The following is a 119,181-nucleotide window of genomic DNA, read 5'->3' as shown; positions in this document are numbered from 1 at the left end:
AACAAAAAACCCCACGATCGTTCAGTATCCCCCATTTGGGGGATGGGAACTGAATCGCCAAAAGGAAAGAGCAGTTTCTCAGCGGGTGCACCGTTGGCTTTTTGGATGAGATCAGTCTTAGCTGTGGGAGGTTGTCCCACAGCTAGGGTGGGTGGTGAGCACCTCTGGGCTCCATGCACTAGAAACCAGTGGCCCTGTGCCCTCTCCTGACCTGGGACAACCGAAAATGCCGACTGGAATCCCTGGGGGTAGAGAGCCAGTGAGGATACAAACTCAGGCACAGAGATGCAAAACAGCACGGCCTGGCACCAAATAGAACGTCTTTTCTTTCTCCCGGTTCTTTCCTGTGGAGGTTATCCAGACTGGTCTGGGGGCTAGGCCCACGCAGTGTTCAGGGACCCGAGTTGCTCCTCTCTTGCTGAAGGGATGTTGTTGGTTGGTGCCCCCCACCCCCAGGGGGGTCTTCTGCATCCTGAGGAGCAGGGTGGATGGAGGGTGGAAGGCTTGAGGGACACTGTGGCTGGCTGGACCCTCGCTTCCCTTGACACCTCACTAGCCAATACTTAGTCACATGGGTACTCCTAGCTGCAAGGGAGGCTGGAAAGAGCTATATGTCCATTAAAAAAGCCACTCCTTTGGAATTTTGGTTCGACATGTACACACTGCTATGTTTAAAATGGATAACCAACAAGGTCCTGCTGAACAGCACATGAAGCTCTGCTCAATGTTATGTGGCAGCCTGGACGGCAGGGGAGTTTGGGGGAGAATGGATTCGTGTATTAATATATGCATGGCTGAGTCCCTTCGCTGTCTACCTGACACTATCAGAGCACTGTTGACTGGCTAAACTCCAGTATAAACTAAAAAGATAAAATAAATCCTCCCTCCTTGAAAGGGGGAGAGCACATGGAGGCAGCTGGCATTCCATCTTTTCTTTTAAATTTTTGGCTACACCCCACAGGATCAGGGATCCTGCAGCCAGGATCTTAGTTCCCTACCCAGGGATTGAACCCATGCTCCCCGCATTGGAAGGCAGAATCTTAACCACTGAACCATCAGGGAATCCCTGCCATTCTGTTTTCATAGGGATTTGCCAAGGGCACAGGGCAAGGGGCTGAGATTTGGACCGGATCTCCTTACCCCAGGCCCAGGCTTGCTCTTGAACAAGCCCGATCTTAGGAGTCAGCCAGGACAAAAGCTATCTTCTCTCAGCTTGAGGAGTGGGGCTACCCTCCTCCCTGGAGCAAACCCGGGAATTGCAGGGGCTGTCTTGCAGAACCAGGTTAGAGCTAAGCAAGAGAGGCACCAGTGCTGGGTACCTCTCTTGTCTCAACCCGGCCCGGCTCTGTTATTTCTGAGTCTCTCCGCCCTGACCTCCGTCTGACCCAGCAGAGAGTTCTGTAGCTTTCAGAGATTCTCCCACACTACCGCCCAAGACTCTTGCAGCCACAAGGCACCAAACTGAAAACAGCTGCAATAAGAGGGTTTGCTCCTGGACTCAGGCTTGGCTGGAACCCGGGGCTCAAGGATGTCACCAGAGCTCCATTGAGCCATCCTTCTCTCCCCCTCTCTCGCTCAGCCCTGCGGGCTTCATCCAGGTGGATTTTTCTTCTCCACGAGGTGCTAAGTTGCCCAGACAGTCCCAGGAGCACACATCATGTTCAAGCAAAAAGTTCCCATCAGCCCCCAGGCTCTTGAGCTCAGCAGATGGGTGCGCTGATCACCAGGCAGCTCTGGCTCTAGCCACAGGGGACAGGGCTGGAGTGGCTCTGCTGATCTCGTGGTCTGAGGGGGTAGGTTGCAGCTGTTACCTAAGGGAAAGGGAGGAGAGGGGAGGGGAGGGGAAAGGGAAGGGTTGTTGGGTGAAAACCAAGAGGGACTGAGACTGCTGCTTTACAGAGGCAGATACAAGGGTGGAGAGAAGTGAACCAGGGTGACCCAGGGGGTTGCCAGCACCTGGGTTTGAGACTGGGAGTCTGGGATGGGCAGGATGGACAGAAACCCTCAGAGTTTGGTGGGTATGTGAGTCGGGGCTCTCTGTATGGACTTTCAGGGCACGCAGGGCACGCAGGTCACGGCGGAGGTAGGTGAGCAGGTGAGTGGGTTCTGTAGGGACCCACTGGAGGGCAGGGCCCTTCCAGTGTCTTCCATCACCCAACACCAGAATGCGGGGGGAACCAACACCACCCACACCACCCACTCGGTAGCCAGTTCCATATGCCTCAGTGTCTCGGGCAGCGCCAGCCCCAGTGAGTTTTGGGCTTTCTTCCCCTCGAGGGGGCAGGACGGGGCGGGTAATGAACTTCTTACTCACACAAGGTAGAGGTGTGAGGCATGGGGGAGGGGGCTGGGAGGCCAGAACTAGGAGCTGGGTGCTGCCCCTGTTTATCAGGAAAGTGGAAAGTGCCCTAGCAGAAGCCACATGCATGAGTTAGGACCAACGATTGCCAGGGACAGAAAAATCCCAACTCACTAACTGACTTGGGTAAGAAGGGGAAAGTTATCACAAAGACAGTGGGGTGGTCCAGCCCTGTAGGACAGGATAGTGGCAGGGACTCAGGACAGCTAGACCAGGCATTCCCTCCTAGGACTCTCTTCCAAATCTCTCTCTTTTTTTTTTGGCTACATCACATGGGATCCTAGTTCCTCAACCAAGAATCGAACCCATGCCCCCTGCAGTGGAAGTATGGAGTCTTAATCGCTGGGCCACCAGGGAAGTCCCCTCAAACCATTTTTTATTCCTGTTTCTGTATACCCATTTCACTAACCACCCCTGCTGCCCCCATCATGGAAAATGCAGTAGCCAACTGCTGGCAAATTTTATGTCTTACAGCTCCAGGCACTGGAGAGTTACCCATCCCTCGCTTTGGCTGCCGGGCTTCCCAGGTGGCGCTAGTGGTAAAGAACCCTCCTACCAAAGCAGGAGACACAAGAGATGCAGGTTCGATCCCTGATCAGGAAGATCCCCTGGCGAAGGAAATGGCAACCCACTCCAGTATGCTTGGCTGGAGAATCCCATGGACAGAGGAGCCTGGCGGGCTACAACGACTTTGCATGCACGCACATACTCTCTGGCTGCAAGCACAGATATCTCAGGGGAAGGATTCATGGCTCATCCTAGGTCAGACGCCCATTTTAAACTCACCACTCGAGGCTGGGGCAGGATCCTCCGTAAGGTCCAGCTTGGATCAAGGTCCTCTGGACCAGCCCAGGTGATCTGGGCTCAGGTCCTCTCAGCACCCGCCTCTGACTCTTGCTGTCAAGTCTCTTGGGATGTTACGGAAGGAAGTCAGGGCTCAGAAGGAATGACGAAGATTTCTTCCTCACCCCCAGTCCAGACTCATCAGACAGTCCCTCTTGGACTATTAGGCTTAACTGGCCGAGTCAGGGAAGGCCTCAGACTAGATCTGGCCTGCAGCCAAGTTTGAACAAATGCAAATTAATTGGCAACCTTTTTAAGTCAGGAGATTTCGCATGAAAGTCTTTTTCTGACTCCTCTTTTTTTTTTTAAGCTGCATCACATTGCTTGCAGGATATTAGTTCCCTGACCAGGGATCGACCCCAAGCCTCCTACGTGGGTGGAAGCATGGAGTCCCAACCACTGCACTGCCCGGAAAATCCCCTGATTCCTCTTTCAAAATAAAAATTCTGGCCATACTGGATCTAAAGTGTGAAGATGTTCAAAGTTACGAGCTTCACAGCCTCAGCGGGGTTGGGCGGGTAGTGAAATGGGTGTACAGAAACAGGGGGAGGTTGACTGTGACCCTACCCGAGGCCTGAGCCGGTCTTCTTCACAGTAAGGCTGGCTGTATCCAGGAGTCTTGGCAGAATCTACCATCCCAGGTTGCCAAGGAGACTGAGGCTGAGAGGGTAGGGGATTTACCCAAGCCTTCTGCTCTTAAGCCTGGATCCTTTCCCAGTGCTCTCTCCAGGCCTTATCATATTAATGTTTATTTATTTAGTCTTTTTTTTTAATTGGAGGACAATTGCTTTACAATGTGTTGGTTTTTGCCATACATCAATGAGAATCAGCCATAATTATGTGTGTGTGTATATATATCCCCTCCCTCTTTTTGTTGTCATTCAGTCATTAAGTTATGTCCAACTCTTTGTGACCCCATGAACTGCAACACGCTAGGCTTCCCCGTCCTTCACTATCTCCCGAAGTGTGCTCAAATTCATGTCCATTGAGTCGGTGATGCCATCCAAGCATCTCATCCTCTGCCGCCCCCTTCTCCCCTTGCTCTCAATCTTTCCCAGCATCAGGGTCTTTGCCAATGAGTTGGCTCTTTGCATCAGGTGGCCAAAGTATTGGCGCTTCGGCTTCAGTCCTCCCGATGATCATTCCACCCCTCTAGGTCATCACAGAGCGCCAGGCTGGGCTCCGCGTGCCAGACAGCAGCCTCCTGCCGGTTACCGATTTTGCACATGGCAGTGCGCACATCAATGCCACTTTCTCAATTTGTCCCACCCTCTCCTTCCCCTGCTGCGCCCATCAGTCCCCTCTCTACATCTGCATCTCCGTTTCTTCTCTGTAAGTAGCTTCATCAGTACTATTTTTCTAGATTCCATGTATATGCAAATGTTTATTTATATGTGTTCTTCCCATAAAGACCTAAGAAGTTTCAGAGGAAGGAGCCACGTACACGGTGGTGAGAAAGAAGGAAATATTCTGACTCTGACTCCTGCTATATTATTGCTGCTTGTCTCTGAGCTTCCTGGCAGCCAGAGGGAAAGGGGAAATACAAAGAGCTCATTTTATTCCCATTAGGTGATAGACGGGAGAGGTCGACCCATAATGAAAGACAAGTTATCTGGCTCTAAATACTAAAAAGAAATGTCTCAAATGGGATGTTAAGAGCAAAACAGTAGACGGCGCCTTCAGCATCAATTTTAGGAGGTTGACCCAGATGGCAGAGGTCACAGAAATGGGACAGTGTCCATGGAGGCAGATTTTTCCACCTGCCAGGGCTTACCAGGGAGCAACTTGATGTCAGGGGCCGATAATAGTAAATCCTATAAAGCTGTTCATTTAAATTGTGTTTTTAGGGGGACTTCCCTGGTGGTCCAGGGGTTAAGAGTCCGCCTGCCAATACGGGGGACACAGGCCCAATCCTTGGTCCCAGAAGATCCCACATACCAAGAGACAAATAAGCCTGAAAGCCACAACTACTGAGCCGGTGCTCTAGAGTCTGTGCTCTGCAACAAGAGAAACCGCTGCAGTGAGAAGCCTGGGCCCCGCAACGAAGAGTAGCCCCCACTCACCGCGACTAGAGAAAACCCATGCACAGCATCAGAGACCCAGTGTGGCCAAAAATAAAATAAATACAAATCAGTTGCAATTTGGGGGGCAAGTTTCCTGTTCTCAGACACATGACTGAATTCACCAAGCATTTCTGTGTACCAGGCCCAGAGATTTCATAGATGATTAAAGCTCAGAGAAATGCCCCCTGCCAGTGCCTGGCATTGTGCTCAGCTCATGTCAGGTTCTTGTCGCACCCTGGTTGTTTGTATATCGCTTTTGCTTTGCCTGCCTTACTGGGTTGTGGCAAATGTCAAAGGAGATAGTTAGCAAGAAAGCAGTGTATGAATGGTATGCAGAACATAGTTCTTCTCCTGAACCCTGCAGAGGCATGTCACATACCTGCTCCATGCTAGCACCAGGACTGGCACCAAGAATTCAAAGACAAAGAAGACATAATCTCCCAATCAAAGGAACTTCCAGACTGGAGGGGCAGATGGATATGCAAATAAATAACAACACTGTAATTGTAGCAAGAGAAGGAGGTGTGAGAAACTGAAAATAGAATGGAATCCCAGGGAAGGGGTTTATCAAGGAGGATATGACTGCATGTGGGTTTTGAAGGCTGAATAAGAGTTTTCCCTGTAAAGAGAAGAGGAGCGGGCAAGTGCAAAGCCGTGGAGGTTAGGGAGGACCCAGTCCTTTTTGAGGATTGTGAGGGGTGTCACGTGGTCCCAGCACAGACTACCAGTGTGTAAGTGGTGGGAGAGGAGCCTGAACAAGCCAAAAGTTGTGTTTCAAGTAAGGCTTAGGTCCAGGGAGAGAACCTGATCACTCTCTAGTTGCCACCTCCTCCAGGAAGCCTTCCCTGACCCCACCAGCAGCTTTCCCCTTTTTGGCCCCAATCTTGTGCTGTGATTTTGTGCACATGTCTGTGGAGAGCCGGCATGGGGCATGCTTGTTGGATGAATGGCACCTGTCTGTCTTGCCAGAGACAGCCCAGCTGCTGAGAGACAAAGATTTAGAGAGGCTTGGAGGCTTCTTGAAGGTCAGGTTGTTATGCAGGTTTTAAAAGTACTTTGGGAGGTTTTGAAGAGCCCCGGGAGCTCTCCTTTCCCACCATCTGGTGGCTGTCAGGATACGGTGGGTGTGACTGGGCTGGGCCCAGGACAGGAGGCGGGAATGTGCAGGGTCCCTGCGTAGGCTTGGCTGCAATGTTCGGACTCTGGCCCCGGAGGATGGCATAGGCTGCTCATTGTTCTACCCCCTCGCTCTCCACTCGGACTGAGCAAGCCGGCCTTGGGAAGGCTTGAGGGATCAGCTTTGGGAGGAGGGTGGCAGCTACCCCCACCCCACAACAGACCATCACACGGTCAGCCAGCATCCTTACCGAGAACGCTGGGAACGCAAAGCCCCTTCTCCTACACCCCATCAAGTGAGGGATGCAGGGCTCAGAATTTGGAGCCCTGGGGACGGGTGTCCAGCTACTCTTTCATTGGGTAAAGCCTGGCAAGTCCACTACCCTCTCTGTATCTGCAGCTGTAAACAGCTGGAATTGATGCAGAGGCCCCTGGAAACCACAAGGGTAAATAAAATAAGAAATCAGAATTACGAGGAATTATTTCCTTTTTTTTTTTTTTTTTTTTTCGAGAAGGCAATGGCAACCCACTCCAGTACTCTTGCCTTGAAAATCCCATGGACAGAGGAGCCTGGTAGGCTGCAGTCCATGGGGTCACTAAGAGTTGAACACGACTGAGCGACTTCTCCTTCACTTTTCACTTTCATGTCTTGGAGAAGGAAATGGCAACCCACTCCAGTGTTCTTGCCTGGAGAATCCCAGGGACGGGGGAGCCTGGTGGGCTGCCGTCTATGGGGTTGCACAGAGTCAGACACGACTGAAGCCACTTAGCAGCAGCAGCAGCAGCATTTCCTTTTTTAAAGAGTTTTTTTTTTTTTTTTTTTGATGTAAACTGTTTTGTGAAGTCTTTACTTTGTTACAATATTGTTTCTGTTTTATGTTTTGGTTTTTGGCCACAGGGCACATGGGATCTTAGCTCCTCAGTTGTGCATTAAACCCACACCCCCTGCATGGCTAGGTCTTAATCATTAGGCCACCAGGCAAGTCCCCAAGACAGTAATTTCAGTGGCGAAGGACTGAATTCATTGTATGATGGTCAATGCGTTGGCATTTCTCACTGCATCCTCACAGCTGTGCATGTGGGCCAGTTCTGTTCAGCTCTTGCACATGGTAGGGTTAATCTCTTTGCTTCCTTGTAATGGCTGGGACCATTCGACGAGTTCTTGCCGGTGAGTTGTGATCGGAAAAGTCCAGGCCGATGCATTTCATAGCTAGTGCGTGCCTCACCACCGTCTCCTGCCTTCTGCCTCAATGACCAGCCCAGCTCCAGAAGGTGGCTGCTCCATCAGCCTGGGTCCCCGAGATGACATGGAACAGAGCCAAACCGCAGTGGACACGAGGCATGAATCAGAAACAAGCATTCCGTATTACAAGCCACTGAGATTTTGGAATTGTTTGTGACTACGACAGAATTTAACCCATCTTGACTGATACAGTTTCCAATTCACAGGTGAAGAAACAGGAGCCCACAGAGATGGACTTGTTCAAAATTGCACAGCTGTAACACCCAGGTTGGAGACTCTAGAGCTCGTGTCACTTGTCTGGGAGGCTACCATGAGGATCTTTTGCTTGGGTGGAGGTCTGTCCTTTGAGGCCACTTTCAGACCTGTCAATCTTTCTTTGGCGGCAAAGAAACTCGGGTACAGACACAAGAGGGGGTGGTCATTGCCACTTTGGGCCACTAGAGGGCAGCTGAACCCAAGCTTGCAATTACAGGGCAGGCAGTTTTCTCTGGCTCCCCCAGAATGGAAGAGAGAGCTGGGGAAGATGGGCAGTAGGAATACGAAGATGAACAGGACTCATACCTTGTTTTCAAGGCCCTAACATTCTGGCATGGAGCAAGATGGAGGAGTTCTAGACCTTCAAGAGGCCACATGAAGGCATCTGGTCCCTATTTAAAAAGGCAACTTGAGGCCCAGATGGGCAAGAGATCTGATAGAAGCTGCACACCGAGTCTCTGGCCGAACAGAGAGAAGCTAAGGCCCCTGACTCCAGCTCAGGGTTTCTGCATCTCAGAGATAATGCGATCCAGTGGGGTGGGTGGTAAAATCTCCCCCTCAACACAACCTATCCAGAAAGAGCTGTGCCAGCCCCTCCCCCAGCCTCCTCTGTTCTTCTAGGAACCAGGCTGGTCCTCAGGCCTCAAAGGCAGGGGAGAAAGGAAGAGAACTTCAGGCAGATCCCCTCCCCCACCCAACTTTCCAGCAGGTTGCCCTGGCAACCCCAGCACAGCCAAGTTTGAAAACCTAAAGATGGAGGGGGAGAGAATGGATAAGAAGAGGGACAGTTCCTAGGTCCACATATCCGCCATTCATTGAATCATTTTTTTTCCTTTCATTCATTCATCCTACAGAAACTTAAGAGACTAGTCCTTGCCAGGCCCTGGGGGAAGACTCAGAGAAGAATAAAATCCAGGTCCTTCAGAACTGTGCTGTCCAATGTGATGACCATAAATTAAAAGGAAATAAACATTCAGTTCCGGGTCACTGTAGCCCCATGGTAAGTGCTCACTAGCCGCGTGTGGGCAGCAACCATCACATTGGACAGCACAGATATAGAATGCTCCCATTATCGCAGAAAGTTCTATTGGCCAGTGCGGCCCCAGAAGCTCGCTGGCTAAGGAGAGCAACATGTGGGAAAATGGACCAGACCATACAGCATGGTGTGGGCCGCCATGACCTCATCAGGAGAAAGCAGGGGATGAGGCGAAGAGCGAAGGAGATGCCGGAAGAATGCTGAGTCTAGTTCCTGGCTCGGGTCAGTGCTCAGTGTCCGCCGTCACCACACTACAGTTCCTGTAAGGATTGTTTACATCATCTCTCTGAACAGGCTGCATGCTCCTCCCCAGCCCTGAGGTAGTGCCAGCACATAGTAAGTGTTCAGTAAACGGTAGCTATCATTCGCACCATAATTATTAAGACAATTCCTATGACTCATTGGAAAAGACCCTGATGCTGGGAAAGACTGAAGGCAGGAGGAGAACGGGACGACAGAGGGTGAGATGGTTGGGTGGAATCACGGACTTGATGGACAGGAGTTTGAGTAAGCTCTGGGAGTTGGTGATGGACAGGGAGGCCTGGCCTGCTGCAGTCCATGGGGTCGCAAAGAATCAGACATGACTGAGCGACGGAACTGAACTGATTCCTATGAAACAGACAGAAGAGGACACCCAGCCCAGCCCAAGGGCCAGGGTCTGCAGACAGCCCGCAATGCCAGTGCCGGGCTGGGAGGCCTTGTGGGTTTCCTCAACCCCATGGGAGGGTCATCTTCGCAGGCTCAGGGGCTCAGTACAGGGTCTGGCTGGAGTGAGCACAGGCTCGGGGGACAGTTGTTGAAGCAGACAGCCCCTGCTTTAGTCTCTAGCTTGCTCCACGAAAGACTTCAGGTGGGTGGGCAAGACAGTCTGAGGGTCAGAGAGCTGAACAGGGCGCGCGGCGATGCAGAGGGCAGGCGCAAGGGAGGTCAGCTCCGGGACACCAGAGCACGGCTGTGTTTGGAGTCTCCCTGTTCTTACTGCAGACATCTCTCCGAGGGTCAGAGTCTGGGGGAGACAGAGGAGATTTGGGGAGGGTAGACAGCAGGGCACCACCCCCCAGGTGCCCTTGAGTCCAGGGCGGCCCAGCTTGGCCGTTACGAGCCTCCCATGGCCCTTTGGGATTCCAGAGGCTCAGAGCAGCCATTCACTGACGCCCACTGCCGAGAAGCCAGCCCCTCCCTACCCTGGAGCCCAGCCCAGCTGGGGACATCGCTGGGACAGGTCAGGAGAGGGCCGGGCCCTGGGCCTAAGACCACAAGCCTGGATGCTGAGCGAAAGCCCATGAGGGGACCAGAGGGATGAGGCCCCTGAACCGGTCACCACCTGAGCTGGCCAGAATCTGGGTGTGGAGGCGGTGAGGGCCCTGCCCTGGAGTCCGCTTCCCAGACCGAGAACCTTCAGACCTTTCTTGTTCTCTGATCAAGGCGGGTGAGTCTTTGTGGCTGGGGGGCGGACAGGACCAAGTGATTGATGGGGCGTGGGGGAGGCTCAGTGAGGGGAAGGGATCTGGGGACGTTAGAACAGATTCAGAAATTCTGTCCTCCGGCCAGCTGTGTGTGTGCGTGTGTGTACACCGAGGGTAGATGTTTGTGGTTAAGTGCACGGTAAGCGCACCTGTGCCCGGGTGCGTGTCGTTGTGAGGAAGGGCTCACAAGCAGGGCTGCGGGGACATGCCAAGTGGGGAGTTGATAAAGGCCGGGACAGCCTTGGGGACAAACATGCGACTGGAGGGGGATGAGGGGCTGGGGTGCCGCCATGAGGGATGATGAAGACCCTTTGGTGTCCTGCCTGGTCCCTGCTCCAGACTTTAGGGCTTTAGACACAGAGTCACACTCCCCCGTGAACCCTGCTACCAGCCCTGCACCCACCCCCCCAGCATCACATCCCTGCCTGCTGTGTTGAAAGCAACAGAAACAACTTTGTTCCAGGAAGGCTCCATGGAGCCCAGCGTGTGCACCAGCTGGCCATCTGGGCGCTGGGGAGCTCCCCTCGGGGGATGGCTCACCCATGCAGACCACCAGCCAGATTCCTAGACGCCCCCGCCTACCCCTGCCCCGACTCCCCGTGGCCAGGTGGTCCCTTTGCTTCTTCCTCTGTGCTGCTCAGCCTTCTCCAGCCCCACCCCAGCCCACAGAGTGGCGGCTCTCCTTGCCGCACAGCTTGCAGGATCTCAGTTCCCCCTGATCGGATTGAACTGGGGCCACAGCCGTGAAAGCACCATGTCCTAACCATCAGACATAAGGGGACTCCCTCTTTGCCTCCCCCTCTGTTCCCCTGGTCTCTCTGCCACACAGCTGCAGAGTGACCACCTGCAAGATCCCACCAGGTCCCCTCCCAGGGCCTGAGCATCATGGTGCCTGGCCTGAGTCCCAGCACACCTGCAGCCTGGTCTCCCCTCTCCCCCAGACACAGCCTGGAAGCCCCACAGAGGGTTTTCACAAAGACACCACGTCTCCTCGCCCTTGGGCCCTCCGTATGAATTCCCCCAGCCCCAGGTCAGTCTCCCCCCTTGAACCCCAAAGGCTGAGTTAACGCTTCCACCACAGGGCTCACTGCTGATGTAGCTCAACCTGCTTTGCTGCCCTACGACTCTGGGGACCACAGGTCCCCAGGGGCGGGGACAGAGGTGAGTTCACTGAATGAGTCCCCTGTGAACACTCGTTACTTCTGCACTTCCCAAGCCTCCCCTTGTCCAGGGCCTTCTTCAGCTCCAATTCCACTTCGGCTCCCACTTAGGCTGTAGCAGCAGGCAGCCCAGGGCTCTTCCCTGGTTCTGGGAGGAGCCCCAGATCTTACCCTGTTCCCAAGCCAAAGGGGTCATCTCTCAGCCTCCTACCTGGATGCTGACATTCCTATTTTAGGGGCTGTGGGTGGGAACCCAGAGTCCTCTGGCCCCTTATGGAAGAGGCAGACAGGCCTCCAAAAACCACTGTCTTCCCCTGGGGTCCTCAGACATATATATGTGAACTCCACGGAGTTGTCCACAGAGACAGGGGCCCAGGTAAAGAGAGAGGTTTCATCCATCATGCCAGGCAGCCTGCTTATTGGGTGCCACCTTCACCTGGCGTCCAGGTAGGTGTGTGTGTGTGTGTGACGTGTGCAGGCATGCAGTGGTGGGAGCTAGGAAGGGATGCGTGTAGCCCACTGAGGACCTGACCGCCCCCTCCAAACAAGGCCCCTTCAGAGGAGGGCTAGTGGCTCGTCAGGTTGGGGAGGGCCGGCACCTCCAGGCTCCATTGCCTCACCCCTGCTTGGTCTCTTTACTCTGTTGATCAGGGGAAGGTGGATGATCTGGATGGACCACGACTTTGAGATGCAGCCACATGGGGCCCCCGGCCCCAGAAACTCTTCCCGCAGCCACCCGCTGGGCCGCCCGACCTGCCCCTCAAAGCTCCCTGGTGGGGTGTCGCCTCTCATCCCTGTTCTCAGGAAGACCTTCCATCTGGATGCTTTCTCCCCAAGCCACATCCCACAGGCTTCCAGCCGGCCAGGCCTTGGAGCGAGGGCCTGGAGTGTGTCCTCCCAAGAAACTGGCAAGAGCCTGGCATCCAGGAAGTTCAGTTCCATCTCCTTAACAGTCCATCCGCACAGCCAAGCACGGCCCCTGGGCCCCCTGCCTTCTCACTGGGAAGAGCTGTCCAGCCCAGGCAGGGAGGCGGCCACCCACGGAGGAGGGAGGCTGCCCACAGTTGGCTTGTCATCGGTGACCCTAGTGCCAGGGGACAGGGTCCACTCCGAGGGCCCAGGGAACCCAGGTCTGGCCAAATCCAGCAGGATGCCCACAGCTGAGAAGCCCCTGGTGAGCTCGTACCTGACCCTACCGTTCCAGTCCCGCTTGGCTCCAAGTCCACCAGGTCCTGCGGGGCCGGGCTCAGTGGGTCCAAGGCACCCCGTCCCAGTGACTGCACACGTGCCTGCCAGAGCTTCTCCAGGAAGAGGCAAGCCCCGGTCCAGGGGTATCCCGAGACCACGGCTGCATCTCCAAAGGGCCTCCCCTACCACGGGGCCCGCGATGGCCATGGACTTGGCTGCTCTGGATATGAGGCCACGCACAGCCAGCCGTTTATCCACAAGGACTACCAACAAACCCGGCTTGACTGTCAACTTGGCTACACCAAATCCATCCAGACTGGACACAGGCATTGAGTCCCTTGATCTGGATACCAATCTGGGCTCTGCCGTGGACGTGGCTATAGTAGGCACAAGCAAGCCTGGCAGGGGCATGGACTCAGTAACCCCAGACCCGGACAAGGTGGGCAAAGCCATAGCTACAGAGGGCAGAGCCAAACCAGAATTCACCACAGCGGGTGCAGTCATGGAACGGGCAGCCCCAGATCCAGTCAAGCTGGGCACAGCCAGGCCGGACACAGTCATGCTGGTGAACACAGCCAAGCTGGGCGTGACTACGAATTCTCCAGCTCTGGACACAAGCAGGTTGGTCATAGCCATGGGTCCAGCTGTGCCAGTCACCCCAGACCCGGCTGCTGGTGAGAGCACACTGGACAGTGTCATTAACCTGACGACCTCAGATGTTGCCACCCAGCCATCAATGCTGAGCCAAAGCACAGACGCAGCCCTGGGCCACCCTGCAGCAGATGCTGCTACGGACTGGGCCACAGAGCTGGACCGGGCCAGAGAAACCAAAGGTAAATGCAAAGAGCTGGGCTGGCGAGGCACTGGACTGCTGAGGGTGGGGGGCAGGGGTGTAAGAGCCTGGAGATAGATTATGCGTGGCTAGATCTGGAAAGGGAGGGAAGGTTTTTTTTTAAGGTGAGAATGCCATTTACTTTAATATCTATGCATTTGGTTTATTTATCTGGCTGTGCGGGGTCTTACTTGTGGCACATGCAACATGTGGGATCTTACTTCCCTGACCAGGGAGCCAACCCGCGTCCCCTGCATAGGAAGGTGGATTCTGAACCACTGGACCACCAGGGAAGTCCTGGGAGGGAAGATTTTAAGGTCAGAGTTGAATGAGCTGGGGGAAGGGGATGGGACTGAGGGGCAGAACACAAGAGAGGCAGCGTGAGCTGGGTCCCAAACTGCCAGTCAGAGTTGAAGCTGAGGGAAGCCATCAGAAGGAAGGCTTGCAGAGGTAATTTGTGGGAGAGCAATTATGCTGAGTTTGTCCTTTGCCATCTTCCATGACTATTTCTCTGTTCCCTGAAGACCTGAAATAATCAGGTGAGCTATAGGTGAGTCCAGCTTGAAAAGCAACCCACCTACATGAAAATGTAGACCAGCACTTCAGTAAGTGGTGATTTGTCTAACAGCCAACACTGCCAGGCTCCTCCAGATGTGAATAATGATCTCACACTATTAGCGAGACCTTCTGAATCATTCCCATTCAGCCTTTCAGGAAGATAGCTGTTGCTTTTTCCTTTTTTTTTTTTTTAACATTAAAAAGTTTATTTATTTGGCTGTACTGGGTCTCAGTTGCAGCATGCAGGATCTTCGATCTTCATTATGGCATGTGGAATTTTTCTAGTTGCAGTACATGCAACATGTGGGATCTTAGTTCCCTGACCAGGGATCCAACCCGTGTTCCCTGCATTGGAAGGTGGATTCTGAACCACTGGACCACCAGGGAAGTCCTGGGAGGGAAGATTTTAACTCTTAGTTGCAGCATGTGGGATCTAGTTCCTTGACAAGGGACCAAACCCAGAACCCTTGCATTGGGAGCTTGGAGTCTTAGCCACTGGGGGGAAGCCCTGATAGCTGTTGCTTAAAAGGTGTCTTACCTGGAATTCTTCCTTGGTTCCCTAGCCCCAGCACTGTAGTCCTAAAGGGTGACTTGGAGATTTGTATGTCAGAAGTCGGACACGAACTATAAACAGGTCAACACAAGGGCCAGAAGTTCATTTGGTCTTTGGAGGCTGTGACTTGCCTAAATCACATAGCTGACACGTCTAAAGTGGCAGTAGTGGTAGAGAACCCGCCTTCAGTGCAGGAGATGTATAGTAAGAGACTCGGGTTTGATCCCTGGGATGGGAAGATCCCCTGGAGAAGGGCATGGCAACCCACTCCATGGGCAGGGGAGCCTGGAGAATCCCATGGGCAGAGGAGCCTGGTGGGCTATAGTCCATAGATGTCTCAAAGAGACAGACTGAAGCGACTTAGCATGCATTCATGCAAGGTAACAGGGACCCAGCAATTGGAATTCTTCTGGCAGTCTCATTCCCAACCTTTCAAAGGCTCAGAGATTCTGGGTCTGGCAGATGCTCAGAAAGCATCTGGTCCTGTGGCTTACCTGGGGTTCGGGGTTGTCAGCCCCCTTCCCACTGCACTCTGCACACTCAGTCTGCGGGAGCCCACTCAGGCTCTCGTCTTCCCTCCTCCAGGACCCCAGCTCTCTCTCCATCTTCAGCCCAGCCCTCTCTTCCAAAATGCAGGTGTGGACCGCCAGCGGCCTGCCGGACCCCTCCGCCCAGACAGCTCCCAGGCAGGTCCAGAGGCAGCCCTTTTCCTCCTGACTTCTGCCTTCCCTGATATCACTCCCATAGCTGCAGGTCCCACCCCACTAGAGACCCAGGCATCCTCCTCTTTCTTTTCCTTCATCCCAGTCAGTCTGATTCCAACTCTGTGACCCAACCTCCTCAGTCCTAGGCTCTGTGTCCCTTTCTCTCCATCTCTGCCCCTGCAAGGCCACTTTCCCCCTTCAACTAGCATGAGATGAGGGACTCATCTCATGGGAGCACTTTCTGTTTAACAGCTGTTGGTGACTCACCATTATCTTCTTTTAAAGTCCAGCTCCTTAGCTCGACTCCCAAGGCTGTGGACTTCTCCAGCCTCTTAGCTCTGTATCCGTCTGGAATTTTCCTTGCTTCCTTGCACGCAGGAGCTCTGTTGTCCGCAGCACCAGGCAGCTCTCACTTCTGGTCTCCTCACCACAGCCCTCCTCTCTCCATGGAACGATTTCCCTTCTTCCCGCCCACCTACATTTGCCTTTCCATCTTGGCCCGCACCCCCTCCAAGAAATCCTACAAAACCCCTCTTCTCAGGGTGCCCACCTCCCTGCACCCACAGTTTCCCTGTGCACACCCTACTCCCTGTGTTAGGACAGTCCAGCTTTCTGTCTTACCCCACCAGACCCAGAGCTCTTTGAGGGTAGAAACCATGGTCCTTATTCCTGTGTCCACCTGGCCTAGCAATATGCTATCCATTCATGTGGATTAAATGCAAGAAAGATTTTTTTTTTCTGACCCGTAAATTGAGGCCCAGGAAAGAAAGTTCCTGACCAGTTCAAGGTCATAGGGCTGGTCATCCCAGAGCCAGGCCTGGAACCCGGGCTCCTGAATCAGGCAGGGTTCTACCGGCACCCACGCCTGGGCAGAACCCCACGGAATCAGCCCAACATCCCAAACACCGCGTGACTCACGCTCGCGCACCGCATCCCGCAGCTGTCACCGGTCCCCCACGCCCCCGCCCCACCCCAGCCTTAAGAGAGTTAGAGGCCGGGAGCTGGATCCGGGCGGAGGGATGGGATCGGGGCGCCGCCCCCAGCCCGGCATCTCGAGCCTGCGAGGCCCAGCGCCCCCGCTCAGCCGGCGCTGGGTGCCCGCGCTCCCGCGTGCGGGCGGGCGGGCGGAGAGCCGGTGCGGGCGCCGACGCCGTGGGAGGGGGAGGGGCCCTCGGCGGGGCGGGCGGCGCGCGGGTCACGTGGTGCGGGTGGCAGCGGCGGCAGCGGCGGCGGCGGCGGCATCGGTGCGCGCGGGCAGGGGCAGCGCGGCGCCGAGCCACGGAGTCGAAGTCTCGGGCGGGCGCGGCGGCGCGGGGCGCTGGGGCGGCGCGGCCGGGCCGCGGGCCGGGCGGGTGGGCGGAGAGCGCCGAAGGGCGAGGCCCGGCTGCAGGGGCTGCTCGGCCCAGGAGGAGCCCGCGTCCCGCTCAGCCTTGCAGCCCCGCGCCCTTGAGCATCTTCCCGGAGGAAACCGAGACAAAGGAGGATTCATGTCCAAAGGTAAGGAGGCCGGCCGGGCCATCGGCGTGCGCCGGGAGGCGGAGGCTGCGGCCCCTACCAGCCCAGCTGGAGATGCTACCGGGGGAGGGTTGATGCGCGGAGGAGCCCACGCACGGTGACATATGTGCACGGTGGCACACTCCCCAAGATGTCCAAGCCCGGAGAAATGCACAGACGGGAAGGTGGAGAGACACGGAGACTCCCGAACACGCAAGCGGGCACCGCGATGCGCGCTGGAGCACACTGAGACGTGCACACACATGCACACCACGCACAGGTATCGGTACCACCTACAGCCGGGCTCAGAGACCTGTGCGCTGACACATAGACCCCTTCCCCCACACACAGGGGCGGGCGGGCGCACGCTGAGACAGGCACCAGCTGGTGGTCTCCAAGGGAACTCGTTGGCCTCCAGAGGACTGGGATGGAGGAAGGGGTATATATCTCAGGGCCCTTTGCTTCTGTGAATGGGAAAGTACTAAGATATCTTTTGTGATTTCTCCGCTGAGAGCCAGGGGCTGGAGTTGGGGTGGACTGAAATTGCCTCTGCGGGTGGGGGTGGAGTCTTAAAGACTGCTGGGGTCTGGGGGTTGGGAATGATCTCCGGATCCGGAAGGAAGAGCCTCCCCACCCCCTGGATCCTCGCGAAGCCAGGAAGGCAGGTGCTATTCTGCTATTCTGGAAAGGTCCCCTCCCTTTGCGGCCACCTTCCCAGCAGAGGGGTGGGGTCCCTGGGCCGGACAAAGACAAAGCCCGTTCATTTCCCTGTAAAAGAAAGCACCAGGGCTCTTGCTTGGCAGGGAGGTGGGGGCGGGGTGGGGGGTAGCCGTTTCTGTGGGGACTAAGCCAAAGCTGAGCTGGGGATGGACAGGGTCTCTCCCAGGGGCACGGTTGGGGCAGGTGGCTCCCAGCAAGAGGTGCTGCAGGCCAGGCCCCGAGAAAGCTGGGCGCTCAGAGGGAGCCCCAGGAACCACAGAGGCAGGATGGCATATTTGAGTTACATCCCGCTGTGAGCCCATCCGGAGCTCTTCCCCACCCCTGGGGAGCTCCTCCTCCAATCCCTGTTGTGTGGGGAGGTCTCATAACAGAGTCTGTCTCCGAGCCTGGGGCCCACCCAAGAGCCATTTGCTGGGTGGGAGGTCAGCTGCTCCACCAGGGGAGCAGCATCCGGAGGAGGAGAAAGGTGATGGCTCTGAGTAACATCAGCCTTGCAGTGAGGCTTGCATCCGTTCATTCATTCCTGAGTGAGGCTTGCGTTCATTCATGCATTGCTGAGTGCCTTGTTATACTGGGTACATTGGGGCACAGAAATCCATAAGACATGGCTCCTGCCCTGAAAAAGGGTGGCAACTGGCATATGTCCAGTGCCAGGTTTATGCCCACACTTTTGTGTAAGCATCAAAGCAACCCAGCGAGGTCGGGACTGTCCCTGTCTTCCTGAGGAGAACACTGAGGCTCCCGGAGGCCATCCGCCTGGGAGTCAAGGATGGGCCAGCTGCCCGTCTGGAGCTGGCATGGCCTGACCTGGAGGGGCTGCAGGGGCAGAGGAGGGAGCTACAGAATTTAACTTTGGAGCTGCCTACGCCCTGTGCTCTGGAGGTCTCCTCAGCAGACAGTATGAGGCAAGGACCTTGTCTGGGGTCTAGCAGTGTCCTTGGCGTTTAGTCTAGGGTTTGGCTGGAGTCAGCTCTCACTGGAGGGCCTATAGAATGGCCCGGATGGGATGGAGTGAGTGAGTGAATGAATGTAATGAGTACAGAGGTACTCAGGGGGCTGAGGCAGCACAGAAGGGAGGCATCCACGTGAGATGGGAAGGCGGAGGCTTTCCTGTATAGTGAAGGAAGGTCGACAGGGGCTGGAGTGGACAAAGGGTCTTCCAGCAAAGGCTGTGACACCGTGACCGGCCGCAGGTTTGCAATACTTGTGGCTGATGGGTGGTCGTCGTTAGCACGTGACTGGCATGTAGTGGCCATGTGGTTGGGAGGGGCATCTTGCCAGCAGGAGCTCTGTGGGTGCTGACAGGTGCTCGATGGAGGAATAAAAGTGGACTCTGCTCCCGGTCTGTTGGAGCCCCTAGAAGTTGCCCGGGAATCTGGTCAGCTGGCCTCTTCTCGAAACCAAGTTGTGCTGGGGAGTGGTCTTTGAGGCTGCTGCGGTTGATAGGCCGGGGCTGAGAAGGCCAGGGTGAGGATGCAGACTTTATAAAAATCCTTATAAAAACTCCCATAAATAAATACCAGACTCATTTTCCAGGTCTGTAGAGTAAGACCCTGCCCCTCCAAAACACACACGTGCACACAGATGGCTCCATCTCACAACAGTGGCTGTGGCGACCCAGTGGGCTGGCCGTGGACGGACCCGGGGGATGGAGAGGACCGGCCTGGCAAGCAGCTGGATAGGGAAACCAGGGCATTGGCCCCAGTGCAGGTGTGCTGAGTCGGGCCCGGGAACCACGTGCAGAGTGGAGGCGCAGGCCAGGCTGCTGATAGTCAGCTGCTTCAGGCCCGAGCCAATCTGGGTGCCTTCTGAAGCCGCCTGGCTGGCAACAACTTCCTGGGAAGCAGGAGGGAACCACGCCAGGCCCTGGGGAGGTCCCGAGACTCCGTCAGATTTGGCTGTGCCCGCGGATGACAAGGAAAGAACGGTTTCCGGTGGAGAGTCATGCCAGGACCAGGGAGAGGACCAGGTGGTGGGAGAACAAGAACAGACTCCTGGCTGGCTTTGAGGGTGGGGGAGGGAGGTGCTCCTGTGCCCTCTCTCTCTTTCCCATCTGCTGCTCCATCACTTCTCCCTGTGAGCCAGAGACCCTGCAGGGTGGTAACCAGGAGCCATAGGATTCTAGAATGGCCAGGCCGGAAGGGGGCCTCCAGAGAGCATGGAGTCCAGTGACTGCACTGGGTGATTAGCATCTCGGGCACCTCCCTTTAACAAGTGCTTTCTCATGCACCACTTCATTCCCCCTCCTGCCTGGGAACTGAGAAGGGGCAGGACCAAGAGGGTTTGCAGCAATGAGGCAGAGTGGGGGTGCATCTCACATGCGGGGCTCCCCACAGCCTTCGTCACTATCCTGAGAAGTTTACAGAAGAGGAAGCAGGTGCATGGGGGCAGGCGGTTCACCTGAGGCCACAGAGAAGGCAAGTCACAGAGGCAGGCCCTTCCCACGTCACCACACACACCGGTCTTATCGGGAGGGAAGTGGAGATGCCATGTCCCGAAACCCACCTTGGAGGGACAGTGCCCTGATGGGGGAACACAGATTTCTCATGTGTATGAACATGCCCATGATGCGCCAGACCCAGAAGGGTGTTTGCCTTTCTCCACTGGGGAAGGGCTGTGACCTCAGGCTCTCCTTTCTCCTGTTACCCACCACGCCAAGAACACAGCGTGTCATGTCATCTTAGGCCCATGACTGCCCCTACTTGGGCCTCATCCTCTCCTCATTGGTCAGCAGGGGAGACTTACTCCTCCTCAGATTTAAAACTAAGGCTTGGAGAGGGCTTCCCTAGTGGTCCTGTGGTTAAGACTCCATACATCCACTGCAGGTGGCATGGGTTTGATGCCTGGTCAGGGAACTAAGGTCCTGAATGCTGTGCAGTGCAGCCAAACAAAAAATTTGAAAGCAATAAATGACTTAAAAAACAAGGCGTGGAGGCTGTCTGGGGAGCCTCAGGGCACAGAGACCCCTACTTTGCACCAGTGCTCATGGAATAGAGGGGACACAGACTGGGAGACACGATTGATGCTCACTCTGCTGAGTTGAGATAGCCCCATGTGCTTCTTTCTTTCTTTCTTTTTTTTTTTGCTTCTTTCTTTAAGAAGATTGTTTGGTTGCATCAGGTCTTAGTTGTGGCACGCTGGATCTGTCATTGTAGCTCACGGGCTGTTTGCAGTGCACGGGCTTAATTGTTCCTCAGCAGGTGGGATCTTAGTTCCCCTACCAGGTATTGAACCCGCACACTCTGCATTGCAAGGCAGATTCTTAACCACTGGACCACCAGGGAAGTCCCAGACCCATGGGTTTCTAAAAGACAAAGCAACTAGGGCAGGAACAGGCAGTCAATAGACATTAGGTCCAGAATCCTAAAAGGTCTTTGCTTTGCCCTTTATTTGGGTGAGGCAGGACTCAGGTTGGAATAACCCCAGACATCTCTTAGGTCAGTGGCTGTCAACTGTTGGTAGTGCCAGCCAACATCTGGCATGGTCTGAAAATGCTTTTGATCATTAAATTGGGAGCTACTACTGGCATAAGGAAATGACAACCCAGTCCAGTATTCTTGCCTGAAAAATCCCATGGACAGAAGAGCCTGGTGGGCTACAGTCCAAAGGGTCGCAAAAAGTCAGACACGACTGAGTGACTAAGCACTCACAGGCATTTAGTAGAGGCCAAGGATGTTACTAAATGGACTACAATGCCCAGGACAGCTCCCTGCTCTAATTATCTGACCTAGCATGTCAATAGTGCCAAGGCGAAGAAACCCCTGGGTTAGAGACACAGATGTGGTGCTTTGGAGCAGCGAGGTGCATTTGAAAGTACCCCAGCAACGGGAGGGTCTGGGTACTGGTCCAGATTTTCCATCTGACTTGTTCTATGTTCTCAGGCAAGCCCTTACCACTGCCTCCCACTCCACATCTATGAGATGGGAGACCTGTACTGGAGGACATCCACGGTCCCGTCCAGGCCTAATTCTGTATGATTGTGTATCCAGAGACTAATACTGTGGTGTCCATGTGACCTCAGCCTGCCCCTCCCACCTTGGCTTTGCAGGGCTCCCGGAGACCAGGACGGACGCAGCCATGTCAGAGCTGGTGCCCGAGCCCAGGCCTAAGCCGGCAGTGCCCATGAAGCCCATCGGCATCAATCCCAACCTGCTGGGCTACATCGGCATCGACACCATCATTGAGCAGATGCGCAAGAAGACCATGAAGACCGGTTTCGACTTCAACATCATGGTGGTCGGTATGGAAGCCGTGGGCTCCCTGGAGACCCTGGTGGCAGGCAGCACCCTTTAGAATCCCACTTCTTTCTTTAGGATGGCCTCAGCCCTGGCTTCTTTAGGATGAGCTCTTTCTCAGAGGAAAGATCTCAGCGTGCTGATCACAAAGGCCTGACTCCTTTCTTCCCACACGGCTGGCTGATCTGAGGGTGGGAGATGTGAATGGATGATGGTCAACCTGGCCCCGGCACCCCCTCTCTGTACAGACAGCCTTGTAGCTGTGCTCAAGGCCTGGGAGCACCACCCTTGTTCTTCCCCACCTTCAAGAGTTGGGGGGGATCAGAGGAAGGGTGGTCTTCTTTCTGATCTTTGGTAGTGCTTTCAAGCTTGAAGAGAATTTTCAGGACATTGGTCACTAAGTAGGGTCACTGGACCACAGAATATAAGAGCAGGGAGGGACCTTTGCCTTTGATCACAGTGACATATTTTCTCAGTTGCTGAAACTGGGATCTGGGAATCATCCTTCTTCCTCCTGCTTTATCCCCCAATCCAGTCGGTCATTAAATACTGTCAATTTTACCTCACAAATATCTCTTCCAGTCTGTCTACCCTCTCCCTCTCCACTGCCAGCACCCTGCTACTACCCTGGGTTACCACGTCTACCTGACTCAGAGCTGCTCATACATCTGGGCCAGAGTGTAAATCATCTGAAACATCTTGCTCTAAAAAACATTGGCTAAACTAGACAGCATGCATGATGACATTGCTTCTTTTTCTCCTGGTTCTCCGTCTTCTTCAATCCACTGTCTCCCAGTGACTGAATAATTTTTCTACCCTGCAAAACTCATCATCACCCATCCTACTTAATAATCTTTCATAAGTTTAAGGGTTTGAATTCCTAGCGTGGTCTGGTAGTACTTCTCCACTCATCTCTTACCACTTCCCATGTAGCATCTTTGTTGTTATTCAGTTGCTAAGCCATGTCTTACTCTTCGCAACCCCATGGACTGCAGCACACCAGGTTCCCCTGTCCTTCACTGTCTCCCAGAGTTTGCTCAAATTCATGTCCATTGAGTCAGTTATGCTATCTAACCATCTCATCCTCTACCACTCCCTTCTTTTTTGCCTTCTTTCCCAGCATCGGGGTCTTTTCCAATGAGTCGGCTCTTTGCATCAGGTGGCCAAAGTATTGGAGTTTCAGCTTCAGCATCAGTCCTTCCAGTAAATATTCAAGGTTGATTTCCTTTGGGTTTGTTTGGTTTGATCTCCTTGCAGTCCAAGAGACTCTCAAGAGTCTTCCCCAGAAGCACAATTCAAAAGCATCAATTCTTCACTTAGCTTTCTTTATTATCCTCTGATTCTTGTGCATGTTTGAGAAACACTCTGCTCAGACCAGTGGTTTTCACCTATCTTTTAGTTATGGAGCTCTTCCTTGGAATGAAATCTTCTTCAGAAGCGCAGTGTCAGTATGCAAAGTAATTCCATCTTTAAGTGTGATTAAAGACTAAAAACTTAGGTCAAGCAAAAATGAAATGGAAAACCAGTATGCAAGTGCAGAGGTTGCCCCTTTCCCAGCGCTCCCAGGGCTCTGGAAGGAGAGAATGTGCAACTCGACTGACGTTTCCCCAGGTCCTTCACCAGCAAGTGGGAAAGCATTCCCATCCACTCACTCTCCCTGCTCAGCCTCTAGCCTCTCCAGTGAGTGGTCAGTGAAGGACTTGGATCACAGCTCTAGAATTCTGTAAGCTCAAGGGAGAGATGCTAGGCTTGGGAGCTGGGCCTGGGGTCTCCCTGCCTTCTCATCCTCTCCCTGTCTTGCTGCAGGTCAGAGTGGACTGGGCAAGTCAACATTGGTCAACACCCTCTTCAAGTCCCAAGTGAGCCGCAAGGCCTCCAGCTGGAACCGGGAGGAGAAGATTCCCAAGACAGTGGAGATCAAAGCTATTGGGCACGGTAAGGACCCAGCAGGGACCATGACGGGCGTTTTTCCAAGGGCCTCTGCCAGAAAGGGGGAAGAATGGGGCCTCTGGGGGGTGAGACAAATGACAGACAGCCTGAAGACAGAATAGAATTAAGCCCTTGAGCAAGACGGAGCCAACTCTTTTGACTGTAAGTCAGAAAAGGGGGTGTGGGAATTAGAAATGATGGAGGACTTGAGTGGGATGATAAAGCCTGGTGGATTTTTTTCTTTTCATTAAAAAAAAATACTTATTATTTTTTATTTGGCTTCACCAGGTCTTAGTTACAGCACGAGGGATCTTTAGTGAGGCACGAGAATTCTTCACAGCGTGCAAAGAGTTCACGTCTGCAATCCTAGTTCCCTGACCAAGAGTTGAACCTGGGCCTCCCTGCATTGGGAGCATGGAGTCTTAGCCACTGGCCCACCAGAGAAGTCCCAAGACTGGGTAGATTTAGACAGACAGAGGGGTAAAGAAGGCATTCCGGGTGCAGGGAACAGCATGAACAAAGGTGTTGAAGTGTTGAGGACCCTGAACTTGATTTTTCCAGTCATCGGTCCTGTAGAAGTAAGGAGCCCAGGTCTCCCCCAGCTGGTAGGCAGTGGGACACCTGGCGTCAGCTGGAGGAGTGACCCCCGGGTGCCTTCTCTGTTCACTCCCCAGTGATCGAGGAAGGTGGTGTCAAGATGAAGCTGACTGTCATTGACACCCCGGGCTTTGGAGACCAGATCAACAATGAAAACTGGTATGTCTGCCTGTGTGTGAGACCTCCATCCTAAAGACTGCAAGGCAGACACTGAATGTGGAGCAGATTCACTCAAACTGAGAACCATCTGTGCCCTCCATGCTGAGGGCTTAAGTGGCAAGACTTGCTGAAGAGGGGAGGGGGTTGTTAGGAAGCAAGCAGAGAGGACCAAATGGGGCCCAGGTGTGAGGATAGAGGGGGACAGAGCAGAGGGAATGTCAGCCGAGGCATTGCCTGGAGATGGGAGTGGGTCAGGAGCTGGAGCAATGGAGCAGGGGGAGCTGGGGTGCAAACCCAGGCGGACCTGGAGGTTGTGGCAGAGAGCTTGGCCTGAGAGCCAGGTGTTGGCCACCTAGACAAAGAGAGGGTGGGAGGAAAACATGGGGGAGGGCAGTTTCCATGAGGAGAGAGCCTCTGGGGATCCAGCGTCCAGCCAAAAGTGGGGAAGTACACTGCCCGGGTGAGGATGGAAGTGTCGGCCTTGAACAGAATGCACAGTGCCTGCCTCATGGTATGGCCAAAAAAAAAAGAAGAAGCACAGTGTAAGAGTTCTGAGTTGGGTCTTATTCACTCTCTTACTGAGGGCTCCCCAGGTGGCTCAGTGGTAAACAATCTGCCTGCCAATGCAGGAGACACAAGAGATGCAGGTTCATTCCTTGGGTCGGGAAGATCCCCTAGAGAAGAAAATGGCAGCCCACTCCAGTATTCTTGCCTGGAGAACCCCATGGACAGAGGAGCCTGGCGGGCTGCAGTCCCTGGAGTCACAAAGAGTCGGCACAACTTAGCAACTGAGCACGCACGCACACACTGAGGACTGTAGTCTGAGTCAGCCGCCCAGAAGGCGTGGAGGACCTGCTCTGAGAAGGTGGGCGGAGGCCAGTATGCGTGTGCTTTTTGACTGGGGATACGTGCAGCCAGGCATACATCTCAGCAGAAGGCTACTGCCAGTCAAGAGGAACAGAGATCTCTGTTAATGATTTTAGTGCTTTTCTAAGTCGGGGAAGGTGTAAGAATTTGGGTCCAAAATTTTTTTCCTGAAATACAACTATTGAAGGGCCTGTTTCCCCAAAGCACAGAGAGCCTTATTTGTTCTTTGTCCCGAATTCCTTCCAGGATATATTGTAGGTCAGTGACTACGGTGGCTAATGACTTAATCCGTGTAAAACCAGATGGCAAGTGACACTCCTTGCTTTACAGAAGGTTCTGGGCAGAAGTTTGCTCCCAGACAGGGGTGAAGACAGCTATGCCTCTGTGAGGGAGCCTGGGCTGCCCCAGACAGACAGGGCCTCTCAACAACATACCTTGGAATTGGCTGTGTTGATCTCAGAAAGTGGCTGGTCACTTCTTCTCTGGCTGTCCACACACTCCTAGAGAAGGAAAGGTGACTATCACAGCAACAGCATGATAAGGATGAATTATTGCGCTGGGATGATTATATGCTTGTGCTTACCCTGTGGATTATTATAGTGCCAGGGTTGAGAGCTTTCTCTGCGCCATTTCTCTGTTCAGACCAATGTTGTTGTTTAGTCCTCAGTCGAGTCCGACTCTTTGCAACCCCTTGGACTTGCAATAGCCCATCAAATTCCTCTGTCCATGGGGTTTCCCAGGCAAGAATACTAGAACGGGTGGCCATTTCCTTCTCCAGGGGATCTTCCTGACCCAGGGATCGAACCTGCATCTCTTGCATTGCAGGTGGACTCTACCACTGAGCCACCAGGGAAGCCCCGTTCAGTATTATACCTCTGTTCTAATTCTTACATGACTCCCTCCAGGCACCTGTTGTTACTCTCTTTTCACTTATGAGAAAAGAGCTTCAGAGAAGGGCAGAGACTTCCCCAGAGTGGCCCAGCTAGTAAGTGATGGATGTGGGGAAAGTGCACTGCTGTCAGGAGTAGGGTGGGTTTCTGCAGGTTCCCATAGGTCAATCAGGGGGCTCGGACCCCAGAGGAGTTCTGCCCTTGCTAACAGGGAAAGCCACCCATGGGGGCCAAGGGAGAATAGTCAACAGGTCACCGAGAGCCCTCAGGAGGCAGGGAGTGAGATGGAGGTGAGAGCCTGCCTCCTGACCCTGGTGAGAGGAGCTCCCGGGTCGTGTCCTTCTGAGACCTCCATCTGCTTTCTTCCCCCTCCTCCAGCTGGGAGCCCATTGAGAAGTACATCAACGAGCAGTACGAGAAGTTCCTGAAGGAGGAGGTGAACATCGCCAGGAAGAAACGCATCCCTGACACTCGTGTCCACTGCTGCCTCTACTTCATCTCCCCGACCGGACACTCGTATGTGCCAGGCCTGCCCCTGTCCCCCAGCCTGCCTCCTTTGCATCATTTGGTCCCAACCTATAGTGAATGAGTGATATCTAGACTCAGCTGGGGAGGTCAGGTGGGCCCCCACATAGTCATGGCCCTGGGAGTCCCTCAGAGATCCTTGACAGGAGAGAGAAGCTCACCATCAGCCCTTATGCTGTCCATCGGTGTGTTAGCACCATAGCATCACTGTGCCAGCAGACAGAAGTTGGTTGCTGTGGACAAAGGGCTCCTCGTTTGTTCAATAGATACCTGCTATGCAGAGGCCTGGGGTCAGGGGCAGCAAGAAGGATGAGATGGGAAGGGCCCAGGCTACTGGATTGGGGCTGGTGTTCAGGTGGAGGTAGGGAGGGGTGACCCAGCTGTAGGCATTTGGAGGGTAGCCAGCCCAGCAAGAGGAGCCAGGTGTCCAGCGATGAAGGCTGACAACCATCGGGCATGCCGGGAACTCTGGTTGTGAGTATCAGGCAAGGCTGAACGATAGGGAGTGCCACTGGAGAATGGAGCCATCCAAATAGACAAGCAGGCCACCTTCCTGCTGGGGAGGTCTCCTAACTGTCACTGAGCCCAGCGGCTAGGCAAGAATTTCATTCTTGAGACGATGGCACAGCGCGGCAGGCCCCAGGTTTTGGAGGAGCCAGACGTTCAGCAGGTTTTCAACGGTGCAGCTCAGGAACTCGGCAGGGAAGTTAGCGTTTATCCCTCCCTAGAGCCTGGACCCAAGGTCAGAGCAGGCCAGCAGGCAACCTGACTTAAATGAGTCTGGTGGACTTCAAACTACAGCCAGATTGGGGCCCCAGAGTCCAGAGGCCCTCGGGTAGGGGAGGGGTCAGGCCCCAGCTGGACCCCTGCAGGACTACTGTAGGGGACCGGGGGGAGGCCTGTCCAAAAGTGCTGTCCAGTAGGCAGAATAGACACACATATGACCATGACACAAGGACGCATGGGTGGGGACAACAGTCCATGGCTGTTCCCAGGAGAAAGAGATCTCAGGTCAGAAAAGGTGTCATGAAGGAGTGGTTTGAGTGGGGCTTAAAGAAAGCCAGGATATGCCCCAGAGCCCAGGGAGAGAGAAAGGGAGTTGGTGGGCCACATGTGGGTAGAGAGTTGAGTTCTGTTCTGTAGACAGGTGATGGTGGCTACCTCAGCCAATTCCCAGCCCAGTCCTCCTGTCCCAAGGGTGCCCCTGGAGTGGTGGCAGTGGCTGAGTGGGGGAGGGCATGGTGGCTCTGACACCCCACCTCCTTTGGGCCCCAGCTTGCGACCTCTTGACCTGGAGTTCATGAAACACCTCAGCAAAGTTGTGAACATCATCCCCGTCATTGCTAAGGCTGACACCATGACCCTGGAGGAGAAGTCTGAATTCAAGCAAAGGGTGAGAAGGCCCCTCCTCCTTTTCCTGTCCCCATGCTTGCCTCTCCCGTCTGGTCCAAGCCCTCTTCTATCCTTTATTACTATATCCACCTCCTACCCCACTTCCCACCTGGCTCCTTCTCAACTGTTAGAGAGGCAAGGCTGGTGGAGAAGAGAAGTTAGCGCGGCTCCAGCCTTCTCGCCCTCCAAATATCTGCAAATACCACTAAATGCATAAATCACCTCCAACGTGAGAAACCACTTCGCACTGTTAGGTTGCTTGAAGGACGAGACTAATTAATCAACCACCCACTGGTCTTTATCGTTATTTTCCATAAGCTCTGTCCTGTGCTGGACACACAGGGGACTGGGTTGGGGAAATGCCGGAGAAGTATAAAGACGGTTGCTGCCTTTGAGAAACTTCATCAAGGAGATTACGGAAAAGCACTGGGTGACTTCCTGGAGGAGGAGACTTAAGCTGAGCTTTGAAAGAGGACAAACAGGGAGAGGCTGGGGGTGGCGAGCTGGACCTCTCCTCCCTGCCAAGAGGAGAGAAACAAGTATGGCATGAGCACTGCCCACATGGCATCTGTTCTCAGTGGTCCTGCTTGTCTGGATCCTGATCTTACACCCTGAGAGGAATAGACCGCACCCCCGGATTCTTCCTTGTGGCAGGCTGGGGTGGGCAGTGGTAACTGTGGGGCTGGGGCTCCCATTCATTCAGGATCCTCCTGCTGCCCAGCGCCTCAGAGTTCAAAGATGACTGCCATTTACCCCTCCGGCTTCAGTATGCACACATTTGCACAAGCATGCACATGCACACACAGCGCTCTCTCTGTCCTGACACTTGGCCACCATGCTTCTCCTCCCCACCTCTAGGTTCGAAAGGAGCTTGAAGTGAATGGCATTGAATTCTACCCCCAGAAGGAATTTGATGAGGATTTGGAGGACAAGACAGAGAATGACAAAATCCGGGTAGGTGCCTAGAAGTCTGTTCATCACATAGATGCCCACATTGGTCCCCCTGGGATATGTATCATGTCCCACTTCTGTTTTTCCTCCTGCTTTCCCCTTTCCACACTCCCTGCCCCACCTTGCCTGACCCAGACAATGGGAGAGGATGAGGACTGGGGGCCCTGACTGTGACTGTAAAGCCAAATTCTCCTGTCCATTCCCAGAGCTAACAAAAGCCTCTGGTTCCCCCACCAGGACAACCAAAACCAAAGTATGGGGTGATGGAAGGATACAGGCAGAAAAAGCTTCAGGCAGAGCTCCTCCTCAGTTTCTCCTTCCTTAAAATTCAGAGATCAGGCTAGATGAGTGGCTTATCGGCTCTTTTGCTCCCCTAGAAGGACCCTTTAAAAAAGCTAAGTGTCAGGCAGAGTCCAGGATGTTGTTGTTCAGCCGCTCAGGTGTGTCCAACTCTTTGCGATCCCGTGGACCGCAGCACGCCAGACTTCCCTGTCCTTCACCATCTCCCGGAAGAATTTGCTCAAATTCATGCATTGAGTCGATGATGCCATCCAACCGTCTCATCCTCTGCTGCCCCCTTCTCCTCCTGCCTTCAATCTTTCCCAGCATCAGGGTCTTTTCAACCCTAACTCCTGAGCAGCCCCTGAAGTGTTTCCTGGGAATCTTAAGGCTTCATGAAACCTGGCTGGGAAACCCTTGACATTTATGATTTCCGAGATCCCTCTCAATTCTGAACTTCCACCGTTCTGTGATTTCTCATCAGAATCCTGGGTTCTAGTCTGAGCTTTCCCACTAATCGCTGTAACCTGGGACAAATCCCTTGCTTTGGCCTTGAGTCTCCTTCTCCATCAAGTGTGGTAACCTAGGAGAAGCCCCTCACCTGATGTAGTTGAGACAGGTAGTTCATTGAAAAAAATCGGTTGAAGAAATCATTTTAAAAATGAAGATACAAATCTTAAATGTTTTAAAATAGATGTTTTACTGAATTATTAAATTATCAAAAACACATCATGTTCATTAAACATTCTTTTTATATAGAGACAAGGCCTCTTCTTTGGAGATAAGCCTACTCTTTTTTTTAATTCAGTGCTTTTTTAAAAAAATAATAATACATTTTTTACTACTTCTAGTCTCAGTTGTGGCATGCAGGCTTTTCATTGTAGCTTGCTGGCTTCTCTTTAGTTGGGGCCAGAGCACATGGGTTCTGTAATTTGCAGCATGCAGACTCTCTAGTTGAGGAGCTTGGGCCTTGTGGCATGTGGGATCTGAGTTCCCTGACCAGGGATCAAACTCACGTCCCTTGCATTGGAAGGCAGATTCTTAACCATTGGACCACCAGGGAAGTCCTGCCAAATCCATTCTTAATGCAAAAGGAACTCACCTTTATCAAGTCTTTCTGAAACATTCCATTTTCAGAGAACCAGATCTCCACACTGATATGTCTGTCCTCAGCTTATATAGTAGTTAATTTATCCAAATGCAATAACAGTACACACCAGGCAGATCAACTTGGGAACAGACACCTGCTGGAGCAGAGGAGCCTGGGTACATCAGAAAGTGGCCTTTGAACTCTGGCAGGGCAGCAGGTATGGGCCTCTGCCAGTGCGGGAGACCATGTAAAACTTATTACTTTGGCTGTCCATTGGGTGGGTGTTGTCTAAGAGGTCTGTCTTTCTTGACTAGCTCACAGAGTTGTTCCAAATCAAACCAAACCCTGTTAAAAGTACAAACCCTGCTAAAGAGTACAAAGCATTCTCCAGTTGTGGGAAAGCTGATTTACTGAAGTTAACCAGCCAGGCAGGGGAGCAATCAGGTCTGGGACCCTGGGACTTCAGACTCCCAGTCCAGTGCTCTTTTTAAGAGACAAGAGCCTGGCCTCTGCCATCAGTGGGATCACTGAATGAGCTTCAGAAATGTGCAGTTCAAGGTTAGAGGCCCAGGACCGTATGCCGTCCGACCCTTGGAGGCGCAAAGAGTAGAAGGATGACATGTGCGTGTGTCTCCTCTGTCAGCAGGAGAGCATGCCTTTCGCTGTGGTGGGAAGTGACAAGGAGTACCAAGTGAATGGCAAGCGGGTCCTCGGCAGAAAGACTCCCTGGGGCATCATTGAAGGTAATTCAATGCATCTTCTTGAAGAACTGGTTGCCAGTCAATTATGGTTATTAATTAAGCATCTGTAGGTCAAGGCACAGTCCTAGGATGCAAGATATAAAATGAATGCCAGCCAGAGCCAGCCAGACCCTGCCGTAAGGGGCTTACAGTCTAATTGAGAAGCTGAGACTCCTGAGCAGGAAGCAATAAAAGATGGATTTAGCACCTGACTGGGAGGCACTAGCTCGAGGGTCAAAGGAGTTCAGAACATGGAGAGATTAATAAGGATCAGAAAAACCAGAGAAAGGTTTTCACATGAAAGGAGGCATGATCTGAAAAGCTGCTGAAGGGTTGTTCAGATGTTGCCATTTTTATTTTATTAAGAATGATGTGACCTTGAGAAGGTCACAGTAATTCTGAGAGCTCTCAGAGAATCACTTCGGTGATGAATTCATCATGATACCCTCTGAAGGGGGCAGGGTAGGGATGGAAGCCCTGTTCTCAGATCATCCTCGCTGAGGCACTTGGGTCTCAGGTTAAGTGTCCTGCCGAAGATCACATGACTTATTAGTGGTGAAACCTGGATTTTAGACCTGGATATTTTGAGTTCAAAATCAAGTTTATCCCATTATATCATGTTGTCTCTTATTTTTCTATCTTTTGTTGGGATTTTTTTAAAATAGCATTTTCTCATCAATTGCATTGAATGAAATTATAAGAATATCTGTCCTACCCATAGATTATGAGGAAGAGGGCTCATGACTTAATTCTCTTCGGCTTCCATCGTCTTTGTCAAGTGATTTGCAAATAGTAGGCACTTGATCTATGTTGAATTAGATTTATCAAGCCATCATGACCTTTTTAAGATGGCTCGATTATTCTCTCTGTGTGTTTACTGTCTTCCAATCAGATTATAAGCTCCTTAAACATGGAAATTGTGTCTTCGGCCTTGGGCAAGTTTCTTAGACTCCATGTGTATTAGTTTCTTTTCCTATAAAATGGGGAATATAATACTACCTATGAGCTATTATTCCATAGAGTCTAGAATAGTTTTGTGCCCTTGTTGCTGCTTCATGAATCCTTGTTCAATGAGTAAAATCCAGTGCAGTCGAGTGCCAGGATGAGCACACCTCTGGAAGGTGACAAATGCCCGGCCCATGGCTCAGTCCATGACCTGAACAGAAATTCACCTGCTGGTATCTGCGTCAGTGAAGTGACCACCTGTTTTTGTTGTCTGTTTGTTCACAGTGGAAAACCTCAACCACTGTGAGTTTGCCCTGCTTCGAGACTTTGTCATCAGGTAAGATGCACCCCTCCCATCCGATGGCAGGTTTAATTATTTGGGGTCCAGAGGCCACTTGTTCAGATCCACTTCCTCGGTCCCCACATCCCTCTGACAGAGCTTCTGCCACAGTCCCAGCTCCCATCTTGAAGGACAAGGGGCTCAAGAGGTGTCATTGGCTCTCTGGTCCCAGTCACTGGGTCCAGACCCTGGAAGTGATGTGTTGACCTCAGACGTGGGTCCTCTCTCCCTCATCCTGGCCCTAATCACATCCCTCTTTCTCTTGCCCTTCAGGACCCACCTCCAGGACCTCAAGGAAGTAACACACAACATCCACTACGAGACCTACAGGGCCAAGCGTCTTAATGACAATGGAGGCCTCCCCCCGGTGAGCGTGGACACAGAGGAAAGCCACGACAGTAACCCATGACGACCCTTTCTCTGTATCATCACACATACCCACACACACACATCCTCAGACCACCACCCACCACCGTCTTCCTTTCTACTCTGTCCCACAGGCCTGTCTGGTAATTGTGGAGCATCTTGTCTACAGTGTGTGTGTGTGTTGTGTGTGTACGAGAGATAGAGAGTGTGTATGTGTGTGTGCGCGCATGTGTGTGTATGTGTGTGCACCTGTGCAGGGCTGAGGTATTTATACTGCCTCCCTGGAAAGTTCCTAGTAAGCTTGGTTCTTCCATGGCTGTCCATTATCTGTCTCCTTTCCTTGTGTCCCAGAACAAGGCCGTGTGCCTCACTCAAGAGGTCTGGGGGAGGCTTCATTTAAAAATGATGGGAGCAGGTGAGCCTCAGGTAATGCTTTCTTATCTCTGAACCCACCTGTGAGCAGGGACTGCAGAGATTCTCCAAAGACGGTCTGTGGAGCTCGACCTGGGATGGTGGGGTGGGGGGAGTTGAGGACTTAACCCTCCCTGTAAGCTCGGGGTGGTCTGTGGTGAGGCTAGGACTTTTTGGGAAAAGAAAGATCAGGGGAGAGCAGAGAAGTCGGCCAGTGCTGGGCTCCTGCAGAATTAGTGCCTACAAGTGGAGGAGAGCTCCACCCTTCGGTCTGTGTGGCATTCACTGTCCAGAAGCTACCACCTGTCTCTGTCGCAGACTGCTGCTTTCCACACGTCCCACCCCCAGCCCCCCGCCTCACTCTCCTCTGCTCCCCTCTTCTCTCTTTCTTCCCTTTCCCTCCTTCCTTTGTCCTGCCCGCTCTGACTTCTTTCATTTCCTTTCATTTCCTTTTAGCCTAATCCACTTGAGCTGCACTTCTATATTTAGGATTTATGTCCAGGTTTCTTCCCAAAGTGACTTTAGGCCACTTAACATCCCCAGTAAAATCACAGGACAGTACAAAAGGGGATTACAAGGGAAATCAGATCTGTAGAGAAGCATGGGAAACAGTTTCTGCAGTTGAGCGATGAAAACGGCCCTGAGCTTGTGGGCAGCCTTGCAAAGGACGGGACACAGCGAGTTATGTGGTTCCCAGTGTCTGGTTAAAGAAACACATGTGCTGGTCAAGTGAGACAACCTTTGTTTTAGGTGTCAGGTCCTAGCAGAACTGAGTCTAAAGAAGTATCAAGAACAATATACAGTGTTTGTCTTTCTTGGTCGTTTGGCTTCAGAGACAGTTTTGAACCTCATCTCCCTCCTGTCCATCAGGATTCTTCCTCCTTAAAGCTGGCTTCTCTTTCTCCTCCTTGTATATACTTGACCTCCCTTTCCTTCTCTTCTATTCTCTTTCTCGTGTTGAAGCTACTTGCATTTTTGTCTGTCTTTCTCAGCTTTCTGCACTTCCTCACCCCTGTAGATATGCCCAGTGACACTCACAAGCCTACATGTAGCCTTTTCTTGCCTTCCCCTTCAGACCTGTATTTATTAATGCATATATTTTCCATGTTGTTTGACACACAAGTTACTCTTTCTCCTTTAGTCTGTAAGGTGGCTGAAATTTCAAGCTGGGGAAACAATTTAGCCTCAGGCAAGGGGAAAAATTGATACAGTTTACAGTAACCTCTTACAACCTCCTGTTTCATCTCCTGGTCCAACCCGAGGTGTTTTACTAGTCCTCTACAAATCCCAGCATTTATAGGCCCTTATCACTCAGGTGCTAGGAAAACATATAGACTTAAGACCAAGATTCAGCAGACCAGGAGAAAGAGGTGGGTGATCAGATTGCTAGTGGCCCCCAACTCATGGTCTCCAATCTTTCCTGGAAGCTCATTACCATTCCAATCCCCATCTTCTCTCACCCACACAGTTATCCCAGGTTAGGCACGAGTCAGAGCAGAACAGCGCAGGGTTAGAGTCCAGAGGTTGCTAAATTTCAACAGAAGAGGGACCCCTGGCTTATATGAAGACGTGGGACTAGACACCTTGGCCTCACAGGGGAGGTCTGGGGTGGGAGTTGGGGGGCCCTGGCGAGGCTGAGGAAGAGAATAGGAGAATGATGCCTGGGGCTCCTCAACCATGGTCTCAGCCTCCCTGGAGAAGCTGTTCTGTATGTCTGCTGCCAGCTGCCGGTCTCCACACCCTCAACCGTTCTCAACCCCCTGCAGGGAGAAGGCCTCCTGGGCACTGTCCTTCCACCCGTGCCGGCCACCCCCTGCCCCACTGCAGAATGAAGGCCATTCCGAGTGCCGCTCCTCCCTCCATCCCGCTCAGCTCTTCTTGCTGCAGGGCCACGTGCTCTTTAGCGCTGTGTTTCGGGCCCACCACCACAGCCCCTCAGCCCTCAGCAGATGGGGGGGCCAGCTGCCTCTTTAGGACAGTTGCTGCTTCCATTATCCACACCACCCCTCTCCTCCCAGTGGAATGGAGTTCCCGCCAGCACTGCCCCCCTCTATCGTCTGTGTCAGCCGATCCTATCCCATCCATAGGGTGAAAGAACTCACCAAGAGCTTCTTCTACCCTTGCAAACCCATATCAGCTACTTGTAACCATCTCCAAGGGATATGGCGTTGCTCCCTGTCCATTCATCTGCATGAGCGCTCTTGACTTCCTTAAAGGGTCAAGAAAGCAACTTTTCTGCTTGTCGGATTTGTTGATGTCAGCTGTGTGAGCCCCAACGTGGGACAAGGGTGTCTCCATTGCTTAAAGCTTATTTGTAAGGATGGGTCACTCCAGATGTGGGGGAGCAAGGGCTAGGATCACTTTTTAAAAAAAATCACCACTGGTGACTGACCCAGAGTGTAGCCCCACACCCTCCCTACCCCATATAACAGCCATTTAGGAATGGTGGTTTTCCTGAAGAGACATTCCTGGAGTTGACTTCCTTATCCTTAGATTTTAAATAAGAACTAAACACACACACCAAATTCTAGAAGCTCACGAGATGTTGAACTCTAGGAAGAAAAAAACACCCTTCTGTCCACTTAGCAATAAGAGGGAATCTCTTCCCACCTACCCTGGCTATCCTACACCCCACCCCTCCCCCACTCCATTAATGTGAGTAATGAATTAGCCTGGCCACAGTTGGTCACTGTAGGCTAGTGGAAAATCCCCAGTGGAGGGCAAAGCCCTCCCATCAGATGCATGAATGTTTGCGAATGTTGGCTGCCACTGCCCACCCCTGCACCGTGTCTTTATGGACTACCCCTTGCCCACTGCCCGACCACTTCCACCTGGACACAACTTGCTCAAAGGCTGGTGACTTGTGGGCCATTCATCTACAACCAAGTCCTGATGGAGCAAGAGGCCCAAGCCTAGGGGATGCAAGAACGACCCATTTCTTAAATGTTACCAGCCAATCTTTTGGTGACATTACGGTTAATTTTCCCAATTGAAAGTAAGCCAACAGACACTCAAACTGGTTGTGTAAATGTTGCTAGACTTTATGTGTTGTACAACTAAACATTGCTGTTTGAACAATAACTGTCTGAACTGTGTTTTATTTGTGCTCCTCAATCCTTGGCCAAATTAGCTATTACATCATCTCACTTGTGGAGGGTGAGACAGGACCATGTCGGTAAGAAGCAGACATAGAAATTAGAGATGGAAAAATTTTGTTCATCTTCAGTTGGCAAGAAGTTGGTCGCCAGGCATTATTCCCTGGAGTTTTATATCCAAAATAAGTTATAGATCTTTCACACGACCTTGAGGGATGTGGTACTCTATGTAGCCTGTCTCCTCCAATGGAAACAATGCTTATTTTCATTCAGTTAATTTCCGAGCTTTCCCTCCTCCTTTTTCCAAAGGCATAAAACCAAAACTGTGAGAGGAGTGGATCCATCTTGCTAGAAACCTATTTCGCACTGAAGACTTTTTAAGAGTTAAGAATTTAAAGCGCTAGCTTTTCTCTTATCTTTTTTGAACTTAAGTCAGTCTTTCCTGTCTATGAAGTTTACACTGTCTTCTATAGCCAGCAAATAACACAACTCTACCTGCACATCGTTTCTCTGAATTTGAATGTGACAACCATATGCAATTGTGTTTGGGTCCTCAACGTTCTGTATGATGATCTCAAGGTATAAATGAATGGTGGGGGTCAAGACTAGAGGAAGTGAGGTCAGTGGGCCCTTGGGGTCATTCAAATTAAATGATGAAGGCCAGAAATGGAGCCACAAGGAGAAGGAAGAAAGAGATTTGAGAGACAGTTGGGCTTCCCTGGTGGCTCAGAAGGTAAAACATCTGCCTGCAATGCAGGACACCTGGGTTCGATCCCTGGGTCAGGAAGATGCCCTGGTGAAGTAAATGGCAACCCACTCCACTACTCTTGCCTGGAAAACCCCATGGACAGAGAAGCCTGGTAGACTACAGTCCATGGGATCGCAAAGAGTCAGACACGAACGAGAGACTTCACTTTCTTTCTTTTCTTAGCAAACATAAAATATTACAGCTGAAAGAAACCTAAGAGTTCTTCTAGTTCTTTCTTCAAACAGATAAGGAAACAAGTCTAGGAAGCATGATCATCTTGCCCAAAGTTATACACTTAGTTAACAATGGGGGACAGGACCTAGAGAGCAATGTGTGATGTTTGTTCCACTGCTTCACACCATTCCTGTGGTAGTCATACTTAAAAATATATGTATACACATATATTGGAGAAGGAAATGGCAACCCACTCCAGTACTCTTGCCTGGAAAATCCCATGGACAGAGAAGCATGGTAGACTACAGTCCATGGGATCGCAAAGAGTCGGACACGACTGAGCAACTTCACTTATACACATATATATTTCTGAAATCAGGATACATCTTACAACAGATGTCAGTGGATTTAGCAGCTTTTCCCCCTTAGAGTTACACTTTAAAATGGTGCATTTTATAACTTGTTTAGTTGCTAAGTTGTATCTGACTCATCATGACCCCATGGACTGTAGCCCACCAGGCTCCTCTGTCCGGGAGATTTCCCAGGCAAGAGTACTCAAGTGGGTTGCCATTTCCTTCTCCAGGGGATCTTCCTGACCCAGCGATCAAACCAGTGTCTCCTGCTTGGTAGGCAGTCTTTACCTCTGAACCACCTGGGAAGCCCCTATTTTATAACTGACAACATCTTAAATTTGATGAAATATATGGTAGGTAATCCAGATGTTAACATCCTTTTGTTGGAAGACCTCTGGTGCTATTGGTGAAGTTCAAGGAAATAACAAACACACAACATTTTAGTCTTAAAAGCAACTCTGATAAAATGTATCACCTGATCCTCACAATCACCCTTTGGAGGAGGCAGGGCAGGTATGATGGGAGACACAGAGACAAAAGGCTCTCTCCATCTTGGAGCTGGAACGGACTCACTCAGGGCCGAAATCCCCCCTTGGATTTCCTCACCCAGCTCTTGCACCATTTCCTGGACGTTGCCTCATAAAAAAATCGGCTCTGATTTCAGTCTTTGGGGGAAGAGAGTTCTGCTCTTCCTCAGAAGTGAGGAATCATTTCGAACTCTTTCTCCAAAGGGCAACAGTTTTCTGACCTGGGTCAGGAAGGGCGTATGAAAATCCCGCTTTTAATTTTGATTCCTGACAGGACAATTCAAGTCCATACTCGTGGGCAGCTGGGCAGCTAGGCAGGGGCGATAGAGCAGCGGCCAAGACTGCGTCTGGCTATGGCGATCACCGCCTCATCCCTTACTCCTCGGCGCTCTGGGGGCGGAGCCAACCCCCTGGACCCGCCTGCTTTCCCCTCAGGGCTGTCTCAACCTTGACTCTGCCGGGTCCTCTGACCGAGGCCCCTCACGTGACCAGCTGCCTCATTCACTCACTTCGGGTCCTTACGCCATAATCTCTGCCCTCCCCTTCAGAACCGCACCCAACAGCTTGGCGCAGGCCCCGCCCCTTCCCATCTGCGGGGCGGCAGGAGGGGGCCTGGGCAGGATGGCAGTGAACCAGAGCCACACCGAGAGCCGTCGTGGGGCCCTCATCCCCTCTGGCGAAAGGTGCCTGGGAGGAAGCCTGTGGAGCTGTCGGAGGGAGGAGAGGCCAGGAGAATTGGAGGCGCACAAACTCTCAGCCAATCAGAGACTTCCCCGCCTTTTTTGAGCTCACGGCAAGCGTAGCTCTTCCCCGACCGTTAGGGCCGGCGCTGCCTCGCGGGTGTTCTGGATGTGAATGTGGTAGAGGCGGGAATAGGAGTGTGACGGGCACGTGCGCAGAGAGTGAGCCGTGTGCTGCCTCAGAAAAAAGTTGAAGTGCAGTGGCAGGAAAGGGAAGTCACACCGACCCTCGGGGTGGCATGCGGTGCCGTTAGGAGTGTGCTACCTTTGTAGAGTGAGGGCAACAAGGTCCCAGGCTTCTGGGAGGTAGAAAAGGCACGAGTGTGGCTCTTTCTAGAAAGATCCTGAACTGTCCAGGGCCTCTCTTCCCCCTCAGAACTTCAAAAAGCTCTCTCTCTTCTTCGCCCCCAACCAAGGAGATGGCTGGTCTTAACTTTTTTTGTAAAGATGGGGACCAAAAGAAGACACGTCTGGGAAGAGTGATGTTCTCTCACCTCCCATGGCGGCCCTGGGGTTTGCACCCATGGCTTTGTGGTGCTAGCAGTGCCTGCCGCTCACCCGTTTCCTCCAGCCTCTGTCAGGTTCGGCTCAGAGTTGCCCATTTTTACTTCCCTACCCAATACCTCGGCCCCTGCTTCACTCCCCTCCTCCATCCCCTGCCCAGGCTGTTAAGAGTCCTGTTCGAACTCCCCAGCAGTTCTTGAATATGCTCCTCTCTCTGCTCAGATTTGCCCTCATTTTCCTTTGCTCTCACCTAGCTGTGAGACTCTGAAGCCCAATGCAGTGCTCAGGTGAGGCAAAACACACCCAGATTGCTTTGAATGCATCTCTCAGGAAGATCCTTTAAGTACATCAGTACATCATGCTGATGTCCAGATCTGTTTTTTCTGTGCTTCCTTCTCCAGAATATTTTCTTGACAGATTTATACACTCTGTCAAGGCTGTATGTCCTCCCTTGGTCCTAGAGGACCGCTGCTCTTTTGTTCAGTTTTCCCAGTAGTGAGATGATTGCCCGCCCACCTTGCTGACGCCCTGCATGCTGGCCTGGAGAACTGAGACCTGTGTGCCTGTGGCTCTGTGCCTGGAAGCCACTTCTAATCTGGTGTTTGGGTGTCTTCTCAGCTGGGCTACAGGTTTGTCTCTCTGCTTTTCTGTTTGTGCCCTGGAGGCAAGGAATGAAGCGTGGTCTTAAAAAAATTATAACAAATATTGATTTTATGTGAATTATCTTTGTGGAGTCCTTTCTGTGCTCTCCAATGGTTGGCCTTATTAGGGCACTGTTCTAAGGGCTTTACGTTTATAACTGCTCTATCTGCAATGAGGATCAGTACTATTTTCCTCATTTCACAGGTGGAAAAAGTGAAACAAAAAGTAATTTGCTTAAAATCATATGGTCAGGCATGTGGGACAGCTCTGAATTTTGGTAGTGTGTATTCATGTTTCTACGCTGGCTGCCCCTCGAAGAGGAGGAGGACTATGTCTCTTTTTTCTCCTCTGCAAGCAAAGCTCTGTCAGGACTCTACCTTTTGGGATAGAAACTGCTTTAGAGAAATAGCTTGAGAGGAAGAAGATTGGTTATATTTTGACTTCTCCTGACTATTCACAATACTCAGTTAAGAAATTCATCACAGCTTGGCTGTGTTGTGTGGAGATTTTTTCTGATCCCAGCTGAAAAGTCATAAATGTATGAGCCAGACTGTACTGGTAAAATGGACTGCAAGGAGATCCAACCAGTCCATCCTAATGGAGATCAGTTCTGGGCGTTCAGGACTGATGCTAAAGCTGAAACTCTAGTACTTTGGCCAACTCATGCGAAGAGTTGACTCGTTGGAAAAGACTCTGATGCTGGGAGGGATTGGGGACAGAGGATGAGATGGCTGGATGGCATCAACGACTCGATGGATGTGAGTTTGAGTGAACTCCAGGAGTTTGTGATGGACAGGGAGGCCTGGCGTGCTGCAATTCATGGGGTCGCAAAGAGTCCGACACGACTGAATGACTGAACTGTACTGGTAAAAAGGAAGATACTGACTGAGTTTTGTTTTTTAAAAAAATTCATATTCTAAAATGTGCAGGTAATGCCATGTAGAAAAATTGGGAAACATTTAATTACTCCAAATTCTTACATTAAGTGCTTTTTATATTTTGATATGTATTCTTTTGCACGTCCCCCTGTGGAAATACACACACCTTCCCCTATCAGACTGCTTTGTAATTTTCCTCATTTACCGATGTATTGAGAATGCTTTGCAGTATTGACATCTATTAATACATCATTATTTTCGATGTCTGGTACTCCCATATGCAGACATTTTTGCTCAAGCCACTATCTGGGATAAGTCTGGTTTTAATTTGTCATTGCTATAAACATTGCCACAGTGAATTTCTTAAAGATCTATTTTTGTTCACCTATCAAAATGTTTCTTTCAGACATATTCCTGAAAGTGAAATTGTGGGGTGAGAAGACATAAACTTTAAGAAAAATATTTATTTGTTATTTATTTAAATATTTATTTGCATTTATTTGGCTGTGCTGAGTCTTGATTTTGGCACACAAACCTTTGTTGTGGCCTGTGGGATCTTTAGTTCTGGTGTGCAGGATCTAGTTCCTGGACCAGGAATTGAACCCAGGCCTCCTGCATTGGGAGCTCGAAGTCTTAACTGCTGGATCACCAGGAAGTCCCCAGAGGACATAGACTTAAAAAAATTTTTATATATTTATAATATAAAAATAAAAATCCTAGTAAAAAATATTTTAAAATATTACACATATTTTATATTTAACATATTTATAAATGGAAATATATTTATTGCAAAATCCCCCTACAGTTTCAGTTGCAGTTCAGTCACTCAGGTGTACCCGACTCTTTGCAATCCCATGAACCACAGCACGCCAGGCCTCCCTGTCCATCACCAACTCCCGGAGTTCACCCAGACCCATGTCCATTGAGTCGATGATGCCATCCAACCACCTCATCCTCTGTCATCCCCTTCTCCTCCTGCCCTCAATCTTTCCCAGCATCAGGGTCTTTTCAAATGAGTCAGCTCTTCGCATGAGGTGGCCAAAGTATTGGAGTTTCAGCTTCAGCATCAGTCCTTCCAATGAATATTCAGGACTGATCTCCTTTAGGATGGATTGGTTAGATCTCCTTGCAGTCCAAGGGACTCTCAACAGTCTTCTCCAACACCACAGTTCAAAAGCATCAATTCTTCGGTGCTCAGCTTTCTTTACAGTCCAATTTTCACATCCATACATGACCACTGGAAAAATCCCCCTACAGAATTGTATCAATTTACATTCTTTTTAATACTTTGTGTCCCAATTTCACCTTGCCAACACTAAATGTTAACCTTTGATAGCTCTGCCAGCCTGATAGGAAAGGAAAGGAAAGTGAAGTCGCTCAGTCGTGTCCGACTCTTTGCGACTCCATGGACTGTAGCTTACCAGGCTCCTCCATCCATCGAATTTTCCAAGCAAGAGTACTGGAGTGGGTTTCCATTTCCTTCTCCAGAAGATCTTCCTGACTCAGGGATCGAACCCAGGTCTCCCGCGTTGCAGGCAGACACTTTACCATCTGAGCCACCAGGGAAGCTAGTCTGATAATGGAATCCAAATAATGAAATCTTTTTTAAAAGTTTTATTTCTAATGAAATTATTTTTGTCTTACGGTTATCGACTATATATGTATTTGGTGAATTTTCTTGGTTCATAAATATCCTCCACTTTTTGCCTAATTTGTTCATCATTTTTGTGTGGTAAAAACACATAACAAAATTTAATATCTTAGCCATTAAAAAATAAAAATTGTATATAATGTATATAACAATAATGTAATGTACACAGTGAAATGATTATTGCAGTCAAGTTAGTTAACATTTCATTTCCTCAAATAATTATATTTTTATTTTAGTGTGATGAAAGTACTTCAAATCTACTCTCTTAGCATATTTCCAGTGTTCAATACAGTATTATTAAATATAGTCTTCACACCTGCATATTAGATCTCTAGACTTATTCATCTTCAGTTCAGTTGAGTTCCTCAGTCGTTTCCGACTCTTTGCAGCCCCATGGACTGCAACACACCAGGCTTCCCTGACCATCAGCAACTCCCAGAGCTTGCTCAAACTCATGTCCATCGAGTTGGTGATGCCATCCAATCATCTCATCCTCTGTTGACCCCTTGTCACGCTGCCTTCAATCTTTCCCAGCATCAGGGTCTTTTCCAGTGAGTCAGTTCTTTGCATCAGGTGGCCAAATTATTGGAGCTTCAGCTTCAGCATCAGTCCTTCCAATGAATATGCAGGACTGATTTCCTTTAGGATTGACTAGTTTGATCTCCTTGCAGTCCAAGGGACTCTCAACAGTCTTCTCCAACACCACAGTTCAAAAGCATCAATTCTTCTGCATTCAGCTTTCTTTATGGTCCAAGTCTCACATCCATACATGACTACTGGAAAAACCATAGCTTTGAATAGATGGACCTTTGTTGGCAAAGTAATGTCTCTGCTTTTCAATATGCTGTCTAGATTGGTCATAGCTTTTCTCCTCTTTTAATTTCATGGCTGCAGTCACCATCTGCAGTGATTTTGGAGACCAAGAAAATAAAGTCTGTCACTGTTTCCATTGTTTCCCCATCTATTTGCCATGAAGTGATGGGACTGGATACCATGATCTTTGTTTTTTGAATGTTGAGTTTCAAGCCATCTTTTTCACTCTCCTCTTTCACTTTCATCAAGAGGCTGTTCAGTTCCTCTTCACTTTCTGCCATAAGGGTGTTGTCATCTGCATGTCTGAGGTTATTGATATTTTTCCCAGCAGTCTTGATTCCAGCTTGTGCTTCATCTAGCCCGGCATTTTGCATGATGTATTCTGCATATAAGTTAAATAAGTGGAGTGACAATATACAGCCTTGACATACTCCTTTCCCAATTTGGAACCAGTCCGTTATTCCATGTCCGGTTCTAACTATTGCTTCTTGGCCTGCATACAGATTTCTCAAGAGGCAGGTCAGGTGGTCTGGTATTCCCATCTCTTTCAGAATTTTCCACAGTTTGTTGTGATCCACACAATCAAGGTTTTGGCATAGTCAATAAAGCAGAAGTAGATGGTTTTCTGGAACTCTCTTGCTTTTTCCATGATCCAGCAGATGTTGGCAATTTGATTTCTGGTTCCTCTGCCTTTTCTAAACCCAGCTTGAACATCTGGAAGTTCTTGGTTCAGGTACTGTTGAAGCTTCGCTTGGAGAATTTTGAGCATTACTTTGCTAGCGTGTGAGATGAGTGCAATTGTGCGGTAGTTTGAGCATTCTTTGGCATTGCCTTTCTTTGGGATTGGAATGAAAACTGACCTTTTCCAGTCTTGTGGCCACTGCTGAGTTTTCCAAACTTGCTGGCATATTGAGTGCAGCACTTTCACAGCATCATCTTTTAGGATTTGAAATAGCTGACCTGGAATTCCATCACCTCCACTAGCTTGTTCGTAGTGATGCTTCTTAAGGCCCATTGGATTTTGCACTCCAGGATGTCTGGCTCTACATGACTGATCACACCATCGTGGTTATCTGGGTCATTCAGATCTTTTTTGTATAGTTCTCATGCGTATTCTTGCCACCTCCTCTTAATATCTTCTGCTTCTGTTAAGCCCATACCATTTCTGTCCTTTATTGTGCCCATTTTTGCATGAAATGTTCCCTTGGTTTCTTTGATTTTCTTGAAGAAATCTCTAGTCTTTCCCAGTCTATTGGTTTCATCTGTTTCTTTGCATTAATCACTTAGGAAAGTGTTCTTACTTCTCCTTGCTATTGTTTGGAACTCTGCATTCAGATGGGTGTATCTTTCCTTTTCTCCTTTACCTTTCTCTTCTCTTCTTTTCTCAGCTATTTATAAGGCCCCCTCAGACAACCATTTTGCCTTTTTGCATTTCTTCTTCTTGGGGATAGTTTTGGTCACCGCCTCCTATACAATGTTACGAACTTCCATCCATAGTTCTTCAGGCACTCTATCAAGATTTAGTCCCTTGAATCTATTTGTCACTTCCACCATATAATCATAAGGGATTTGATTTAGGTCATACCTGAATGGTCTAGTAGTTTTCCCTACTTTCTTCAATTTACTCATCTTACATAACTTTAAATTTGTATCCTTGCCTAACATTTCCCCACTTCCCTCATCCCCTCAATCCCCAATAACTACTGTTATACTCTTTGCTTCTATGAATTTGATTTTGTTTTAGATTCCACATGTAGGTGAAATCATATAATTGTCTTTGTCTCTGCTATTGCACTTAGCATAATGTCCTCAAGGTTCACCCATGTTGTGGCATGTGACAATATTCCTTCCTTTTTAAGCCTGAATAATATTCCATTGTACGTATATACCACATTTTGTTTCTCCATTCACTGATAGACTTTTAGATTGCTTCCTCCTCTTGGCTATTATGAATATGAGTGCACAAATATCTTTTTGAGATCTTGTTTTCAGTTCTTTTTGATATATACCCAGAAGTGGGATTGCTGGATCATGGAGTAATTCTATTTTTAATTTTTGAGGCAACTCCATACTGTTCCATAGTGCCTGAACCACTTTACAGTCCCACCAAGAGTGCACAGAATCTTCAACCTGTCAATATTCTAGGCCACAAACACCTAGGATATCTTTTTCAATAGTAGTCATCCTAACAGGTGTGAGGTGAATCTCATTTGTGGTTTTGATTTGCATTTCTATGATGATTAATAATGTTGAGCATCTTCTCATATTTTTTGCTATTTATATATTATTTTGGAGAAATGTCTATTTAAATCCTCTGTCCATTAAAAAAAAAATTTTTTTTTAAACTTTTTATTTTGTATTGAGGTATAACTGATTAACAATGTGATAGTTTCAGGTGAACAGCAAAAAGACTCAGTCATGCGTATACATGTATCCATTCTCCCCCAAACTCCCCTCCCATCCAGGCTACCACCTAACACTGAGCAGAGTTCCATGTACTATACAGTAGGTCCTTGTTGGTTATCCCTTTGTCCATTTTTAAATTACATTTGTTGTTGTTGAGTTGTAGGAGTTCTTTATATATCCTAGATGGGCTGTGTGTGTGTGTGTGTGTGTGTGTGTGTGTGTGTGAGCCAGTCTTTGTCACTCAGTCAAGCAGTGTAAAACTGTCTTAATTTTTACTTCCTGGTTGGGCAGAGCCTCATTGTCAACCAGAGGTAACAGTTCTAGAGCCTTCTCAGGTTTCTTCTGAGCATGAACCCAGCCCTGATATGGGAAAGCACCCAGTCTGTGATGCTTTCTAGATTCCCATGAACATGTCAGAGGTTTTCAAAGCCTTTATTCCTCAAAGCATCTCATTCTCCAGTCTTTTCTTCCTGTTTTTTAAGTTTTTTATTGTTTGCCCCCCAAAATCATCTTTTGCCCCACTTAACTGCTCTCACACATTTTGAAATGTTGTTTAACAAATGTGCCCTGGGTAGCTGCCTTAATCCTGAGAGAATTCTGAGCTAGTCCTCCAGGGAACTCCTGGACAGGTCAAAACAGAAAACCATAGTAAGGTCTGTTCTCTTCCCCTCACCCCAGTACTTTGTACTTATACTGAGAATGTGGGTTGTTGTTTTCAGAGCTGTGCCAAGCTAGGGAGTGGAGGAGTACTGGGGTAAGTTAAAGTGCACAAAGCTCTTATTGATGCTCTTATTTTTTTTCTTGATTAAACATTCCCCTAGTTGCTATAAGCTTTTGATTAGATTCTAGAGTTCTAGACTGGCTTTTAGAGTTCCCTATTCCACTATTGTTGCTGACATCCATTTTTTCATAGTCTCTTAAGAAGCGCTTTTTAGCCATATACTATCACCCTAATTCCAGTTCTTATTACCTCATATCAGGACTATGTTAGTTCTTAAATGGATCCCTCTGACATATCACCATTTCCTTGATCATGTGACCTACCTACTGAGACAGCGGCAGGTCACAGTTCTGCCTTGCCTGTTGAATGATGTGAATCAGCTCAAATTTCAACTTTTCTATAAAATCATTCCTAATTACTTCTACCAAGAGCTGATCTCTACCTGCCATGATATTTTGTTCCACTTATGTGATGCATATCATGTTTTTCTTGCATTATTACTTATATTCATGTTTTCATTCATTCATTCTTTCAATAAATATTAATAGCATATGTATATGTATGTATGTATGTGTGTGTGTATATATATATATATATAAAACTAAGAAAGGGAAAAAAGACCCAGGAGGATTCTGTAAGCGTAGGATGGGTCCAGGTTTTTTGGGTTAGGAGTGAAGGGAGAACATGGCAGACATGTCAGAGGATCCTGTAGCATACTTCATATGTCTCACCTTCTTTACCAGAGTCCAAGAAACAGTTTCATTAACACCGTGCTTTATATAACATGCACAAGAAGTATAAGAATTAGTGGACTTTAAGAATAGAATTAGGTTTGCTAAGAAAGAAAAAAAAAAGAACCCAGTGATAAAGAGGAAGACGAGTAAGTGTGAGTTGTCAGAGAATAAGATCATTTCAATTCCTTTCTATTTTAATAAAATAGCAGCAGCACCAGTAGCAGCCAATAACCTCCCTCCAGGCTAGAAACTGCCCCGAGAGCTTTGTCTGTGTCTTTTTGCATGACTCCTGAGCTGTGTGCTGTCCGCCCTTTCTTGTCTGCAGTGTCTTGAAGCAGTGTGAGGATGTGGACCTCTGCTTCCTGCAGAAACCAGTGGAATCCTATCTCTTTAATGGCACAAAGAAAGGAACGTTGTTTCTCACTTCATACCGGGTAATTTCTCTCTCTTTAATCTAATTTATTTCTCGTTTTTTTTTCACTGTGCTGGGTCTTCACTGCTATGCCCGGGCTTTTTCTAGTTGTGGTGAGTGGGGGTTACTCTGTAGGTGCAGTGCTCGGGCTTCTCATTGCAGTGGCTTCTCTTGTTCAGGAGCGCAGGCTCTAGGGCATTCAGGCTCAGGAGTTGTGGCACACAGGCTTAGTTGCCCTGTGGCATGTGGAATCTTCTTGGACTAGGAATCGAACCCATGTCCCCTGCGTTGGCAGGCAGATTCCTAACCATTGAACCACCAGGAAAGTCCCATACCAGGTAATTTCTGCTTCTCCTTTGATCTAATTAACTTGACATTTATTTCCCTTAAAAGGGAGAGAGGTTAAACCTTGACTTTCAAAATGTTTTGAACCATTTCCACTTGGAGATTTTCCTTGTTGAAGAGTGATGGAAGAAAATCGGTGATGTTTCTCAATTAGGCCAGGATGCCAAAGCAGCCTTGACTTTAGAATTGTTCTTCTATGTCTCAACCCATGGACGAATTGCGTTCCTTTCCCAAAGTTTCTTTCCTTTCTTAGGTGGTCTTCGTGACTTCACACTTAGTCAATGACCCCATGCTTTCTTTTATGATGCCGTTTGGCCTGATGAGTGACTGCACCATTGAACAACCAATTTTTGCCCCCAACTACATTAAAGGAACCATTCAGGCAGCTCCAGGTGGTAAGTGTCCCCCTCAGAAATGTATGTTTTCTCAAAAGCTTACAGAAAGTTTAAGATTCAGACTTCAGTGGGTGGTGCCTCTCTCCATGTTTTTGGCAGTGCTTCTGTTACCAGCGTGCCAGCCTCTTAGTGAGCGTCTGCCATTTCTCCCTCCAGGTGGCTGGGAAGGACAAGCTGTTTTTAAGTTATCCTTCAGGAAAGGAGGTGCCATCGAATTTGCCCAACTGATGGTAAAAGCTGCCTCTGCTGGTGAGTGATGCTGATAAAGATATCAGGCGCTTTGGGGTTTGGGGACCTGTTTAATTGGAATAGGACGGTTAACTAGAGAAGACTTCTGGCCTCTGTGGTCAGGACGTTGATATTTGCCCATATTGTTGTTGTTTAGTCGCTAAGCTGTGTCTGACTTTTTTCAGCCTCATGTACGGTGTAGCCTGCCAGGCTCCTCTATCCATGGGATTTCCCAGGCAAGAATACTAAAGCAGGTTGCCATTTCCTTCTCCAGATTTCACATGTATTCAGTGGGTATTTCCTGAGCCTACTGACTATGTACCAAGTACCCTACTACATGCTAGGAACATAAGATTTAGTCCTTCCTTAAACTGAAGGAGTTCACAATCTAGTGGCAGACACCCGAATGATTTTACCTGATAGTCTCTTGTCCATTTAAGTGGCTGTATCATTGAGTACTCTTGTTTTTGGTAGAGTTACCATGGCTCTTATTCCTCTGGTGTACCTTCTTGTCTTCTCTCTGGCTATAGCTTTGCTCTTCTTGGGTTTAATTCTCATTTTTCATGGGACTAAAGCATGGGAAGAGATAATGTCAGGTCCTGCAGCACTGATCTAACAGGTGTACCAGAGAACTCTTTCAAACTTAGAATACAAGTAATCTTTTAATTCAATGTAGCTTCACTTTATATCCCTCACTCTCTCAGTTTTTGTATTCCAGTCCAACTGGACTTCTTTGCACCTTGCTCTCCCATCTCTGAGCCTTCAGGCTATTTGCTCTGTCTGGAATGCTCTTCCTCTTTCTCCCTTGCTTTCCACCACCAACTCCAATCTAGTTAAGATGCACATGGTCTAGTGGAAATAGACATATGCAAGAATAATACATTATCCTATCTTATGGTGGGGCTTCCCTAGTGGCTCAGAGGTAAAGAATCCGCTTGCAATGCAGGAAATACAGAAGTGGATTTTATCCCAGGGCTGGGAAGATCCCCTGGAGAAGGAAATGGCAACCCACTCCAGTATCTTGCCTTGGAAATCCCATGGACTGATGAACTTGGAGGGCTACAGTCCATGGGGTCACAAAGAGTAGGACAGAACTGAGCACATCCCACCCAGTTAAGATAATGCTAGCTATTGGAACAGATAAACCCCAAATTATAAGTGACTTAAGATAATGGTGGAGAAGGAAATGACAACCCATTCCAGTATTCTTGCCTGGGAAATCCTATGGACAGAGGAGCCTGGCTGGCTACAGTCCACGGGGTGGCAAAAAATCAGACATAACTAAGCGACTAAACAAACAACAACAAGGTAATGGATGTTACTGCTTATATAAAGGCCAGTTGAGAACTTCTCTGACAGTTCAGTGGTTAAAATTTCCCCTTTCATCGCAGACAGTGTGAGTTCTATCCCTAGTCCGGAGCTCAGACCCCACATGCCTCAGGGCCAAAAAAGCAAAGCATAAAACAGAAGCAGTATTACAACAAATTCAATAAAGACTTTAAAAATGGCTCACATCAAAATAAATCTTAAAAGAGGCCAATCAGCAAGGGTTAAAGGCACCTCTGTTCCACACAGCCCTTCAGGGACCCAGGGTAGTAGAGTCTCATCATTAACACATAGCTTCCACAGCCTCTTTGGGTGGTCAGCAGAGTGAGGAAGAGAGTAAAGATCTCACTTTGGATGTTTTCATGGGCCAGGCGTGGAAGCTGTGTACATTGTTTCTGGTCATATGCCATAGGGCAGAAATTAGTGTGGCAGGTTGACAATGGCTCTGAAAATATAATCCTCAGAATCTTTGAATGTTACTTTGTAAAAAAAAAAAAAAAGTCTTTTCAGATATAATTAAGAATCTTGAGATGAGAGAAGTACTCTAGATTACTCAAATACCATCAAATACTAAATACCGTTAAAGAAGTGTCCTTATAAAAGAGATGCAGAGGAGACCAACAGAAGCTTTCTTTGGTAATGTCGTTGTTGTTGTTCAGTCGGTAAGTCATGTCCAACTCTTTGTGACCCCATGGACTGCAGCATGCCAAGCTTCCCTGTCCTTCACTATCTCCCAGAGTTTGTTCAAACTCATGTCCACTGAGTCAGTGATGCCATCCAAGCATGTCATCCTCTGTCATCCCCTTCTCCTCCTGCCCTCAACATTTCCCAGCATCAGGGTCTTTTCCAATGAGTCGTCTCTTCACATCAGGTGGCCAAAGTATTGGAGTGTCAGCTTCAGTATCCGTCCTTCCAATGCATATTCAGGGTTGATTTCCTTTAGGATTGACGGGTTTGATCTCCTTGCTGTCCAAAGGACTCTCAGGAGTCTTCTCCAGCACCACAGTTCAAAAGCATCAATTCTTCAAGGGTGCTCAGCCTTCTTCATGGCCCAACTCTCACATCCATACATGACGACTGGAAAAACCATAGCTTTGACTATATGGACCTTTGTTGGCAAAGTGACGTCTCTGCTTTTTAATATGCTAGCTAGGTTGGCCATAAGCTTTCTTCCAAGGAGCAAATGTCTTAATTTCATGGCTGCAGTCACCACCTGCAGGGTACTTCCATTATGTTGGCCTTTAATGGAGTTATCTTGACAACTTGATAGAATCCTCACTTGAAATTTTTTCTGAATCCCTATTATGGTGGGTATTATGCTAGGCCTTCAATAAGCACAGGAAAATATACACAATCACTGTCTTCAGGAAGTATACAGTTGAGGACAAGGACAGAATATATTTTAAATCTTGTATTTTGGGAGCATTGCCAGACACTCGTGTAACATGTTGGTTAAAACTCTGTTAATTATTTGGTTGATAGTTGCTGTATATCTGTCTTAAAAGAATTAAAGAGCCCTTATTTTGCCAAATTTGTCTTCTCAGCTGCCAGAGGAATTCCACTTGGAAGTGTAAATTACTGGTTCGACACTTCAGGACTGTACATAATTACTGTCCCAGGGGCTGCAGTGTGCTCCTCACAGACACCTTGTCCAGGTAAGGTGTGGCAGGGAGGTTCTTCCTGGGAGGTGGAAAGGTGTGCCCAGGGCTCACAGATCTAATTGCGGATAGCTTGCCTCCAACTCTGCTGCAGGAGAAGCAGCAGAGTTTTGGGGATTGGAAAATAGTTGAGTCCATGATTTCATTTCCAGATTCAAACCCGGTGGCAAGTCAGTAAGTGACCGGCTTTCCATTTCAGACTTTGTTGTTGTTCAGTCACTCAGTCGTGTCCTACTCTTTGCAACCCCATGGACTGCAGCACGCCAGGCTTCCCTGTCCGTCACCATCTCCCAGAGCTTGCTCAAGCTCATGTCCATCAAGTCAGTGATGCAATGCAACCATCTCGTCCTCTGTTGTCCTCTTCTCCTTCTGCCTTCAATTTTCCCAGCATCAGAGTATTTTCTAATGAGTTGGCTCTTCACATCAGGTGGCCAAAGTATTAGAGTTTCAGCTTCAGCAGCAGTCCTTCCAATGAATATTCAAGATTGATTTTCTTTAGTATTGACTGGTTTCCTTGCAGTCCTAGGGACTCTCAAGAGTCTTCTCCAACACCACAGTTCAAAAGCATCAATTTCAGGCTTACTTTGATGTACAAATATGGAGAATATTGGGCAACTGTCATCAGTAGGAAGTCACTTCTGCTTACAACCTGAGCAGAAATGTGTGCTCTTGCGTACCTCCCCCTTCTTCTCTCATACAAGCACAGCCGACATGCTTGTGCCACACCCTTCATCCTCACTGAAGACTCCAATCCTGGGCTTTGTGACCTGTACCCTCTCCTGTAGCAGTTGTGTCTGTCCACAGATGCTGAGCCATGCTCCCCAGAGATGTAGATCAGTACTCTCAAATGTGCTTCACAGTCTGTGGGTGGACCGTGAAAGGTCTCCTAACAGGCTGTCAACAGACCGCCAGATACAGGCCATTTCTTGGGTTTTCCTTAAAGCATGACATGCATGTCCATCAGCATTTAGTTTGTATACAGCTGATGGGTAGTTATTTCTGGCCTTTACAGTTACCTTAATCTTTAAGTGTTAATCAACTGACATTCAAAATTTTGAAGTATTGCTAAGGTTTTATAAAAATGTTTTTAAATTGAAATTTGTATAACATACAATTAATCATTTTAAAACGTGCAATTCAATGGTATTTAGTGTATCACAATGCTGTGCAGCCATCAGCTCTCTCCAGTTTCAAAACTCTTCCAAGACTTCGCTGGCAGTCCAGTGGTTGATCTGCCCTTTCACTTAGGGGGTGCAGGTTTGATCCGTGGTCGAAGAACTAAGATCCTGCATGCTGTGCTGCACAGTCAAAAAGCAAACAAACAAACAAAATGGAAAACTTTTCCATTACTCCATAAGAATACCCATACCCACGAAGTGGTCATCCCTCGTTGTCCCCTCTCCTTTGCCTCTTGGTTTCCTCTAATCTGCTTTTTGTCTTTTTGGATTTGCCTGTTCCGTATATATCACATAAAAGAAGCCAAGCAACATGTGGCTTTGTGTTCGGCTTATCTCACTTAACATGATGTTTTCAAGGCTCGTCCAAGATGTAGTATGTATCAATATTTCACTTTTTGTGTCTGACTAATGCTCCACTGTATATATTATAGTTTGTTCATTCATTCGTGCATTGATGCACATTTGGCTTGTTTCTACCTTATGATTATTATGAATAATAGCTGTTATAATCATTTGTATATAGGTTTCTCTGTAGACATAAGTTTTCATTTCTCTTGAGTACATACTTAGGTTTGGAAGCATTGGGTGATATGGTAAGTCAATGTTTAACTTTTTTGAGAAACCACCAAACTCTTTTTCCACAGCAACTGCACTGTTTTTTTACTCTCACCAGCAATGTACAAGTTCCTGTTTCTCCATATCATTGTCAATGCTTGTTATTTTCCTTTCTTTTTGCTAGTTGTTTATATTAAAGTCATCCTAGTGAGGTGAGGTGATATCTCATTATAATTTTAATTTGCATTTTCTTAATGACCAGTGGTATTGAGTATCTTTTCATGCGCTTGTTGACCATTTGTGTATCTTCTTTGGAGGTGTATCTATTCAAGTCCTTTGCCCATTTTAAAATATTGTTTATTCATTCATTTTTGGCCACGCTGTGTGTTTGTTGCTGCTCTTGGGCAGCAAGCAGGGGCTACTTTTTTTGCATTGTGCTTCCTTGCAGGCTTCTCATCGCAGTGGCTTCTCTTGTTGCAGAGCACGGGCCCTAGAGAGTCTGGGCTTCAGTAGTTGTGGTGCAGAGGCCTAGTTGCTCTGCAGCATGTGGGACCTTCCAGGACCAGAGATTGAACCCATGTCATCTGCATTGGCAGGTGGATTCTTAACCGCTAGACCACCAGGGAAGCCCAAGTGTGGTGTTTAATTTCCAGAAATTTGTGAATTTTCCAGTTTTACTTCTGTTGTTGATTTATAAATTAATCCCTTTGTGATGAGAGAAGCTACTTTGTATGACATCTATCTTTTAAAATCTATCCAGACTTAATTTGTTACCTAATATATGGTCTATTCTGAAAAATATCACGTGTGTCCTTGAGAGTGGTCCCAGGTGGCACTAGTGGTAAAGAATCACCTGCCAATGCAGGAGACATAAGAGATGTAGGTTCGATCCTTGGGTCGGGAAGATCCCCTGGAGAAGGGAAAATTCTACCGGCAGAGGAGCCTGGTGGGCTACAGTCCGTGGGGTCACAAAGAGTTGGACACGGCTGATCAACTGAGCATTTGAGAGTAATGTGTATTCTGTTGTTGGGTAGAGTGTCCTATGTTTGTTGGATCCAGTGGGCTTTTTCAGATCCTCTGCTTTCTTATCTATCTTCTCTCTGGTTGTTCTATCCATCAGTGTGAGTGAGGGATATTCAAGTCTTCAACTATTACTGTAAAATTGCTTCTTCCGTTTTTGCTTCATATATGTGATGGTCTGTTATCAGCTGTGCAAATGTTTATAATTGTTATATTCTTTTGCTGTACTGGACATTTTATTAATGTGTAATTTTCTTCTTTATCTCTTAATGATGTAAAGTCTATTTTGTTGTAAAGTCTATTTTGTCTGATATTAGCATAGTTACTTTTGCTCTCTTTTGGTTACTATTTACATGGAATATCTTTTTTCATCCTTTACTTTTATTTATGTCTTTGTATCTAGAACAAGTCTCTTAAACACATAGCATGTAGTTGAATCATGAATTTTCATTCATTCTGCCAAACTCTGTCTTTTGATTGGGGAATTTAATCCATTTGCATTTAAAGTAATTACTGATGATGGGAGCCTTACTTCTACTGTTTTACTATTTGGTTTTTATATGCCTTATAGCTTTTTTGTCCCTCATTTTCTGCATCACTGTCTTCTTTTGTGTTTAGCTGATTTTTTGATAGTGAAAAGTGTGAATTCCTTTCTCATTTCCTTTTGTTTATATTTTATAGCTTTTTTTTTTTTGCGTTTGACTACTATGGGGTTTACATTTAACTTTAATCCTAAAGTTATAACACTGATTTGAATTTTACAATCTTAACTTCAATAACATACACATATTTTGTACCTTTACAAGCCCTCCATCTCACTCCTTTTAGTTGATATCACAAAATTTTATCTCTATACACTATGTTCCCAAACACACAATTTATTATTTCCTTTAAATGCATTAGTCTCTTATGTAGAAAACAAAAATGAAATTACAAACCTTTGTTATAATAATATTGACTTTTATAATTGCTCAATGATTTACCTTTATTGAGATATTTATTTTTTCATATGGCTTCACATTATTATCTAGTGTCCTTTCATTTGACTCCCTTAAGCATTTCTTGCAGGACAAGTCTAGTTGTAATTAACTCCCTCAGGTTTTGTTTATCTGGAAACATCTTACTTTCTCTATCTGAAAGGAGTTTGGCCAGATATAGGATTCTTGTTGGATAGTTTATTTCTGGCCTCCAACATTCCTGAAGAGAAATCTGCTAATCTTCTTTTTTTTTTTTTTACAACAATGCAAATTTATTTTCTCACAATTTCTAGAGGATAAAAGTCCAAGATCAAGTTGTTGGTAGAGTTAGTTTCTTCTGAGGCTCTGCTAATCTTCTTATTGAGGATCTCTTGTATGTGATTATTCACTTTTCTCTTGCTGCTGTCCCTTGGACTACAAGGAGATCCAACCAGTCCACCCTAAAGGAGATCAGTCCTGGGTGTTCATTGGAAGGACTGATGCTGAAGCTGAAACTCCAATACTTTGGCCACCTGATGGGAAGAACTGAGTCACTGGAAAAGACCCTGATGCTGGGAAAGATTGAGGGCAGGAGGAGAAGGGGACGACAGAGGATGAGATGGTTGGATGGCATCACCAACTCAATGGACATGAGTTTGGGTGAACTCCTGGAGTTGGTGATGGACGGGGAGGCTTGGCATGCTGGGTTCATGGGGTTGCAGAGAGTTGGACACAAATGAGCAACTGAACTGAACTGAACTTGCTGCTGTCAAGAGTCTCTATTTTGTAAGTTTGACTATAATGTGTTGGTGTTGAGTTTATTGAGCTTCTTGGATGTTTATATTCATGTGTTTCATCAGGTTTGAGAAGTTTTCAGTCATTATTTCTTCACATACTTTCTCTACATCTTTCTCTCTTTCTTCTTTTTCTGAAACTTCTACAATGTATATGTTGGTCTCCTTGGTAGTGTCCCACTGGTCCCTTGGGCTCTGTTCACTTTCCTTCAATCTTTTTCTTTCTATTCCTCTCTATCTACAGCTTTTATTGTTCTGTATTCAGGTTTACTGGTTCTTTCTTTTGCCTATTCAAATATGAATTTGAATCCCTCTAGTGAATTTTTCATTTCAGTTATTGCGGTTTTCAGCTCCAGAACTTTGTTTGTTTTGGTTTCCTGTTATGTTTTCTATCTCTCTACTGCTGTTTCTATTTTGTTCGTATATCACTTTTCTTGACTTTATATACATTTTTCCTTTTGTTCTTTGAGCATCTTAATGATGATTCTTTTAATTTTTTTCTAGATAGCATAAATATTAATTATGGATTATAGAAAAATAACTTGACAGTTATCCATTCATGTTGACATAGTTAAATCATTTTGGGAATGTAGCCAAGGAAATAAATAAAACCCATGTTTATTATAAAATTAATTGGAAAGTCGGAAGCAACATAACTCTCTGACAATCAGGTAGCACTTATCATAAATAGCATTTATCCATATGATAAAATATTGTCCAGATTTTAATCTGTGAAATACATTAATGATATAAAGAACTTTCTTGGCAGTCCAGTGGTTAGGACTTGGCATTTTCATTGCTGAGGGCCAGGTTCAATCCCTGGTTGGGAAACTAAGATTCCACAAACCATGCAGAGCAGCCAGGAGAAAAAGAAAAAATAATATAAAGAACATTCTCACAATATCAAGTAAAAAGAGCCAGATGTTTAAAAATTGTATGATTGTCATAATCATGACTGTATAAAAAATATTAACAGAGATCCTACCTATAAATATACCAAAATAATAAGTTTTTGTCTTTGATGATGGAATTATAGATGACTTTTAAAAATTTATCTCTTCTCTATTTCCCAAATACATATTCCTCATTGAGCATTTTTTTTATGATCAAAACAAACTTTACTGAGTTAAGTATGTATCTGTGTACAACTGTTAGTATGTAGAGATTTAACTATAGGTTATTTTCATGTTAATTTGAATTCCTCCACAACAGGAAATGTTAAAGCATCCAACTGGTGATGGCTGAAGGATAAGGCTTTTGCATTGTTCTGTCTGAATTCTCTTCCTGTGTCAGTCTGCTTCAGTACTTTTTTTATCTTCCATCTCCTTCTTACTCATTCCTTGTCTGCTCTAAAAAATGAGTAACTGATTTTTTTTTTCCTTCTCAGCATATCCAATTGTGATCTATGGACCCCCACCACCAGGATATACAGCCCAACCAGGGGAATATGGAACTCCACCAGAAGGATATGGAGCCCAACCAGGGGGATATGGAGCCCCACCTATGGGATATGGAGTCCCACCTGGGGGATATGGAGTCCCACCTGGGGGATATGGAGCCCCACCTGGGGGATATGGAGTCCCACCTGGGGGATATGGTGCCCCACCTGGGGGATATGGAGCCCCACCTGCAGGATATGGAGCCCCACCAGCTGGAAATGAAGCCCTACCCCCTGCATATGAAGCTCCATCTGCTGGAAATACAGCTGCCTCTCACAGATCTGTGACAGCTCAGCAGGAGACTTCTCTTCCCACTACCTCATCTTCTTAGGTCCATTTACCACCTTCTCAGAGTTAAACCTTGAAGACTCACCAAGCAAAGGGCACCCTAAAACTGAAGTCACAGTAAGAAGGAAGACTCAGGTAGGTGGCTGAAGCCCCATCCCAGGTAGTTGTTATACCCCTTGGAAGGGCAACCTTAGAGGGAAGATGATGCTTTACTTCCATGCCTAGATTTTAGAGGCCAAGTCAGTTCTTGATAGGGCTTCCCTGGTGGCTCAGTTGGTAAAGAATCTGCCTGCAATGCAAGAGATGCAGGTTTGATCCCTGGGTCAGGAAGATCCCCTGGGAGAAGGAAATGGCAACCCACTCCAGTATTCTTGTCTGGGAAATCCCATGGACAGAGGAGCCCAGCAGGCTACAGTCCATGGGGTTGCAAAGAGTCAGACACAACTTAGTGACTAATCCACCACCACCACCACCACCAATTCTTGATTAGATGGGCTAAAGGAGAAGTACGTTCATACAACTAATTCTCCAACAATTTGGTTGACATTGGCTGCATTTTTTTAAATTACATTTTTTTAAACACGCCTTGAGTCAGTTTGGAAAAACTGTTCTGCATTTTCCCCTCTCCAATTCAAGAAACATCTATTATGCTAAGTTTGCTAGGAACTAAGATATATGTTAAAAATATCAAGTTGAGGGATTTTCCTAGAAATCCAGTAGTTAAGACTTCATGCTTCCAATGCAAAGGGCATGGGTTTGATCCCTGGTTGGGAAACTAAGATCCCACATGCCATGTGGCATGGCCAAAATTTTTTTAAAAATCAAGTTGAACACTTATTTTTCATAGCACTATTATATTAGTGAAAGGATATAACAACTTAAATTTTCAGTAGTAAGAGAAAATTTCACAAATTATACAATGAAATGTACAGCCATTGAAAATGATATCTAAAGGTAGGGGAGGCCTTCTTTAAGAAGATCAAAAACAATGAAGCAATAGAGGAAAACAGTGATAAATTTGACTATATCAAAATTTAAAACTTCTGTATGACCAGTTAGAAGATAGGCAATAGACTGCTGCTGCTGCTGCTGCTGCTAAGTCGCTTCAGTCGTGTCCGACTCTGTGCGATCCCATAGACCGAAGCCCACCAGGCTCCCCCGTCCCTGGGATTCTCCAGGCAAGAACACTGGAGTGGGTTGCCATTTCCTTCTCCAATGCATGAAAGTGAAAAGTGAAAGTGAAGTCACTCAATCGTGTTCGACTCTTAGCGACCCCATGGGCTGAAGCCCACCAGGCTCCTCCATCCATGGGATTTTCCAGGCAAGAGTACTGGAGTGGGGTGCCATTGCCTTCTCTGACTAGACTAGGAGGAACTAACTGCCAACATATATATTAAACAAAAAAATTGTAGTCAAAATATAAGAAGAACTTTACAAATCAAAAGAAAATATGGACAAAAGAAGTGAATTCTCAATTAACTGAGGCAATAGCCTCAAGAAACATTTGAGGACTTCCTTGGTGGCACAGTGGATAGGAGTCCACCTTCGAACGCAGGGGACATGGGTTCAGTCCCTGGTTTGGGAAGATTCCACACGCCAAGGAGCATGAAAAGATGTTGAACTTGACTTGTGTTAGATAAATGAAACCTGAAATGAAAAACAATTTTTATCTCTAAAGATTCAGAAGCATTAAAAAGATTGAGACAGTCGATGAGGTGACTTCCACCTTGGGCCTTTTTCCATGCTCCTTGTTACAAACTGCTTGTGAGTGGCATCCATCTAAGTGAGAAACTGGTGTAGGCTGCCATGGAAATCACTGCACAAAGGTAGCCCCAGCTGGCAAGGGATGGTCTGGGTTTCTGGACTCTATATTTTTCTAGTAAAGGAACTCAGCTCTTACAGATCTAAAACCACGGCCTATGGACCAATAATATTCAGGTATGTGGCCATAGAGTTCTTTCAGCATGAGTTGGAATTTCTCAACCCTGTTCAAAGTTGTACTGCAATGAGAACTATAGTAACTTGTCTCACTGGGCCATTCCATTTCTTTTTAAGATATTTATTTATTTCGCTGTACTGAGTCTTAGTTTTGGCATGTGGAATATAATTCCCTGACCAGGGCTTGAACCTGGGGCCTCTGCGTTGAGAGTGTGGAGTCTCAGCCACTGGAGCACCAGGGAAGCTTCCCCAAGTACCTTTTAAAAGTTAAAATATTTCTATCTTGATTTAGCAGCTTCACTCAATATCCATCCCTAAGAAAGGGAAAGATATACCCATTTGAATGCAGAGTTCCAAAGAATAGCAAGGAGAGATAAGAAAGCCTTCCTCAGTGATCAATGCAAAGAAATAGAGGAAAACAATGGAATGGGAAAGACTAGAGATCTCTTCAATAAAATTAGAGATACCAAGGGAATTCTGAAAGAGGTGGGAATACCAGACCATCTGACCTGCCTCCTGAGAAATCTGTATGCAGGTCAAGAAGCAACAGTTAGAATAGGACATAGATCAACAGATTGGTTCCAAATCAGGAAAGGAGTACATCAAGGCTGTATATTGTCACCTTGCTTATTTAATTTATATGCAGAGTACATCACAAGAAATGCCATGCTGGATGAAGCATAAGCTGAAATCAAGACTGCTGGGAGAAATATCAATAACCTCAGACATGCAGATGACAACACCCTTATGGAAGAAAGTGAAGAAGAACTAAAGAGCCTCTTGATGAAAGTGAAAGAGGAGAATGAAAAAGTTGGCTTAAAGCTCAACATTCAGAAAACTAAGATCATGGCACCCGGTCCCATCACTTCATGGCAAATAGATGGGGAAACAATGGAAACAGTGACAGACTTTATTTTTCTTGGTCTCCAAAATCACTGCAGATGGTGACTGCAGCCATGAAATTAAAAGACGCTTACTCCTTGGAAGAAAAGTTAGGACCAACCTAGAGAGCATATTAAAAAGCAGAGACATCACTTTGCCAACAAAGGTCCATCTAGCCAAAGCTCTGGTTTTTCCAGTAGTCATGTATGGATGTGAGAGTTGAACTATAAAGAAAGCTGAGTGCCAAAGAATTGATGCTTTTGGACTGTGGTGTTGGTGAAGACTCTTGAGAGTCCCTTGGACCAAAAGGAGATCAAACTATTCAATCCTAAAGGAAATCAACCCTGAATACTCATTGGAAGCACTGATGCTGAAGCTGAAACTCCAATACTTTGGCCACCTAATGCGAAGAGCTGACTCCTTGGAAAAAACCCTGATGCTGGGAAAGATTGATGGTGGGAGGAGAAGGGGACGACAGAGGATGAGATGATTGGATGGCATCACTGACTTGATGGACATGAGTTTGAGTAAGCTCCGGGAATTGGTGATGGACAGGGAAGCCCGGTGTGCTGCAGTCCATGGGGTCACAAAGAGTCGGACACGACTGAACAACTGAACTGAAGAAATACTTGCACATGTGCACAAAGTTGTATGTGGGAAGATTTCATTACATTCAGTGTTTCTAATGGCACCAAATTAAAAATATCCTATATGTCTGTTAATAGTAAATATTAAATAAACTATAGTATGTCCATGCTATGGCATGGACCAGTGGTTTCACTGCAGGGGGCATGGGTTTGATCCCTGGTCAGGGACATAAGCTCCTGCATGCCACTTGGCCAAAAAAATAAATAAATAATTTCTTGAACTGAATAAAAATGAAAATACAACATACCAAATTAAAGACCTACAAGACCTTTTAGAACTAACACCCAAAAAAGATGTCCTTTTCATTATAGGGGACTGGAATGCAAAAGTAGGAAGTCAAGAAACACCTGGAGTAACAGGCAAATTTGGCCTTGGAATACGGAATGAAGCAGGGCAAAGACTAATAGAGTTTTGCCAAGAAAATGCACTGGTCATAACAAACACCCTCTTCCAACAACACAAGAGAAGACTCAATACATGGACATCACCAGATGGTCAACACTGAAATCAGATTGATTATATTCTTTGCAGCCAAAGATGGAGAAGCTCTATACAGTCAGCAAAAACAAGACCAGGAGCTGACTGTGGCTCAGACCATGAACTCCTTATTGCCAAATTCAGACTTAAATTGAAGAAAGTAGGGAAAACCACTAGACCATTCAGGTATGACCTAAATCAAATCCCTTATGATTATACAGTGGAAGTGAGAAATAGATTTAAGGGCCTAGATCTGATAGAGTGCCTGATGAACTATGGAATGAGGTTTGTGACATTGTACAGGAGACAGGGATCAAGACCATTCCCATAGAAAAGAAATGCAAAAAAGCAAAATGGCTGTCTGGGGAAGCCTTACATATAGCTGTGAAAAGAAGAGAAGTGAAAAGCAAAGGAGAAAAGGAAAGATATAAGCATCTGAATGCAGAGTTCCAAAGAATAGCAAGGAGAGATAAGAAAGACTTCCTCAGCGATCAATGCAAAGAAATAGAGGAAAACAACAGAATGCGAAAGACTAGGGATCTCTTCAAGAAAATCAGAGATACCAAAGGAACATTTCATGCAAAGATGAGCTCGATAAAGGACAGAAATGGTATGGACCTAACAGAAGCAGAAGATATTAAGAAGAGATGGCAAGAATACACAGAAGAACTGTACAAAAAAGATCTTCACGACCCACATAATCACAATGGTGTGATCACTGACCTAGAGCCAGACATCCTGGAATGTGAAGTCAAGTGGGCCATAGAAAGCATCACTACGAACCAAGCTAGTGGAGGTGATGGAATTCCAGTTGAGCTATTCCAAATCCTGAAAGATGATGCTGTGAAAATGCTGCACTCAATATGCCAGCAAATTTGGAAAACTCAGCAGTGGCCACAGGACTGGAAAAGGTCAGTTTTCATTCCAATCCCAAAGAAAGGCAATGCCAAAGAATGCTCCAACTACCGCACAATTGCACTCATCTCACACGCTAGTAAAGTAATGCTCAAAATTCTCCAAGCCAGGCTTCAGCAATATGTGAACTGTGAACTTCCTGATGTTCAAGCTGGTTTTAGAAAAAGCAGAGGAACCAGAGATCAAATTGCCAACATCCGCTGGATCATAGAAAAAGCAAGAGAGTTCCAGAAAAACATCTATTTCTGCTTTATTCACTATGCCAAGCCTTTGACTGTGTGGATCACAATAAACTGTGGAAAATTCTTCAAGAGATGGGAATACCAGAACACCTGATCTGCCTCTTGAGAAATCTGTATGCAGATCAGGAAACAACACTTAGAACTGGACATGGAACAACAGACTGGTTCCAAATAGGAAAAGGAGTTCGTCAAGGCTGTATATTGTCACCCTGTTTATTTAACTTATATTCAGAGTACATCATGAGAAATGCTGGGCTGGAAGAAGCACAAGCTGGAATCAAGATTGCTGGGAGAAATATCAATAACCTCAGATATGCAGATGACACCACCCTTATGGCAGAAAGTGAAGAGGAACTCAAAAGCCTCTTGATGAAAGTGAAAGTGGAGAGTGAAAAAGTTGGCTTAAAGCTCAATATTCAGAAAACGAAGATCATGGCATCTGGTCCCACCACTTCATGATGGGGAAACAGTGGAAACAGTGTCAGACTTTGTTTTTCTGGGCTCCAAAAATCACTACAGATGGTGACTGCAGCCATGAAATTTAAAAACGCTTACTCCTTGGAAGGAAAGTTATGACCAACCTAGATAGCATATTCAAAAGCAGAGACATTACTTTGCCAACAAAGATTCGTCTAGTCAAGGCTATGGTTTTTCCAGTGGTCACGTATGGATGTGAGAGTTGGACTGTGAAGAAGGCTGAGCACCGAAGAATTGATGCTTTTGAACTGTGGTGTTGGAGAAGACTCTTGAGAGTCCCTTGGACTGCAGGGAGATCCAACCAGTCCATTCTGAAGGAGATCAGCCCTGGGATTTCTTTGGAAGGAATGATGCTAAAGCTGAAACTCCAGTATTTTGGCCACCTCATGGGAAGAGTTGACTCACTGGAAAAGACTCTGATGCTGGGAGGGATTGGGGGCAGGAGGAGAAGGGGATGACAGAGGATGAGATGGCTGGATGGCATCACTGACTCGATGGACATGAGTGAGTGAACTCCGGGAGTTGGTGATGGACAGGGAGGCCTGGCGTGCTGCGATTCATGGGGTCGCAAAGAGTCGGACATGACTGAGCAACTGATCTGATCTGAAATTAAAAATTTATATGGGGAAAGTAATAACTTTTAAAAAATAAAAAATATAGAGAGAGCAGCTGGCTGCTGCTCTTCCTCTTTAAGTTACCAGCATTGAGTCATGTACGAGTCTAGGAAACTGGAATGTCAGTAGCACAAGGGAATGTCAATCGAACTGCCAGTATGCCCAGACTGGCACATTATGCTCCTTTGTATTGAAGGCCCTGCACGATCTGGCCCTTCCAGTGACCTCTCCAGCCCAGTGATCCAGCAGAGCATGACCTTTGCCTCTTCCTTCCTCTCTGCATGTTCTACTCATCTTTCAAAAGAGCCCAGATGAGCTTTTTCTGAACTCCCCTTCTAGCATAATTGGGCTTCCTTGGTGGCTCCACAGTAAAGAATCCATCTGCAGTGCAGGAGATACAAGAGACACAAGTTCAATCCCTGGGTTGGGAATATCCCCTGGAGTAGGAAATGGTAGCCCACACCAATGTTCTGCCTGGGAAATCCCATGAACAGAGGAGCCTGGATGACTAGAGTCCATAGGGTCACAAAGAGTCGGGCACAACTGAGCGCATGCGTGCGTGCGTTTGCATGTGCATACACACACACACGCCCTCCAGGATAATTGCACTTCTGCTGAACTTGTAGTGTAACCCTGGAGTGTTTCTCGTGAAATACCATGACAATCTTACTGGGATCGTTTGTGTGCTCATCTCCTCCATAACCTGTGAGCCCCTTGAACGCAGAGCCTGTATCTCATTGCAGGGGCCCCTAGCAGAAGGCACAGCACAGAGTGGGTGAATAAACCTTCCTAGAGCGAATAAAGACATGAATAAATTGTGTTTCTTGGTTTACAATATACACATACAACACATTCATACCTCCCTGAGTTCTGGTCATCAACTGAAGATTATAATTTGCAGAATCAGTTTTGCTTGGCAGACAGAGGATTAGAAATTAAAATTTCAGGGACTTCCCTGGTGGTCCAATGCAGTGACTAAGACTCCAGGCACCCAACGCAGATGGCCCAGTTTCCATCCCTGGTTGGAGAACCAGATCCCACGTGCCGCAAATGAGTTCTCATGTCCCAACTAACAACCCTACATGACACAATAAAGATCAAAGATCTTGCATGCCTCAACTAAGACCTGGTGCAGCCAAATCAATACATATTTTTAAAAAAGAAATTAAAATTTCAGACTTTGTAACAAGTGTTGGTGAGGATGTGAAGAAAAGGGAACCTTCATAAACTATTCGTGGGGATATAAATTGGTGTAGCCACTGTATAAAACTGTATGGAGTGTCCTCAAAATACTAAAAGTCGAACTACCATATGATCCAGCAATTTCACTCCCGGAATTTCATTATCTGAAGAAAACGAAAACACTATTTCATAAAGATATATATATATGCCCGTGTTCATAGTAGCATTATTTACAATAGCCAAGATATGGAAGCAACCTAAGTGTCAATCAACAGATGAATGAATAAAAAGGATGTGATACACACACACACACACACGCACGCACGATGGACTACTACCCAACGTAATAAAGAATGAAATGTTGCCATTTGCAACAACATGAATGGACCTAGAGGATATTATACTAAGTGAATTAGGTCGGACAAAGACAAATACTGTATGATATCATTCATATGTGGAATCTAAAAGATAAAACAAAAATATAAAACAAAGTAGTGAATATAACGAAAAAAGAAACAGACTCACAGATATAGTGAACAGGCTAGTGGTTATCACTGGGGAGAGGGAAGGGGAGGGGGCAAGATAAGGGTAGGGTTCATACTACTATGTATAAAATAAGTTACAAGGATATACTGTGCAGCACAGAGAATTTAGCCAATATTTTATCATAACTATAAATGGAGTGTAGTCTTCTTTTTTTCTTGGCTGTGCCGCATGTCTTGTGGGATCTTAATTCCCCGAGAAGGGATTGAACCAGGGCCCCGGCCTTGAAAGTGCCAAGTTCTAACTACGGGACAACCAGGGAATTCCCAAATGGAGTATAATCTTTAAAAATTGTGAATCACTATGTTGTACCCTGAGACATATAATATTGTAAATTAACTATACCCCAATTGCTATGCTATGCTAAGTCACTTCAGTCGTGTCCGACTCTGTGCGACCCCATGGACAGCAGCCCACCAGGCTTCCCTGTCCCTGGGATTCTCCAGGCAAGAACACTGGAGTGGGTTGCCATTTCCTTCTCCAATGCGTGTGAAAAGTGAAAGTGAAGTCATTCAGTCGTGTCTGACTCTTAGCGACCCCATGGCCAGCAGCCTACCAGGCTCCTCCGTCCATGGGATTTTCCAAGCAAGAGTACTGGAGTGGGGTGCCATTGCCTTCTCCAATTAGAAATTAGTAAATAAATTGACAAAAAAATTATTTTTTCAGATTTTGGAGAAAGCTGTTCCCTCTCTGGTCGACTGAGCTAAACAGTCCTGAAGGCATGATGCGTTTCCCTCCTTCCTATCTCACAGCCATAGTTTGTATGCTCCCTCTGGCCTAAACCACCACTGGTGAGGTGGTCCTATAGAACTCATCTGGTGTTTGAAGATGATGTAATGAGGTGCCAGGCACATGCTAAAGCACTTCAGAACTGTATCTCACCGTAACAATCCAGTGAGGTGTTACTATCTTCATGTTACTGCTAAGCACAATGAAGTTCGGAGACCCTAGGAAACCAAAGAATCCCAACTGTTGAGCAGTGGAGGAAGGATATGGGACCTTAACCTCTGACTTGGGAACTGCTCTTTGAGCATCTCCTTTTCATCCCACAGGTGCCCAGTGGTAGGAGGTGTTCGTGTGCACGCAGTGGTCTGATCTTCTCCACACACCTCTGAGGTCCTGGTGAGCTGAGTCCCTTTCCCTGCTGCAGACTTGATCAGAGGGTTTAGAAAATCGAGTGTGTCAGAGGTGGTTTAGCAGGTCAAAGGAGGGCTCAGATTTCTCACGGGACCAGAAGCCTGGTTCTAGATCTGTGGCTGCCATGTAACTGAGAGCTGAGAGTCTGGGGTCAGCTGCCCGAGTCAGCTCAAGTAGCCCAGGAAAAAGAGAATCCCGTGATCTTTGGCTATTCATGGCCTCATGCCCTCCTGCCCTCATCACAGCCTCAGAGTTGAAGGCTCTGATGCATTAATTGCCTCTGTGATGGCCCTGAGTAACGGGTACTTATAACAGATGGAAGGTGAAGAGTTTGAGAGGCAGTGATTATATCAGTTGGCCAAAATGGTTATTACCTATCTCTCCATGCCTAGCATCCCGACAGGCACTTCACATGCATAATCCAGTGAGGTGGGTGCTTGGACTCCAATCTCATAAATGAAGAAACTGCGGTTGAGGGAGAAGCAAATTGCCAAAGGCATACAGCCGGCTAATAGCTGACAGGGCAGGATCTGAACTTGGATTTCCCTTTTCATTCACACGCTCGTTTGTTTGTTTGTTTGTTTTTCACACGCTCGTTTGTTGAATGCTTTTTGTGTGCCATTTCTGTGAGCTTTGGTGGTGGTGGTTTAGTCACTATGTTGTGTCTGACTCTTGCGACCCCATGGACTATAGCCCGCCAGGCTCCTCTGTCCATGGGATTTCCCAGACAAGAATACTGGAGTGGGTGGCCATTTCCTTCTTCAGGGGATCTTCCCAACCCAGGGATCTAACCCAAGTCTCCTATGTTGCAGGCAGATTCTTTACCACTGAGCCAACAGGGAAGCCCTCTGTGTGCTCTGTGTTCAACAAAATGAACGAAAATTCCTTCTCTTATGGAGCTAACATTCTAGTAATACTAAAACACTGTCTATATGTATATATACTATATATATTATATATTATATAATGTGATAATATAACTAGGCATATCATATTCAAACTGCAGAAAAAGCAAAGACAGAGAACTTATTGAGAACTGTGAAAAATATAGATCAAAGTAAGGGAGATTGGGAACCCTGGGGGTTGGCAGAGGGAGCAGATAGTATCTTTTTGAGAAGGTGACATTTCAGTAATGATCTGAAGGGTGAAGGAGATGAGGGAGGTGGCCATGCAGATATCTGGGGAAGAGTGCCCTAGGCAGAGGGAACAGCTATAAAGGCAGCTTAATTCCAGGTGCCTTCCCTTATACCTAGTGCCTCAAAACATAGATGAAGGTGAGAAGATGACTCCTGTTCTCAAGGAAGGAAGATGCTTGAAAACAGACTGCAAGCCAACTAGAGAGAGAGAGATGTGAAGTGGCACATAAAACAGCTTGGGGATGGAGACTGACTCTCTTTAGAAAACAGGCCTTCTTCCTGCCTCTGACCTGAGCAGAAAAGAGAAATCGCTGGAACCAAAGAGCTAGGGTCACCCTGCTTAGACACCCTCGATTAAAGCCTGCTTGCTGTTGCATACCTTGGCTGTGGCCCTGGCTCTCTCCGTTTCTGAGGGCATCTCTGACACGCATCTCCTGGTGCTGGTCCCTTGAGGCCTCCCAGGAGGGCAGCTTGGATGTACCCAGGCTCTCAGCTTCAGGGTGGGCACCGCACTTGTCTGGTTCCCAGAGAGTTGGGTCTTAGTGCTGAGGTCTCTGAATCCTCTTGATGGAGCACTTGTCCAAGTCAGGGAAGCCTATTCTCTGACTCTCCTTGGAGAGGAGGGCCAGAGTAAATTGACGTGAGAGCTTGTGGGGTGACCACTTGTTTGTCGTACTGCCGCCTACTGTATTGCCGTGGGCTTCCTAAGGATCAGTTCAGGTTAAGTATGCACTGAGGCTGCTTTCTGCCAGTCCTGTGCTCTAAGGAATCTGACACGGCCTGATCTGGAGGACTGCACAGACTGCTCCAGAGATAGATAATTTCATTACATTTCCCAAGTGTCCACCTTATCCTGGACTCCACCCCCCCCTAAAATGTAAGAGGGAAGCAGGTAGGTACTGCACCCTCTGTGTGGTCCCCCTGGGGAGATTGTCTAGACCTGCCCCTGCTCTGCTGGTCTTATTTTCCCTGGTCCTCACCTTAGCATACCTCAGTATAGGAACTATTTTAGAAATATTTCTGCTCAAGCTTGGGTTTCTCCATTAGACCTAATTCTGGCATAGTCTCCTGGCTTTAACCTGGTGACCAGTAAGAGAGACACTTCTAATTCCAGACGAAAGTGCAGTTGATAGAGGGTTTGCACAGGGTTTGGAGGAGGAGTTCTGCCAGCTTGAGCTGGCTCTGTAGGCTTCCTGAGGAAGGGGATGCCTGCGTTGTTTTGTTTCTTAAAAATATTTATTTATTTCGATGCACTGAGTCTTAGTTGCTGCGTCCAAGATCTTCTAGTTGCAGCACACTAACTCTTAGTTGCAGCATGTGGGGTCTAGTTCCCTGACCAGAGATTGAACCCCGGCCCCTTGCTTTGGGAGCTCGGACTCTTAGCCACTGAACCCCCAGGGAAGCCTCCCCTGTGTTGTTTTGATGCCCCAACCAGGAAGGCCTTTATGGTCCAGTCTTAGTAAGGAAGCTAGTCCATGTACATGGATAGGAAAAATCAATGTTGTCAAGATGCCAGTTCTTCCTAAGTTGGTCTATTGATTCAACATAATCCTAATCAAAATTCTAGCAAGCTATCTTGTAGATATCAACCAACTGATCCTAGATTTTATATGAAGAAGCAAAAGACCAGTAATAGCCAACCCAATATCAAAGAACGGCAACAAAGTTGGAAAACTGTCTCTATCCAACTCCAAGACTTTATATAAAGCTACAATAATCAAGACAGTATGGTGTTGGTGAAAGAACAGACAAACATCAGTGAAACACAATAGAGAGCCTAGAAACAGACCACACAAATGTAATCAACTTATCTTTGAAAAAGAAAGACAATTCAGTGGGCAAAGGATAGTCTTTTCAACAAATGGCACTGGAAAAACTGGATATGCACATGTACAAAAAATCTAGACACAGATATTTTACAAAAATTAACTCACTGTGCATCAAAGACCTAATGTAAATGCTAAATTATAAAACTCCTGAAGATAACATAAGAGAACAACTAATGACCTTGGCTTTGTGATGAGTTTTTAGAAACAACACCAAAAATCACTATCCATGAAAGAAAAAATTGTTAAGTTGGACTTTATTAAAATTAAAAAATTCTGCTCTGTAATGGACACTGTTAAGAAAATGAAAAAAGCCACAGACTTGGAGAAAATATTTGCAAAAGACATCTGGTAAAGGACTAATATCCAAAATATATAAAGAATTCCTACAACTGAACAATAAAAAAAATGACCCAATTAAAAATGGGCAGAAGGAACTTTCCTGGTGGTCCAGTGGTTAAGAATCCACCTGCCAATGGAGAAGACACAGGTTAGATCCCTAGTCTGGGAAGATTCCACCTGCCACGGAATCTTGCGGAATCTTCCAAGTGCCATGCACCACAACTGCTGAAGCCCTACCACTCTGGAGCCTGTGCTCCAACAAGAGAGCAGCCCCCACTTGACACAACTAGAAAAAACCCATGCACAGCAACGAAGACCCAGCACAGCCCAAAAGAAAATGGGTACAAGATCTGAACAGCTATTTCACCAAAGAAGATATACGGATGGCAAATAAGCATATAAAAAGATGCTCAGCATCATATGTCATTCAGTTCAGTTCAGTCGCTCAGTCGTGTCCAACTCTTTGCAACCCCATGAATCGCAGCATACCAGGCCTCCCTGTCCATCACCAACTCCCGGAGTCTACCCAAATTCATGTCCATTGAGTCGGTGATGCCATCCAGCCATCTCATCCTCTGTCATCCCCTTTTCCTCCTGCCCCCAATCCCTCCCAGCATCAGAGTCTTTTCCAATGAGTCAACTCTTCACATGGGGTGGCCAAAGTATTGGAGTTTCAACTTTAGCATTAGTCCTTCCAATGAACACCCAGGACTGATCTCCTTTAGGATGGACTGGTTGGATCTCCTTGCAGTCCAAGGGACTCTCAAGAGTCTTCTCCAACACCACAGTTCAAAAGCATCAATTCTTCGGTGCTCAGCTTTCTTCACAGTCCAACTCTCACATCCATACATGACCACTGGAAAAACCATAGCCTTGACTAGACGAATCTTTGTTGGCAAAGTAATGTCTCTGCTTTTGAATATGCTATCTAGGTTGGTCATAACTTTCCTTCCAAGGAGTAAGTGTCTTTTAATTTCATGGCTGCAATCGCCATCTGCAGTGATTTTGGAGCCTAAAAAAATAAAGTCTGACACTGCTTCCACTGTTTCCCCATCTACTTCCCATGAAGTGATGGGACCAGGTGCCATGATCATAGTTTTCCGAATGTTGAGCTTTAAGCCAACCTTTTCACTCTCCTCTTTCACTTTCATCAAGAGGCTCTTTAGCTCCTCTTCACTTTCTGTCATAAGGGTGGTGTCATCTGCATATCTGAGGTTATTGATGTTTTTCCTGGCAATCTTGATTCCAGCTTGTGCCTGTTCCAGCCCAGTGTTTCTCATGATGTACTCTGCATATAAGTTAAATAAGCAGGATGACAATATACAGCCTTGACGTACTCCTTTTCCTATTTGGAACAGGCTGTTGTTCCATGTCCAGTTCTAACTGTTGCTTCCTGACCTGCATATAGGTTTCCCATTAGGGAACTGCAAATTAAAACAATGAGTTACAACTACACATCTATTAGAATGGCTAAAATTCAAAACACTGTCTATACTAAATGCTGGCAAGGATGTGAAGCATCCATTCATTTGCTGGTAGAAATATAAAATGCCATGCTGCTGCTAAGTCGCTTCAGTTGTGTCCAACTCTGTGCGACCCCACCATAGACGGCAGCCCACCAGGCTCCCCTGTCCCTGGGATTCTCCAGGCAAGAGTACTGGAGTGGGGTGCCATTGCCTTCTCACATAGCCACTTGGAATACAGTTTGGTAGTTTCTTATAAAACTAAACATACTTGGGACTTCCCTGGCAGTCCAGTGGTTAAGACTCCATGCTTCTACACAGGGGGGTTGGGCTCAATCCCTGGTCGGGGAACTAAGATCTTGCATGCCACATAACTTGGCGGAAAAAAAAAAAAAACCCTAAAAACAAACAAAAAACAACTAATCATACTTTTACCACATAATCCAGCAATTGAGCTCCTTGGTATCTATCCAAATGAGTTGAAAAACTATATCCTCACAAAACTCAACATAAATGTTTAGAGTAGCTTTATTCATAATTGCCAAGATACAGAGGCAACCAGATGGCTGTTGTTCAGTATTCGAGTGGATAAACAGTGGTACATCCATACAATGGAATCTTTTCAGCTATAAAAGAAAATGAGTTATCAAGTCATGAAAGCATACCTTGAAGCAAATTGCCAAGTGAGAGGAGCTAAAAGGCTACATACTGTATAATTCCAATTCTCTCTTTTTTTTTTCAAACAAACAAAAAATCCAACAGCATTGACTTTTATTCATTCATGTTGTCACCTGAAATGATATCTATTGCATTTAAATGCTCATTAATGTAAATGGCTGAGCAAATCCATTTTAATGGATATCCAATCCATTAAAAAAAATTCAATATCCGCATAGTTGCAGTCACTTCAATTCTCTACATTCTGGAAAAGGAAAAATTATGAAGACTGCCAAAATTATGGAGACAAAAAAATGGGTGGTTTGGGGGCTGAGATGGGGTAGGGAGGGATGAGTAAATGGAGCACAGAGGAGTTTAGGGCAGTGAAACTTTCATGCAGGACTGTAAAGGTGGCTACAGGTCAAGACCTACAGAATGTACAACACAAAAGGTGAATTCTAATGTAAATTATGGACTTTATTTTTACTTATTTTTAAAAATTTGTCCACACCATGCAGCTTTTGGGATCTTAGTTCCCCAGTCAGGTATTGAACTCTGGTCACATCAGTGAAAGCACCTGATGACTGAACCACCAGGGAATTCCCTTAAGGCCTTTAGCTAGTTGTATACATCAGTGTCATCATCAATTACAACAAATGCACTGCACTAATGCAATATGCCAACAGTGAAGATACTGGAGGTGACCTGAGGGAGGAGAGGGTGTATGGAGACTCTCTTCCTGATTTTCAGTAAGCCTAAAATTGCTCTTTTGAAAAAGGGGATGGGGGGAGACAGGAGAACTGGGAAACCCATTACGAGCGAGAGCCTGTCACTTCCCAAGGCTTCCCACAGAGCTCTTCTGGGCTTAGTGGCAAAACCACAATGTGGAAACGTCAGGCCTAGATAATGACTTATTCAGGTGCCCTTCTAAAGTGCTTTACGTGAATGATCTCATTTTATCCTCTAGCACAACCCTATGAGGTAGGAACTATTAACAGCCGTGCTTCATAGAAGAGGAAGTGGAAGCACAGAGAAATTAAGTAACTTGTTTAAGATTGCTGTAAGTGGAGCCAAGATTTAGATCTAGAAACTAGAATATATAACTAAATCACCATATGCAATTTTTTTCTCATTCTATAAACTAGATGGTCCATTTTAGTGAGGGAAATCATCCTAGTTTATTATATTGCACATCCTGATTCAGTACAAATAACCTCTGTTCCAACCTGGGCAGTATAGGATCTCTTTCAGCTGGGAGGTCAGTCTTTGCAGGACCCCTTCCATATACAGCCTCTCCAGGGACTATGAGGAAATAGTTTCTGAAAATGGGTTGAGTTTCTTTAAACAGGAATCCAGTGTTATTGTTTTTATCAGGGGAGTCTAGAAATGTTAAACTGTTGCTAGAGGCAGTGTTATGAAATAGGTAATTTTCAACCACTCCCTAACATGTCTGTCTTTACTTAGCACCAGTGTCTCCTGCCCACTGCCACTCAGTCATGGGGGTCTGGCCAGTCCCTCTTTCTTCATCTTCACTACAATCACCCCTGTCCCTGTCTTCCTGTCTCTCACCTGGGTCTTTGAATGGCCAGTTCCAGGTTCCCAGGGTACCTGTGAAGGTCCAGCCAGGAATCAGAAACCACACCAGTTACTTGAAGAGAGATCATTCTGCTGGTCCACTGACACTCTCTATTGAATTTTTCATTTCATTCATTGTATTCTTCATGTCCAAAATTTCTATTGATTCTTTTTAGAAACGATTTCTATCTCTATTAAACTTCTCATTTTATTCACGTGTTGTTCTGTTGATCTTGCTGAATTGCTTTTCTGTTTCCTTGTCACTCATTGAACTTCCTTACAACAGCTATTGTGAATTCTCCATCAGGTAAACTGCAGATCTCCATGTCTTTGAGTTGTTATTGTTGTTGTTCAGTCACTCAGTCATGTCTAGCTCTTTGCCACCCCATTGCCTGCATCATGCCAGGCTTCCTCGTCCTTCATTATCTTCCAGAGTTTGCTCAAACTCATGCCCATTGAATCAGTGATGCCATCTCATCCTTTGTCATCCCCTTCTCCTCCTGCTCTCAGTCTTCCCCAGAATCAGGATCTTTTCCACTGAAAAGATTTGTGCATTAGCTTTTTGTATCAGGTGACCAAAGTATTGGAGCTTCAGCTTCAGCATCATTCCTTACAATGAATATTCAGAGTTGAATTCCTTTAGGACTGACTGGTTTGATCTTCTTGGTGTCCAAGGGACTCTCAAGAGTCTTCACCAACACCACAGTTTGAAAGCATCAGTTCTTCGGGGCTCAGTCTTCTTTATGGTCCAAGTCTCCCATCCATCCATGACTACTGGAAAAATCATAGCTTTGACTATACAGACCTTTGTGGCAAAGTGATGTCTCAGCTTTTTAATACAGTGTCTAGGTTTGTCATAGTTATTGTTCCAAGGAGCAAGTACCTTTTAATTTTGTGGCTGCAATCACTATCCACAGTGGTTTTGTAACCTAAGGGAATCAAATCTGTCACTGTTTCCACTCTTCCCCCATCTATTTGCCATGAAGTGATGGGACTGGATGCCATGATCCTAGTTTTTTGAATGCTGAGTTTTAAGCCAACTCTTTCACATTCCTCTTTCACTCTCAGCAAGAGGCTCTTTAGTTCCTCTTCAGTTCAGTTCAGTTCAGTCCAGTCGCTCAGTTGTGCCTGACTCTAGCGACCTCATGGACTGCAGCACGCCAGGCCTCCCTGTCCATCACCAACTCCCAGAGTTCACCCAAATTCATGTCCATTGAGTCGGTGATGCCATCCAACCATCTCATCCTCTGTGGGCCCCTTCTCCTCCCACCTTCAATCTTTCCCAGCCTCTTCACTTGCCACCAGTAGAATGTTATCATCTGCATATCTGAGGTTATTGATATTTCTCCCAGCAATCTTGATTCCAGCTTGTGCTTCATCCGGTCTCGCATTTCACATGATGTACTCTGCATATAAGTTAAATAAGCAGTGTGACAATATACAACCTTGATGTACTCCTCGAAGTTTGGAACCAGTCTGCTGTTTCATGTCCAGTTCTAACTATTGCTTCTTGTATTGTTACAGGTTTCTCAGGAGGCAGGACGGGTGTTCTGGTATTCCTATCTCTAAGAATTTTTCACAGTTTGTTGTGAAGCAGAAGTAGATGTTCTTTTTGAATTTACTTTTTCTATGATCCAATGGATGTTGGCAATTTGATCTCTGGTCCCTCTGCCTTTTCTAAATCCAGCTTGTACATGTAGAAGTTCTCAGTTCATGTACTGTTGGAGCCTCGCTTGAAGGAGGTTTGAGCTGCCTTGAACGAAGTCAGTTCCTAGAAGACAGTTGTGATCCTTTGGTCGTGTCGTGTTTCCTTGGTTTTCATGTTCCTTGAAGTCTCGAGTGGTTTTCTTCACACTTGCAGTAGCAGTCACCCCTCCAGATTTTTTACCAGCTGACTTTGGGAGAGAAATCCCTTGGTCAGTGCTGCTAGAATCTGCGGCTTTCCCAGATCTCTATGGATACACCGCCACCATACTTGTTGCTCCCCCTTGTGGCAGAATTCTTAAGCTTGTTTGCCTTCCCTTGATCCTGAGATACACCAGGCCAGGAGCTGACAGCCTTCGCTTTGTTTGCCCAAGTTCTGAGTTAAAGCTCAAGTTTATGGTCTCTCCCTGGCCTGCAGACTCAGGCTGGCTTTCTACATGCACTCAAAAGCCATCTGCCAAAGGTCACACTCACCACCATCAGGAGTGTGCACAGAGAGCTGGCCACAGGGTAGCGGTGTGAGTGGGTGAGGTGCACGGAGCTTGGGGTGCTGGTGGGGGTAGGGGCGCATTGAGGGGTCGGCGGCCTATGAGCCAGGTGGGGGGACCTGCAGGCAAGGAGTCCCCAGCAGCTCACGGCAGGCTCCGTGGATCTGCACGGCAGGTAGTGGGATCTGCATCCTTTAATGCCCTCCACGAGTCCTATCGGCCCCTCTCCCAGCCTTTTCCCACTCCTGCATCAGGCAGCCATGACCCTGGCCTCTGGGCGGAGTGAGAGAAGTGTGCCTCTTTGGCACAGCCAGGAAGTCAGGTGCGCGCTCGCACACTTCCCCTGTGGGAGAAATCAAGGGCCCAGAACGTCTCCCTGGGCGGAGCTGTGCTGCCTTCGGGGAGGGGTGATGTGGTAAGTCTTCCTCTTTTCCTCTCCATTGTGTCCAAACCTCTATTTCCTTTCTGCAGCAGTGTGCTGGAACTTCTCCACTGGAAACCTAGACTTCCACAAAGGCTCTCCCGTCTGTGGGTGATTGTCTAAGACAGCGTTCATTCTCCAGGGTCTCCCAGGCTGTGGCTGAGAGGGACTGGGGCCAGTTCAGTGGCCACTTTCTACAGTCAGGACGGGAGTCTATGCCTATTACCTGATGCATGGGTGGGTAAGGCTTCTGGGTCCCTACGGTTTTACATTCCTACCAGCAGCATATGAAGGTTCCAGTTTCTCCACATCCTTGCCAACACTTATTACTATCTGACTCTTTCTAGTCATCCTTTTGGGGTGAAGTGGTATCTCACTGTTGTTTTCCTTTACATTTAGTGAGTATTGGCTGTTTGCGTATCTTCCTTGGACAAATGTCTATTCAGATCCTTTGCCCAGTTTGAAATTAGGTTGCCTTTTTATTGAGTTACAATTTCTTAACATATTTTAAATACAAGTCCCTTATCAGATACATGAATAGCAGGTATTTTCTCCCATTGTGTAGTTGTCTTTCACTGATTTTAACATGGGCAAATTATGGCTATTAATTTCCCTCCGGTTATTACTTTGACTCCACATGCTTTAGTATGCTCTGTTTTAGTATTTTTGGTGTTTCATATTCATTCTCATTCATCTCAAATTATATTCCCTTGTTTGCGATGAGTCACTTCTATCTGACTTTCAAAGTTTTCCCTTTATCTTCTGGTTATGACATGTGGTATGGTCTGTCGCTCAGTCGTGTCTGACTCTTTGTGACCCTTTGGACTGTAGCTCTTCAGGCTCCTTTGTCCATGGGATTTTTTCCCAGGCAAGAATACTGGAGTGGGTTGCCATTCGCTCTTCCAGGGGATCTTCCCCACCCAGGGATTGAACCTGGGTCTCCTGCATTGCAGGTAAATTCTTTACTGCTGAGCCACCAGGCAAGACTTTGTCTTCTGAGTTTGATTATGACGTGTTGACACATGGATCTCTGACTTTATCCTACTGGTTGTTTGTTGAGCTTCCTTGAGTGTAATTAGTATTTGTCACCAAATATGCAACCTTTTCATCCATTGTTTCTACATCTTTTCATCCTCTCTCTCCTCATGTCTGTGCTGCATGGTATCTCACAGGTCTCTGAGCCTATTAATTTTTCTTCATCTTCCTTTCTATCCCTTGGATAGGTTAGTTTCTATGGACCTATCTTCAAGTTTGTTGACTTTTTTTCTGTGTGGTTATGTCTGCTGAGCCCCTCTAGTGAAATTTTTATCTCAGTTATTATACATTTCAACTCTAGAATTTCTATTTGGTTCCCTTCTGTAAGTTCTGTCTCTTTACTGGTATTCTCTATTTGGTGAGACACTATTCTTTCCTCTAGTTCTTTGGACATGGTTTCCTTTAGTTCTTTGAACATACTTTAAATAGCCGACTTAAAATCTGGTACTGTTGTGGTTGTTCAGTTGCTTGCCAGCCCATGGACTGCAGCATGCCAGGCTTGCCTGTCCGTCACTATATCCCAGAGTTTATCAAACTTATGTCCATTGAGTCGATGATGCCATCCAACCATCTCATCCTCTGCCACTCTCTTCTCCTCCTGCCCTCAATCTTTCCCAGCATCAAGGTCTTTTCCAGCGAGTCAGTTCTTTGCATAAGGTGGCAAAAGTATTGGAACTTCAGCTTCAGCATCAATCCTTCCAATGAATATTCAGGGTTGATCTCCTTTCAGATTGACTGGTTTGATCTCCTTGAAGTCCAAAGAGTCTTCTCTAGCACCACAGTTCGAAAGCATCATTTCTTCAGGGTTCAACTTTATGGTCCAACTCTCACATCTACCCATGACTACTGGAAAAACCATAGCTTTGACTATATGTACCTTTGTCAGCAGTGATATCTCTGCTTTTTAATATGCTGTCTAGCCCCAAGACAATATCTGGTACTAGGGTAAATTAAAAGCTCTACAGAGCTTACTGTTCTTACCAACACTCTACTGTCTGTCTTGACTGAGCACTCTCTGGGTTACTGGAAGCCTTTGGTTAATTTCTAGAGTTTAAAGCTAATTCTGATTATATACGGCAGACTTTTCATTGCTTTTATAAGAATGACAAACTTTCAGTGGTTCTTACTGGACCACTTTTTTGACCCTTTGCTTGGATTTTGATCCAAATAAACTATAGAAAAATACTTTGGAGACAACCGGTGGGAGTTCCCTGGGGGCCTAGTGGTTAGGATTCCAGGCTACAAATGCCATAGCCTGGGTTCAATCTCTGGTCAGAGAACTGTGATCCTGCAAGCTGCACAGTGTGGCCAAAAACAAAACAGCAAAAAACCCCTAAAAAACATTTGGTAAAAACTGAACACAGATTAGACAGCATATTGAAAAGCAGAGACATTACTTTGCCAACAAAGGTTCGTCTAGTCAAGGCTATGGTTTTTCCAGCAGTCATGTATGGATGTGAGAGTTGGACTGTGAAGAAGGCTGAGCGCCGAAGAATTGATGCTTTTGAACTGTGGTGTTGGAGAAGACTCTTGAGAGTCCCTTGGACTGCAAGGAGATCCAACCAGTCCATTCTGAAGGAGATCAGCCCTGGGTGTTCTTTGGAAGGAATGATGCTGAAGCTGAAACTCCAGTACTTTGGCCACCTCATGCGAAGAGTTGACTCATTGGAAAAGACTCTGATGCTGGGAGGGATTGGGGGCAGGAGGAAAAGGGGATGACAGAGGATGAGATGGCTGGATGGCATCACCGACTCCATGGACATGAGTCTGAGTGAACTCCGGGAGTTGGTGATGGACAGGGAGGCCTGGCGTGCTGCGATTCATGGGGTCGCAGAGTCGGACACGACTGAGCGACTACACTGAACTGAACTGAACACAGACTGGTAATCAGATTAAAATTTTTATTAAGGATATATATTCTTTTCAAGGCCCTATGATCAGTTAGAGCTACACAGTGGTGTTTAGAGTTTTCTTTGATTTGCTCTCAATACTCCGGCTCACATGCAAAAAAGTATGTGTGGGATGAGAGATATAAAACAATGGCACGGGGTTGATGGCTGTTGGATCTGGGTGATGGGTACATGAAGGTTTAATTACCAGTTTTTATTTTTAAAAATTTCCATAATAAAATGTTTTTTTTTTAAAAAAACAGAAGGGGTACTCTTGGGTCCAAACAAGGCTGAACTTGGGAAAAATAACTGAGTTCCAAACTGGCCTTTGGTGAAAGGCAGTAAAACAATGTCGTAGAAGACAGGCACGCCGTGTGTTAAGAGAATAAAGGCTAAAGCTGCAGTACCGATCAGGTACCTCAGGATAAAGTTATACAGCAAGTAAAAACTATCTCTGGGTCTGGAAGGGCACAGTAATCAACTGGTCACATCCAGGCTGATCCCTGGCCCCAAGTCCCAAGTCTGTTGTTCTCAACCACTAATAAATACCACATCCCAGGGTGGTGGAAAAGATTTCTTTCCTGGGACTGGCGAAAGAAGTGTTCCTGCCCAGACCGTTCCATTTGGCTCGAGCAGCACTATGACCAAGACCTGGAGCTGGAGCTGACAGACCTCAGAGGGCAGAGGCCTGAGCTAAGTAGGCGTGGGTCCTCCTGAGTGACCCACAGCCTCAAGACATCAACTGGGAAAAGGGAGCTTCCTCTGATGACCCTGGACTCCAGAGATCTTAAATTACCCTATAAAATGCACATTTGAGAGTTCTTTCCACCACACTCTAACATAAGGACCTTAGAACCCTGAGGAAGGGAACATGGGAGAGCCCCCAGAAGAGTTCCTACAGCGGGAACCACGAAAGCCTGGGGCCCGGGTGCTCCAATGTGTGCTCCAAAGCACAAGGAGAACCTACCTCACCTGCTCTGCTGCCCCTTTCCAAAGGGGAACAAGAGCCACCGTGGAAGACAGACGCCCTGAGGCCTTAGCTAAAGAGAGGGCTTGGGAACGAGGAACCAGAGTCAAGAACCAGCCATTCTTTGGATACCCCTTTCCCTAGGAGGAGGAGCAGGAAATATACTTCAGGTCACAGAGAGCCCCTGGACCTTCCTTTGGACACAGCTGAGGGGGCTGAAATTCCTCTCACCCAGGTAGGAGAGGAGAAGCTCAGCAGGGAGCTGGGAGCACTGATGGGCAGAGGATAAGCTGTGTGGCCCCTGTGGGGGAAAGGCAGAGCTCACTGCCCTCGGCTGCTCCAACCAGGGGCGCCGTTGACTGAGGGCCTGTCAGAAAGGGGGAGGGCACCTGAAAGACAGCCCAGACAATGACACAGCATCCCTCAGCAGACCAGGGCCTTTCCCTGTGCAGCCGAGGGGCCGCTGAGTGTGGTCATGGCAGGCAGACCCTGTAACATGTGGACGGGGTAGGGGAGAGGGCCTGGGACATCACTAGCCAGCCGCTCTGTGTTGTCACCACCACGATGCTGGGCAGAGCAGGGATGGCCTGGGGTGGGAGGCAAGCCTGGCATGGTCAGAAGTGTGATCTGCCAGTCGTTGTGGAGTGAGGGGCCGGACGATGCCACATGTCTTCCCTGTGAGGCGAAATCTGAAACCGGCACCTCGTGTCGTGCTCCCCAGAGTCCCTACCACCCATGGCCCCAGGCCCATGTTGCAACTGCTTGACAAAAGAACAGCTTTATTGGTGACCCGAAGGAGCCAAGGTCACTCCCAGGCCGTGTCAGCCTGCAAGGCCTTCTCCGGGCAGGAAGGTTAATCGCATAATTCATGGGAGTTCCTGACAAGAGATCAGAGCTCTACTCCTAATTATAAGAAAAATTCCCAAAATTCCTGATTTCAGAATCAACAAACAGAAGGTCCAAGGCTCGTGTCCTGACAGATATGCGTGTCCCTGCCTGTCCCCACAGGGGAAGCTGACCGAGCTGTTCAACAGTATCTGTGGGGCTGTGCAGACACGGTAGAGGCCCACAGAGCCACAGGAAGTCTCCCTGGGACAAGTTTCCTGGAGAGTTCATGCTCCGGCAGGGAGCGGGACCTGGCCCTCAGCTTGCACCCCGAGTCTGATGAGGTCGGATCGCCAACCGGGCCTGGAGAGCAGAGAACCCCACCGCACTGGCCCTCAGCACACGGACCCTCCATGGTCCAGGCTCAGTGGTGCCGCCACAGCCTGTCACTGGCCCCAGCCCCTCACTGCTGGGGTATCTCCAGCTTCCTGATGGGGTACAGGTACCACATCACCACCCCCGAAGGGTTGATGATCACGGTGAAGTTGGTTTTATCCTGGAGGCCACTGATGATGTCACCCGTGTAGACGTCCTGGGCCTGCAGGGGGAGGACAGCACCAATGCCACCCTAAGGATGGCTGCACGGACCCCACCCCACCCCGCAGAGGATGTAAACACCTGGACTTTGGCCTGTCTGTGTGGAGCCTCCAGTATGCCCTACAGAAATGGGAGCGTGAACCCCGCAGTCACGTCCCCTCTGGCCAAGCCAAGCGGTGCCCAAGCACAGGCGGGGGTGAGAACCTGAGAAACGTGCCACCAAGACCGGATAAGGGAACCCACGGCCTTGGGGGCTGGCAGGACTCGGTTACACACAGCAGTTCATCTGTGTAGCCTGAAAGCACCAGAGCAGAGAACCGCACCAGCCGGAGGACCCACGGCTTAGGGGGACGGGTGTGTGAGTGAGGACCCAGCAGCGCCCCCAGGAAAGTCCAAAGTCCTGAGACAGCAGAGCACTCACCTCATACACCACGGAGCTGCTGAAGTTCAGGCGGGCGAGGGACGAATGGTAGTGATAAGGCATGTCCATCCTGCGGCTGAAGAAGACGATGGCGCTGGCCTCACTGGCCAGGGGCCGCAAGTACACTTCAATGTGGGATTTCTCCTGGGCACAGAAGATGGCTAACTGGTTTGGGCCCCTGTTCAGCAGGCCCCGAAGCCCCCTTCCCAACCCTCCCTTGAGCTCTGGGTCCTGCCAGCCCACAGAAGCTTAGAGGAGGAAAAACAGCCTCCAGCTCCAACTCCTCTAACTCCACCTTCCTTCCTCCTTTCTCTTTCTTCCCTTCTTCCTTCCTTCTTTCCTTTCCTTCCCTGACTCAACAGATGCTCCTGGACACTTCCTCTGTGCCAGGCCCCCTGTTTGGACGCAACAAATGCTGCCTGAGGTCCTAAGGTCAGAGAGCTCACAGGTTAACAGGAGGGACACCTGTGGACAGCCCCTGGCTCTAGACCGGAGGGCCCAGTCCAGTGGGAATGATGAGCTCTGCCCCGAGGAGCCAGGAGCAGGAAGCCCCGTCCTCCAGAAGGTCTCTGGGCCGGGCTCCGTCAGCCCCTCTGCAGGATCAGACGCCTCCTCTGGGCATCACCGGCTCAACGGGTGCCTTCTAGAGTGGTGGAGATTCCTTTTCACTAGGGGGCAAGGGTTCTGCGCAGAGAGCACAAGCTTTGAGGCGACGCTGCTGGCCGCAAGTCCTGTTGTGCCACTCACCAACTGTGTGGCCTTGGGACAAAGGCACCGAGGCGCTTCAAGTTTAAGTTTCCTCGTTTGTAAAACCAGGAAGGAGCACTGCCTTCTGAGAAAATGTATCTAGAATGCCTAGCACACAGCAGGTGCTCAAAAACTAGTAAACGATGCTACCAGTACTTAGTTACAGTCCTTGGTTCAAGCAAGTTCTACACTCTAAGGCAAGCCCCAGTTCTCTGCCAGACATCACAGACTTGCGCAGACGTCTTGTATTAATACTTCCAAACCAGGGGGCCACGCTGTCCCCACGTGCATTTGTGGTGATGTCTCCCTTCCCCCAGTCCCATGAGCTGTCCTGCTCTGGCCCTGCTATTAGCCGGGTAAGTAGGGGACAGTCAGGGCAGCTGCCAGTAGAGCCTCCGACTGAATGCAACCAGGAGGGACTGAGTGGATTTCAGACCCCGATCCCAACCCCTTAACCTCTGGCTTGCAGCCGTGTTTTCAGGGAAGCCAGTCTCAGCTTCCCCCCTTCCCTGCCCCCACACCCCAGTACCTTGAGAATCCTGCGTCCCTGGATGCCTAAGGGATCCTGGTTGATTTTGATCATGAGTGGATTCTGCAGGATGTCCATGTTCTGGGCGGAGATGGTACGCAGGTCTGTGGACATGAACAGGGGGGCTGCCAGCACTGTCCACAGGGCCATCTGGGCTCGGGCTTGCTCGAAGCTGAGGCCAAAGTTCCCGATGAGCAACTGGGGACAGGAGAGAGGAGCGCTCAGCTCTGGCCTCTACAGGGCGGTGGGCATGGGGACCAACCCTAAACTTGTAGCAAGACAAGATAGAGATGGGGAAGACGGCCAGGTATGGGCCCTAGTTCTGCCAATACTGTTCCCTGGCACTGTGGCTTTGGGGTGGGTCAAATCACTTTTCAGAGCCTCAGTGCTTTTTTTTTCCACCAAGAGTGTAGAGGTGATAATATGCTCTGACCATGTCACAGGATGTTGAAAGGATCCAACAAATCCTACTGCCAAAGGCATTTATAAACTGGAACATGGAAGGAATACAGCCAGGGTGGTAGGAAGTCAGACCTGAACAGTGTCTGCTCCTGCCACTAGCTGCCCACCTGCCCTAAAGAGAGTTGCACCAATGGGCACTCCTGTCGCCAGGGCAACCAGTACACTGACAGGACACACATGATGACTGCCAACTCAACACCGTTGTGTACTTAACGAGACCAATTTAGTTACACACTGCATATGTGCCAAATGGTACCAAGCATTTAAAGGATCATCCTTTTGGGGACTCCCCTGGTAGTCAGTGGTTAAGACTCCAAGCTTCCACTGCAGGGGGCACGGGTTCGATCCCTGGGCGGAGAACTAAGATTCTGCATGCCATGCGGCGGGACCAAAAAATGAAAGTACTTGGCCTTGGGCCTAGCACTTAGTAGGTCAGTGAAGGTCAGCTCCTCCCTAACCCCTGGGGAGTTGAGTCCTGTTTACAATAACAGATATGCACTGGCCTAGAAAAATTAAAGGGTCATCCTTTTAACCAAACTCAAAACAACCTTATTACAGGAGCTACTATTTCAATTTTCCAAATGACAAAGCTGAGGCACAGGAAAAATGAAGTCAAGTGCCCAAGGTAAGTGGCAGAGCTGGAGCTCGAACTCTATAGAGCAGGTCCATTTCTCACCCTTTCCACCTGGCCAAGTATTTGTAATTATTATAACTGTCACTGGGGGTAAATACTTGGTGACCAAGTGAAGAGACAGCTATAAAACTGTAGGAGAAACTGCAAGGCAATTTAAGTGGTCAGGGCTGTGAGTGAGGTAGGTATGAGGGGCCAGTTCTGCCTGTGGAGGGAACAGCACAGAGTGCTGAGAGGGGGCTCAGAGGCAGACCTGGCGAAGACAGTCTAGGGAGGGAATGACAGGAGAGAGGGGCTCATGGTGCGCTCCACCCTACAGAGGGGTGATGACCAGAGTCACTCCAGACCAAGTTCTCAAGCTTGAGGAAACATCAGAACCATCTGGGAAGACTGTTAACAATGGGCATTCCCAGACCCTCCCTGAATATTCTGATCTAAGAGGTGGGGGTGGGGCCCTGGGAAAAGAATGGTACGCAAGCTCCCACAGCACATCCCACATGGTGGATGACACACTTCAGAGGTGCTGAGCTGGAGCCTGGCAAAGAGCACCCAGGAAGACAGCACAGGGCCGTGGGCCTCGGGCCAGCCCCCTCCATGCTGGTACCATGTCTGGGTCGTTCCAGTGCCCTGGGCCGGCTATCGGCTGCAGCACATCCTGGTGGGTCACAAACCAGTCCAAGACGGACAGCACGCTCCTCCAGGAGTCCTGGATGTCATCGAAGTTGCGCCAGAGGTTGCAGATGTCTGCCAGCAGGGTGTAGTTCACCTGGATTTGGGGGCAGGCAGAGTCCCAGATCAGCGTCACACTGCGGCCCAGAGGCCTGTCCAGGGGCTGGGGAGCCTCGGCAGGGGACACAGAGGGTGGGAAGGGGTAAGAGATCATGCTTTGAGCGTGCTCAGGATGAGGAAGGGCCTCGGAGGGTGCGCCCCTCCTCTGGGGCTGCCCAGGCATCCCCTCCAGGTGTGCTGCTGGCCGGAAACTGACCCTTCCCTCTCATGCCAGTGGGGACCAAGCCCAGGGTACAGAAACCTGGGCTGGGGTACCCATAGCCTTCCTCCCACATGCCCACCCCTGTGTTCTCTCAGGGAGACTGCCACCCTCCACCAGGGTTCTCCCTCCAGTCTGCACATCTGATTCCACCCTTTCTAGCATCCCACATGCTGAAGGGCCCCGGCAAGGTGCCCACGAGGCCTTTTGGAGGCTAGACCCCACCTGCCTTGGCTTCACCAGTCTTCTGGCCCTCCAAGCCCATTCAGTACCACCCAGGATTCTGAGTGCTTGCAGGGGAGCCGTGTCAGCACCTGACACACGGCTCCCACACCCTTCAGCCCACCTGACAAGTGTCTCCTCTAAGACTCTGGGCTGGGTCAGGCCCCTCAGGTACTTACGACCCTCCTACAAGTCAGCATGTGAGCAACTAAGATGACAGAAGCTCTGGCTGCACAGAAGGTGAAAAGGCCTGGGTACGGGTGGGCACTGCCAGATGGGTGCAGAAAATGGCTCACCTTTGGGGGGAGGCCCCCTTCGTAGGCTGGCCAACTGCAGGAGAAGGCAATGGGGCGGCCTGTGGCATTCAGGGCAGCGGCCATCTTGGGGTACCCTGGAGAAGTCCAACCACATTTTAGGATGAAGAGACCCAAGGTGATCTCGGGCCTCAGCTTAAACCTCCCCCCACACATGAGGAGACTAATGCTCAAAAGAGCAGGCACCTCCCCTGTACCCAGAGCTGCATACACACCCTGGGTGGAGCAAGGCACCAGAGCTCTGGGAGCCAAGATACCCCTAGGCCCTGGGGGAGAGGAATTGGGAAACACTACCCCCTAGGGGCCATACAGCCAGCCAATGGGGGGCCTTCCACGGCCACCCCTCCCTGTCTACCTAATGGCTCCCAGCCAGCTGCGGGACCCACCCTCGGCCCGCTCCTGGGGGGTTGAGTAGCAGCCATCCAGCTTCAGCATGTCCACCTTCCACTCGGCGAAGGTTTGCGCGTCCTGCACCACTTTGTCTAGCGTCGTGCCCGGGTAACCCATGCAGGTGAAGTTGCCCAAGTCCTCGTAGATGCCCAGCTTCAGGCCCAGGGAGTGAGCCTGGGGCAGGGAGGGGTTGAGAACACAGTGGATACCTCAGGGAACCAGTCACAGGCACAGCTGACCAGGCCCCATTACAACCTTCAGAGGCTCCCGGAAGCCTGGAGGGAAGGGTCCCAGCTTTCTGGCCTGGCTTTGCCTCTGCCACCATGACCCTTCCCCTCCCTCCCACCTTGTGTGGGCTGTCTCGGCCTCTAGGCGTTTCCTCCTGCCATCCTCTCTGCCTTGAATGCCCTCTCTGGGATCAGCCTCCTCCAGAGAACCTTCCTAAAATCCCAGGCTGAATAAGAGGTCCTTCATTGCTCTTGCTCACGACCGTGGCTCACAACTACCTGTTCACGTATCTATTTCCTCCACCAAACTGTTTGTTCTCAGGCAGGGACTATAGAAATGAGCCCTAAGTAGGATGGAGTAGAAAGAGTGGTCTGGCCCTCAGGGTGGGGGGCTCACATAGTCAGCCAGGAAGGCAATGCCGTGGGGGAAGCGCTTGCGATCCGGCACCAGGTTGCCCTTGGCATCACGTCCACCAATCCAGCAGTCATCGATGTTAAGGTATACGTAGCCCAGGTCCCGCCATCCATCCTGCGCCAGCCGGTCAGCCATCTCCATGAAGAGCTGCTCACTGGTGAGGGGCAGGGGAGAGGGCTGCTCAGTGGCCCAGCGTGGGCCTCGCCCTAACCCCACCCCACTTCCTCAGAGTGTTTCAAACTTCTTAGATACTCTGAGTGTGGATCCAGCCTGTAAGTACCATGGCCTTTGCTGTCAAGCTGGAGACTAAGCCAGGCGACCAAGGGTTATGTCCTGAGCCATAAGCAGGGTGGAGCGAATGGGGTGATTTGCCTTCCAGGCCAAGAAGCAGGACTGGGCCAGTGGGAAGCACGTGGGGTCAGGCCTGACCCTTAACCGTGATCTCCTTTCCCTTATCTCAGGGGCTGGGTCCCCTACAGGCCTGAGGTTACCACAGATGCCTCCCTCATGAGCCTGAATGTCAGATGTCTCAAAAGTTATCTCCGGTTGCTTCCTCTCTGGGATGGGGGGGCGGCCCTAACCCTGCCCTCTTTTCGAGCTGACCCCCACCCCCGCCTGCCCCCACTCTTGTCTGGTGGTGCAGACCCGACTCACCTGATGCAGTTCTTCGGGTCCTCACTGCAGTCGATGTTGCAGCGGAAGCGTTCCCAGGCCAGCCAGCCCATGGGTGGCTTCCGCAGGAGCCCGTTCTCCAGGACTAGCACCTGGGACGCCAAGGCCAGCAAGAGCACTGTGGGGGGCGGACTGTGAGTGGCTCCCACCGCCCCAGCCCTCTCCCCAGCCATCCGCATGCCGCCCAGCCCCGAGCATTAGGGGAACCAGACTCTCCAGCTTAAGGTGGAATGGGCTCTTCCTGCAACTGCTGGCTCCCACCAGGCTGTGAGTGGGTGGACAGTCCCAGGCATAGGGCGGTGTCTGAGGCCTGGATTCCCCCCTGCTGTCGCCACAGCAGTGCTGGGATCACCAAAATCTAACAGCTGGAGTCACAGCCTTTCTACACCCTGACCAGCTCGCCCTACTCCATTCACACAGAACTTGACAGGACACTGTAGCCAGGCCCCAGGTCTCCTGAGCCCCATCCAGGGCTCGGTGTTCTCTGTAGGCACCCAAGAGGCTTTGGAAGGGCTTAAGAGGTCAGCTGGTGGGAACAGCACCATAGGGCCTTAATTTGCTTATCTGTAAAATGGAATTTCTATACTGACATATATGGCTGTTATCAGCACACCTTGATGTTACAGAAGATAGGGCCTCTGGCTGTGAGGTAGAGGGGGTGAGCAAAGAAGAGAGGTCTCTTTGGAGGGGAACTGATTCTTGCCTGGGAAGGATCTCCTCCTTTTCTGGCCCACCTCCAAGAATAAGAGAGGAACATGTCTCCCCATATGCCCACATCAGAGAAGGAGGCCCAGAAACCACAGGACTGGAACTTCCTCCAGGCATCACCCGCCCCCTTCTCCCCCGCCCCCGCAAGCGGTCACTTACCCCTCCCAAAGCCACACACACCCCACCCGGTCCGTGTGGGTACCTGTCTTCAGCAACATTGCTCTGGACTCAGCGGTCTCAGGACCTGACCAGATCTGCTCTGCTTTTACCAGCCTCTGTATGTCGGGATTTGGAAGCTAAGAAACGTTAGAAAAGCACTGGAAAAAAGAAAGAAAGAAAGAAAAGCACTAGGGTCCCCACTGTTTGGCTAGCCCTGCCGCCCTTGGCTGTGGATCCCACACTGGGAGCCCAAGCCGCCCTCACAGCCCCTAGTCTCTCCCCCCAGCCATCACTTCCCCGAGCCTGGGTTCTTCCGTCGGAAATACTCAACAAGGTATCATGGACGTTAGACCTCACCTCCTCTGCCCTGCTGGGAACCCCGAGTGGTCAAGGGCGACCCTCTGCCAGGCTAGGGTCAGAAAGAGGCAGCTACAGACTACAGGACGCCCAGGAAGATCGGAGGTGGCGGGCCGGGGGCCGGGCCTCCGCTCCCACCGGGGCTGGGTTGCCGCCCCGCCCCCAAAGGCCGCAGGCCCAGCGCCCCAGCCCTGGGAGCCCACCCACAGTCGCCCATCCTCGGCAGCTCACCGACTCTTCCGCTGCGATCTGAGCCGCCGCCTGGTTCTGTCTCCCGAGTAGACTACCGCCGCAGTCACCTGATTCGTCTACCGCGTTCCAGTGGGGCGGGGCCTGACGGACGCAAACCTTCCCGGCGGAACCTATCAGAATCCCCCTAGCAACGTCCCGCCCCTCCCTACACGGGCCCAGAAAGCCCTCGGAACCTCCCAAAGCCCCTCCTCCTTCGAGCTCCGGCTCTGCGCGCTCCCGAGGCAGGCACGCGCCCACCGCACAAGCTCCTCATCTTCGCCGAGCTAGTCCTTTCGCTTCTGCCGGGTCCCTTAAGGCGAGGATTCAGTTCAGTCGCTCAGTCGTGTCCGACTTTTTGAGACCCCATGGACTGCAGCATGCCAGGCCTCCCTGTCCATCACCAACTCCCGGAGCTTACTCAAACTCATGTCCATTGAGTCGGTGATGCCATCCAACCATCTCATCCTCTGTCGCCCTCTTCTCCTCCCGCCTTCAATCTTTCCCAGCCTCAGGGTCTTTTCCAAGGAGTCAGTTCTTCGCATCAGGTGGCCAAAGTTTTGGAGTTTCAGCTTCAGCATCAGTCCTTCCAATGAACATTCAGGACTGATTTCCTTTAGGAAGGACTGGATCTCCTTGCAGTCCAAGGGACTCCCAAGAGTCTTCTGGATAGGGCACTGTAGATGCTCATTTAATAGCTGTGGCATGGATACTTGCTGAGGGCTTTTTTAAAGAAAAATGAGAGTATGCCCTGGAGTATGGCCCATAGTAAACCACTCAGAAACTGTAGTGGAAGATGAATAGGCGCAACGAACCACTTTTTAAAGCCAGGAGACTCTCCTACCTTGCCTGACACTTGGGCCACCTGTTATGCTTATCCAGACACTCTGCATTCTTTCTGTTTTCATTCATCACATTCCTACTGAGCAACAACTAGATACCAAACACTTTATTTTTGGCAACCTTCACTTGGATGGTCAAAGGCATCTCAAACAGAACTGGCTCCAAACACCGCCACTTTCATATCTCAGGTTAATGGCAACTTTCCTTCCAGATGCTCAGGCCAAAACATTAGAGTTCTCCTTGGCTCCTCTTCCCCTCACTCCCTACGTCCAGTCTCTGTGCAGACCTAGTACTTCTCCACCTTCAAACCCCATGCTGAGGAATTTCCCTGCGGTCCAGTGGTTAAGACTCCCTACTTCTACCGCAGGGGGCGCTGGTTCCATACTTGGCTGGGGAAGGAAGATCGTGCATGCCCACGCAGTGCGTCCAAAAAAATAATCAAGCAAACAAACCCGAATTTGGCCATTTCTACTCTCCCAGCACCCATCACATCTTGCCTGGATTACTCCAGCATCCTCCTCACTGGTCTGCTTCCACTCATATTTTTTTCTTCCTAGCAGCCAGAGAAATCCTTTAAAACATAGCTCAAGACCTCACTCGAAGGCTTCCCTGGTGACTCAGTGGTAAAGAATCTCCCTGCCAATGCAGGAGACACGGGTTTGATCCATGGTCCAGGAAGATTGGACATTACCAGGCGCCACAACTATTGAGCCTGTGCTCTGGAGCCTGGGAACTGAACTACTGAGCCCATAGGCCGCAACTACTGAAGCCTTTTCTCACCCTAGAGCCAGTGCTCAGCAACGAGAAGCCACGGCAATGAGAAGCCTGCACACTCCAACTACAGAGCAGCCCCTGCTCCCTGCAACTAGAGAAAAGCCCCAGCAGCAATGAAGATAGAGCACAATAAATAATTACTAAAGAAAAACAAAAAACAACAACAACAAAAACCTCATTCAAGACCTGGGGATGGCCGTTCGTTTCAGTCTGGAGTAGCAACCCTCACAGATTTACAAAGCCCCACCCCACACATTCTAACCCCATATCCTGCTGCTCCTGCCACTCCCCAACACACACACACACACATACACGGGTCTCCTTGCAGTTCCTCAAACACAGCAGGTCTCAGAGCCATTGCACTAGCTGTTCCTTCTGCCTGGAATGCTCTCCCTCCAGATTCTGGCATGAATGGCTCCCTGGTTTCCTTCAATTATTTCTTAAATGTCACATTCTAGGTGAGGCCTACTGTGACCATGCTGTTTAAAATCGCAACCTTCCTACCGCACCCCCCGCCCCATTCCCAGGCCCCTTAACCCGTGCTGTATATTTTCCACAGAACTTATTGCCTCCTATCTCATTTATTATGGTGTCTATTAGTAACTGAATAAAAGTTAGTGGGGGAGACAGATAATAAACAGGAAATAAAACCATGAATGTAAGGAACTTTTTTTTTAGAAGTGGTTAGTGTTATCATGCAAATACAAACCAGGGATGTGACAGAGACCGGCAGGCAGGCTGCTTTCTCAGGGCTGGGGAGGGGACGGGAACTGAGGCCTAAATAATGTGAAGGACCTTGGAGGAGTTAAGAGCCTTGGGGTAGGGTTGGGAAGGAGGAGCGTTCTTGCAGGAACTGCCAGGGCCAGAACTCTTCGAGGTGACAACCAGCAAGTTCATGGGCAGATGTTCTGAGCTCACCAGGCTCCCGGGGCTGTCAGGAAAGCCTCCCCCATCTTTGGTTGTGCCCTCCTGTGTCTTTTACCGCAGGCCTAGCTGTCCACTGACCCCAGGCAGAGCCTGGGCGCTGAAGATGGGTTCCAGGCTGGCAGGAGTGAAGGGAGCAGAAATGAATAATCCCCTCCACTCCGGAAGCGAGATCCAGCCGACTCCAGGGGGCCGGGTTGGGTGACTGGGAAGCTGGGCTGGGCCTCGCGGACTGGATAGGAGCCCGCCCAGAGGAGGCGTCTGGGCCGAGCCCGTCCCAGACTTGGCTCTGTGCGAGAAGTGGGCCGGGCGGGGAGAGGGGGGCTGGAGAGGGGAAAAGAGAAGGTCTGGAAGTTCTTGGGAGGTGGCCTGGGTCTGAGGCCCCCGGATGGCCCGAGGTGGGACTCCGGGTTCGAGGCCGGCCACCGCCGACCAGCACTGGGCCTCACGCCGGGCACGGCCGGCCAGGCCTCAGTTTCCCCCGGCGTAGATCGCGGGGCCTAGTGAGTAGTGGGCGGGGAGGGGTGAGGGCGGTAATTCGAGCCGCCCAGGCGGGGTCTCTCGGCTCCCGCGGCCACGTTTAGCGGCCCGGACAGACGGTGGCGTGGGGTCCGGAGTCGAAATGGCCCCGGGCCACCCCGCGGGCCGCGCTCCTGGGCTTCGGGGGCGTGGAGGTGAGAGCGGGCCCGGCGGGCTCGGGAGGAGGCGGCCCCGGGAGGAGGCGGCCCCGGGAAGGCGTGGCCCGCGGGGACGTGGCGGGGCCGCTCCCCGCGCGATGGGGAAACCGAGGCGGCAGCCGCGCCCCGAGTCTGCGGTGCTGGCCGCGGAGCTCCCGGTGAGGCCACCCCGTTTCTGGGCGACAGCGGGTCAGACACCCCCACCCCCCCGCGGTGGCCATGGCCAGTGGGTCCCACGCCCCAGCCCGCCGCTCCTCTAACAAAAGAATCTAGAAAAATGCAGTGCAGCGGATTCCTGCCGGGGTTGAAATGCGGGCCTCGTTAACCCGGGAAGCGGGTGGGGAGGAGACGTCCTTCCCTGGGGAGGGGAGACAGTTAGGTCGGCGGATCTCCTCTCCGCGCCCCAGTGCTGGACGGCCGGGAGGTGAGGCCACTACTCAAGGAACCAACCATCTGTGTTGTTCTCTTCCTTCTCCTCCAACCACCATCGGAGACCGGCCCAGCCCCCATCTCAGGACCCTGCTTGCTTCTCTCCATAGCCCTTATCAAGACGGGTCTTCACGTTATTTAATTGATTTTAAAAGACACTAATTATTATTTATTTTTGTCCTTTTTTTTTTTTTTTTACAGTGTGCCTCCCCCTCGGAAATGTAGGCTCCAGGAAGGAGGGGCTTTATTTTGTCCACGATTGTATTCAGTTATTTTAACAAATACTTTCTGAGGACCTCCCCAAGCCCTGCAAAGGGCTGGATATTGGGGAGGTTCTACCGGAATCAAGTCCAGTTGGTTGGTTCTAGACATTCTGGGGCTGGGGACAGTGCTATAAACACAAAGGAGATCATTGTGGGATGAAGGCTGCTGTTGGGTCACTTTAGATCAGACCACCTTCCTGATCAGGACCACCTTACATATAGTGATCAGGGCAGGCCTCTCAAATTAGGTCACTTAAAGACCACAGATAAACTATGTGGCAAGTACTAAAAGGGAAAAGCAACAAGCTATGTGGGCACTTAACTCTGACCTAGCCTTAGAGGGCAGGGCGCTGAGGTCCAAAGAGTGATGATCAGGATAATGGGACTCAGATCCTTAAATTGCTCGTAATTGCAGGGCCTGGGTGGACCTCTGTGTGTATGTGTATTTTGGGCAGGGCAGTAGATTATCAGGGGTCAGGGAAGGCTTCCTGGAGGAGGTGGTGGTTTCATTTGACCTGAGGCTGAATAGGAGGCTGAGTAGGAGTAAGTCCAATCCTTTAGGATGGATTGACTATATTTGAGAATTCTTTTGCAGGTGTCCTGGAAACCACGTGGTCAAAGGGCTGAGCCGTGTGGCCAGACAAGAGAGACCCCCACCCCTGCCCAGGGAGCTCTGCGGGTAAGTGGGTCACTGCCAGGACTTGCCCCCCAAAGAGATGAGGGAATCAGGAGACCAAGTTCTGCTTCTCACTGGCCACGTGATCCTGGGAAGCTCACCTTCACTGTTCTGGTCTCAGTTTTCTGTGAGTCAGGAGAACAGTTGGATTATATGCCACTTGCGTGGGCTTCCCTGGTGGCTCAGATGGTAAAGAATCTGCCCGCAACATGGGAGACCTGGGTTCGATCCCTGGGTTGGGAAGATCCCCTGGAGAAGGAAATAGCAAGCCACTCCAGTATTCTTGCCTGGAGAATCCCATGGACTGAGGAGCCTGGCAGGCTACAGTCCATGGAGTCACAAAGAGTTGGACACAATTGAAGTGACTTAGCACACATGTATGGGGCACCAACACTCGGTAGTTGAGGTTGATCCTACTCCACCATGCCCTGTGTTTGTACTTATTTCCTGAGAAGGTCCCTATCTGAACCCACACTCATCGAGGAATGAGGCAGGCCTGCCCCACCCCAGCCCTATCGGGCCCTGCCGGCAGCTAAAGGACTACTGTGCCATCAAATGGAGAGGCCAGCAGGGACCCACGGAGCCCACGGAAACCCCGGATGTTTAGCTTCAGGGTTGGAGCTAAGGGGCCCTCAGATTAGGGGGTGATGTAAGCACAGTGGCTTTTATGAGTTTGGGGTCCATTTCAGCCCAGCTGATGCCTTTTCCTTTGGGTTTTAAAAAGCTGTTCACAGCCCTGCCATACTTCCTGGTCTGACACAAATTACATTTTCCTTTTCTCTGAGTCCTCTGATAACCAGATTTTTTTTTTTTTTTTGCATGATCCTCACAACCCTTTGAGAACAAAGGCAGGGAGACTAGCCCATTTCACAGATGGAGACACTGAGAACCTCAGGGCACAGAAAATAAGAAGAGGCCACCGGGCTGGGGCCCAGGCCTCCTCCAGAGCCAGGACTCTTTTTCCCACGGGGTGCAAGCACCGCCTCCCTCTCTGATCGCTGTTCGCCTCTGTCATCTCACAGTTTTCATGGGAGCCATGAAGCTGAACGAGAGGAGTGTGGCCCACTACGCACTGAGCGACTCCCCGGCAGACCACACAGGCTTCCTGCGCACGTGGGGAGGCGCAGGGACGCCACCCACCCCCAGTGGCGCTGGCCGAAGGTGCTGGTTTGTCCTCAAGGGCAACCTGCTGTTCTCCTTTGAGAGTCGAGAGGGCCGGGCGCCTCTGAGCCTCGTGGTGCTAGAGGGCTGCACGGTGGAGCTGGCGGAGGCTCCCGTGCCTGAAGAGTTTGCCTTCGCCATCCGCTTCGACGCTCCTGGGGTGCGCCCACACCTGCTCGCGGCAGATGGGCCGGCGGCCCAGGAGGCTTGGGTGAAGGCGCTGTCTCGGGCAAGCTTTGGGTACATGCGCCTGGTGGTGCGCGAGCTGGAGAACCAGTTGCGTGAAGCCCGCCACAGCCTGGACCTGCACCGCCGCTCATCCTGGAAGGCCGTTTCCAGCCGCTGCAAGCCCCAGGCTCCTGACCGCTGGTCCTCTGGCCTGGAGAACGGCCACTCCCTCTCTAGAGATTGCAGCCCAATGGGCTTGGTGGAAGAAGGGGGCAGCCGGCCAGCAGGGCGGGGCTTGGCCGAGTGGGAGCTGCAGGGCCCTGCCAGCCTCCTCCTAGGCAGGGGGCAGAGCCCCGTGTCCCCTGAGACCTCCTGCTTTTCTACCCTGCATGAGTGGTACGGCCGGGAGATTATGGAGCTGAGGCGGGCCTGGCTGCAGAGGGCCCAGGAGAACCAGCCAGAATGCAAGGACCAGGACAGACCCTGAGCCTGGGCCCTTCGGGTTCAGCCCTTGTCCTGCTGGTCAGGATGCCAGGGCCAGTGCTTTTTCAGGAGTTTAAGGTTTTATAGGTTCTTTTTTTTTTTTTTAAACTGGTTTCTGAAGTTGCTTTTGAGGTGAGCATTCTGCTTCCTGCTTTTTAGGTTTTTCCCCCAGGTTCCAAGTCCACCTTCATGCCTAGAGGGAACTGCAAAATCATTAACTTTCAACCCATTTATTTCCTGAGGCCCAGAGAGGAGAGGTGGCTTGCTCAGCAGTCACAAGGCAAGACTCAGGTCTGCTGACTCTGCGCTGGACTGCCCCTCTCTCAGGGGATATTAATATTAATGAAGTGGGTAATATCACATGACCACAGGTCACTCCACCTTCACCTATACGATTCTACAGTTTCCAACATGGGGAATCTTGTGTAAATACCCGAAGTTGCCTGCAGTGTTGGCTTGAGGGATTGACACTGTCAGAAAAAGTGGACTTACTGTGTCACAGGGGTTTTGGGGGCTTGGCTCCTCCTGAGTGGTGAGAAGATTGAACATGGGACCCCTATCCTGCAGTGAAGACAGGGCTCTTTGGTGAGACAGGGCCTTTAGTAAAGAGGGATTTATCCTGATCAGAAAGTGTTAGGGCCCCTCTTCTTTCCCTGACTGCCCTGTCAACAGATGGTGCTGGTCACTGCCCCAGGAGGGGCCAGTAGCTTTTCTGTTAGCAGAAACTCTGTCCTCAACTCCCTGGGAAAGTCAGTGACTTTGAATTTCAGTCCTGGGCATTTTAGGAGCTTGGACATAGGATTCCTGGCACCCTGTGATAAACTCTTCTCTCTTGACTGGGCCCCTAAAGGTATTCCCGATCCAGAAACCCCTAGGAACTCCTTCAGTCTTTCTTATTACCCAGAGTGTATCTGCCAAGACCCTCTGGTTTCTACTGTCACCAGCATGGTGCCAAGCATTTTTTTTACCAGTTGTTCTGAGAGGCAAAGTGACTGGGTGGACAGGGCCAGAGGCCAATCAGCCTGGCATCCTGATTCTGGTGGCAGCGGCTGGATGGAAGATTCAGAGCCTGGTCCAGTATACACAATCTCTCCCTTAGCCTCTTTCCCTCACTGGGGTCTTATGAGGCCTGACGAGGGGCCAACTAGGCCTAGAGTCTTCAGCTTAAGAGCCTTTTTCAGTCCAGGAGGCTGCAATGCTGCCCAGGGTCCAGGACCTGCTCCGGGGAAGCTGGGTTTGTTTCCTAAGAAGAGGGGCTACCTTTCTAGCCCTGTATGGGAGCCCCACAGCCTGTGTCTCTTGTTTTATACGCAGATATTATAGGGTTTTTGGTTATATTTATTGTTACAGTGCTTTTTATACGATTAAAACACCATGTTTATTACTCGTATTGGTTCCTTTTTAGCAGTTTGTGTGAAAGCCCCCATTCCCCCCCTTTTCAGATATATATTCCCCCTTTTCAGATATATTTTACATTTGGTTGTACATAACATATACCGTGGCATGAAATAAATTTCCAAAATCATTTCAGTAGCACAAGTAATAAATTTGAATTGTATTTTTAAAGTGTTTAAAAAATAGTTTGAAGTTCAATTAAAGTGGTCTTTCATTTCAGTAACTCCCTGCTCGGCCAAGCCCTGGCTGTCCTGGGTGCGGAACAATACCAGAAATCTGCAAGTTTCACAAGAACAACCCCAGTCAGATGGTCCCACCCTCCAAGCCTGGAATGAGGCGTGTACCCGGGCCTTGGCGTCATCCTCGTGACGTCACCATGTGCCGCAGCAGGAACTAGGTACACTGCGCAAGTCTGTGAGCCGGACCTCTCGTTTGATCCCTACAGACTCGCGAGGCTTGGGCGGCGTTCTTCCTGAGGGTGTCACTGGGGCCGGGCAGTGGGGTCCTGGGGCCCGGACTAGGGGCGGAGCTGGGAGATGGCGTCCGGAGCGGCTCGGTGGCTGGCGTTGGTACGCGTCGGATCTGGGGCTTCCCGGAGCTGGCTGAGCCTGAGGAAAGGTGGTGATGTCTCCGCCGGACGGAGCTGCTCAGGTCAGAGTCTGGTACCGACGAGGTCGGTCATCGTTACTCGCAGCGGCGCCATTTTGCCCAAACCGGTGAAAGTGAGTGTCTGCCTGGAGGCGGGGCGAAGGGGCCGAGGCCAATCATTGTGGGGAGTGTGTGCAGGTTGACGCTGATTGACAGGAGCAAAGGCCAGTCGAACGACTGCCTTAGACCGGAAGCCGGATCAAGGACAAAGTTTTGCGCTGATGCATTGCTAGTTTTGACAAATGGGAGGAAGTGGCCGGTTGAGTTAAGTGGTCGTTGTTGAGCCGGGTACAGGGAGACAGAAGATGGGGGTCAAGAGCGGAGAAAGATGGCACTTTGCACTAGTTCATCCAGAGGAGCGCAGTGCCCTGGCTCTTTGGAGCCAAAGGACTCGGCTTTATGCATACAGTATAGACAAGTCTTGTTACGTCTCTACTTCGTAGTTGATGGGATGAAAAACGAATTTGTAAATAAACGGTTCGTGGGACAGACTTTATCTTTTTGTGAGTTTGGACCTAGTATTTAATTCATGTGACTAGGTGTGCAGGGAATTATTACAATCTGTTTTTACAAATGAAAAATGAGGGGCCAGAGTAGGGAAGCCAGTGTGCAAAGCTAACAGCTGAGTTAGGTTCTGGAATTCAGACTTCCTGTTGGTACAGCCCCCACCAGATCCTGTTTTCCCATTACTGAGTGTTACTACATGCCCTCAGTACCCTTGGAGTTTTTTCAGTAAAATAAGAACAACCCCTTATACCGGGATTTTTTTTTTTTTTTAATTCCAGGGCTGTGTGAGAGTTACAAAACAAAAACAAATTCTTTTAAAGCTATTTTGGCCGTCGCAAGCTTACACAAAGTGAGTTCAAACCTGTCTCACAGCAAGAAACAGGGTCCAGCTGTTAGGGAAAAGCTGCCTTTAAAGAGGCACGATTGAAAAACATTTTTTTGCGGGTGAACCCCTGTAGGGAAATAATGAGAGGAAATGTTGAGATTTTATTGGAACTTCTCAAGTCTATTTAAATAGTCTTTTACTATAAAAAACATACTCAGTTTTCAAAATACACCTGTTTCTAAAATGTAATATAGTGAAGTCACATTTGTCAGGCACCAGGGAACCAGTTAGAGAACTGTACAGAATCTCTCTTCAGTGTACATGTTCATAATTTTGTAATCCGTTTGCATGTATTTAGTGACTTACTAGGGAGAAGGCAATGGCACCCCACTCCAGTACTGTTGCCCGGAAAATCCCATGGATGGAGGAGCCTGGTGGGCTGCAGTCCATGGGGTCGCTAAGAGTCGGACACGACTGAGCGACTTCACTTTCAGTTGTCACTTTCATGCATTGGAGAAGGAAATGGCAACCCACTCCAGTGTTCTTGCCTGGAGAATCCCATGGACGGAGAAGCCTGGTGGGCTGCAGTCCATGGGGTCGCACAGAGTTGGACATGACTGAAGCGACTTAATAGTGTAGTAGTAGTAGTAGTAGTAGTAGTAGTAGTGACTTACTCAAGCAGAACTGAACTATTATTTCCGTAGTCCACCTCCTAGTACTTTACCTGTTTAAAAGCATCTGCAAGTAATTAATAGCTAGTGCCTTAATTTTTAGATGTCTGTAAGAGTGCCTTGTATTTTTCTTTCTGGTGTACAGTTTGATGGCCATAGAATCACTTTATCTCTTCTTCTAATCATTTTTCTTGCTCCGAATTTTTCCAAGGACTTTAAAATCAAGTTGCTTAATGATGAATCTGAGATCCACAGGAGGGAATGCCCCTGAGAGGGACAGGCCTTCTGTGGTCTTGCTAGAGTGGGCACTGGAGCTCACAGCCACCACTCTGACCCTCTGCAGATGTCCTTCGGCCTTCTCCGCGTGTTCTCCATTGTGATCCCCTTTCTCTATGTTGGGACGCTCATTAGCAAGAACTTTGCTGCTCTACTTGAGGAACATGACATTTTTGTTCCAGAGGACGACGATGATGACGACTAACAGGTAAGATTTGCTTCTCCCCCACACATGGACCAGGAGCCGGAAGTAGGGTGGAGCATCGGAACTGTGATGTGGTTTGGAGACAAGCAGGAGCACAGACTTTTAATGAATTGACACACTTGCTGGCTAATATCTTTTATGTCACCTTTTCTCTATGTTGGATGAAGGAAACTATCTTACTGACTTACAAATTCACTGAGGTCTCTTCCAGCCAGGTTGAATCCCAACCACCCTTTTCTATTTGCCCTTTGAAAGTGTTAGTCACTCAGTTGTGTCTGATTTCTTTGTGACCCTGATGAACTGTAGCCCTCGAGGTTCCTCTGTCCATGGAATTCTCCAGGCAAGAATACTGAAGTGGGTAGCCATTCCCTTCTCCACGGGATCTTCCCTTCTGACCCAGGGATTGAACGCTGGTCTCCTGCATTGCAGGCAGATTCTTTGCAGTTTGAGCCACTAGGGAAGCCCATTTGGCCTTTATGTACCCTCAATTCTCTCAACCCACAAACTTTGTAGATAATTTAATATGCCTTACACACCCATCACAGCTTCATTTCACCAGCTCCACAATGAAATTTAGAAACTACAGGCCCTTATCAGTGAGCTCCGGCTACCAGCAGTCTGTACATAGGCACTGCAGCCTGGCTCATACACTGCTCACAGACCTTTCCCCAGGGCCAGTTCCATTCAGCTTTCTTGTGTTGACTTCCGGTGCCCTAGTATGTGCTGACTGGCTGTATTATTGTTGTAAATAAGAACCCTCCTGACTCTCTGGTCTGGTTTTTAAGGCTTGCCATGATCTGGTTACACCTATTATTCCAGCCTTATCTCCCATATTATCTTCCACATACCTACCCCCAGTTATTCACTATTTCTTGAATTCTGCACTCTTAGCCACTCCCAGGCAGTAGTAGCCCATTATTCATCCCGACTGAAAGGCTATTTCCCAGTGTGCTGTTTATACCAGTTCTTCATTATCTTTGATGAAGGTATCTTTCCTCATCCCTCCACTTGAAAGTGACTGCTCTGCCCTCTTACTGACCAGTACCTCTTGTGGTATTCAGTATTATACACTTAAGATATACCCTAAACTCTACTCGACTACATTTTGCTGCAGGAAACATGTTTTTTGTTTTTTAAATATCTTTGGGGCCCCAGTGCCCGGTCTGGTGAATGTAAATATATGAATGAGTAACTGAGTGTACTCAAAGCTGCCTTTCTCCTGGCGTGTTTGGTAGAACCTCTGTGGAATTCTCTTTCAGTCTATGGTTAGAGGTCTGTTCTGTCAGCCAGCTCATTGCTGCTTTCCTTTTTTGCAGGGCCTGGAGGAAGGACAGAAAGGAGAAAGCCCTAACTTAAGAAATGGTGATGCTCGCAGCCTCTCCTCCTTTCCCATCCGTAGATGGGCCCGGGGACAGCCCTCAGCCTCCCAACCCCCGTGAAGACCCCTGCATGGTTTGTGACCACGGCCCAAATCCCCAGGCTCTGGGAGGTTCCCGGAGATGTGCTGTTCACTGAGCATAATCAGATCATGAAAAAACATAATAAACATCAGCTCTGTGTGACTGAATGATGGCTGAAGTCTCTGGAGTTGGCTGTAGCTGCAGTTTATTGTCCCTGCCGTCCTATCTCTACCTGCTGAACAAATAGGTCTTTGACTTACAACCCAGAGTCTTCAGGCCCCTGTCGATCAACAAAGGAATTTGGGGAACCTGGGACAAATTTTCATTATTTACAAAAGCCTAACAGCTGCACAGGCTACCTAAAGGCTGAAACTTTTGTGCTGAGTAACACTGGCTAGTTAGCACATACAATCAGAAGCAGCTTTGAGTGTTAAAATAAGTCCTTGAGAAATACCACTTTTTAGCAAAAGGTGGGTTCCTTAGCTGAAAAAATAATAAAGGGGTTGTTGGTACTGAAAAATTTGGGACTCCTCAGGGTTATTGTACCTACAGATACTGAAGCCCCTTCTCCAGCATTTAGACTGTCCAGGGATGGAAGAGACCGCCACCATCCAGAGCAAACAGTTCTTTCAGATCAGATCAGATCAGTCGCTCGGTGTGTTCGACTCTTTGCGACCCCATGAATCGCAATTCTTTAAGTGGGGTCAAAATGTATTCTTGTCACTTGAGCTACACCTCAATTCACAAAGGGAATATTTCTGTTCTGTGTGTGCGCTGAACAGCTGTGTCTCTAGCAGAACGCCTGAGAAGGAAGTTAACTCCATTCTAAGGACCAGCACTGTTGTGAGTAGAGGCCTAGGCTGCTGAGCAGACATTTTCTTGAGAACCCAGAGAAAAATAGCCCAGCTTGTCAGCTCCACCTCTCAGCCTCTTAGTGCTGCTCTAACCTTTTCCAATAGTAAGAGCTGGTTAATTTTGGACAATCTGTGCCATTAAACCAAGCTATCCACTCCTGGTGGCTGTAGAAACAGCGAAGTTAACGAAGCCATCCAGCACCATACCCAGAATGACAGTTTCTGAGCAGATGGCCTCTTCCTTCTGTTTACCGACATGCAAGACTCGGAGAAAAGAGAATCTAATTTACTGGAAATACCACACTTCAGGAAAAGGGAAAGAACAGGTGGTGTGTACACCGGACCCAACTTGTTCAGACAAAACGTGAGAGACTGCAGAAGTACAGCTTCCCACTGGGGAACCAATGGAATATCATGAAATGACCGACATATATTGAGTTTATTTTTGCTTTAAAATATTTAAATATCAACATGCACCTTTTCCACTGAGTGATTTCACGGGTCGTGCCCAACATAGAACTTGGAGAGGAAATCCTTTGGCCTCGGTGCTTCTGTTTCATGGAAAAACCGCATAACATGTGTCCGCTGCTTCCACACTTTAATTGTTTCTTCCAGTTCCATCTTTCCCTGTACAAGTGAGGGGACAGGTCTCAGTCAAGAGTGGCTGGGTGGAAGGAGCACAACACTGAAGGCCAGGGTTAGATCATCTCTAGCACCGACTTTTTGAGTGACCTTGGGCAAGTAATATGCCCTACCCAGACCATAGTTTCTGCATCTGGAAAACGATAATAATCTCTGAGGCTTGTCAAATATATATATTTTAACCCTCTAGCTGACTGGTTCCAAGGGGATAACTTTTGGTCACCAGGCCTGTGCCCCATGACTGCCTACCCTGACTGGCTTAATATGTACCATTCTTTCCACATTACTTACTGGCCCATGCTGAAGTTGCCACTGATTCTAGTGAGACAGACCACAGGGACAGAGTCAAGCCCAGGATCTGACTCCACTTACTCAGCCAACTGGCCTCTTCTGGCTGTAAACTGGCAACGTGGTGAAGTGGTAACCTCCATGGATGAGGTTCAAGAAGAATTCAAACTTCCCTCTTTTTTTAGTTTTAAAATGCAAGCCAGTGAATTTTCCCTTGAATAATCTTATAATCTATTTACCCAGGTGAGAACCTCCAATCAACTGTTCCTTTGAAACACTAGGTAACAGTTGCTGACCCAGTTGTTGCTTTTAAACTTGGTGATAAAATATTCATCTGGAAAGCTCTGGACAAGTTGACTCCTCTTTTAAATCAGTCAGGGAGCGTCAGTTACCTTAATTACCAGAAGATCAACCACCCTGGGGTCTGTGATGTGCGCATTCTTCTTAAACATTTCCCGGACTTTATCCCGTCCCTGTTTCACAGAGATGTCTAGCTGGAATAAATGCACTAGAGAGAAAACATGATTCAGGGTAGAGATGGTTAAAATGTGTTTTTTAAAAATTGAGTCAGTGTCACTCACTGAAAACATAGGTTGCCCATTCACTCCATTCACCAAATATTAGGCTGACCCTAAGCAAGGTACTTGAAGATGTGAAGAAGCCTGAGATATAGTACTATCTCAAGAACTTACGTTTTGTTTGGGGAAACAAGCCCACTGCATTTGAAGAGGCAGCATAGCACGGCTCAAGAATACGAATAAGCTGGGTTCAAATCCCAGCTTTGTTGTCTATCAGCTACATGATTCTGTATACATTAACTTCTCTATGCCTGAGGGTATTTATTTGCTGGTGAAATGAGGAGAGCAGCACATATTAACTCCAGAGCAGCTGTGAGGATTCTGAGAGAATGAAAGATGCTTAGGCCAGTGCCTGACATGGAATAAGCTCTCAATAAATGTCAGCATTATTATTACACAGAACAACTGGCAAGAAATGCAGGGCTGACATTAACATACAACCATATGGTGTAGGTTTGTGTACCATGGAAACAAGAGCCAAGGGAGACTGCTGCGTGTGCAGGTAGGGAAAGGTGTCGATCCAGCAGGCAGTTACTGCCATATTAGGTTCACCAGGGGGAAGCAGAGGGAAGTGCAAGATGTAACAGCTCCTGCTTTCTAGGTCTTAAATCCACCAGTGCAAATACTGCAAAAATCACAATATTCAGTAATCCCTGATTAAGTGCTAAAACAGTGGGACAGACTCAGTGACCTGAGAGTCCGACAAAGCGTGTATGTCTTTGAAAATTAGGTTTTAGTCATTTTATTCTCATTTTCTGGCAGTTGGCCTTCAGTGGATTTGCTGATGACAAGGACATGAACGGAGCCTTGTATGGTAGGTAGATGGGATGAGGGGAGAAAGGGGCACGTGGGGCTAAGCGGACAGCATAACCAGGCTCACAGGCTAGCATGAGCACTGTGGTTGAGACCAGTGGGCTCACTGGTGAGAATACCCGCAGTATGGCCACTCCTGTGACGGGTCCACTCTAGTCTATGGAGCTACCACAGCCAGCTCTGAAAACCATGAGGGCCACCTCGTGACTGAATTAACCAACAACAAAGTGCGAATCTTTAATTATACAGGTGGCTTAGTGACAGCAATAGAAAAATAAAGCTTCTGCCGAGGCAAAGACCATGCCAGGCTGCCTCAACCAAAGAATAAGCAATAGCAGAATCTAACAGGAGAAACTGCATCCCAGCTTTACAGGACAGTGTTAACAGAGGATAGAAGATCACAAGAGAAAGAACTCAGTCTCCAGTGGAGTTCTGTAGCAGCCTGCCATGATGAGCCAACTATACACGGCTCTTCCCAAATGTGCCGTCAATGACTTCACTGAGAGCCTAAAATCAACCGTGCGGGGAGTACTCATGGCACTGAAAATGCCAGGGGCTTTCCTGGTGGTCCAGTGATTAAGAATCCCCTGCCAATGAAGGGGACACAGGTTCGATGCCTGCTTCGGGAAGATCCACACGCTGGAGCAGTTAAGCCCCTGCACCACAACTACTGAGCCCACGCGCCTACAGCCCATGCTTCTGGGATAAAGAGAAGCCCGCGCGCCACAACAGAGTGGCCTCAGCTCTCTCACGGCAACCAGAGAAAGCCTGTGAGCAGCCATGAAGACCCAGCATAGCCAAAAACACACCACAGTATCACATTAGGAATTCTAGAAAAGGGCCAACAAAGAGACAGGAAGACAGAGACACAAATGAATGCAAACTAACGTGGATCCTGAACGTCGGAATCTTACCACTAGAGCACTGTGGGGACTTGCCTGACGTTGGACAACTGATCCCTGGCAAACACAGGCCAAGAGTCCAGGTTGCTGGTTCTTTAATTTACAATGTCCTGTTCTTTCCACTCCAGTACTCTTGCCTAGAAAATCCCGTAGACAGAGGAGCCTGGTAGGCTGCAGTCCATGGGGTCACAAGGAGTCGGACACGACTGAGCGACTTCACTTTCACTTTTCACTTTCGTGCACTGGAGAAGGAAATGGCAACCCACTCCAGTGTTCTTGCCTGGAGAATCCCAGGGATGGGGGAGCCTGGTGGGCTGCTGTCTATGGGGTCGCACAGAGTCAGACACGACTAAAGTGACTTAGCAGCAGCAAGGAAAGGAGTATGAGGAATCTTCCCCTGCTATCGGTGCTTACCTTTCCTACATTTTCATACTAGAATTCAGTTCAAAATAGGAGAGAAAACCAAGGTGCCTCTATGCACACGAGGGGAGCTGGTGTCCACCCAACTCCCATTCCCCAAGGTCTCCAGAACCACACACCAGCGCACTGGGTGTGAGTCTTCTCAGGAAAATGTTCACAAACGCAAAGTTTTGCTTACAGTGTTGTTCAAGGACCCCGCAGTGCCCATCCTCTCAGGTTAAGAATCCTTGTTTCTAAAGAGACAAATTCCATAGCTTTGACCCAGCTGTCGTCCTCCTATTGCACCCCCTGAACACACCCCTCTGCCACTGAGAAAGGCTGTGGGAAGGTAAACAGGAACAGCTAAGCAACAGTCTGCTGAATTGTTCTTTGGTCTAAATCCGTGGTCATCAAACCTGTGATGACTCTGCCCGCCAGAACATCTGGCAACGTCTGGAGGCATTTTTGACGGTCACAGCGAGGGGGAAGAGCGCTGATGGCGCCACTGGGTGGAGGCCAGGCATGTTGCTAAGCATCTGACAAGGCACAGGGCGGTCTCCACAACAAGGAACCACCCAGCACAGATGCTGCTGCTGAGAAGCCCTGGTGTAAACCAATTCCAACTGCTCCTTCTCAACTCACAGATTCCTGGCTTACTCTTTGAGTCCTAAATGTTTTAATTTCAATTTTAAAAACATCTGTGAGGCTCAAAAGGAAGATATGAAAGTGCCCTTCTGGATGAAGGTGACTTCCACGGTGCGCGTCTTCCTCAAGTTACTGTTAAGGCTTTTCTGAGTCAGGAAGGCTCGACACATTAGGAAGGATGACAATGGGACAGTTCTCAGTCATTTGCTCCACTTCATTTGGGAGCATTTATACCAAGTGCCAGGAGACCCTTAGATGGGAAGGTAGCATGGTGTGATGAAAAAGAGCATGGGATCGGGGGTCAAATGAGCTGGGTAAGGTCTCCACACCATCATGAACTATGACCTTGGCTGGGGTACAAGCACCTCAGTCTGTTTCCTCATCTAAAACATAGGAGCGAAAACAACCTCTGACCTCACTCCTTTACAGGAATGTGGCAAAAATCAAGTGACAACATCTTACCCACAGTAAAGTACTGATACAGTGTTAAGTGTTGAAAATTTCAGCACTTATTTCCCATACCTCTATTATGTTTGGGGTTTTAATGATCTGGTTATATGCCTACTTTCCTGACTAGACCATAAGACTCTTGAAGGCAGGGTTGTGTTTTAATCACTTTTCTATCTCTCTAGGTATCTAGTACTGACCCTGTAGTACAAGAAGTATCCAATAACATAGAAATTAAATGAATAGTTTCTATACAAAGTCCCCTGCTACACTGTAACCAGCAAGCAGCATGTATTATTTTTTTCAAAGGAGGGAATCTGGGGTGGTTTTGTTCTGTGCTTCCACGCAGAGGCAAGCACCCAGGCAAATGGCGGTCTGTTCCAAGTGCGCAGCATAACCGGGCCCTGTGAGATTCAGGGCAGACTACAGCAGGAGCTGAGCTGAGCATCACAGCTGACAATCGGGGTCTGCCGGTGTGATGTGAGACAAGCTTATGTGCCTCAGTTTTCTCATCTGTAAGCCAGGGAGACACCTGGAACCCACACTACAGCGAGGCCTTTGGCATAGTGCCGCGCCATGTGTTTGAAAATGTCGTGTTCGAATCTTTGCGACCCCAGACTGTAGCCCACCAGGATCCTCTGTCCATGGAATTCCCCGAGCAAAAATACTGGAGTGAGCTGCCATTTCCTCCTCTAGGGTATCTTTCCAACCCAGGGACTGAACCCAGGTTTCCTGCATCTCCTTCCATTGGCAGGCGGATTCTTTACCACTGAGCCACCCAGGAAGCCCCAGTGAATGTTGCTCAGGCCAGTGTGTACACTGGTGTCATGATATCCATCACTGGGGATTTCAGCTGAGGATCCAAACTAAGGATTGGGAATAAGTAAAAGTATAATATTGATAATAACTAACATAATAATTATTATGCAATTGTGCAATCTCAAAAATGACAAAATGATCTTGGTTCGTTTCTAAGGCAAACCATTCAGTATCACCGCAATCCAAGTCTATGCCCCAACCACTAATGCCAAAGAAGCTGAAGCTGAACGGTTCTATGAAGACCTACAAGACCTTCTAGAACTAACACCAAAAAAAGATTTCCTTTTCATCACAAGGACTGGAATGCAAAAGGAGGAAATCAAGAGATACCTGGAGTAACAGGCAAGTTTGGCCTTGGAGTACAAAATGGAGCAGGGCAAAGGCTAACAGAGTTTTGCCAAGAGAATGCACTGGCCATAGCAAACACCCTCTTCCAACAACACAAGAGACGACTCTACACATGAACATGACCATATGGTCAATACTGAAATCAGACCGATTCTATTCTTTGCAGCCAAAGACGGAGAAGCTCTACATAGCAAAACAAGACTGGGAGCTTACTGTGGCTTACATCATGAACTTCTTATTGCAAAATTCAGATTTAAACTGAAGAAACTGGGGAAACCACTAGACCATTCAGGTATGACCTAAATCAAATCCCTTATGATTATACAGTGGAAGTGACAAATAGATTCAAGGGATTAGATCTGATAGACAGAGTGCCTGAAGAACTATGGATGGAGGTTCCTAACACTGTACAGGAGGCGGTATCAAAACCATCCCCAAGAATTAGAAATGCAAAACGGCAAACCGGTTTTCTGAAGAGACCTTACAAATAGCTGAGAAAAGAGAAGCGAAACGCAAAGAAGAAAAGGAAAGATATATCCATCTGAACGCACAGTTCCAAAGAATAGCAAGAAGTAAGAAAGCGTTCCTAAGTGATCAATGCAAAGAAATAGAGGAAAACAATAGAATGGGAAAGACTAGAGAGCTCTTCAAGAAAATTAGAGATACCAGGGGAACATTTCATGCAAAGATGAGCATAATAAAGGACAGAAATGGTAGGGACCTAACAGAAGCAGAAGATATTAAGAAGAGATGGCAAGAATACACAGAAGAACTGTACAAAAAAGATCTTCACAACCCAGAAAACCACAGTGGTGTGACCACTAACCTAGAGCCAGACATCCTGGAGTGTGAAGTCGAGTGAGCCTTAGGAAGCATCACTACGAACAAAGCTAGTGGAGGTGATGGAATTCCAATCGAGCTATTTCAAATCCTAAAAGATGCTGTGTCACATAATACAGCCACCTAGATAAAACCAACTGAACAGACTTACTTTTGTTAAGTTTTATACTTTTTGAGAATCTATATAAAATTGACACAGTATTTTGAACTTTTATATTCCATAGCAACTGAAGACATGAAGAACAACATGTAATGCTGCTGTATTTTTATTACTAATTGCACAATTCTGTGTCTAATGATGAAAGTTGAATTGTGTTAGAGAAATTGGCTATCCATTGGCCTCTAGAGAAACACAGTGTAGTTCTCCACGTATTTATGGATTCCTTTATCCCATGTCACATTTACTTTGGTCTTACATGTATTTAAATGTCTGAAGTGCCTTAGACTCTTGCCATATTTTCAAAATAAAATTTCATTAAGCTCTAAAAAAAAAAAAAAAAAGATGATGCTGTCAAAGTGCTGCACTCAATATGCCAGCAAATTTGGAAAACTCAGCAGTGGCCACAGGACTGGAAAAGGCCAGTTTTCATTCCAATCCCAAAGAAAGGCAATGCCAAAGAATGTTCAAATTACTGCACAATTGTACTCATCTCACACGCTAGCAAACTAATGCTCAAAATTCTCCAAGTGAGGCTTCAACAGTACATGAACTGAAAATTTCCAGGTATTCAAGCTGGATTTAGAAAAGTCAAAGGAACCAGACAGAGATCAAATTGCCAACATCTGTTTGATCATAGAAAAAGCAAGAGAATTTCAGAAAACCATCTCCTTCTGCTTCACTGACTGTGCCAAAGCCTTTGACTGTGCGGATCACAACAAACTGGAAAATTCTTAAAGAGATGGGAATACCAGACCACCTGACCTGTCTCCTGAGAAATCTGTATGCAGGTCAAGAAGCAACAGTTAGAACTGGACATGGAATAACGGACTGGTTCCAAATTGAGAAAGGAGTACATCAAGGCTGTATATTGCTTGCTTATTTAACCTATATGCAGACTATATCATGAGAAATGCCCGGCTGGATGAAGCACAAGCTGGAATCAAGACTGCAGGGAAAATATCAATAACCTCAGATATGCAGATGACACTACCTTTATGGCAGAAATTGAAGAATTTAACAGCCTCTTGATAAAAGTGAAAGAGGAGAGTGAAAAAGTTGGCTTAAAACTCAACATTCAGAAAACTAAGATCATAGCATCTGGTCCCATCACTTCATGGCAAATAGATGGGGAAACAATGGAAACAGTGACAGACTTTATTTTTGGGGGCTCCAAAATCACTACAGATGGTGACTGCAGCCATGAAATTAAGATGCTTGCTCCTTGGAAGGAAAGCTATGATCAACCTAGACAGCATATTAAAAAGCAGAGACATTACTTTGCCAACAAAGATCCATCTGGTCAAAGCTCTGGTTTTTATAGTAGTCATACATGGATGTGAGAGTTGGGACTATAAAGAAAGCTGAGCGCCGAAGAATTGATGCTTTTGAACTGTGGTGTTGGAGAAGACTCTTTAAAGTCCCTTGGACTGCAAAGAGATCCAACCAGTCTATCTTAAAGGAAATCAGTCCTGAATATTCACTGGACTGATGCTGAAGCTGAAACTCCAGTACTTTGGCCACGTGATGCGAAGAACTGACTCACGAGAAAAGACCCTGATGCTGGGAAAGATGAAGGCAGGAGGAGAAGGGAACGACAGAGGATGAGATGGTTGGATGGCATCACTGACTCAATGGACATGAGTTTGAGTAGGCTCCGGGAGTTGGTGATGGACAGGGAAGCCTGGCGTGCTGCAGTCCATGGGGTTGCAAAGAGTCGGACACCACTGAGTGACTGAACTGAACATAATAATTACAATGATGAATGTTAGATATGAATGAATGTTAGTTATTATCAATACTTTCACTTATTCCCAATCTTTAGTTTGGATCCTCAGCTGAAATCTTGTGATGGATATCATGACACAGGTTTACACAAGCCTGAGCAAACAACAAGCCACAGATCACTGACCCTCCCCACAAAGGTGCCGCCCCGCCTTGAGCCCCCCCTACATGGAATTTCCCCTGCTCTACAGGCTCCTATAATCCCCTGGTTTCTCCTCCTCTTCTCAGGACCCTCCTGACTCTGGGCTTATCTTCTCAAACAGTATTTGAGGGACAGTCTTGGAGGGTGTTGGTTCTGAATTAACTGAATACTGGGTTCCAGCCTCAGTTCAGCCACTGATGTTTTAACCTTTGCAAAGTATTCTTCCTGTCATCTGGGTCTTGTTCCCCACCTCCTGTCCTCCCTGCAACAAGAAAACATTCTTGGGCACCCATGAAGTGTTCTGCCAGGCAAACCTATTTTACCTGCATTTGAATACACACACCACCTCACATACTAGTGACTGCCACTGCCCTAAACTCATCCATCTGTTCTCTGGAGGTCTGTGAATTTGTAGTCCCTGAACCCCGGATCACTCAGGTTTCTCCCTTCCTTGTATCCTATGGGTTTCACGTTTAAATTCTGATCCTTGATAACCTCTTAAAAAGTCAACCTGAGGGCAGGGACACTGTGGAGCAGACACAGCTCTCATACAGTAAAGAGCTGGGTTCTGCATAGAAAGTAAGCCCTATAAATAATAGTAACAGTAACAAGACAAGAGGAGCAGCCAGCATTTAGTGAGTGTCTAAATGTCAGACCCTACGCCAAGCACTTTAGATTCATAAACTTATTTAATAGAGCAACTCTCTGAAGAAGGTACTCTTATCATTCTACAGATGAGGAAACTGAGGCACAGCGAAGTGAAATAGCTTGCTCATGGTAACACAGCTAGTAAGGGCCAGGGTTTGGAGGCAAGTCCACATAACTACATTCTACTGCTTCTCACACACAGGCAAGGAAGTGGCAGCCCTGAGAGCTATGGTGCTCAGGTCACTCAACACGTCTCTTCTCAGACCACCGGTGGTGGCCTCCATTAAAACACACTTCTCCAGGGGGTCTTTCCAACCCAGGGATCGAACCCTGGTCTCCAGCATTGTAGGCAGATTCTTTACTGATAGAGCTAGCAGGGAAGCCCTAAAACACACTAAGTCAGATTAGACAATTACAGAATATCGACAGTGCCTGACATTTGTACTGCCCTTGACAGTTTGCCCAACTTTTCTTTGGTCAGGGACACTGGGCAGCAGCACTGATGGCGATGCCAAGACAAAATCTCTCTGAACCCAGGGAACTTATGTCATAGTCCTTCAGGAGGACAGACTGGTTCTCTGACATCTAAGTGAAGACAGGGGTTCTGCTGGGGGCAGGGAAAGGAGCTCCTAAGGAATATTAGGGGCCTGTGGAGCTGGGTAAAAAGACCTGGGAGACTGCAGAAGGCCACCTAAACAGGAGGGACTGGAAAAGGCACCACCATCTTTCTGGATGACCTTGGGAAACTCACTTCCCTTCTCCGGTACTGTTTCTTTGTGGTGGATGTGGGAACCAGGTGATCGCTGAAACCCCACAATCCCTTTGTTTATATCACCTAATGCTGCTGCTGCTAAGTCGCTTCAGTCGTGTCCGACTCTGTGCGACCCCACAGACGGCAGCCCACCAGGCTCCCCCATCCCTGGGATTCTCCAGGCAAGAACACTGGAGTGGGTTGCCATTTCCTTCTCCAATGCAGGAAAGTAAAAAGTGAAAGTGAAGTCGCTCAGTTGTGTCCAACTCTTAGCGACCCCATGGACTGCAGACCACCAGGCTCCTCCATCCATGGGATTTTCCAGGCCAAGAGTACTGGAGTGGGGTGCTATTGCCTTCTCTGCATCGTATCATTAAAAACTAGCGTTTCTGACGAATGAGATAAAAGGAGAAAATGGCTTGATGTAATTAGGTTAAAAATTAAATATAAATTTACAAATACATTATAACATTAAATGTGTTTTAAAAAATAAACACAGAAAAAAGACTGAAAATATACCAAAATGTTAATATCACTTTTCTGTGAGACTAGGTGAGTTTAATTTTATTTTTCTATTTTATCTACTAGTTTTATAGTCAGAGAGAATGAAGAGGTTTCCCTCCCTGTCTTTTTAATACCTAATGGGAATCTGTAAACACATTCAGGAACTCGAGTTGGGTTCCAGATCCACCACCAGAGGCGGGCCCTCAGGCTCTCGGCCCACAGATCACTTCGACTCTAAGTGCCTCGACTGCTTCATCTACAAAACGAAGTGTGTCACTCACAGTCCCTGCTCTCCCTCCCAAGGGTTCAGGAAGACTTAGGGGGCCCAACAGTGAGAGCGCCTAGAAGCGCGGTTCCGACGCACAGCACGGCTGGTCTGACCCCCGCGCCGCCGCCAGGTCAGGTCCACCAAGGCTCGTGTGACCCTACTCGCCTGAAGCGCTCGAAATCACCTCTGCTCAAGTTGGTGACCTCAGCTCCGCCCGGCAGAAACGGGAGGCCGGGACGGCTGCGACCTTGGGCGGCTGCCTCCCGGGCCCCGCGTGAGCCGCAGCCTCTCACCAGTGTTCGGCACCTCCCGATACCAGGCGCGGTAGAGTTCGCGCACCCTCCGCTTGGCCTCGTTCATGTCCCGACTGAAAATGGGCTTCACCGAGGTGCTGGCCGCAACGGCAGCCTGGCGGAGTCCGCTCGCCGCCATCTTGCTGAGACAACCACTTCCCAGCTCCACCCCGTTTCGACCTGTAAGTCCGGCCGAGGTACGAATCCTTTTTATCATTGGCTAGAACTTAAAGTCCCGCCCCCAAATGCCACTGGTGGGCGGGAGAACGGCTACAGAGTTCTCTGATTGGCGGAGAAACCCCTCTCTGGGGTGGAGACAGGCAGGTGTAGGCTGCGCATGCTCACCTGCGGAATCGTACAGTCTACCGTTGGGCGTCCTAACTGTTGCCCGACCGCGCTGACAGGGGGCGCTCGGGCCCAGGCTGGCGGCAGTGCCCGAGCCTGCTGACTGGCGTCCAGTGCATCACGCCCGCGAGCCGCCCCGGGCGCTGGTGTGGTAACGTACATCGGCGCGCACTTCGTGGAGCTTCTATATCAGCTCGCCACGCTCGGGTCACGGGCCCTCCTGAGGTGGATAATGGCGCCAGGGCTGCTGTGTCGTCGGCCTGGCCCCTCTGCAGATTTTCTGCAACTGTTTTTCCCCACCTTTAAGCCAACTCTTTCGCAGCTCGGTATAGATGTGCACGCGCTCTCCTGGCCTTGGGCTTCTCTGTGCTTCTCCACAGCCCAGGGAGGTAGCTTAATCATCTGTTCCCATTTTAGACGGGGACGTTTTCATCCCAAACTCTGGATGAAACTCTGTGAAAAACAGCCCAGAATTTTGAGCTGGAAGGAACCTTAGGTCGTCCATTCTGGGTACCTCTCTTTTCCCTGGTATTTTTCTTTTATTTATTTAGTTAGTTAGTTTAAGCCACACCTGCGTGGCATGTGGGGTCTCAGTTCCCCCACCAAGGATTGAACCCATGGCCCCTATAGTGGAAGCTTAGAGTCTTAACCACTGGACTGCTGGGGAAGCCCCTTTCCTGACATTTGTCTACTGAGGCTATCTCTGAACATCAGAGAGGGAGCCTAGAAGAGTAAAAGGAAAAATAACAGCTAACAACATGTCAGGCGGTGGGTAGATATTGTTAATCTTCCTTCAACTCCTAGATCAGGTAGGTTCTGTTAGCACCCCCATGATACAGGTGAGGAAGCTGAGATGGTGCAGGCTAGGTCACTTGCCATTTTAGGTTCTGCCCCAGACTGACTGCTGTCTGGAGTCTATCTGTCTCATCTGAAAATGCAGTTGACAAACACCTTATGAGTGTTAGGGAAGGAGAAGAAGTCAGGGCTGAACTTAGCTTTGAGACCTCAGCCAGCATAGGGGATGGACCTGCATCTAGCCTAGTCTTTCCCATTTTAAAGGATAAAAAACTGGATTTCTCCCCTTGTGCTATTTTTTTAGTGTACATTTAAATGAGTCGTGCGTTTAAAGAAAGCATGTAACGTGTAAGTTATAAGGGATAACAGAATGGGAACTTTTGAACTTCAGTACCCGCCTCAAGAAGTTGTAGTACAGTTAAGATTTATGTAAAGTGTTCAGTTCAGTCACTCAGTCACGTCCAACTCTTTGCAACCCCATGGACTGCAGCAGGCCAGGCCTCCCTGTCCATCACCAACTCCCAGAGCTTGCATTTAAAGTGTACGGTGCTCCTATTAACCACTGTTTTACATTCTTCAGGCACATTAACTAGTTGAAGCTTCCTGACACACCTGTGAGATAAATGCTGTTATACCCATTTTACAGATTAGAAAATTGAAACACAGTGGCCAAGTTACTTGACAATATTGGATTGAGACCCAGGTAGCTGACCTGGTTCATGCTCCTGCCTCCTCTAGGAGTAACCACTATCATGAACATAGTGTTTAATATTCTTATCCATTGAAAGAAAGTAAGGTCTGGACTTCCGTGGTGGCCCAGTGGTTAAGAATCTGCTTGCTGAATGGATTTGATCCCCGGTCCAGGAAGAGTCTACCTGCCTCCAGGCATCTGGGGCTTCCCTTGTGGCTCAGCTGGTAAAGAATCCACCTGCAATGCAGGAGACTTGGGTTCGATCCCTGGGTTTGGAAGATGCCCTGGAGAAGGGAACAGCTACCTACTCCAGTATTCTGGCCTGAAGAATTCCATGGACTGTATAGTCCATGAGGTCGCAAAGAGTTGGACACGACTGAGCGACTTTCACTTTTCTTTCTAGGCATCTAAGCTGCTGTGCCTTAGCACCTGGGAGCCACAATTGCTGAAGCCTGCACGGCTAGAGCCTGTGCTCTGCTGCAAGAGAAGCCGGTGCTATGAGAAGCCCATGTACCACAACGGGAGGAAAGCTCACATGCAGCAATGAAGACCCAACGTAGTCAGAAATAAATAAAGTCTGTGCGGAAAAAAAAGTCTCTAAAACAGCTCACAACTAGAGGGAGAATATTTGCAAATCCTCTATTCCATAAGGGACTTCTATCTAAGGTCTATAAAAGACTTACAACTCAATTTTTTAAAAAGCCCTGTTTGAAAATAAGCAAAGGTGACACCACCAAATGCTAATGAGAATGCGGAGCTGCAGGGACTCGCGTTGTCGGTGAGGATACAGCCGGTGTAGAAAACAGCTTGGCAGTTTCTTACGAAACTAGCATACTCTGGACTTGCCAGTGGTCAGGGGTTAAGACTTCAGTCTTTCACTTCACGGGGCTCAGATTTGATCCCTGGTTGGAAAACATTAAGATCCCACATGCCACGAGGCACGGCCAAAACACAAAAACTAGCATACTCTTACCATATAAGCCAGTAATCACACACCTTGGTATTTACCCAAATGAGTTGAAAAATTATGTCCACACAAAAACCTGCACGTGGATATTTATAACAGCTTTATTTATAGTTGTCAAAATTTGGAAGCCACCAAGAAGTCCTCCAGGAGGTGAATGAATAAATAAGCTGTGATACATTCAGACAGTGGAATATTCTGGAGCAGTAGAAAGAAATGAGCCATGAAAAGATGTGGATATTTATGGATATTTATAAACTTTAATGGATATTACTAAGTGAAAGAAGTCAATCTGAAAAGGCTACCTTTATGATTCCAGCTACATGACACACTGGAAAAAGGCAAAACTATGGCGGCAAAAGATCATTCGTTGTCAGGGACTAGGGTGGAGGGAGAGAGGAATAAGTGCAGCACAGAGAGATTTTAGGGCAGTGAGCCCATTGTCAATGATACTGTGGTGGTGAATACATGTCATTATATATTTGTCCAAATCCACAGATTGAACCCTAATGTAAACTATGGACTTTGAATGGCAATGATGCATCAATGTAGGTTCTTCCATTTTAACAAATTGTACCACTCTGATGGGGGATGTTGATAGTGAGGGAAGCTGCAGAGTGGGCATGGCAAGGGGTATGTGGAAACTGTACTCCACTCAGTTTTTCTATGAACCTAAAACTGCTCTTTAAAAAGTCTTTTTGTTTTTTTAATGGGCAAAAGCTTTGAGTAGTTGTTTCTCCCGAGAAGTTATACAAATGAGCAGTAATACATGAAAAGACATTCAACATTATTAGTCATATATAACTGCATATTAAAAAAGCAGAGACATTACTTTTCCAACAAAGGTCCGTCTAGTCAAGGCTATGCTTTTTCCAGTGGTCATGTATGAGTGTGAGAGTTGGACTGTGAAGAAAACTGAGCACTGGAGAATTGATGCTTTTGAACTGTGGTGTTGGAGAAGACTCTTGAGAGTCCCTTGGACTGCAAGGAGATCCAATCAGTCCATCCTAAAGGAAATCAGTCCTGAATATTCACTGGAAGGACTGATACTGAAGCTGAAACTCCAATACTTTGGCCACCTGATGCAAAGAGCTGGCTCATTTGAAAAGAGCATGATATGCTGGGAAAGAGTGATGGCAGGAGGAGAAAGAGACAACAGAGGATGAGATGGTTGGATGGCATCACCGACTCAATGGGCATGAGTTTGAGTAGACTCCGGGAGTTGGTGATGACAGGGAGGCCTGGTGTGCTGCAGTCCATGAGATCTAAGAGTTGGACATGACTGAGTGACTGAACTGAACTGACTGAAATGCAAATCAAAACTATAAAAAGATACCATTTCTCACCCACTAGAATACATTATTTTGGTGGGGGATATTGATGTAAGTTAAGGAATAACTGCTTTTCTGTGCCCCCTCTTGCCGCTGTCGGTGGTGCCCAGTGAATGTTAAATTGGGTTGAATTGAAGACTTCAGCATGTAAGAGACTTGTGCTGTTGGCAGTGGAGTGAGAACTAGATCCCAGAACTTTTCACCTGGACCTGATGTTTTTCTTCTACTCCATCCCTCCTCTCACCCTCCTCTCACCTCCTCTCACCTTTTGGCCTTGATTTGAAGCTCGTCTAAGATGGCTGTGTCTTTCTTCCTGAGACCACCTTACAATCAGAGATTCAAGCAGAGGGTCTTTTGGTTTCCAGTGGTATATGAGGTCATGGGGTCCCAAGATGGAAGCAAAAACAAAGGGGAGGTATCAGGAACTGATTCATGAGGGCTGAGATACACAGCCACATATTGCTTTATACCCTTTTCTTTCTGCCCTCTATTATGTTTCTGGCCTCTATAGGGACAGGGAAGCAGCTTTTATAATTTTCCCTGTGTTATATTTAGGGACTTCCCAGGTGGTGCTAGTAAAGAACCCACCTGGTAATGCAGGAGGCGTGAGAGACACAGGTTTGATCTCTGGGTCGGGAAGATCCCCTGGAGAAGGGCGTGGCAACCGACTTCAGTATTCTTGCCTGGAGAATTCCGTGGACAGAGGAGCCTAGTGGGCTATAGTCCATGGGGTCGAAAAGAGTTGAATGCCACTGAGCACGCATGCCTATAAGTAGTTGAATGTATTTTGTCCCCTTTTATATTTGTTTATTGTGGGAGGGTAAATCCAACATGAGCCACTCCCTCATGGTTGAAACTTTTAAGTCCTCAAAAAGTGTAAGTGTAAAGGGAAGCCACTATTTTACCACCTTTATTTTTATTTCCACAATAGCTGTTTATTTTCCCCAATAGACAAGTCACTTTCTAGGGGTGCCACATTCTTTCTTTTCTTTTTGAGGATTTTAATAATGTTTAAAGTTTCTTGTGATTTTTCTCTATTCACTCTTTTCCTAGTCATTAGGGGGTTTTTTTGTTTGTTTATTTCTTTGTATAGTGTTGTGCCTCTCTTTTCTAGTGTTCGTTTTCTTAAACTATTTGGCAAGTTCTGCTCAAATGTTCAGGTCTGTCTTTGAGAGTCTCTGATGGATTCTTCTTGAATTTTTTTATTTACTGAGAAGTATCATTATTCTCTGTGGAGCCAGGATAAGACATTGCTAGGCAGGGTATACTTTGTGGTTAGTTTGGGGCACTGGGGCCCCTGTTCCCACTGGTGGTACCAACCATCCAGCACTTCTCTGGCCAAGGAGTCTCACAGTCACTGTTCTTACCTGGTGCTTGATACATCTATCTTGTCTGCTTGCCTGGGTAGAAAGAGAGGAAGTTGGTCATCTTTTTGCTTCACATGAATCCCCAAACCAATCATCCTGATAAATTTCTCTCCCGCTCCCCAAATCTGTCACTTTGATGGACAGAGACACCCAGGGACCCTTCACCTCTCACAGTGATGTCCTCCTTCCTGTATTTTGTCCTTTGGTTTCCTCTGTCGACTTCATCCTGCCTGACTTCCATTTCTGAGAGATTCCTTATGGCTTCTGATTCAACAGGGTATTATTCTTTGCTTTCTGGAACTCTTATGAATTTATTTAAAGACTTGCTTTATTTTACCTCTGTTGTTTGAGGCAGGAGACAGGAGCAGTGTACACAGGGGGCAGTCTGCCGTCTTGGACTTGGT

General features: G+C 48.3%; 6 protein-coding genes across 13 annotated transcripts; 4 read left to right on the top strand and 2 right to left on the bottom strand.

The window, feature by feature from the left end:
- The first annotated feature begins 12,211 nt into the window (after window positions 1–12,211).
- SEPTIN3 (septin 3) lies at window positions 12,212–36,307 on the top strand. Of its 2 annotated transcripts, none has more exons than XM_070370079.1 (11): window positions 12,212–13,562; window positions 21,639–21,830; window positions 23,632–23,760; window positions 24,429–24,510; window positions 26,646–26,783; window positions 28,068–28,185; window positions 29,043–29,138; window positions 31,148–31,247; window positions 32,475–32,526; window positions 32,803–32,896; window positions 35,073–36,307. In XM_070370079.1, exons 1-11 carry the CDS (start codon window positions 12,212–12,214, stop codon window positions 35,136–35,138), a joined length of 2,418 nt encoding a protein of 805 aa, XP_070226180.1. In that variant the 3' UTR covers window positions 35,139–36,307. The 2 variants fall into 2 exon arrangements, with proteins under 2 accessions (XP_070226180.1, XP_005907245.1); XM_005907183.3 differs by lacking the exon at window positions 12,212–13,562 and adding an exon at window positions 16,754–16,873.
- A 2,517-nt stretch (window positions 36,308–38,824) lies between these two features.
- On the top strand, window positions 38,825–57,929 carry WBP2NL (WBP2 N-terminal like). Its single transcript, XM_005907185.2, has 6 exons — window positions 38,825–38,886; window positions 47,618–47,726; window positions 48,303–48,444; window positions 48,601–48,693; window positions 51,543–51,653; window positions 57,547–57,929. The coding sequence occupies exons 1-6, from the start codon at window positions 38,825–38,827 to the stop codon at window positions 57,927–57,929; spliced, it is 900 nt and encodes a 299-aa protein (XP_005907247.2).
- A 23,277-nt stretch (window positions 57,930–81,206) lies between these two features.
- NAGA (alpha-N-acetylgalactosaminidase) lies at window positions 81,207–89,492 on the bottom strand. Of its 3 annotated transcripts, none has more exons than XM_070371492.1 (10): window positions 89,340–89,492; window positions 88,795–88,909; window positions 87,867–88,002; window positions 87,195–87,366; window positions 86,567–86,744; window positions 86,163–86,257; window positions 85,261–85,422; window positions 83,564–83,761; window positions 82,288–82,431; window positions 81,207–81,867 (listed from the first exon to the last, which is right to left on the bottom strand). In XM_070371492.1, the coding sequence occupies exons 2-10, from the start codon at window positions 88,808–88,810 to the stop codon at window positions 81,733–81,735; spliced, it is 1,236 nt and encodes a 411-aa protein (XP_070227593.1). In that variant the 5' UTR covers window positions 88,811–88,909; window positions 89,340–89,492; the 3' UTR covers window positions 81,207–81,732. The 3 variants fall into 3 exon arrangements, with proteins under 3 accessions (XP_070227593.1, XP_070227594.1, XP_070227595.1); XM_070371493.1 differs by having other exon boundaries at window positions 88,795–88,867; window positions 89,340–89,410; XM_070371494.1 differs by lacking the exon at window positions 89,340–89,492 and having other exon boundaries at window positions 87,867–87,976; window positions 88,795–88,908.
- A 2,684-nt stretch (window positions 89,493–92,176) lies between these two features.
- Window positions 92,177–97,259, top strand: PHETA2 (PH domain containing endocytic trafficking adaptor 2). Of its 5 annotated transcripts, none has more exons than XM_005907187.2 (3): window positions 92,177–92,380; window positions 93,842–93,925; window positions 94,945–97,259. In XM_005907187.2, the coding sequence occupies exon 3, from the start codon at window positions 94,950–94,952 to the stop codon at window positions 95,736–95,738; it is 789 nt and encodes a 262-aa protein (XP_005907249.1). In that variant the 5' UTR covers window positions 92,177–92,380; window positions 93,842–93,925; window positions 94,945–94,949; the 3' UTR covers window positions 95,739–97,259. The 5 variants fall into 5 exon arrangements, with proteins under 5 accessions (XP_005907249.1, XP_070227596.1, XP_014337466.1 ...); XM_070371495.1 differs by lacking the exon at window positions 92,177–92,380 and adding an exon at window positions 92,391–92,551; XM_014481980.2 differs by lacking the exon at window positions 92,177–92,380 and adding an exon at window positions 92,567–92,712.
- Window positions 97,260–97,548: 289 nt separating this feature from the next.
- On the top strand, window positions 97,549–101,328 carry SMDT1 (single-pass membrane protein with aspartate rich tail 1). Its single transcript, XM_005907188.3, has 3 exons — window positions 97,549–97,851; window positions 99,624–99,764; window positions 101,078–101,328. The coding sequence occupies exons 1-2, from the start codon at window positions 97,666–97,668 to the stop codon at window positions 99,759–99,761; spliced, it is 324 nt and encodes a 107-aa protein (XP_005907250.1). The 5' UTR covers window positions 97,549–97,665; the 3' UTR covers window positions 99,762–99,764; window positions 101,078–101,328.
- Window positions 101,329–102,435: 1,107 nt separating this feature from the next.
- On the bottom strand, window positions 102,436–113,467 carry NDUFA6 (NADH:ubiquinone oxidoreductase subunit A6). The gene is made up of 3 exons (XM_005907190.3): window positions 113,285–113,467; window positions 103,338–103,453; window positions 102,436–102,642 (listed from the first exon to the last, which is right to left on the bottom strand). The coding sequence occupies exons 1-3, from the start codon at window positions 113,421–113,423 to the stop codon at window positions 102,511–102,513; spliced, it is 387 nt and encodes a 128-aa protein (XP_005907252.1). The 5' UTR covers window positions 113,424–113,467; the 3' UTR covers window positions 102,436–102,510.
- Window positions 113,468–119,181: the final 5,714 nt, after the last annotated feature.

The sequence above is a fragment of the Bos mutus genome, chromosome 5 (genome assembly GCF_027580195.1).
Source record: "Bos mutus isolate GX-2022 chromosome 5, NWIPB_WYAK_1.1, whole genome shotgun sequence".
Lineage (NCBI taxonomy): Eukaryota > Metazoa > Chordata > Mammalia > Artiodactyla > Bovidae > Bos > Bos mutus.
This window is presented reverse-complemented; position numbering and strand designations above follow the sequence as displayed.

Bases quoted from the DNA above. Each gene is read 5' to 3' on its own strand.
- WBP2NL (XM_005907185.2), top strand. From the start codon at position 38,825: ATGGCAGTGAACCAGAGCCACACCGAGAGCCGTCGTGGGGCCCTCATC. The intron at 38,887-47,617 runs GTGCCTGGGAGG...TCTTGTCTGCAG, and splicing joins CTCATCCCCTCTGGCGAAAG to TGTCTTGAAGCAGTGTGAGG. The intron at 47,727-48,302 runs GTAATTTCTCTC...TTCCTTTCTTAG, and splicing joins TGTTTCTCACTTCATACCGG to GTGGTCTTCGTGACTTCACA.
- NAGA (XM_070371492.1), bottom strand. The intron at 86,258-86,566 runs GTGGGTCCCGCA...GGACTTCTCCAG, and splicing joins CCCCCAGGAGCGGGCCGAGG to GGTACCCCAAGATGGCCGCT. The intron at 83,762-85,260 runs GTACCAGCATGG...TCCTGTCCCCAG, and splicing joins ACTGGAACGACCCAGACATG to TTGCTCATCGGGAACTTTGG.
- NDUFA6 (XM_005907190.3), bottom strand. From the start codon at position 113,423: ATGGCGGCGAGCGGACTCCGCCAGGCTGCCGTTGCGGCCAGCACCTCG. The intron at 103,454-113,284 runs GTGAGAGGCTGC...TTTTCTCTCTAG, and splicing joins TCGGGAGGTGCCGAACACTG to TGCATTTATTCCAGCTAGAC. The intron at 102,643-103,337 runs GTAACTGACGCT...TCACTTGTACAG, and splicing joins TTGATCTTCTGGTAATTAAG to GGAAAGATGGAACTGGAAGA.
- SEPTIN3 (XM_070370079.1), top strand. From the start codon at position 12,212: ATGGACCACGACTTTGAGATGCAGCCACATGGGGCCCCCGGCCCCAGA. The intron at 29,139-31,147 runs GTAGGTGCCTAG...CTCCTCTGTCAG, and splicing joins CAGAGAATGACAAAATCCGG to CAGGAGAGCATGCCTTTCGC. The intron at 32,897-35,072 runs GTGAGCGTGGAC...AACCCCCTGCAG, and splicing joins ACAATGGAGGCCTCCCCCCG to GGAGAAGGCCTCCTGGGCAC.
- PHETA2 (XM_005907187.2), top strand. From the start codon at position 94,950: ATGGGAGCCATGAAGCTGAACGAGAGGAGTGTGGCCCACTACGCACTG.
- SMDT1 (XM_005907188.3), top strand. From the start codon at position 97,666: ATGGCGTCCGGAGCGGCTCGGTGGCTGGCGTTGGTACGCGTCGGATCT. The intron at 97,852-99,623 runs GTGAGTGTCTGC...GACCCTCTGCAG, and splicing joins TTTTGCCCAAACCGGTGAAA to ATGTCCTTCGGCCTTCTCCG.